This window comes from Oreochromis aureus, linkage group 18 (assembly GCF_013358895.1).
Source record: "Oreochromis aureus strain Israel breed Guangdong linkage group 18, ZZ_aureus, whole genome shotgun sequence".
In the NCBI taxonomy this organism is placed as follows: domain Eukaryota; kingdom Metazoa; phylum Chordata; class Actinopteri; order Cichliformes; family Cichlidae; genus Oreochromis; species Oreochromis aureus.
This window is the reverse complement of record NC_052959.1, coordinates 26,480,623-26,624,801: the sequence shown is the minus strand read 5'-3', so window position 1 is coordinate 26,624,801 and position 144,179 is coordinate 26,480,623. Positions and strand designations below refer to the sequence as shown.

The 144,179-nt window shown below is 37.8% G+C and overlaps 8 protein-coding genes, 1 long non-coding RNA gene and 1 pseudogene across 11 annotated transcripts; 6 read left to right on the top strand and 4 right to left on the bottom strand.

Annotated features, from left to right (window-relative positions):
* The first annotated feature begins 18,709 nt into the window (after positions 1–18,709).
* Positions 18,710–24,831, top strand: LOC120434480. The gene is made up of 4 exons (XM_039602633.1): positions 18,710–18,877; positions 23,229–23,528; positions 23,613–23,897; positions 24,371–24,831. The coding sequence occupies exons 1-4, from the start codon at positions 18,829–18,831 to the stop codon at positions 24,499–24,501; spliced, it is 765 nt and encodes a 254-aa protein (XP_039458567.1). The 5' UTR covers positions 18,710–18,828; the 3' UTR covers positions 24,502–24,831.
* Positions 24,832–28,205: 3,374 nt separating this feature from the next.
* Positions 28,206–33,615, top strand: LOC116332093. Its single transcript, XM_039602640.1, has 4 exons — positions 28,206–28,355; positions 30,281–30,580; positions 30,665–30,949; positions 33,168–33,615. The coding sequence occupies exons 1-4, from the start codon at positions 28,307–28,309 to the stop codon at positions 33,275–33,277; spliced, it is 744 nt and encodes a 247-aa protein (XP_039458574.1). The 5' UTR covers positions 28,206–28,306; the 3' UTR covers positions 33,278–33,615.
* A 5,493-nt stretch (positions 33,616–39,108) lies between these two features.
* Positions 39,109–44,352, top strand: LOC116332076. 2 transcript variants are annotated; one of them, XM_039602659.1, is made up of 4 exons: positions 39,109–39,222; positions 40,666–40,965; positions 41,053–41,337; positions 43,080–44,352. In XM_039602659.1, exons 1-4 carry the CDS (start codon positions 39,174–39,176, stop codon positions 43,187–43,189), a joined length of 744 nt encoding a protein of 247 aa, XP_039458593.1. In that variant the 5' UTR covers positions 39,109–39,173; the 3' UTR covers positions 43,190–44,352. The 2 variants fall into 2 exon arrangements, with proteins under 2 accessions (XP_039458593.1, XP_039458594.1); XM_039602660.1 differs by lacking the exon at positions 43,080–44,352 and adding an exon at positions 42,426–42,487.
* A 7,645-nt stretch (positions 44,353–51,997) lies between these two features.
* LOC120434530 lies at positions 51,998–58,011 on the top strand. Its single transcript, XM_039602754.1, has 4 exons — positions 51,998–52,185; positions 55,066–55,365; positions 55,453–55,737; positions 57,743–58,011. The coding sequence occupies exons 1-4, from the start codon at positions 52,137–52,139 to the stop codon at positions 57,850–57,852; spliced, it is 744 nt and encodes a 247-aa protein (XP_039458688.1). The 5' UTR covers positions 51,998–52,136; the 3' UTR covers positions 57,853–58,011.
* Positions 58,012–74,506: 16,495 nt separating this feature from the next.
* Positions 74,507–79,169, top strand: LOC120434491. The gene is made up of 4 exons (XM_039602662.1): positions 74,507–74,587; positions 76,026–76,325; positions 76,412–76,696; positions 78,385–79,169. The coding sequence occupies exons 1-4, from the start codon at positions 74,539–74,541 to the stop codon at positions 78,492–78,494; spliced, it is 744 nt and encodes a 247-aa protein (XP_039458596.1). The 5' UTR covers positions 74,507–74,538; the 3' UTR covers positions 78,495–79,169.
* A 2,647-nt stretch (positions 79,170–81,816) lies between these two features.
* Positions 81,817–85,491, bottom strand: LOC120432722 (annotated as a pseudogene).
* A 4,784-nt stretch (positions 85,492–90,275) lies between these two features.
* Positions 90,276–92,859, top strand: LOC116332097. Its single transcript, XR_005609136.1, has 4 exons — positions 90,276–90,385; positions 91,621–91,920; positions 91,998–92,282; positions 92,697–92,859. It is a non-coding gene; the product is annotated as an uncharacterized LOC116332097 (long non-coding RNA).
* Positions 92,860–98,035: 5,176 nt separating this feature from the next.
* Positions 98,036–107,674, bottom strand: LOC116332085. The gene is made up of 6 exons (XM_031754941.2): positions 106,771–107,674; positions 102,695–102,994; positions 102,337–102,615; positions 101,177–101,266; positions 98,903–98,946; positions 98,036–98,668 (listed from the first exon to the last, which is right to left on the bottom strand). Exons 1-6 carry the CDS (start codon positions 106,823–106,825, stop codon positions 98,435–98,437), a joined length of 1,002 nt encoding a protein of 333 aa, XP_031610801.2. The 5' UTR covers positions 106,826–107,674; the 3' UTR covers positions 98,036–98,434.
* A 129-nt stretch (positions 107,675–107,803) lies between these two features.
* Positions 107,804–113,269, bottom strand: LOC116332101. The gene is made up of 5 exons (XM_031754961.2): positions 113,102–113,269; positions 111,333–111,632; positions 110,971–111,249; positions 110,330–110,419; positions 107,804–108,895 (listed from the first exon to the last, which is right to left on the bottom strand). Coding segments are annotated over exons 1-5 (804 nt in total). The 5' UTR covers positions 113,235–113,269; the 3' UTR covers positions 107,804–108,893.
* A 5,471-nt stretch (positions 113,270–118,740) lies between these two features.
* Positions 118,741–130,340, bottom strand: LOC116332075 (SLAM family member 5-like). Of its 2 annotated transcripts, XR_005609093.1 has the most exons (7): positions 130,239–130,340; positions 129,090–129,212; positions 123,201–123,500; positions 122,838–123,113; positions 122,483–122,584; positions 121,752–121,795; positions 118,741–119,124 (listed from the first exon to the last, which is right to left on the bottom strand). XR_005609093.1 is itself a non-coding variant. In XM_039602556.1 (6 exons), the coding sequence occupies exons 1-6, from the start codon at positions 130,294–130,296 to the stop codon at positions 118,954–118,956; spliced, it is 951 nt and encodes a 316-aa protein (XP_039458490.1). In that variant the 5' UTR covers positions 130,297–130,340; the 3' UTR covers positions 118,741–118,953. The 2 variants fall into 2 exon arrangements, 1 of the variants encoding a protein (XP_039458490.1); XM_039602556.1 differs by lacking the exon at positions 129,090–129,212.
* Positions 130,341–144,179: the final 13,839 nt, after the last annotated feature.

Sequence of the window (144,179 nt, the reverse complement as noted above, 5' to 3'; positions counted from 1 at the left end):
TTAACATGGATTAAGTTTATTTAACATTCAAAGTAACCTAAGAATGGGGAAAGGGTATAAAAATATATACCTGAGATGAGAATTGGTTATATTTCCAAATGCAGCAAGCTGATAAGGTTTGTGTGAATTCTAAAGTAAGCAAATTTATCAAACACATGGTAAAAGAATATTCAATATAACATGCTGCCAAGAAGTCATGTCTCATTGAAATTCACATACAAAACTGTTTTGTAAACAAAGTCGCTACCGACAGAATTGAAGCAGTGAAACAAGGCATTGACAGGAAGTTCAGAAACAACACAGCTCTGAGATGGAGCCCAGCCCTGTGGCTCTGTGGAAACACTTCATGGCTTCACTTCTTGATTATAGAAAGCTTGAGACTTAACAACATTTTTCTTTTTGATTACACGATGATGATAAATGAGTAAATGAAAAACTGTGAAAAACTGCCTTTCACTGTTCTTGTAACAGTGACAATAAAAAGCTATTCTATTCTAAATGTTAACACTTATTGAAATAATTAATGCTTTTTTTTTTTTTGTCAGTTCAGTTTTTCTCAAACTGAACACTAAGGCAAAACTCGCAGAACATGCAAAGAGCAAACCTTTCATTGTATTTTATTCTATAAGTAGAAACACATATGTACTAAAACTGTGTTATTTTATTACATTCTGTCTGTATATTGAACTACAATCATTATAAAATAAATTAAATAAATAATTATTTTGTGAGGAAATTATGGAAAAAAAACCCCCCCACAAAACTGTGTAAATCATGTTTTAACCACTGAATTTAGCTTAAATTCAGATCTATTTGAATGTGTTACGAGGTTCGGGTGCCAACTGAAGTATGGAACAAGCAAGCTTCTTTCTTGTTATGCTGATTTTATTTCTCTTTTTTGTTCTCGATCTGTGAAAAGATGCCACTTCCTTTTTTCTTGTATTACACATCTGTTTCTTCGTGCAAGTATTTTTGCTTAACATGTGAAACCTAAAGGGTGTTACATCTTAAAGAGGTCACTGCAAATGAAGCTATTTAAAAGTGAAGCTTTAATTAAAGCATTGTTTGTGCATTAATTCATGTACATTCTTTAATGAAGTTTTAGATAAATTAATGCAATTCCATGCACAAAATCAAGCAATAAAACAGTGTTTGCAAACTTGATGATAAAGTGTCTTGTGCTTACTTTTGCCCAATAAGACTGCAGCCAGTAGCTGTGAAAAAAGAAAAAAAGTGAGACAGTTCTAACACTGCTGTCCTTTCATTCATTCTCAGTTCCACATTTTGGAGTCATAGACGTTAGTTTGGAGTCATAGAAGTTAGATGCAACCATGTCTTTTGTTGTGATGGTGGCACTGCTGTTCTGTTCTGAGACACTCGGTAGGAAACTTTCTAATTAAATGTAAATATCAGTGTGATTTATAACTTTATCATTTAATGAAGATGGAAGTTCTTAAAATTCTGTTAAATTCTTTTCATATGAAGTCTGAAGTGAAGAAATTTTAGAAGATTAATTGACGATATAACTATTGTTTGATTTGTACAGTACTGTCATATTTACTGTTTTAAAGGGTCACATCCTGTGTTTGGAGAGGAGGATAATATATATACTTATGATGATGATGATGATGACGGCTGGAATGCATCGGAGATGGAAGGCGATTTCTTTAATCCATTCATGGAAATAGAAGAATTCTTTTATTGTAGGTATGTTAACAATCAAAACCACTGCTGGACTGCTGCTATATTACTAAAACTTTGCCTGTCTTATATACACTTCCAGATCCATTGTTTGCAGTTAACCTGATAGTGGTCTCCATGTTCAACAACTCAGACTCCTGTAACCTTACTGTGACCTGCAGTGCACATAACTTTGAAATCAACAGCATTTTTAAATGTGATAACAAATCCTGCCATCAAGAGGGAGGAGAACAAAGAGAGACCTGGGAATGGCCCAGTGTTTCTCTTCATGTCTACCTGTCAGATGGATCCATCATATGTAACCATAGCAATAAAGTAAAGTGGACCAAGGACATGGTAGAGATTGGACATTTTTGTCCTCAAAATGCTGGTAAGTCAGATAAGCAGATAAATGTTTTTTGTTAAAATTTTCCAGCTTGGAAATTCACTGTAAGCCTAAACACATTTGGATAACATGCAAACATGCATTATATTATTGATCTGCATGTGTGGAAAACAAACTAAAGAACCAGTAAATAATTAAACAATATCATTATAACGGACTATTCAGTGAATGCTTACTTGTTACTTTTGGTACAGCTTTAGTGTTATATGGTGCTTTATTACAGGCTGTAAAACATATACATCAAAAATTACATTTTAAATTGAATGGTATCCACATCCAGTGAGAGGTATTACTGGTTTTATCCTTTCCCAATGTGCTGTGAAGTCAAAGTCTGGCTTTTGCTCTGTGTTTCAGGTTCTGAGAGTTTCTCTGACGGTGTCTCCTTCTGTATGGTGAAGACAGTCGTGTTCTCTGTTAGTCTGATCATCATGGTGTCTGCTGTCATCAGTGTTCACCTCATAAAGAAATTTCAGATGCAAAACTAAAGAAAAAAAAAAAAGGACGCACATCTATGCATGAAACCGTTCATATACCTTTACATGAACCCCACAGGGCATGTATGATTAGTTGTCAATGAAGTCCACCAAATGCTTAGTTTATAAATAGAACTGCTTTTTGCTGATGTTAAAAATGTTTTTTTAGGATTTCATCGTAGGAAAAAAGTATTTGGGAGGCTAAGCAGGTTTTTGACTTTTGAATGTTTGGTATATATCACTCTTGATTGTAGACATTTCTCCTGTTTGCTATTTATTCATGCTGTCAACAATTTAGATTTTATTCCGGCACAGTTGGTGTGCAGCACCTTTAATTTAGTTGTATTTGTACAATGGCAATAAAGCGCTATTCTGTTCTATTCTAGTCTGGTCTAGTCTATGTGTTTCTTCGGTATCACCAGCAGAGGGCAGTGGACGACGTGTGTTTTTGTGTTATTTTAATGTTTGTTGATCTTGTGGGACCAGCACCCCAATACAGGAAGGCTGAATCGGCTCTGTGTTTATAAAAAAAAAAAAAAATCCTCATCTCTGATCCAATGGGTCTTACCCAGTAAGCAATGCAAAGCTGAAATAGGGCATGGTGGTTGAGGAGACTCGCCCAGTTCTAACTAGCTCTCTCTCTTGGTTATCCATGCCACGTACTCTGGTAAAAACTGGAGCCCGAGTAGCCTTGCATTCCTGTTATCTATCAGCCACACCTATTATGGCAGCTCCTCTCTAGATCAGTGCATTTGTCACATGACTGGGTTTAGTTTAGTGGCCTAAACAGTTAGCCCTATAAGTCCTTTCCATGAAGTGCAAACAAATTTCAGACCCTATAAAGACCTGAAAAAAAGACGTGAGATGTAAAGTCATGTACTCACACCTCATTTGATTTAATTATTTTTACAGTGTTTTTTATTATGATTGGAAATTATTGGGGAATTGGTTGCTTTAAAATAAATTATTAAGCAGCTCTAATACCTCCTTTGTAACAGTGTAAAAATTTACACAGTTCACGGTGTTGTTAAGAGGTCAAAATAAGAAAAGGTGTTAGCAGTTGCTCCTCATCTTTTTTGAACTATTCAAATAAATGTATCTTATAAACTTTGCTTAAAATAGCAAACATATAAGTCATATAACAGGATACTACCTAATAATTCTCAAAATTCTCCATTTACACTACTTCTCAAAAACAAAAATTGGCCTGTTAGGTCACACTGGTTTATATGAGCTCCTTGGATGTGCTTTTGATGTTTTGGTTTTATTTTCTTTCAGAACCAGGCAACTGAGTCACTGCAAGAAAGAGGAAGTGACTATTTTTAGGTGGACTATCTTGTCAAACCTTATTCAGGCTGTCAACGACACAGCTCTGATTAAACTGTGATGCACTTCGAGACAGTAATCATAAGTCCGCAAAATAGCCAACTTTATTTTTTACAATTATTATAGATGTTTTAAGGCTGTAGAAGTGAGGAGCCAACTGATTGGTGCACAGGCATGGTGGTGGTACCAAAGAAGACAGAAGCCATGCATATATGTATTGACCTTACACACCTTAATGAGTCTGTGTGTCGAGAGAAAATGATACTGCCATCGGTGGAGGAAGCACTGGGCAGATTGGCTGGAGCCAGCATATTCAGCAAGCTGGATGCTAAGATGACGTTCTAGCAAATACCTCTGATGGAAAATTCAGCCAAATACACCACTTTCATCACACAGTTCAGGCGTTATTACTTCAAGAGACTGCCATTCGGGATTGGTTCAGCACCAGAGCATTTCCACAACAGGATGGTCACAGAGGTTACAGATGGCATGGAAGGGGTGGTTTGCCACATGGACGACGTGCTAGTCCGGGGCAGAAAACCTACCTTCTTGTTGTGGATTACACCTCGAGATTTGTGGAGATTCACACCTTCAAAGTTAGAGGATGCAGAGGGGCAATCCATCATCTCAAAGGGATTTTTGCACGTCACGGGATCCCCGAGTAGCTGGTTACACATAATGGGGCACAGTTTTTGAGGGCAGCTTTTGAGACATTTGTAAAATTGTATGGCTTTCGCCACATCACGAGCAGCCCAAAATATCCCCAAAGTAATGGCAAAGCCGAATAAGCAGTTAAGACTGTCAAGAATCTATTAAGGAAAGCTGCTGATCCACACTTGACTCTATTACAGAGCCACCCCACTGAAGAATGGCTACAGTCCAGCCCAACTCTTGATGAGGAGACATCTTCACACCACAGTGCCAACACTGCCATCTCTGCTTGACCCTGCACTTCCTGATAGTGTGGTTGTTGCCAGGAGGGAGAAGGAGAGGAGGACTTAAGAGGCACAGTCATACAACCTTCGTCATTGCGCACAAAGCCACGACGGGCTCAGTCCAGGACAAGAACTGTGGATCACAGACCAGAGAGCCAGTGGCGCCGTTATTGGCAGCCACACAACACCACGACAATATCTCATAGAGGGACCTTGTGGGACAATTAGGCAGAACCATTGGCATCTTGTTCCCATGAAATAACCTCCAGACCAAACTGAGAGTGATAGTGGGGAACCAGAATCAGTGGGAGCCAGGGAGCAGTGCTGTATGGACATTCCAGAGACGATTTCTCCAGAACTTCCATCTACACCCAAAATAAGATCTGTGAGACCAACCAGACTGGACTTGTGACTGGTCACATGAAAGAACAGGTTTAGATAAGAATAACCCTCTTTCATAGTATTCTTTGCACAGTAAGGGGTAAAGGTAAAAGCTAAAGTTTGTCATATTCAAATATATATGTTCAGAATTAGGGAAATGCCGGATATGGGAGGAGATAGACTAGTAAGTCAGTGGCCTCAACCTGTAAAACCATTGCTGTTTTTTGGTTCTATCATTTCTGCCTCTCTAGTGCACCTGCTATTAATTTTATTAACACTAAAGCAGCTGTTTGAGCAGTGCATTTTAATAACTTGAAAGTGGGTTTTATTGTTTTTCACATACTACTGTAGTTAATCAATGAACAAAATTACAGGCTTTAGGGTAAAAGAAGCAAACTAAATCATTTCCATATAGTGCACACCATCAGTAACTGCATTTCATATTCTGTTAGAGAAACTCGTGTGTCACAGTTTGGGTCTACTTTGTTTTTGGGGGTTTTTGCCTGTTCTTTGTGTTGCAGGTTGTGAGTCTCTATCATCTGTGTGGTGAAGATAGTAATATTCTCAGCTGGTTTGATCATCATGTTGCTGTCATCACTGTAGAGAAATTTAAGAAAGAAAAATTAATTGTGCAGTGCTTACCCACTGCACATAGAGCTTCCACACTTTTATAACAAACTTGAAGTCATAACTTTTTTTTATATGGATCTCTATTTTGTTCAATTTATACACTGCAAAGAAATCATGATGACTTTGAAATTTTTGAAACATGAAATTTTCCTGGAATGCAGTAGACAGTTTAAAAGCTGTAATAGAGAATTCAGATATATTCACTTATCACATTTTCATTTTACACATTTGGATGCCAATGCAAACTTGCTTGAAAAGAACTCCACAAACCATCTATGATAGAGTTACTAATTATTTTTGATGAAATAGTTTTAGTACATATGTGACTTTTGACTATGTTTTTTATTATATACTGTCTGTACGTACTTCCTTCAAAATCATATGAAAAGACAGAAAACCACTTTACATGTGTAAAACATTTAAACTCTGCAGATGCAAACACTGCTCTTGTTTTCAATGGAAAGCTTCATGCTGGCATTGCTACCTGCAATGACGCATCAAGAGATTTGTTCCTAGGCTTCGTGGGTATGAGGTCTGTGGATTGAGGATTGGGAAAGATTATGACTGGCTCGTAAATCATCAAAATGCAGATGATGCATCACAACAAAAGCTGTTATTGTTTGTTTGATAGCACTGGTTTCTTTTCACTCAGTTCTCATTGTTAATCAGAGCAAAGAGATTTACAGTAGAGTTCTGAAAGGAAAGCCTTTATGCACTGTAAACACTGTCAGATGTTATGATATCCGAAAGTACATAAAATTAGAAACCAGAGCTAACATTAAACCAAAGCAGCTTTTTAATTTGCTTCACATGAATTTAGCCAAATATTATGCAATTATAATATAGAACGGGGCTTAAAACTACTTAAATATTGTTTTAAAAAAGCTGAATTCTTGAGTAAATTGTGTTCATAGAAGTGGCTGAGGATTACTCTGCTAATGACAGTGTAGAATTTACTTTGATGAGCAGGAAGGTGTCACTTAAAACAGAGTTGTGATGATAACCAAGTCGATGTTACATGATTGTGTTACATGAGAACTAAAAATGAGATTTCCTTAAACAGCAGGATTCTTGTCAGTTTCTTATTTATATATGTATACGTAAGTGGTTGTTGCTCATTATGCATGTTTTTGATCACACTACTTCCTACTTTTCCTTTCTAAATAGACAGCAATTATATACAAAGGAATAGACCAGCTCCTCTTTAATGATTTAATATTCTATATGCTGAATAATTTACTTGTTTATTTTCTTTTGTCACACAATTTCTGAAGGAGTTATTTAAATTTAAAGGAGATTAGAAATGAACGATACAACAACAATAACTTTATTTTATGGTAATATCAGTTTTCATGATTTTGAGTTGCTCCACCAGGTACCCAAATACATTATTCTAAAACCATAAATATGATCCTATCCCCCTGAAATGGAAAAGTAAAATACACATAAGTATTACACCACTTAATTATAATTCTAACAATAATAATTACACTAATACTACTACTATTAATTATACTAAATAGCCTCAACTTAAATGTAAACTTAATTTTAAGACAGAGAATGTATCTGTGTGTACATACATACATAATTTTGTTTTTGTTTCTTGTTGCTAATATCTGTGCAAAGATGTAGCTTCCCCTTTCTGTGTCTGTTTTTAAGTGCAAGCATTTGGTATTTGGTAAGGAAGAATTTGGTCTGATTAGATAGTTGTGTTTAAGTGAATGTAATCCTAAGGCTAATACATAAACTGCGTAGTCATCTCATTTATAAATGACAAACTCAACATGAAAAATTGAAACAACCACGGTCTTTCGTCATGACTGATGAGCTCATCACGTACATGCCACTGTCATGTCTGTATGTCATGGAAAGGGGTAAAAAAAAGAAAAAAAAGAACAGTGGATGCAGTAAATTTGCATTCTGTTAAATTCCAGTTGTTGTACTAATAAATAACTAGGATAAAATGGTGTCCTGTTCCTTTCAAACTGTGACGAATGACAAAGTAAGCTTTAAGGTGCCTAAAACTGTGAGCAGGAGCAAACCCCTGCAACAATTCCACTGAAAAAAATGTATCCTGTATTATTTTATCTTTTTGTCCTTAACAGTGGCACCAGTTGTTTTCTCAAGGACAAGAAAAAGAACTGGGAGGTCGTTTTTAAAAAAACAAAACAAAAACAAACTTGCTTCATATACCTAGATGTGCTTAATTTAATTTTTATTTCCAACAATGACTCAGATACCTTAGCTGTAGCTTTCAATTGTTCTATTGTTCAGTATTGTCCCATATTGTTAAAGCATAATTTTAATTCATGTACATTCTTTGAAGTTTTAGATAAATGAATCCTATTTGATGCACAACACCAAGCAGTAAAACAGGGTTCAGAAATGTAACAAGAAAGTGTCTTGTGCTTGCTTTTGTGCAATATGTCGGGTCAGTCATGTCAGCTGGACCAAGGATCTGACAGATTGGACATTTTGTCTCTCAGAATGACTGTAAGTCTGACAGATAAGCAATTTAATGACCACCCGCTATAGCACGCAAAACTTTATATGTAAAAGTAAATAAGTTCTCAATGGGATTATATCACCAACAGTGATGAGAGGGTCCTTGTGTCTCTGCACAGGTCTCGCCTGGACAAAAAGGATGAGTACACGCAAAAGAATTCATATATTTTATACAAACTGAAAGATATAAATAATATATGCACACACACATATATTTCACTTTGTTAGAGAATCGACAATGAAAGAGTTTTTCTTTCTAATCAGGTTGGTATAGTTTTTGTTAAGTTAGGAGATCTGAATTGCACAGCAGTGAAGCATGAGACAATTAAAAGTTATACTTTAGCAAACTGACCTGCCGACTCCTCCATGGCTAGTGCTAGCAACAGATGTGTGCCAGGGCTTTTTAGTAGCTGTTGCTAGTACCACTGTTTACTGGTGCAGCAGCTCCGACAGCTAACATGTTGATTAATTTGACACGTTTTGCTGCATCTATTTCTAGTTTTGTTTTTTCTCTTAGCTTTTCGGCTCTTTTACATTAAACTCTGCTGTAAAAGTGAACAGGCACAGGGAGAGTAGTGGAGGGGCTGTTTGCATTAAGATCTGATGCGGCAATCCAGGGTCAGTAATGAAGCTGCTGTCTGTGCTTTTAGGGCCGGTGCACAGCAGACCTTTAAGCTTATCCATAGCCTGTATAATTGTATCGACATAGAAAAAAATATATATATATATATATATATATATATATATATATATATATATATATATATATATATATATATATATATATATATATCATCATCATGATGATAATGATAATAATATGATGATTATAATACATAACAGCAGGGTGCAAGATGCTAGCAGGCAAGGCATACATGGAACGCCATAACCAAGTGGCGGCATAGTGTACAGGAACATCTGTGCCGAGTATAACCTGGAAGTCCCAAGGTCAAAATGGGAGATGCCCCAAGGGTGATGGAGAATGACCGAGCTAAGATCCTGTGGGACTTCCAGATGCAGACGGACAAAATGGTGGTGGCTAACCAACCGGACATAGTGGTGGTAGACAAACAGAAGAAGGCGGCCGTAGTGATCGATGTAGCAGTTCGAATGACAGCAATATCAGGAAGAAGGAACACGAGAAGCTGGAGAAATACCAAGGGCTCAGAGAAGAGCTCGAGAGGATGTGGAGGGTGAAGGTAACGGTGGTCCCCGTGGTAATCGGAGCACTAGGTGCGGTGACTCCCAAGCTAGGCGAGTGGCTCCAGCAGATCCCGGGAACAACATCGGAGATCTCTGTCCAGAAGAGCGCAGTCCTGGGAACAGCTAAGATACTGCAAGAGGGACCCTCAAGCTCCCAGGCCTCTGGTAGAGGACCCGAGCTTGAAGGATAAACCGCCCGCAGGGCGTGCTGGGTGTTATATATATATATATATATATATATATATATATATATATATATATATATATATATATATATATATATATATATATATATATATATATATATATATATATATATATATATATATATGTATACATATATATATATATATATAGATAGATAGATAGATAGATTGATAGATAGATATTGACCTATCAGCTTAGCAAATGCCTGGTATGCTAGATGGTCTAGATTGAATAATGTAAGTGTGAATGACAGCAACTTAAGATTGATCAAATGATCATGATAGTCGCATGAGTGAAATTCACCATAGTGCCACATTTTTATTGCTCTGCAAGAAATAATGACATCATGAACCTATATAAATAGGAAGTGCTGGGCCGACCCCTCCCATACACCTGTTCTGGGTAGGATCTGAACAAGGGGACGAACAATAGTGAGTATAACTAAAGAAACAATAACAATCGTAATTTACCAGAAATTTACCTTCTAAGAGAAAAGAAAAATCAAATTACCTGATGGTTCAGTAGAATTGGATTTTAAAACATATGCATAGATGTAAACTAACCATTACGACCAACAGTAAAATAACATGACAGAAATTATGAATATGTTTAAGAGACAAGAGGTAAATAAATACAATCCTGACATATGTGTTTCTTTAATCTCACCAGCAGATGGCAGTGGGTGGCTTTGGAGGTAGGCTGCATTGCCAAGGAGAATTTACAAATAACAATACTGTTTTTGTGCTATTCTAGCACTGGTTGCTAAAGGAAAATATGTTCCCTTACTTATAATTGAACAGGGCAAAAGCTGCTTTCAAGCTACTCTTGGGTTGAAGGTAAAGCTGAAAACAAAAATAAAAAAGTAAAAATTTAACATTAAAAAGAACATTTGTTAGGTCTTTAAAATGTGTGTCTGTAACAGTGAATATGTCTGTCTGAATACTAATTATTTCTACACTGTGAAAACGTTTAGAAGTTATTGCAGGTTGCTATCAGTCCAAACTTTGAGGACATAAGTTATGAGTGTGACTAAACTTCTCACACTAAAGAATTAAAAACTAAAAAAAGTATGGAAAAAAACCACATCAGATCATTCTGGGGGGAAATCATTCTGGATAGATAGACTGATGATGACTGTGTAATGTGTTAGGTCATCATTTGATGGAAATAAGTGAAAAAATATGCCGGGGAAAGCTACACTATTTGGCTAACATTTTATTGTGGCAACTCAAATGGCTCCCACATGCTCATATGCATGCCTGACAGCATTGGTGATAGTGTTACTGTGACAAGGGTTAGAAAAACAATCAAAAAACATGAGGGATAAAATGTCAGTGGCCTCCACCTGTAAAACTATTGCTGTTTTGTTAGTTCTATCATTTCTGCCTCTCTAGTGCACCTGCAGTTAATTTAATTAACACTAAAGCAATCATTAACATGATTTTTGAAATTTTACAAACAGGACTGAAAAAAATCAATAAATGCTGGTTGATGCTTGTTGATCCTGATAAAGCTCTTTTCTGAGATTTTATGTAGGAAGCAAATGCAAAAGAAGTATTTTCCTGAGAGCAGGTTCGAGATGTTTCTTCAGTGTGAGGGGGTCAACTAATAACTACAAAGTTCTAAAGAAAAAGAAAAAAAGAAGGAATTCAGCTAGTGAACACGTCCATCTTAAACTAATTTAAAATCATCAAAAACAAACCTATCAATCTCTGATATCTCAGAAGTTATTACTTCTGCTTTGATCACTGTCCTCTTTGTATTATTTTGAATGTTTATGAAATAGTAGAAATATAAACAAATAGTTCCACCATAATTTAACAAGTGTTAAGTTCATTTAACATTTAAAGTAACCTAAGAATGGGGAAAGGTTACAGAAATATATACCTCAAATGAGAATTGGTTATCTTTCCAAATGCAGCAAGCTGATAAGGTTTGTGTGAATTAAAAAGTAACCAAATATATAAAGCACATGGTAAAATATTTAATATAATATGCTGCCAATTTTTGTAGTGTCCTAAAAATAACATCTCATTGAAATTCAGATACAAAACTGTTTTGTCAATAAAGTGTTTTAGTAGCTACTGACAGAATTGAAGCAGTGAAACAAGACATTGACGGGAAGTTCATAAATAACACAGCTGTGAGACGGGCCCGGCTCTGTGGCTCTGTGGAAACACTTCATGGCTTCACTTCTTGATTATAGAAAGCTTGAGACAACATCATTTTTCTTTTTGATTAAATGATGAATGATAAACTGAACATCAAGGCAAAACTCGCAAACATGGAAAGAGCAAACCTTTTATTGTATCCAATCCAATCCAGTTTTATTTATAAAGCACTTTAAAATACCCAGCACAGGAACAAAGTGCTGTACAGAAAATACATTAAAACAATAGAATAAAAGAAAACAGCAAAGATAAATAAATAAAACACATAATAAATAAAATTAAAACAGCCCTATATTAAAATAAAAAACAAGATAAGATAAGATCTTTTATTGTATCTTATTCTATGACTGGAAACACGTATATACTAAAACTGTGTTATTAGGTACTATCTGTATATTGAACTACAATCATTATATCATAAAGAGTCTTTTAAGAAAGAATAATTTTGCTTTTGTTGAAAGACAGTCATATTTTTTGACATTATTTTGTGAGAAAATTATGGAAAAAACACATCTATTTGAGTGTGTTACGAGGTTCGGGGGTGCCAACTGAAGTATGGCAAAAGCAAGCTTGTCTGCTGTTCTGCTAATTTTATTTCTCTTTCTTGTTCTTGATCTGTGAAAAGATGCCACTTCCTTTTTCTTGTATTACATTTCTGTTTTTTCGTGCAAGTATTTTTGCTTAACATGTAAAATGTAAAATCCTAAAGAAGTCACTGCAAATGAAGCTATTTAAAAGTGAATGCAATCTTACCTCAACGGTGAGGACTAAATTTCAATATTATATGTTAAAAAGCAGGTAGTCTGAAACAATTTCAACCATCATGTTTATATCTTTTTAATTTCTATAGTTCATGGGGAAAGTTAAAATGCTGAGCAATAACAATAAGACATTTTCATTCTATTGAATTCTAAATGTTTTACTAATAATTAACTAAGAATAAATTCTTAATGTCTGCATCATATGTTTGGCCCTTCAGATAAAATGGGGACCTGTTCCTGTTAACTGTGACAAAGGAAACTTTTGTGGCTAAACCTGTGAGTGGATCTGGGAGATGTTTTTGTTTGTTTTTGGTTTTTTACTCATTACAAGATGTGCTTGATATCCTTGATTGTGATTTTCAACAAACAATGTCTCAGATGTTGAAGCTTTAATTAATGCATTGTTTGTGCGTTAAAATGTTAATTAATGCACTTATTTAAATTAAAATGTTAATTCATGTTCATTCTTTAATGGAGTTTCAGGTAAATGAATGCACAAAATCAAGCAATAAAACAGGGTTTGTGCTTACTTTTGCCCTATAAGACTGCAGCCAGTAGCTGTGAAAAAAGAAAAAAAGTGAGACAGTTGTAACACTGTCATCCTTTCATTCGTTCAGTTCCACATTTTTTACTCAATGACAGTAAGGTATTCTGAATACTTTGGATTACCTATTATATTATCGTGCTTTTTTAAAACTACATGAATGTACTATTGCTGTGTGATTTATTACTTTTACTGAAGGTTACTCACCATACCAATACCAACTGAATATTTAGTGAGAGGTATTACTGGTTTTATCCTTTCCCAATGTGCTATAAATACAAAGTCTGGTTTTGCTTTGTGTTTCAGGTTCTGAGAGTTTCTCTGACGGTGTCTCCTTCTGTATGGTGAAGACAGTCGTGTTCTCTGTTGGTCTGATCATCATGGTCTTTGCTGTCATCAGTGTTCACCTCACAGAGAAATTTCAGATGCAAAACTAAATTAAAAAAAAGGACGCACATCTACCCATAAAACTGTTCATGTACCTTTACGTGAACCCCACAGGGCATGTATGATTAGCTGTCAATGAAGTCTGCCAAATGCTTAGTTTTTAAATAGAAGTGCTTTTTGCTGATGTTAAAATGGTTTTTAGGATGTAATCTTGGAAAAAAGTGATTGGGAGGCTAAGCAGGTTTTTGACTTTTGAATGTTTGGTATATATCACTCTTGATTCTAGACATTTGGTGTGCAGCACCTTAATTTAGTTGTATTTGTACAATGGCAATAAAGCGTTTTTCTATTCTATTCTATTCTAGTCTACTCTGGTCTAGTCTATGTGTTTCTTTGATATCACCAGCAGAGGGCAGTGGATGACCTGTGTTTTTGTGTTATTTTAATGTTTGTTGATCTTGTGGGACCAGCACCCCAATACAGGAAGGCTGGATCGGACCTGTCTTTAAAAAATCTTAATCTCTGATCCTACGGGTCTTACTCAGTAAGCAATGCAAAGATGAACTAGAAAAAGTTGCATTTCCTGCGAAAATGCAGTGTGAATGCCGTATAGTGGAATCTGAAAACAGCAGAAGAAGGAGAACCTGCTGAAAAAACACTGTGTAGAAGCTGAAGTCTTTGCTGAAAATGGCTGTATTTGAAAGGGTACACTAAGCAGTGTCAATAAAGCAGAGTATATGCAAGCAGGGAAGATGTGCAGCAAATGTCACATGTAGGATCAAACCTTTGCCACTTGAGCTCACGCCGGCTGCTTATCCCACTAAGCCAAACCAGTTCTGGTCTCAAACAAAGATATGATGAGAGAAAAAATGTTCATTGTGCAGAAGAAGTTAAATGGTGCTAAAAAGAGGTGAAGAAGCTGAATGTTCAGCAAAAAGGAGATGAAGAACCTGAAAATTGTGCTGAAAAAAGGTGAAAAAGCTGAAAATTGTGCTGAAAAGTGCAGAAGAGGCTAAAATTTGCGCTAAAAAGGGCTGAAGAAACTGACATTTGTGCTTAAAAGAGGTGAAAAAGCTGAAAACTGCTAAAAGAGAAGAAGAAACTGAAATTTGTGCTGAAAAGAGTTGAAAATCTAAACTTTCGGCTGAAAAGAGGTCAAGAAACTCAAAATTCTGCTGAAAAGAGCTGAAGAAACTGAAAAGAGGTAAAGAAGCTGAAATTTGTGCTGAAATTAGCTGACGAATCTGGAATTTGTGCTGAAAAGAGGTGAAAACACTGAAAATTCTGCTGAAAAGTGGTGAAGAAGCTGACATTAGCGTTGAAAAGAGTTGAAAAGGTTGAACTGTTAACTGAAAAAAATGTTGCCATAATCGGGATTCGAACCCGGCCCTCCTGCTCTGAGAATGGCTGCTCATCTCACTGACCTAAAACATGGCTCAGCCTGGCCAGCAAAACTGGTGATCACACTGATAATGTTGTCCCATTCAGCAAAATTGGGCAAAAAATGGCATAAAAAGCTTAATATCTCAAAAAGTATAAACGTTATGAGCACCAAAAGATATAGCTGGCATTAGCAGAAAGAGCAGAACAGTTTAAAGTTTGAATGGTGGAAATCGGTTGAAAACTGAGGGAGTAGCTAACCAGCAAAGGTTGGAGCAACTAGCATAAGGTAGAAGAAAAAAGTTTAAAGAGAAACAGGATCTCAAGGCATTCACACAAATAGAGCATGATGGGTGAGGGGACTCGCCCAGTTTGAAATAGCTCTCTCTCGGTTTTCTACCCCACCTACTCTGGTAAAAATCGGAGCCTGAGTAGCCTTGCCTTCCTGTCATCTATCGGCCACACTTATTATGGCAGCTCCTCTCTAGATGACAGTCATATGACTGGGTTTAGTTTAGTGGCCTAAACAGTTAGGTTTATAAGATCTAACCTATTAGAGCTATTTACAATTAAATGGATTAATACTCAGATTTCTACCTTTACTGTTTCACAAAGGGAAGGGAATGTCCACATTTTTTGTCCACATTCCACATTTTCAAAAGGGGCAAATCATGAGCAACATTCAAAGAAATCTAAAAAGCTGGACACAGAACTAAAAGAAAGTAATTTGCTATTACTGAAATTGAAGTGAGGATTTAAAAAAAATCCTAAACTGCTTTCTGAGATTTCACTCTAAGTGAAAACTGTGATAATTGTGATATTAATATGGATGGATTTGGGTCATTTCTTCTGCACAAATTTACAAAATGATTAATAATGATTGAAAATATATTTCAGTGATATTCTATTATGTGACTTCTGTTCTTTCCAGGGTCCAGTGCAGTGACTTTTGTGATTGTACAGAAGGGAAAGGACTTCTTGATGTGAAGGAAGATGAAATTCCAAAATATTTGTTTATTTTTAAGTGGACATTTAAGGTTGACAATAGTTTAATAACATTTTCACTTGGTAGAGAACCAACAGTCACTGATGAATACTCTGGAAGGGTTGAGTTTTCTGTGAGAAATCACTGTGAAACTGAAGAATCTTCAAGAGGCAGACAGTGGAGTTTATACTGCACAAATGATAGGGCCTCAAGATACAGTAATATTAACTGAATACAACATCACGGTTCAAGGTAAGTATTGCAACTTGTCAGACATTGATGGAGAGTAACCACTGACGTGTATTTTCCTTTAAACACCTCCTCCCCCCTCAGATCCAGTGTCACTGGTCGACCTGACTGTCAATTCTGTGTCCAGCAGCTCAGACTCGTGTAACCTCACGGTGACCTGCAGCACAAAGCACGCTCACATCAGCAGCATTTTTACATGTGACACCACAACCTGCTATCAGGAAGGAGGAGAGCAATCAGAGGTTACGACCTCAGGTGCTTCTCTCCATGTTTACCTGTCAAATCTATCAGTCATCTGTGACCATAGCAACCAGGTCAGCTGGACCAGAGACATGAAGAACATTGAACATATTTGTGCACTACTGGCCGGTAAGACTGAAAGAGAAAGTGTTGATGATGATCATTTTGAATTTTTACTTAAAATAACACTTCTTTCATTTAAAGAAATTAATTATTGATGTAACCTTCTCACACCAAGAGTGAAATATAACTTCACAGAAAGAGAATTAATATTTTTCTGGATGCTATTTTATTGTTTTTGACCACTAGTTTAAGAGTAAAACAAGCAAAATAAGTTATTTGTATACCTGCTTTGCACATTGTTGGTCTATACAATTTAGACAAACAATCACTACTAGTCAAGTTCTGTTAAAATAATTCATTTTTCTTTACGTCTGATTGACTCAGAGTTTAATCTTATTTTTTTTAAGTTTAAGGTCTTTTGATTATTTTTGTTTGTTTGTTTTACCTTTTCTTTGTGTTGCAGGTTCTGGGAGTCTCTCTGATGGTATATCTGTCTGTTTGGTAAAGACGGTTGTTTTCTCTGTGGGTCTGATCATCATGGTGTTTGCTGTCATCAGTGTCCACATCATAGAGAAATTTGAGAGGCAAAAATAAGTAGTACATCAATTACACCATACATATAGTTCAGCCTTTTATAAAAAAACTAAAAGTTTAATAAAAGTTTTAAAAAAAACTTCTTTTCTAACCACTGGTATCCTGTTTCGTTGTTTGTAATTTGTTGCATATGCTGTATAAAACCCATATAATAATAATGGATTGCATTTATATAGCGCTTTTCGAGACCCTCAAAGCACTTTACAATTCCACTATTCATTCACTCTCACATTCACACACTGGTGGAGGCAAGCTACAGTTGTAGCCACAGCTGCCCTGGGGCAGACTGACAGAAGCGAGGCTGCCATATCGCGCCATCGGCCCCTCTGGCCAACACCAGGAGGCGGTAGGTGAAGTGTCTTGGCCAAGGACACAACGACCGAGACTGTCCGAGCCGGGGCTCGAACCGGCAACCTTCCGATTACAAGACGAATATATATGCTCTGAGTGTTGTTCATTCCCTATGTTACAAAAATATCATAAATATGATTTAGAAATTTTGAAAACAAGACTTTGCAAGTGTTTTATGATAAAGTTTTACAGTTTTACAGACAAGAATTTACTTATATTCACTCATTCCGTGAGAATTTTATACTAAATGAAAAATTAATTAAAGTGCAAACATAGTACATATAAATATGGTCACGTTAACATGGGTCAGTAAAGAAATTCGTCATAAAAGTGCTGAACAATAGTAAGGTACACTTTATTGATCCCTGTGGGGAAATACCTCTCTGCATTTAACCCATTCACTCAGTGAAGCAGTGGGCTGCCATTGGGCGCAGTGTGTAGGGACGGTACCTTGCTCAGGGGTACTTCAAGGTAGCTGTTCAGGGGAATCAAACCCCTGAGCTATCCCTGCCCCCTAACAAGGTATAACAAATAAAGACTATCTATCACTTTGTAAAAAAAAATTGTGTTTTTTAAGTTTTTTTCTTAAATACAAGTTTCTTCTTCTCTCTTGGATCGGCTGGAGTGTGTTTCTGATTTCTTTCCCACAATGCAGGATTAACATCTCTGAACCCTGAACTTTCTTCAATGTGACCAGAAGAGAGCAGTGAGTAACTTGTGATGTGGGCTGCAGGGAGATCGTAGGTTTAGAAATTTTATTTTCAACTGTTAATATATAAACTTTTCTCATTTATGTTTGGTTGGGGGATTTTTGGAATGTTCATAACTACTGTACAGGATAAATCCAGCAAAATCTGAATCCAGAATTTTACATTATCAATGAAAAACCCACAGACATCTGATATTTCATGAAGTTAATTCCTGCAGCCTAAATGCATTCAGATCATTATATTACATCTTCTGCTTTGATCGGCCTGATTGGACTCTGTCTTTAAAAACTCCTGTAATCTCATCGTGACTTGCAGTGCATGAGACTCGCACATTAGCTGACTAACTCTCACACATGACCCCAAAAATCTGCAGGGAGAAATCAATAAAAGTGTTTCTGCAGGCTGATACTGTCAGACTGAGTCACGGCTTCTGTTTTGTCGTCTCTTTCTGCTCAAACGCAGTGTTACTGTAAAACTAGGGTTATCTCAGAGCTAAAACTAGCACAGCTCACAGATAGTTCACTTTTGCACTGTTGGTCTGTGTAGAGGAAGAACGCAGCTGTGAGAAGGGGCTGACTCTGTTCTGCTGTCAGTGGTGTAAAACACTTCCACGTTGTTGCATTTCAGAGAAACCTCGAGACTCTAGAATGATTTTCTTTGTGATTCTTGTGTTGCTGTCCTGCACTGAGGCTGAAGGTAGGAAAAAAATGTCTAAATATTAGCACACATATAGTAGCAGTATATAGCAACTGCTTCTTTAATTCAACAGGGACAGAACTGACAACAATGAAAAATTCAAACGTTTTCTTTTATAATAGAGTTCACTACAAAAAGTATCTTTCATTTTTTGCAGCAGGTAAAAGACTTGGTTAATGTCTCGAACTACATTAGTCAAGAGTTTAATTAGAGCTGTGTCTTTGACAGGCTGAATAAGCTCTGACAAGTTAGTCCATCTAAAAATAGTCACTTCCTCTTTCTTGCAGTGACTCTGTTTCCTGGTTCTGAAAGGAAATAAAACCAACACATCCAAAGCACATCCAAGAAGGTTATGTGCCCATGTAAACCAGTGTGTCCTAACAGGCCAATTTTGTTTTTGGTGAGAGGGGAGTAAGAAAACACTGTGGAAGAAATCTCATTGTGTCTCAGATAATGTTTTTAAAATAGTTCTCTGTCCTGGGTGAAGATGTGCTATTGAATTATTAAAAGAGAAGTAGTGTAAATGAAGAATTTTGAGAATTATTAAGAACTATCCTGTTATATGAGTTATATGTTTGCTATTTAAAGCAAAGGTTATAAGATACATTTATTTGAAAAGTTCAAAACAACATCACAGTTAAAAGCTGATTTCAGGCACAGATGAGGAGCAACTGCAAACAACTTTTCATATTTTGACTTAACAACACTGTGAACTGTGTAAAATCTTACCCTGTTATAAAAGAGGTATTAGAGCTGCTTATTAATTCATTTTAAAGCAACTAATTCCCCATTAATTTCCAATCATAATAAAAAAAAAACACTATGAAAATAATTAAAACAAACAATTTCATTGTTGAATTATGATTACAAGATACTTTGCAAACTATTAGCTATGAGATTAGAGACACTTTTGCCTAAAATGATTCATTTAGACCAGAATGGCTTTATCCAGGGGAGGCAGAGGTTTCACAATATACGGAGGGTCATGAATATCATTTATGAGAAAAAAGAGACCAGAGACAATGCGTTAATCTCAATGGATGCGGAAAAAGCCTTCGACAGGATCGAATGGCCATTCTTATTTGAAGTTTTGAAAAAGTTTGGTATTGGAAATAGATTTTTTAAATGGATTCAATTGATATACTCCAACCCCCAAGCAGAGATTTTAACTAATGGTCTTTTTTCCGCACCATTCAGATTATATCGTGGAACTAGACAAGGGTGCCCCTTGTCGCCTCTCTTGTTCACTTTGGCAATTGAGCCTCTTGCAATGGCAATCCGGAATCATAAAAACATATCAGGAATCAAAGTAGGCAATGTTGACCACCGTATTGCCCTATATGCAGATGATGTGATCCTGTTCTGCACTAATTTAAACAAATCAATACCATCCATATTAAGTCTCATTAACACATTTAGTACATTTTCGGGGTATAAAATAAATTTTGATAAATCCGAAATATTATTTTTGAATAAAAATGAACGACAAAATCCTCCAATCAATACTCCCTTTCTGCTATCTGAACATGGGTTTACTTATCTGGGTGTGAAATTAACTCACTCAATTGAAAATATTCTGGCATCCAATTATAATTCCTTAACGACGTAAGTTACTACACTTCTAAACAGATGGATGAAACTACCTATATCTTTAATTGGTCGTATTAATATACTAAAAATGTCCATTTTGCCAAAATATCTTTACCTTTTTCAATCAATACCTCTCTCTCCACCAAACTCTTTCTTCTTAGATTTGCAAAAACTATTCCGAAACTTTATTTGGAATAACAGAAGACCAAGACTCAGAATCTCATTATTATACCTTCCTTATGAAAGAGGGGGTTTACAACTTCCAAATTTAAAGTGGTACTTCTGGGCTGCTCAAATCAGAGCGGCAATGCTTTATTTTGTTAATGAGCAAATTCCAGTGTGGGTTTCTATGGAGTCTACAGAAATCAAAATTCCCCCTAACTTATATCTTTACTCAGCCGACAGGAAGACACTAAATAAGCAAACTAAGAACCCCTTTTTAAAAAACACTATAATGAGCTCGTTTGAAATACATAACTACTTGGGCGAAATGATACAACTGTCTAGGTTTACCCCGATATTTGGAAATAACAACTTTCTTCCTGGTAGGGCTGATGCAGGTTTCAAATTTTGGTTTGATCAAGGTATAAGAAAAGTGTCTGATATATTTAGGAATAATACGCTTATGTCTTTTGAACAACTTAGAAGTACTTTTTCTATTCCTGTCAAACATTTTTTTTTAAATTTCTTCAAGTAAGAAATTTTATCTTGACCACACAAGGTAACAGCTTAGAAATCCCCACCTACTCCTCTCTAGAGAACACAGTTATAAAGCATCTAAATGGGAGAGGCCAAGTTTCTGCATTGTACAAATTATTTATGGAAAATTCCAAAGAATCAACACAGTCTATTTTAGAGGCTTGGAGGAATGATTTGCAAACGGATATATCTGATGATGAGTGGTATGAATCATGCTCCTTGGCCCAGAGTCAGACAATTAATGTGCAATCTCGACTACTTCAATATAAATGGTTAACAAGACAATATCTTACTCCGTCAAAAATGCATTATTTTAATTCAAACATCCCAGACACCTGTATTAAGTGTGGAGTGGACAGGGGCACTTTATTTCACTGTATATGGGATTGTCCACATGTGAAAATCTTTTGGGAAAAGGTAATAAATCTGTTGAGTCAAATTATTGGTGATGTGATTCCACTTCATCCTAAAATATGTATTTTAAATATATACCCGAATAATTTTGTACCTGCTGCAAACAATAGACCTCTGTTAACGATTGGACTTTTGGAAGCCAAGCGCTGTATTGCTATGTGTTGGAAAAATCAAAAAATATGTGGACTATCTCAATGGCTCAATGGACTGCATGCTCAACTTATGCATTAAGAAATAAACTGGACAAGTTTTGGGCTATATGGTCAAAATTCTACAACTTTCTGGAGAACTGCAACGTATACACTGTGGACTTAACAGCCTGAAACTCTAACTTGATTTGTATATCTGTCCTTCCCTTTTGCTATGGTTTGTTTTGTTTTTGTTTCTATTACTATGTTGTTTCTGTTGTTGTTGTGGTCTTGTTTTTTTTAATTTTACTTTTTTTTTACTTTATTATTATCATTATTATTATTATTTTTTAATGCTCATGGTGCACCATGTAAAACTGGTTAAAACCAATAAATAAATGTTAAAAAAACAAACAAACAACGTGTGAGTAGAAGACTTTACGTCTTACGTCTCTCTTCAGGTCTTTATAGGGTCTGAAAATGTGCTTGTACTTCATGGAATTAACTTACATCAACATCTGTTGTAGTAGTGAAATAGAAACTTAATTTACTACCAAAAACAGTTATTATCAAGATGCAGTAGTGTTTGACAGTGGTGAAGGATAGGAGGAGTTACAGACTAGAAACAGACAGTTTGGGTCTGGAAGGCTGAGATTAAAGTTTTCAAATGTTGTATAACTTCATCTCAGTCTTCTTTTCATTTTTCATGGTTGATTCCTTCATTTATGATTTTTGGTTAAATTTGGTGACAACACTTACAACATCAACACTAATAAAAAAAACAGTTACCCACTATAATAATTTTATCTCACTGAGCACTAAATCAGAGAATCAGGAAGTTGAAAGGTGCGGGTGGACAAAAAAATGACATATATGTTTTTTAAGTGTGTGGGAGGCCAAGAATGCAACTTTCAAAGTAATCTTAACCATGTCCTGACCTTTGGTTAACATATAAACTAGAATGAAAGATTGCTGGAACTCTTTCGCAGCTGTTATTTTAGTAGTAAGACTAGATTGGTGTCATATATTTGGTCATATCTCAAGATATGAGAGGTGGGCTGTCCGAAGTGAGATGGAAGCTGTATCTCATAATAAGTTCAGGTTTTCCACAACAGCTTTATCTGAAATGTGAAACTGATTATTGTTTGGTGGATGCTACAAACGCAAGCAGTTAGCTGTGACTAAACAATAATGAAAATAATCAAACAATAGGGAGGAGCAGCAGGTGGTGTCAGGGGAGGTTGACCAACAAAGATGGTCTCCATCGTCCACTCATGCCTCCCCCTGTGCGAGTAGGTTACCAGGACCTGCCCAAAGTGCTTTGTGAAGTGTGCAGAGCAGCAGAAGGCAGGTGAAAAGCTGTGGTGAAAAAAATATATAATACAAAAACAAAACAAAACCTTCACAACACTGCAACACCATGTGTGTCAGGTCCTTTTTGTGTTGCATTTGTGTTTGATTTAACATAATTGGAGCTGGATGTTCATGACTGATATTTTTTGTTTTTCCTTTTCTTTTAGGTCTCCAACATGTGTTTGTGCTGCATGGAAAGGACTTACACTTGGATACAGAGAAACCTGTTAAACTTGACGAACACACAGATTTGTTCTGGAGATTTAATTCCAGTAACAATATAGCTAAATGTGTTTTTAATAATGATCCAGTCGTGTATAAGAAATATGCAGGAAGGGCTGAGGTGTTTGGACCAAATTACTCTTTGAAATTAAAGAAAGTACAACACAGTGACAGTGGAGATTATACTGCAGTTGTGGTCAGTGAACTAGAGCAAAGGGTAGCTGAATGCAAGGTCATAGTTCAAGGTAGGTTTCGTTTTTCATTATTATTTTGAAATGTTCACACATCATAGACCTGTTTTTAATACTTACACACGTGTTGTTCCCCAGATTCAGTGACTCCTGCCCAACTGACAGTGGAGTCTGTGTCCAACAGCTCAGATTCCTGTAACCTGACTGTGACCTGCAGCACAGTGGACTTTAACATCAGCAGTAGTTTTAGATGTGATGGTAAAATCTGCTCTCATGCAGGAGAAAAGGATTTGAAGGCCACAAAAAAATGTTCCTCTTTAAGTGTTTACCTGCAGCAAGACACCATTTTCTGTAATCACAGCAACAAAGTGAGCTGGAATCAGACCATGAAGGTGCTCAAATCTTACTGTGAAACAGAGACAGGTGAGAATTAAGGTCATAATAATGAATGAAAAGCTGAAATAACCACATTTTCAAAGGACTTGCTGTGTGATGTTTGCATGTTGTCCCCATGTCTGACTACATATCTTTGGATTGTGGGAGAAAGCATCCACAATCCAGTCCAAATACTTGAATGTAGGAAGGGACTTCAATACTTGAATTGTGAATCAGGTGTTCTGCATTCAATAAGATGCCACACAAATTATTTGTGCCACTCCAAAAAAAAAAAAAAAAAGTGATTTCTGTCCACTAGAACATCACAGCCTGATGCCTGCAGGTCTGACAGCAGCAGGTGTATCACTCCTCCTGTTTTCTACTATTACAGACTGTAAAACATATATAATGACAATTACATTTTGAATCAAATGGTATCCACATCCAGTGAGAAGTATTACTGGTTTTATCCTTTCCCAATGTGCTGTAAAGTCAAAGTCTGCTTTTGCTTTGTGTTTCAGGTTCTGAGAGTTTCTCTGACGGTGTCTCCTTCTGTATGGTGAAGACAGTCGTGTTCTCTGTTGGTCTGATCATCATGGTGTCTGCTGTCATCAGTGTTCACCTCATCGAGAAACTTCAGAAGCAAAACTAAAGAAAGAAAAAAGGACGCACATCTATGCATAAAACTATTCATGTACCTTTACAAGAGCTTCACAGGGCGTGTATGATTAGCTGTCAATGAAGTCCACCAAATGCTTAATGTATAAATAGAACTTGCTGATGTGTTTTTTAGGATTTCATCTTAGGAAAAAGTGTCTGGGAGGCTAAGCAGGTTTTTGACTTTTGAATGTTTGGTATATCAGTCTTGATTGTAGACATTTCTTCTGTTTGCTATTTATTCCTGCGGTCTAATATTTTTATTTTATTCCGGCACAGTTGGTGTGCAGCCCCTTAATTTAGTTGTATGTGTACAATGGCAATAAAGCGCTATTCTATTCTATTCTATTCTATTCTACATGTGTTTTTGATATCACCAGCAGAGGGCAGTGGATGACCTGTGTTTTTGTGTTATTTTAATGTTTGTTGATCTTGTGGGACCAGCACCCCAATACAGGAAGACCGGATCGGCCCTGTGTTTAAAAAATCTTAATCTCTGATCCTACGGGTCTTACCCAGTAAGCAATGCAAAGTTGAAATAGAGCATGGTGGGTGAGGGGACTCGCCCAGTTTGAACTGGCCTATTATGGCAGCCCCTCTCTATATCAGTGCATTTGTCATATGACTGGGTTTAGTTTAGTGGCCTAAACAGTAAGCCCTATAAGACCTAACCTATTAGAGCTATTTACAATAAAATGGATTAATACTCAGATTTCTACCTTTACTGTTTCTACGTTTACTGAAAGGGAATGTCCACATTTTTTGTCCACATTCCACATTTTCAAAAGGGGCAAACCACGAGCAACATTCAGAGAAATCTAAAAAGCTGGACACAGAACTAAAAGAAAGTAATTTGTTTTTACTGAAATTACAGTGAGCTAAAAATGGTATTCAGAAAGCTCACAAAAATGAAATTTGCTTTGTTTATTAACTTTTCATGTACATATGCATTCAAAACCTTTTTTTTGGAAAAGGTTTAACTTTATTTTCAGACTTTATCAACATATTTAAATAAGTGTAAAAAGGGCAATGAAGTAGATTCATGTGTTCACATTTGCAATGAAAGAATGTGCGGTTTCAATAGGACAAACGTGACAGTGCTCCAGGTTTAACACTCTGCTGCTGTTGTTGGTGTAAAACATTTCATGTTGTACATTGGAGCTATGAAAGCCAGAGACTGTACATTGCCTTCCTTTATCATACTGACACTGTTGTTCTGCACCGAGACACCAGGTAAGAAATGTTATGTCTAAATAACCAGAAAGCAGTTTAGGATTTAAAAAAAAAAAAAATCCTAAATTGCTTTTAAAAATATCACTCTAAGTGAAAACTGTGATAATTGTGATATTAGTGTGGATGGGTTTGCGTCATTTCTTATGCGCAAATTTACAAAATGATCAATAATGCTTGAAAATATATTTCAGTGATATTCTATTATGTGACTTCTGTTCTTTCCAGGGTGCAGTGCAGTGACTTTTGTGTTTGTACAGAAGGGAAAAGATGTACTGATGTGAAGGAAGATGAAATTCCAAAATATTTGTTTATTTTTCAATGGACATTTAAGGTTGACAATATTTTAATAACATTTTCACTTGGTAGAGAACCAACAGTCACTGATGAATACTCTGGAAGGGTTGAGTTTTCTGTGAGAAATCACTGTGAAACTGAAGAATCTTCAAGAGGCAGACAGTGGAGTTTATAGGGCCTAAAGCTAACTACCAACTGCAGACGATGGAGTTATACACGTACCAGCTAAGTCACTTGGCGAAGCAGCAGACACCTTAACGGTACATCTAAATGATGTCCAAAATGGCTGGAACAAAATCATCTTGTACTGAACTTTTTAAAAACTGTTTCTATGTGTTTTTCTATTAGGAAACAAAGTTCATCTGATGATTTTAAAGTCAAGTTAGGGAACGAAGAAATAAAGGAGGTCAAAGATTTTAAGTTTTTGATGATGATGTTGATGATGATCATTTTGATTTTTTTCTTAAAATAACACTTCTTTCATTTAAAGAAATTAATAATTGACACGACCTTCTCACACCAAAGAGTGAATTGTAACTTCACAGAACGAGAATAAATATTTTTCTGGATGCTATTTTATTGTTTCTGACTACTAGTTTAAGAGTAAAACAAGCAAATTAAGTTATTTGTATACCTGCTTTGCACATTGTCGGTCTATAAAATTTAGACAAAACAATCACTACTAGTCAAATTCTGTTAGAAAAATTAATTGTTCTTTACAGCTGATTGACTCAGAGTTTAATCTGTTTGTTTTACCTTTTCTTTGTGTTGCAGGTTCTGGGAGTCTCTCTGATGGTATATCTGTCTGTTTGGTAAAGACGGTTGTTTTCTCTGTGGGTCTGATAATCATGGTGTTTGCTGTCATCAGTGTCCACATCACAGAGAAATTTGAGAGGCAAAAATAAGTACTGCATCAATTACACTGTACATATAGTTCAGCCTTCTATAAAAAACTTAAAGTTTCATAAAAGTTTTTTTAAACTTCTTCTCTAACCACTTGTATCCTGTTTCGTTGTTTGTAATTTGTTGCATATGCTGTATAAAAGCAATATATGCTCTGAGTGTTGTTCATACAAAAATATCATAAATATGATTTAGAAATTTTGAAAATAAGACTTTGCAAGTGTTTTATAACAAAGTTTTACAGTTTTACAGACTAGAATTTACTAATATTCACTCATCACTTGATAATTTTATACTAAATGTAAAATTAATTAAAGTGCATACATAGTACATATAAACATGGTCACGTCAAAATGGGTCAAAAAAGACATTTGTGATAAAAGTGCTGAATAATTTATAAAAAATAAAGGTTATGTATCACTTTTTAAAGAAAATTGTGTTTTTTAAGTTTTTTTTTAAATACAACTTTCTTCTCTCTTGGATCGGCTGGAGTGTGTTTCTGATTTTCAATTCAATTCAATTCAATTCAATTTTATTTATATAGCACCAAATCACAACAAAACTCGCCTCAAGGTGCTTTATATTGTACAGTATATCCTATAATAATAGATATAGAGAAAAACCCAACAATCATGTATCACTGTGTTTCTTTTCCACAATGTAGTGTTAACAGCTCTGAACCCTGAACTTTCTTCAGTGTAACCAGAAGAGGGCAGTGAGTGACTTGTGATGTGGGCTGCAGGGAGATCATAGGTTTAGAAATTTTATTTTCAGCTGTTAATATATAAACTTTTCTCATTTATGTTTGGTTAGGGGGGATTTTGGGGATGTTCATAACTAGTGTACAGGATAATTCCAGCAAGAACTAAATCCAGAATTTTACATTATCAATGAAAAACCCACAGACATCTGATATTTCATGAAGTTAATTCCTGCAGCCTAAATGCAATCAGATCATCATATTACATCTTCTGCTTTGATCGGCCTGATTGGACTCTGTCTTTAAAAACTCCTGTAATCGCACCGTGACTTGCAGTGCACGGGACTCGCACATTAGCTCACTAACTCTCACACATGACCCCAAAAATCTGCAGGAAGAAATCAATAAAAGTTTGTTCATGCAGGCTGATACTGTCAGACTGAGTCATGGCTTCTGTTTTGCCATCTCTTTCTGCTCAAAGGCAGTGTTACTGTGAAACCATGGTTATCTCAGAGCTAAAACTAGCACAGCTCAAAGATAGTTCACTTTTGCACTGTTGGTCTGTGTAGAGGAAGAACGCAGCTGTGAGAAGGGGCTGACTCTGTTCTGCTGTCAGTGGTGTAAAACACTTCCACGTTGTTGCATTTCAGAGAAACCTCGAGACTCTAGAATGATTTTCTTTGTGATTCTTGTGTTGCTGTCCTGCACTGAGGCTGAAGGTAGGAAAAAAATGTCTAAATATTAGCACACATATAGTAGCAGTATATAACAACTGCTTCTTTAATTCAACAGGGACAGAACCGACAAAGATGAAAAGTGCAAATGTTTTCTTTTATAATAGTGTTCACTACAAAAAGTATCTTTCATTTTTTGCAGCAGGTAAAAGACTTGATTAATGTCTCGAACTACATTAGTCAAGAGTTTAATTAGAGCTGTGTCTTTGACAGGCTGAATAAGCTCTGACAAGTTAGTCAATCTAAAAATAGTCACTTCCTCTTTCTTGCAGTGACTCTGTTTCCTGGTTCTGAAAGAAAATAAAACCAACACATCCGAAGCACAAACAATGAGCTTATGTTCCCGTGTAAACCAGTGTGTCCTAACAAGCCAATTTTGGTTTTGGTGGGAGGGGAGGGAAAAAACACTGTGGAAGAAATGTCATTGTGTCTCAGATAATGTTTTTCAAAATAGTTCTCTGTCCTGGGTGAAGATGTGCTATTGAATTATTAAAAGAGAAGTAGTGTAAATGGAGAATCTTGAGAATTATTAAGCACTGTCCTGTTATATGAGTTATATGTTTGCTAATTAAAGCAAAGAATATAAGATACATTTATTTGAAAAGTTCAAAACAACATCAGAGTTAAAGGCTGATTTCAGGCACAGATGAGGAGCAACTGCTGCCACCTTTTCATATTTTGACCTCTTAAAAACACTGTGAACTGTGTAAAATCTCACCCTGCTATAAAAGAGGTATTAGAGCTGTTTAATAATTCATTTTAAAGCAACTAATTCCCCATTAATTTCCAATCATAATAAAAAAAAAACACTATAAAAATAATAAAAACAAATGAGGTGTGAGTAGAAGACTTTATGTCTTACGTCTCTCTTCAGGTCTTTATAGGGTCTGAAAATGTGCTTGTACTTCATGGAATTAACTTACATCTGCCATCAGTTGTAGTAGAGAAATAGAAACTTAATTTACTACCAAAAAACAGTTATTATCAAGATGCAATAGTGTTTGACAGTGTTGAAGGATAGGAGGAGTTACAGACTAGAAACAGACAGTTTGGGTCTGAAAGGTTAAGATTAATGCTTTCAAATGTTGTGTAACTTCATCTCAGTCTTCTTTTCATTTTTCATGGTTGATTCCTTCATTGATGATTTTTGGTTAAATTTGGTGACAACACTTACAACATCAACAATAATTAAAAAAAAAAAACCAGTTACTCACTATAATAATTTTATCTCACTGAGCATTAAATCAGAGAATCAGGAAGTTGAAAGGTGCAGGTGGACAAAAAAATGACAAACATGTTTTTTTGAGTGTGTGGGAGGCCAAGAATGCAACTGACCTTTGGTTGACGTATAAACTAGAGTGAAAGATTGCTGGAACTCTTTCACAGCTGTTAATTTAGTAGTAAGACTAGATTGGTGTCATATATTTGCTCATATCTCAAGATATGAGAGGTGGGCTGTGCGAAGTGAGATGGAAGCTGTATCTCATAACAAGTTCAGGTTTTCCACAACAGCTTTATCTGAAATGTGAAACTGATTATTGTTTGGTGGATGCTACAAACACAAGCAGTTAGCTGTGACTACACAATAATGAAAATAATCAAACAATAGGGAGGAGCAGCAGGTGGTGTCAGGGGAGGTTGACCAACAAAGATGGTCTCCATCGTCCAATCATGCCTCCCCCTGTGTGAGTAGGTTACCAGGACCTCATCAAAGTGCTTTGTGAGGTGTGCAGAGCAGGACAAGGCAGGTGAAAAGCTGTGGTGAAAAAAAATATAACAAAAAAACAAAACATTCACAACACTGCAACACCATGTGTGTCAGGTCCTTTTTGTGTTGCATTTGTGTTTGATTTAACATAATTGGAGCTGGATGTTCATGACTGATATTTTTTTTTTTTCTTTTCTTTTAGGTCTCCAACATGTGTTTGTGCTGCATGGAAAGGACTTACACTTGGATACAGAGAAACCTGTTAAACTTGGCGAACAGACAGATTTGTTCTGGAAAAGTAATTCCAGTAACAATATAGCTAAATGTGTTTTTAATAATGATCCAGTAGTGTTTAACAAATATGCAGGAAGGGCTGAGTTGTTTGGACCAAATTACTCTTTGAAATTAAAGAAAGTACAACACAGTGACAGTGGAGATTATAAAGCAGTTATGGTTGGGGAACGAGACCAGACTGTGGCTGAATACAAGGTCATAGTTCAAGGTAGGTTTCGTTTTACATTATTATTTTGAAATGTTGATACGTTATAGACCTGTTTTAAATACTTCCACACCTGTTGTTCCCCAGATCCAGTGACTCCTGCCAACCTGACAGTGGAGTCTGTGTCCAAGACCTCAGACTCCTGTAACCTGACTGTGACCTGCAGCACAGTGGACTTTAACATCAGCAGTAGTTTTAGATGTGATGGTAAAATCTGCTCTCATGCAGGAGAAAAGGATTTGAAGGCCACAAAAAAATTTTCCTCTTTAAGTGTTTACCTGCAGCAAGACACCATTTTCTGTAATCACAGCAACCAAGTGAGCTGGAATCAAACCATGAAGGTGCTCAAATCTTACTGTGAAACAGAGACAGGTGAGAATAAAGGTCATAATGAATGAAAAACTGAAATAACCAGATTTTTAAAGGACTTGCTGTGTGATGTTTGCATGTTGTCCCCATGTCTGACTACATGTCTTTGGATTGTGGGAAAAAGCATCCACAATCCAGTCCAAATACTTGAATTGTGAATCAGGTGTTCTGCATTCAATAAGATGCCACACAAATTATTTGTGAACATCGCAAGCCTGATACCTGCAGGTCTGACAGCAGCAGGTGTATCACTCCTCCTGTTTTCTACCTGGAGACAGCAGTCGCCTCATTGTTCTGACACACAACACCAAACTATCCACAACACGACACTCTAACTACACAAGACAAGACATTAACTGCACACTACAAACATGCTAAACGTCACAAATCTCCCACATCTCAAAACTCGCTATCTCTCTATCTTCTGCTCTCTCTCTCCCTCTCTCTCTCACTCTCACCATCACTCCTAAAATTTTCCCCTCTTCCTAAACCACCGAATGTCATGTTGCCACATCATTTTTTTGATTGGTTGACATTGTACATTTTTCCACCAACACGAAAGGGCTGTTTTTTGTTTTTTTAGTTTTTGGTCATAAGTAGAGAGTGCTTGCTAGCGCTGTCCTTAGGCAGTAAACATTACGAAACTATTGAGGAAAAAACGCCGCGTATATATTGTTTATCATGACTCTGGTTTTACGTGGCCTATCAACACAATTTAAAAACTGGTATATATCACCTTGTTGCTTTGTCATCTTGAAGTGGTCATGTGATTGGCTTACCACGACTACTTTGTTCTTCCTCAGTCAAACAGCAGCACTCATGAGATTGTTTTGCCCTCTTAGCTCCAGGTGTTGTGCTAAAAAGTGATCGTCTGCCAGAAAGTGATTGACGTCCATGTGAGCAATCCTCATTGTGAGGAACTAAAAAATTTTTAGTTCTAGTTCTTTAGTTCTTTTTAGTAATTTCTAATACTTTGCTGGCAATGACACCCCAAAGTCTTGAACTCATGGACATCATCAGATGCTGGGTTTTCTCCTTTTGTTGCTCTGCCAGGTCTTTACTGCAGAGGCGTTCAGTTGCTGTTTGTTTGTGGGCCCTTCTTGTCTTTATGGCAGACGTAGATACTCCTACCTCTTGGAGTTTGTTGTTCACTTTGTTGGCTGTGAAAATGATTCTGTAATCAGCCACCACTGTTGTCTTCCGTGGACATCCAGGTCATTTTGTATTGCTGAGTTGACTAGTGCTTTCTTTCGTTCTTTCTCAGGATGAACCAAATTGTAGATTTTGCCACTCCTAATCTTAAAGCCTTTTTTTGTTCTGTTTTTGCAGCTTAAGGATGTTGTTTCACCTGCATGGGGAGCTCCTTTGACTGCATGCTGTCTGTTCACAGCAAAATCTTCCAAACACAAGCACCACACCTTAGAATCTAAGGTCCCCAATCCCAGTCCACGAGGGCCGGTGTCCCTGCAGGTTTTAGATCTCACCCTGGGTCAACACACCTGAATCACGTGATTAGTTCATTACCAGGCCTCTGGAGATCTTCAAGACATGTTGAGATGGTAATTTATCCATTTAAATCAGCTGTGGTGGATCAAGGACACACCTAAAACCTGCAGGGACACCGGCCCTCGTGGACTGGGATTGGGGACCCCTGCCTTAGATCAACTCCAGGCCTTTTATCTGCTTCATTGATATACGAAGGAATTGCTCACACCTGCCCATGAAATAGCCTTCAAGTCAATTGTCCAATTATGTTTGGTCCCTTTAAAAAGAGTGTGGGACATGTTAAGGAGCTAAAACTCCTAAACCCTTCATGAAACCTGAGTCTACAAATTGTGTCCATGTCCATTATATAACTACAATTGGAATATGTGTATGTATTAGTGTCCAAATATATATGGACCTAACTGTATATAAACCTCAGTCCTTCCTGTGTTCTTTGTCATTGGTGTCGCTTGCTGCACTCCGTGTTGTTTGCTGTCAGTCCTGTGAGTTTCCTAGTGATGCTGCCTGTCTGAAGTTTTGGTTTTGAATATTGTTTGGAATCTAATTTAGTCAAAATAAAGGCTCGCTTTTTCTCTGGAATGCTGAATACAGTTGGGATACATTTAGAAATAAATTTCCTGTGTTTCCGAAATGTAAAACATTTCTTGAGTCAGACAAAAGAAACTGTAGTTCCAATTTGTTTAGTGTGTTTCATTATTTCTGCTCATGTCTGCAGGTATCTCCATCTGTGTGGTGAAGACAGTCGTGTTCTCTGTTGGTCTGATCATCATGGTGATTGCTGTCATCAGTGTCCACATTATGGAAAAGATTAAGAAGCGAAAATAAAGAAGAGGCTTTCCACTTACACACACATAACTTATACGGTTTTAGAAAATGTTGAAGTTATAGATACCAGTGGTAGATAACTACACAGGTTAACACATTTTGGGGGTTTGCTAATTTTTATGCAGATAACGTTTTTGGTTATACAGCACAAAATTAGGTGTTGCAAATGTTTTGTAAGTACATACGTTTACACATTTAATTCAGTTAATTTTCTGTTGAATGTAAACATAACAAATGCTCCACAAGACATGTATAGCAAACATGTTAAAAAATCTCAAATATCACACAAGGAATCTGTATCACTTTGTAAATAAAATGGTTGTTGCTCATGTTAATAACATTACAGAAGATTTCATCTTGAAAACAAAAAGTTTTGGGGGTTTAACACCTGAACTGAAGAAACTGTCAAATTAGTCAATGTAGGTTAAAAATTTTCATTTTACTTCAGTAACTTAGCTTCTTAATGTGGCGAGACAAGGGTAATTAAATAGTTTTAGTGCTTTGCCTGTAAAACTCAGTATTCCCACCATGTTTTGGGGAGCCAAAAGTACAACGCCACCTTGGTAATGTCACCCAAGGAAATGAGTAAAAGCATCAGTAAGGCACACTAAGATGACATAAGAGACGTGATTCCACAATTCAAACGATTACGTTTATTATTAGAAAAACAAAAAAATTAAAACTCTACATATCAAACCACAAAGGGAAGTGGGGTTCAGGACTGAGGCTTACCAGAAGGCTTACCAGTAATGGTTACCAGTACAAGGTAAGCATTCTCCCAGTCTCCACAAACCAAGCAAGCCTCTGCTGGGACCTGGGAGGAGTCTTTTGAATGTCGTTGGGATCAGCGAGCATGCACTGAGGAAGGGAGAAAAAGAAATATTAGAGGATGTCTTTGTCATCAGACACCTGCGCATAGCTTTGCTGGGGAGACATGACATTAGCAAGCTGGAGCTTGTGGCCCATCCGGAGAGCATAACTATAGAGACACTCAAAAATTGCTATACAAAGCTATGCAGTGGTCTCGGAGAAGTACGTCAGCCGTACAGCATCCAACTGAAACCTGGAGCTCAGCCTTTTTCCTTAAAGACACCTTAAAGGTCCCATTACCTCTGATGGATAAGGTTAAGCATGAGCTGGCTCATATGGAACAACTGAGGGTGATCAGCAGAAGTGAGGAGCCAACTGATTGGTGCTCAGGCATGGTGGCGGTACCAAAGAAGACAGAAGCCGTGCGCATAAGTGTTGACCTTACACACCTTAATGAGTCTGTGTGTCAAGAGAAAATGATGCCGCCATCGGTGGAGGAAGCACTGGGCAGATTGGCTGGAGCCAGCATATTCAGCAAGCTGGATGGTAACATGGGGTTCTGGCAAATACCTCTGATGGAAAATTCAGCCAAATACACCACTTTCATCACACAGTGGAGGCATTACTACTTCAAGAGACTGCCCTTCGGGATTGCTTCAGCACCAGAGCATTTCCAGAACAGGATGGTCACAGAGGTTACAGATGGCATGGAAGGGGTGGTTTGCCACATGGACGACGTGCTAGTCCGGGGCAGAAAACCTACCTTCTTGTTGTGGATTACACCTCGAGATTTGTGGAGATTCACACCTTCAAAGTTAGAGGATGCAGAGGGCCAATCCATCATCTCAAAGGGATTTTTGCATGTCACGGGATCCCCGAGCAGCTGGTTACACATAATGGGGCACAGTTTTTGAGGGCAGTTTTTGAGACATCATGAGCAGCCCAAAATATCCCCAAAGCAATGGCAAAGCCGAACGAGCAGTTATAACTGTCAAGAACCTATTAAGGAAAGCCCTGATCTACACTTGACTGTACTACACAGCCACCCCACTGAAGAATGGCTACAGTCCAGCCCAACTCTTGATGGGGAGACATCTTCCCACCACAGTGCCAACACTGCCATCTCTGCTTGACCCTGCACTTCCTGATAGTGTGGTTGTTGCCAGGAGGGAGGAGAGGAGGACTAAAGAGGCACAGTCATACAACCTTTGTCATCGCGCACAAAGCCACGAGGGGCTCAGTCCAGGACAAGAAGTGTGGATCACAGACCAGAGAGCCAGTGGCGCCGTTATTGGCAGCCAAACAACACCACGACAATATCTCATAGAGGGACCTCATGGGAGAACTAGGCGGAACCGTCGGCATCTTGTTCTCATGAAATAACCTCCAGACCAAACTGAGATAGTGGGGAGCCAGAATCTGTGGGAGCCAGGGAGCAGTGCTTCACGGACATTCCAGAGACAATTTCTCCAGAACTTCCATCTACACCCAGAATAAGATCTGAGACCAACCAGACTGGACTTTTGACTGGTCACATGAAAGAACAGGTTTAGATAAGAATAACCCTCTTTCATAGTAATCTTTGCACAGTAAGGGGTAAAGGTAAAAGCTAAAGTTTGTCATATTCAAATATATATGTTCAGAAGTTGGGAAATGCCGGATATGGGACGAGATAGATTAGTAAGAATTTGTTTTACTGAACAGGTTAATTAGAGTTAAGGGTTTTCGTTATATAATATTTCTTACAGGTAAGAATAGGAACAGACCTTCCAGCCACAGAGGCAGAATAACCCTCTATGGTCTGTTGAGTCAGTGGTAGTTTACCCATTGATTCTAGAAAGGGGAGATGTGGTGTAATTGCATTGCACAGTAGGATGTTAACAGAGCCAGTCAGTGTAGTTAGGCATGACGGCAGGTAGAGGGCGAGACTGGTGGGTTTGAACACAAATGGAATGTTTGAACCGAGTAAGAACGGCCGAATAAAGAGTTGGTTATGAATCATTACAGTGGACCCGTGTATAATTAAAGTAGCATGACACTTCTCACACTTAAGACTGAATTAAAAACTAAAAATACATGCTCAAAAATGTAAATATGCGGAAACACATCAGCTCATTCTGGGGGAAAATCATTCTGGATAACTTTACTGATGATGACTGTGTAATGTGTTAGGCATAAAAGGATGACACATCTTTTGATGGAAATAACAATTATCAACCTACACAGGGCTAAATTCAGAGACATCCCAAAAGTGAAAAAATGATGGGACAGGCTAAACCATTTGGCTGAAATTTCATTGCAGCAACTCAAAACGGTACTCAGTGCTTTCTATGGCTCCCACATGCTCGTGTGCATGCCTGACAGCATTGATGATAGTGTTACTGTCAAAAGAGGATATTGTATAATGTGATCAGCTATGTGAAATGTATCTTTTTATTTTATCATTAAGCACATGTCTATGTGACTTTTCACCTAGTAACTTGTGTGATGAACTTATGCAAATAGATGCTTTAAAGAACATTTAGATGTAGAGAAGTGAAACCTCAGCTCTTTTGCTAGAACATACAGATGTAGAAAAAAGGGGAAAAACCCGCTGTTTTGAGTGACGTTGTTATCTTTGTAACACACACAACACACACACACACACACACACACACACAGTACAATCTTGTATAAATAAAGGACACAGACAGTCATGAGGCGCAGATCCTGCGTTTCATGGCTGCCCTCGTGAGTTAAAGAAAATCTGCAGTGTTCGTGTGTTTTCTAACTCAGGTGTCTCAGCTGAACAAAGAACGGCAGGGTGATTTAAAGAAATCCCCTGTCAGTTACTGTGACAATGGTAAGACAAAACATACAGAAAACATGAGGAGGGATAAAATGTCAGTGGCCTCCACCTGTAAAACCATTGCTATCTTTTGGTTCTATCATTTCTGCTTCTCTAGTGCACCTGCAGTTAATTTAATTAACACTAAAGCAGCTGTTTGAGCAGTGCATTTTAATAACTTGAAAGTGGGTTTTACTGTTTTTCATATACTACTGTAGTTAATCAATGAACAAAATTACAGGCTTTAGGGTAAAAGAAGAAAACTAAATCATTTCCATATGGTGCACACCATCAGTAACTGCTTTTCATATTCTGTATGAGAAACTCGTGAGTGTCACAGTTTGGGTCTACTTTGTTTTTTGGGGTTTTTTTTGCCTGTTCTTTGTGTTGCAGGTTGTGAGTCTCTATCATCTGTGTGGTGAACATTTTCATTTTACACATTTGGATGCCAATGCAAACTTGCTTGAAAAGAACTCCACAAACCATCTATGATAGAGTTACTAATTATTTTTGATGAAATAGTCAAAAGTCACATATGTACTAAAACTATCTTTTTTATTATATACTGTCTGTATATCGAACTACAGTCATTATATCATAAAGACTCTTTTAAGGCAGAATAATTTTACAAATGCTTTTGTTGAAATACAGTCATATTTTGACATTATTTTATAATAGAATTATGGAAAAAACACAAAACCATGTAAATTTTGTTTTAACAGCTGAATTCAGCTGAAATTCAGATCTACTGGAATATGTTACGAAACTGGGGTGCAAACTGAAGTATGGCAAAAGCAAACTTCTCTCTTGTCCTGCTACTTTTATTTCTCTTTCTTGTTCTCGATCTGTGAAAAGATGCAACTTCCTTTTTCTTGTATTACACATCTGTTTTTTTTTGTGCAAGCATTTTTGCTTAACATGCAAAACCTAAAGGATGTTACAGCCTAAAGAGGATTTTGGTATCACTCCAAATGCAGCTCGTGGCACAAATGGCGGACCTGACCACACACAACGCTTTTTAGCATCTTTATTAACTCACACTCGACTGCAGCTTTCCAGCTGATTAAAGCAGATTAAATTTCAATATTAAACGTTAAAAATCAGATACTCTGAAACAATTTCAATCATCATGTTTATATTGTTGTCCTTTCTGTAGTTCATGGGGAAAGTTAAGACACTGACCAATAACAATAATACATTTTCATTTTTATTACCCATTAACAAAGTCCACCAAATGCCTACTTTGTGAATAAAAATACTTTTTGCTGGTGTTAAAAATGTTGTTGAGGCTTTTATCTCAGGGAAAAAGCATTTGGGAGGTTAAGCAGGTTTTTGACTTTGGAATATGCGCTTCTTTGATATCACCCTCATAGGGTAGTGGATGACTTTGGAGGCAGGCTACATTGCCGAGCAGAAAATATACAGATTAATAGTGTTTTTGTGCTATTTTAATGTTTGTCAGTTTTGAGGGACCAGCACCCCAATACAGGTAGTCTGGATTGGCTCTCTGCTTAAAAAGTCACTTATCCCTGATGGGTCTTACCCAGTAGACAATGCAAAACTTAGATAGAGCCTGATGGGTGTTCTAACTACCGCTCTCTCCCAACTTACTACTCCACTGACTCTGGTAAAAATTGAGCATTAGTAGCCATGGAGGTCCGGTATCTATCAGCCACACCTATTATGACAGCTCCTCTCTAGATCAGTGCACCTGTCGTATGACTGGGTTTAGTTTAGTGGCCTAAACAGAATGCCCAATGGTCTGTTAATTTTCAAGGGCTGGACTGACCTGTAAGAGGTTATTTACAATAAAATGAGTTAATACTCAGATTTCCACCTCTACTATTCTACAAAGGGAAGGGAATGTCCACATTTTAAACTTTAGTCGTGGGATCTCACTGTAACCTGCAGTGCACGGGACTCTGACATAAACAGAACATTTAAAATGTGGACCCAAAATCTGCAGGAAAATCAATCAATAAAAGTTTGTTCTTGCCACCTGATACGGGTCAGACTGAGTCATGGTTTCTGGTTTGTTGTCTCTTTCTGCTCAAAGGCAGTGTTACTGTGAAACCATGGTTATCTCAGGTTATTTCTCGACAACTGGCACAGCTCAAAGATAGTTCACTTTTGCACTGTTGGTCTGTGTCAAGTCTAGAGGAACAACGCAATTATTAGAAGGGGCTGACCCTGTTCTGCTGTCAGTGGTATAAAACACTTCCACGTTGTTGCATTTCAGAGAAACTTCGAGACTCTAGAATGATTTTCTTTGTGATTCTTGTGTTGCTGTCCTGCACTGAGGCTGAAGGTAGGAAACAAATGTCTAATTATTAGCACACATACAGTAGAAGTATATAGCAACTGCTTCCTTAATTCAACAGGGACAGAACTGACAAAGATGAAAAGTGCCAATGTTTTCTTTTATAATAGTGTTCACTACAAAAGGTATCTGTTATTGTGTTGCAGCGGGTGAAAGACTTGATTAATGTCTCAAAGTACATCACAGTTTAATCAGAGCTGTGTCTTTGACAGCCTGAATAAGGTTTGACAAGTTTGTTCATCTAAAAATAGTCACTTCCTCTTTCTTGCAGTGACTCAGTTTGTGTGCTAGAAGGTTTCCTGGTTCTGAGAGAAAATAAAACCAGCACAACCAAAGCTTTCAATACAGAGCTTTAGAAGCATTGAACACTGCAGTTTGAGGCTGATTTCAGACACAGATGAGGAGTAACTGCTGCCACCTTTTCATACTTTGACCTTTCAACAACACATGAGAAAAACTGTAAAATCTTAAACAACTAATTGTCCAATAATTTCCAATGATAATAAAAAGCAATATAAATATAATAAATAAAACAACGTGTGAGTACATGATTTTTACGTCTTTATAGGGTCTGAGAACATGTTTGTACTTAACAGAACAGACCTACATGTGGACATAAAAAAAATCTGTTGTAGTAGACAAAAAGAAACTTCATTTACTACCACTAACAATGTTGGTAACTATGATTATAAAGATGCAATCGTGTTTGACACATGTGAAGGACAGTCGAGTTATTTAGACAAAGTTAGTCTTTGCTTTTAAACTAAAAAATAGATAAACAGGAAATACTGTGTAATGTTCAAGCAGACAGTTGGGGTCTGAAATATTAAGAGTAAGGATTTCAAGTGTTTTATTACTTTATCTCAGTCTTCATTTCATTTTTCATGGTTGACTCCTTCATGGCCGATTTGTGGTTTGGTTCTTTGACGTGGTCTGGGAGCAGACACATTCTGTACAGGTTTGGGGGGTTGTAGCTTCCCTATTTCTGTCATGGAGGGAAGCAGAGATAGTTTAATGAATTTGGGCAACTCTAGATATTAGAGCTGCACCATCCAAAGTTGTGTGGAAGTCATAACTTCTAATAGGAACTGATTTTCACAAGAAGGTTAATCTGTGAAGTCCATATTTTATTGTTGGAAATGATCTCAACAAACAGTAACTGAAGGACGATGTGTGGCAAGTTACACACAAATCTATATTCATTTTAGAAATGTCTGATTGGTGTAAGGGTGTTTTATTACAGCTGAATAACAATTAAACATATTTACACTAATAAATGTGTTTAATTATAAACATATAAACAGATTACACAAAATTGTTGACAAAACAATAATAAAAATACTAAAAAAAATTACTGTATTTAATTTGAGAGACTTCCAGTTACATGTTAATAAGATGATTCTGACATCAGGTTTGTTGTTTTTCTTTTAGGGCTCCAACATGTGTTTCTCCTCCATGGAAAGGACTTACACCTGGATATAAAGAAATCTGTTGTACTAGACAAAAAAACTGATTTGTTCTGGAAATTTAATGAAACTAACAATGTAGCTAAATATGGTTTTAATAATGATCCAATAGTGTATGACAAATATGCAGGAAGGGCTGAGCTCTTTGGACAAAATTACTCTTTGGTATTAAAGAATGTGCAACACAGTGACAGTGGAGATTATACTGCAGTCTTGTCTGGGGGACAAGACTACATGGTAGCTGAATACAAGGTCATAATCCAAGGTAGGTCTCGTTTTTCATTTTCCTTTTGAAATGTTGATAAGGTACAGTACAGACTTGTTTTAAAACTCTATGCCTGTTACTCTTCAGATCCAGTGTCTCCAGTTAACCTGACAGTGGACTCTGTGTCTGGCAGTTCAGACTCCTGTAACCTCATTGTGACCTGCAGCACAGTGGATTCTCAAATCAGCAGCATTTTCACATGTGATGCCCAAAACTGCTCTCTGGTAGAAAAAGGAAGCTTTAAAGCCAAAACCTATTCTTCCAATCTCGTTGTCTATTTGCAGCAAAGCTTCATCATCTGTAATCACAGCAACCAAGTGAGCGTGGAACAGACTAAGAAGGACATTAAACTTTATTGCAAGGAAAAACCAGGTAAGATTTAAAGACACCACATTCATTTGTACATTCTGCAAAATCATGTCTTGACCCTTTGGTGGGACAGTTGTAACCAATCAGCTGTCTTATAATGAGCACATCCACTCAGAAGTTACCAGAAATTTTGAAGCTTGTGTCTGCTTCTATTGACCTGGAATACAATTTCAATTACAATCTCAAAACCTGTGCTAAATACCTTAGTAGTAGTTGACTGCTTGAAGAATAATTCTGGTTGGCATGAGAAATATTCCATATGTACATCACCAAATTTGACAGTTATTATCTTTCTTTTGATAAGAAAATCTAAAATATTCTGAATACTAGAGTGTAAGGTCGATGGCAAAAACTTGCATTGTGGTGGCCCACCAGAGGGCTCCACTCACACCCAGGTGAGGGGTTTCGCTGGGTTTTGCGTGCAATGTGTTTAGTTCATGTTTGGTGGTCAATAAAGTCGGAGGAAAAAGCCAGACCTCCTGTGTTGTCTGTACCTTCACTCCACAGCATTAGATTTTTAAGGATGACAACAAAACCTGCTCAGAAAATCACAATCTCTAATGCTTCTATCGGTGCCTATTTACTGAATAAATAAGTCATTTGTAACTATAGCAACCAGGTCACAACTAAATTAGGTCAACCTAAATTGGTTCTGTACATTACCACAATGAATTTAAATGAAACAACTCAGATGTAGTTGAAGTGCAGACTTTAAGCTTTAATTCAGTGGGTTGAACAAAAAGACTGTAAAATGTGAGGAACTAAAATTCTTTAGCTCCTCACAATGAATTCATTTCAGGAGCCCAAGATTAATGTTAATTAATATGTTAATTTCTAATACTTTGCTGGAAATGACACCGTGAAGTATTTTGATTTTGATGATGTCCATGTCCATCTGGATTTTCTCCTTTTTTATGCTCTGCCAGGTCTTTACTGCAGAGGCTTTCAGTTGCTGTTTGTTTGTGGGCCTTTCTTCTCTTTATTGCTGAGTTGATCAGTGCTTTCTTTCTTTCTCAGGTATACCAAATTGTAGATTTTGCAACTCCTAATCTTAAAGCCGTTTCTCAAATGGGATTTTTCTGTTTTCGCAGCTTAAGGATGTTGTTTCACCTGCATGGAGAGCTCCTTTGACTGCATGTTGTCTGTTCACAGCAAAATTTCAAAAGCACCACACCTTAGATCAACTCCAGGCCTTTTATCTGCTTAATTGATAATAACATATGAAGGAATTGCTCACACCTGCCCATGAAATGACCTTCGAGTCAATTGTCCAATTACGTTTGGCCCCTTTAAAAAGAGTGTGGGACATGTTAAGGAGCTAAAGGAGGAGAGTCTACGCATTGTGTCCATGTCCATTATATAACTTTAATTAGAATATGTTTCAATAAACATGTTAAAAAAATTGTGTCAGTGTCCAAATATATATGGACCTAACTGTATATACACTTCAGTCCTCCCTGTGTCCTTTGTCATGGTGTCGCTTGCTGCACTCTGTGTTGTTTGCTGTCAGGCCTGTGAGTTTCTTACTCATGCTTCCTGTCTGAAGTTTTGGTTTTGAATATTGTTTGGAATCTAATTTAGTCACAATAAAGGCTCGCTTTTTCTCTGGAATGCTGAATACAGTTGGGATACATTTAGAAATAAATTTCCTGTGTTTCCGAAATGTAAAACATTTCTTGAGTCAGACAAAAGCAACTGTATGTAATTTATTTAGTGTGTTTCATTATTTCTGCTCATGTCTGCAGGTATCTCCATCTGTGTGGTGAAGACAGTCGTGTTCTCTGTTGGTCTGATCATCATGGTGATTGCTGTCATCAGTGTCCACATTATGGAGAAGATTAAGAAGCGAAAATAGAGAAGAGGCTTTCCACTTACGCATATAACTTATACGGTTTTAGAAAATGTTGAAGTTATAGATACCAGTGGTCGATAACTACACAGGTTAACACATTTTGGGCGTTTCCAAACGTTAAAAATTCTGAAATACCACACAGGGAATCTGTATCATTTTGTAAATAAAATGCTTGTTGCTTATGTTAATAATATCACAGAAGGTTTCATCTTGAAAACAAAACTTTTGGGGGTCTGACCCCTGAACTGAGGAAATTGTCAAATTAGTCGATGTAGGCTAAAAATTTGCATTTTACTTCAATAACTTCTTCTGCTTCTTAATGTATCACAAGGGTAAATAAATAGTTTTAATGCTTTGCCTGTAACACTCACTATTCTCACCATGGTTTGGGCAGCCAAAAGTTGTCAACAACACCACTTTGGGAATGTCACCCAAGGAAATGAGTAAAAGCTTCAGTAAGGCGCATTAAGATGAGGTGAGAGACATGAGTCCTCCCCTTCAAAAGTTTTAGCCTATTTTTAGGGAAAAAAAAATTTTTTTTAAACTCTACACATCCAACCACAAAGGGAAGTGGGGTTCAGGACTGAGGGAACCCAGCACCACACACAGACACACAGAAGACCCATCATTGCATTCAGCTCTCAGCCTGGATGCAAAGGGAACAAAATCAGCAGGATTATACACAAAAAGGAAGAGAATACCTTAAACTTTACATAACAAATCCTTTAACCAAAGAACAATCCTTAACAAAAAAGATACAGTTAAACAATGCTTAATCAAATAAACATAATACAAAGTTAACTACTGGTTTACACACACACACATTAAAATGTTTAAGGCCCTAAGGAGTCAAACACGGTTGCTGCTCAAGTGGCCGAACGGTGTGCAAAGAAAAGCTGAACGAAACAGAAAAACAACTAAAGCGACCCAATATTGTGTCCGTTGGTCTATGACCATTTGTGGACATCTATACGACGTCCAAACTAGGTCCACAATTTGAACATCTAACCATGACCCAACTTGGACGTCAATATGACGTTCAACATTTGGACTCTCCTCCATGCCTGCTTCAATCTCCTCCATGCCTGCTTCATGCCCTGGGGGACGGGGCTATGGGCCTCCACACCCTCTAGCAGACCGTTACATGGGGAAACCTTTTGTATACAAGCGTGCTGATCCACACAGGTGTGCACACGGGTGTTCACTGTTCGTAGACATAAACTACACCTTTCTTAGCTGCTACTTCAAAGCACATTGTGCGCTGTCTGTCCTGCGTGCTGCACAACAACATTCAATATTTAGTATTTACTGCTGTTCACACTTAGCTAGATTAACGTGATGGTGTTGTGTTTAGTATGTTGCTTTGTTTTTGTTTGTTTTTTGCTTGTCTTCTCTTCTTTTCTCTCAACAGGTGATCCAGGAGATTTTTTTTTCTTTCTCTTTGTCTTTGTAAGTGCCCTTTCTCACTGTCCTTTTCCCTTCTGTTTTCTTTTCCTTCCTCTCTTTCTTTCTCCGTTTCCTATCCCCCGATCATGTCTGTCCCATCTGTAACAACTGAAAATAAAATAAATAATAACAACAAAGTTTGATCAAATGGACCAATACGGCAATGCCATGATGATCCATTTGGCAAAATAAATCCATTTGGTATCCTTGTTGGTCTTCAGACAACAATTCTGACGGCTAAAGAACCAAATGGGACAGACAAAAAAAAAAAAAAAAAAAAAACCATTTGGACTCAGTAATTTTGGGGGATGTTGTGTAGATGTCTATGACAGTTGCAGGAAATTTACACGATTAATAAATATAATATTTCTTACAAATACCAACAGTATTTATGAATATCAATGTTGTTATCAGTATAATACATAAAATACAGATTACTTTAAAAACAATTAAGATTTATCATGTGTTAGTATTGAGTTATTTAGTACATGTGTTTTTTCTAGTTTTACATTTTCCTGTTTTTCTTTCACTGGTTTATTCATTTCAGTTAATCAACTTCTTTGTTTTTAAACAGATTGATACTGTCATTTATTGAAATGTGTCGAAAGATTAAAGCCATTGAAATACATGTTAAAATGATGGAAAGTAGGAGAAGTTTGTTCAAGTGTGTCTGTATGAACTGGACTATCTGCTCGACAGTCTTTGTCAGTGCGCACATTTTGTAAACTGTAAGCTCATAAATTTCTGCTCCAGATCCAGCATGAAGCTGCTCACTTTTGTTTTAGCTCAAGAGCCCGTGCAATCATTTTCTTTTCTTACTTTTATCCTTATTCATCATTTTAGCCAAAGGGTGGATTGTATTGAATATACTGTATTGAGTGAATTGTGACTGACAAAAAGTTTTAAAGAGAAAAGTATCTGGATTAAATGGGATTAAGTGAATGTGAAGGACAATGTGTGGTAATGAAATCTGAACTGAATGAAGGCATGAAATGAAAAAGCCTTTGCCTTAGTTAAAAATGGATGAAAGGTCAGAAATGTAAATGATAAAAATTGAAATAAATCAAAATATTAGGTAACACAAATTAAATTGCTAGTAGTATTTAAACAAAAAAAAGTGCAAGTAGGAAACTAAAAATGACTTAAATAAATAAAATAAAAAGACTTTATTTTGCAGTTCAAAATAACAAGTTTCCAAAGTTTACAGATGATTCCGTTCATGAATTCACGATTGCAGTGGACATGCTCTGGAGTGAAGGTTGCTTTTATCCCTGAGATGATGTTCCCAGCTGAAAATAATCATGTTAAAGATGATCTCTGTCATGACTTCAGCCACTTGAGAGGTGCAGGAGCCTCTTTTACAGGACAAAGTCATCCATATGCCTTTGCTTAATACTAGTAAAACAGAACAAAACAGAATTATAAAAGACTGTTACTAATCACGAATATGGCTGTACATCATAGTTTTTCTGATGGTGTAGTGCTCAGTGCCAATTAAACTGTTTAACTGGTTATATAGAAATATTACTAACATGATCCTACCCACAGATTGACTACCTAATGTTAGGTGGAAGATGTTTACTATAATATTAATGTGAAAGAAAAAAAACACAAACTAGGAGACAGTGTAGCTACTACTGTTTAATGGTTTACTATCGCATTTCAGCCATTATTTAACAAAACTTTAATGGTGTTCACTCAGCAAGTCAATTATTTATTCTCAATGATCCTGAGTAAACCATTACGAGACTGGTTTAGATCTCTGGAATCATCTATTGTTAAATTCCTTTGGAATGATAAACCCATGCATTTATTTTTTTAGGATAAAGGAGGACTAGACCAGCCTAACTTTCAACACATGCTTAGCCAACAGGCAACAATACATTTCAGGATGGTTTAAACATATCCTCTTAGATGAGCCATGGCTAGATGTAGAACAGCCTCTGACAGCATGGATGGAGTTTCTAAATATGAGTCTTCATAAATCCCATGCAGATGAACAACCCTGACAAACTACACATCAATAATATGATTAACTTCCCAGATTGGAGTTGTAAAGGAATTAAATACTTGGAACATATAGTAGAAGGAACAGAGTTTATTTCTTTTGACAGATTATACAATATGGATTAAAAAGAATATCATCAAATTAAATCTATAGTAAAAAAGTAATTTTAGCCTAATCAAGTCAAATTACAAACACCATCAACTATGGTGCAATTCCTTAATCTCAACCCCCCAAATTACGGTCTAAAATATACAGGACACTCTCAAGAGTAAATGAATTAATATCCCTTCCTATTGTGAGCTAGGAGGCAGCTCTATCAGTCATCTTGGACAACAACTTCTGGTCTCAAATATGTCAATTTGACACATTTTGCTATATCTATTTCTAGTTAGTTTTTTCTCTTAGCTTTTCAGCTCTTCCAATGTAAAGTGTTGGACAAGGTGCATAGGCACAGAGTAAGTACTGCGGGGGCCGTTTGCCTCCCTGCAACAAAAACTCAGCACTTCACAATTTAAATTCACCAAATATGAAACTGATTTAATCCCTTGGATGAGTTCAAAAAATAAAGACCCCGGGAAATTGATAAAATGTTATAATAAAATCAGAATGCCTGACTTCCTGTTAGGTTTGTGTCATGGGTTCTATGGACTTTTTGTACATCTTGGGGTGTTTCATGTGTAAACCAAGTTTAATTCATGTAGCTCCATCTATGTGTTGGGAATACTTTCATAGGTGGTGCTATGGAGTAATATTGTACTCTCCAGAGTTTTTGAGCATGTCTAGACCTTTCAAAAGGCATTTCATTTGCCCAAATAATAATAATAATAATAATGATAATAATAAACAGAGCAGCTATCAGAGGACCTTTGAACTGTTAGTGCTCATGTGTAAGATTTTAGTAAAAAGACCACTAAATAATGATACAGATTTAGTAAATTATTCAGTAAAGGGCTAACCTGTTAATTTTATTGTTGTTTTAGTGTGTGACATATGGTGCTTTATTAGAGACAGAATCACAACTACAATAATAAAGAACAAAACAAGGTTTGCTGATGCTTTAAAAATAAAAGAATGCACTTTTAAAGAGCTTTAAGGATATTCAAATAACACTGTAATGTAAACAATAATCAACTAATCTTGACTAGATTTCAGTTAAATCCATCAATTCTGCACCTGGTTTCTAAATAGAAATGCTTTTTTTCTGCTGTTAAAAACTTTTTGAGGATTTCATACCAGAGAAAAAGTGTTTTTCAGAGGCTAAGCAGGTTTTGAATTCTGACATATGCGTTTCTTCAGTCTCACCAGCAGATGGCAGTGGGCGAGTTTGGAGGTAGGCTGCATTGCCAAGGAAACTTAAAAATATAAATATTGTTTTTGTGCTATTCTAGCATTGGATGCTCACAGAAAATATGTTCTCTTACTTTTAATTGGACAGGGCAAAAGCTGCTCTCAAGCTACTCTTGGGTTGACGGTAAAGCAGAAAACAAAAATGAAACAGTAAAAATGTAATTTAAAAAATAACATTTGTTAGGTCTTCAAAATGTGTCTGTAACTGTGAATATGTCTGTCTGAATACTAATTATTTCTACACTATGAAAACAGTCATTGCAGGCTGTCAGTCTAAACTTTGAGGAAAAAAGTTATGAGTGTGACTAAACTTCTCACACTTAAGACTGAATTAAAAACTAAAAATACATGCTCAAAATAATTTAAATATGTGGAAACACATCAGATCTCAATGGGGGAAACTCATTCTGGATAGCTATACTGATGGTGACTGTGTAATGTGTTAGATATAAAAGGATGTCACATCATTTGATGGAAATAACAATTATCAATCTACGTAGGGCCACTTTTGGCCCCTGAACACCAAGGGCCAAAAGTGAAAAAATGATGGGGCAGGCTAAACCATTTGTCTGAAATTTCATTGGAGCAACTCAAAACGGTACTCAGTACCTTCTATGGCTCCCACACGCTCGTATGCATGCCTGACAGCATTGGTGATAGTCTTACTGTGACAATGGTAAGAAAAAACATACAGAAAACCATAGGAGGGATAAAATGTCAGTGGGTCCACCTGTAAAACCATTGCTGTTTTGTTGGTTCTATCATTTCTGCCTCTCTAGTGCACCTGCAGTTAATTTAATTAACACTAAAGCAGCTGTTTGAGCAGTGCATTTTAATAACTTGGAGGCGGGTTTTATTGTTTTTGACTGTAGTTTATCAATAAAAAAATGACTGGATTTAGAGTAAAATAAGCAAACTAAATCATTTCCATATATTAAACACGGTTAGAAACTGCTTTTCATATTCTGTTAGAGAAATTAGTGAGAGTCACAGTTTGGATCTACTTTGTTTTTTGGTGGTTTTTTTGTTTGCCTTTTCTTTGTGTTGCAGGTTGTGAGTCCCTATCATCTGTGTGGTGAAGAGAGTCGTATTTTTAGTTTGTCTGATCATCATGTTGCTGTCATCACTGTAGAGAAATTTAAGAAAGAAAAATAAATTGTGCAGTGCTTACCCACTGCACATAGACCTCCCACACTTTAATAACAAACTTGAAGTCATAACTTTTTTATATTGATCTCTGTTTTGTTCAGTTTATACACTGCAAAGAAATCATGATGACTTTGAAATTTTTAAAACAGGAAATTGTAAATGTTTTATGAAGAATGCAGTACATGGTTTAAAAGCACTAATAGAGAATTCAGATACATTCACTTATCACATTTTCATTTTACACATTTGAATGTCAATGCAAATTTGCTTGAAAAGAACTTTACAAAGCAGCTATGATAAAGGTAATTATTTTTGATGAAATAGCCAAAAGTCAAGTCATTGCATCACTTTGTGAATAAAATGGTTGTTTATCCTGATAAAGTTGCTTTCTGAGATTTTATGTTGAAAGCAAACACAAAAGAAGTATTTCTGATTCCTATTCCAGAAAGCAGGTTTAAGGTGCGTCTTCAGTGTGAGGGATCAACTAATAATTACAAAGTTATAAACCCCAAAGTTAAGCTAATTTAAAATCATCAAAGACAAACCTATCAATCTCTGATATCTTAGAAGTTACCACTTCTGTCTTCTTTGTATTATTTTGAATGTTTATGAGACACTGGAAAGCAAGTGACACCATCATTTAACATGGGTTGACATAATTTAACATTCAAAGTAACCTAAGAATGAAAAAAGGGTTCAAACATATACCTAAGATGAAAATTGGTTATCTTCCCCAATACAGCAAGCTGCATATTCAATATGACATGCTGACAGTTTTCTGGTATCCTAAAAGTCATGTCTCATGTTCAAATTCACATATAAAACTGTTTTGTTAACCAAGTTCATAAATAACACAGCTGTGAGATGGAGCCTGGCCCTGTGGCTCTGTGGAAACACTTTCTGGTTTCACTTCTTGGTTACAGAGAGCTATAGATGCTTCTTTTCTGTGAGTCCAGTTTGTCTCAAATTGAACACCAAGGCAAAACTCACAAACATGCAAAGAGCAAAACTATGTTTTTTATTACATACTGTGTGTATATTTAACTACAGTCATTATATCATTAAGATTCTTTTAAGCCATAATAATTTTGCAAATTATTGTTGTTGATAGACAAATATATTTTTGACATTATCTTATGATAAAATTATGGAAAAAACACAAAACTATGTAAATTTTGTTTTAACAGCTGAATTCAGCTGAAATTCAGATCTATTTCAATGTGCTACGAGGTTCGGGTGCAAACTGATGTATGGCAAACACAAGCTTGTCTCTTGGTCTAATAATTGTATTTCTCCTTTTTGTTCTCGATCTGTGAAAAGATGCAACTTCCACTTTTTTTTATTCTACATCTGTTTTTTTTGTGCAAGCATTTTTGCTTAACATGTAAAACCTAAAGGGTGTTACATCCTGAAGAGGTCACCGCAAATGAAGCTATTTAAAAGTGAATGCAATATTACCGTAACTGTAAGGATTAAACTTCAGTATTATATGTTAAAAAGCAGATAGTCTGAAACAATTTCAACCATTATGTTTATATCTTTTTCATTTCTGTAGTTCATGGGGAAAGTTAAAACGCTGAGCAATAACAATAACACATTTTCATTCTGTTGAATTCTAAATCTTTTACTCATAATTAACTAAGAATAAATTGTCTCCATATGTTTGGCCCTTCACATAAAGTTGGGGCCTCTTCCTGTTAACTGTGACAAATAACAAAGGAAACTTTGTTGCTAAACCTGTGAGTGGATCTGGGAGATGTTTTTGGTGGTTTTTGGTTTTTACTTTTACTCATTACAAGATGTGCCTGATATCTCTGATTGTGATTTTCAACAAAAAATGCCTCAAATGTTGAAGCTTTAATAATGTAATGTTTGTGCATTAAAGCAAAAATGTTCATTCATGTGCATTCTTTAATGGAGTTTTAGATAAATTAATGCAATTTCATGCAAAAATCAAGCAATAACACCGTGTTTGCAAACTTGATGACAAAGTGTCTTGTGGTTGCTTTTGCCCAATAACACTGCAGCCAGCTGTTGTGAAAAAAGAAAAAAATGAGACAGTTGTAACACTGTCATCCTTGCATTCTTTCTCAGTTACACATTTTGGAGTCATAGAAGTTAGAGATTGAACCACGTCTTTTGTTGTAATGGTGGCACTGCTGTTCTATTTTACTAAAAGACATGAATGGGTCAGACAAGACATCTGCGATAAAAGTGCTCTTGTTTTTTCTTGCTGATTAGGTTGTAAACAATAAAGACTATGTATCACTTTATAAAGAAAATTGTGTTTAAAGTTTTTTCTTAAATACGAGAACAAAAGCAGTGTTTTTGATTTCTTTTTTCACAATGCAGGGTCTGAACCCTGAACTCTGTGTTTCTTCAATGTGACCAAAAGAGGGCAGTGAGTGACTTGTGATGTGGGCTGCAGGGAGATCATACCTTTAGAATTTTTATTTTCAGCTGTTAATATATAAACTGTTCTCATTTATATTTAGTTGGGGGGATTTTTGGGATGTTCATAACTACTGTACAGGATAAATCCAGGATGAACTAAATCCAGAATTTTACATTATCAATGAAAAACCCACAGACATCTGATATTTCATAAAGTTAATTCCTGCAGCCTAAATGCATTCAGATCATCATATTACCTCTTCTGCTTTGATTGGCCTGATTGGACTCTGTCTTTAGAAACTCAGACTCCTGTAATCTCACTGTGACCTGCAGTGCACGGGACTCTCACATTAGCGGCACATTTAAATGTGACCTGTAGGAACGAGTCATGGCTTCTGTTTTGCCTTCTCTTTCTGCTTAAAGGCAGTGTTACTGTGAAACCATGGATATCTCAGAGCTAAAACTAGCACAGCTCAAAGATCGTTTGCACTGTTGGCCAGTATAGAGGAACAACGCAGCTGTGAGAAGGGACTCACCCTGTTCTGCTTTCAGGGGTATAAAACACTTCCACGTTGTCGGATTTCAGAGAAACCTCGAGACTCTAGAATGTTTTTCTTTGTGATTCTTGTGTTGCTGTCCTGCACTGAGGCTGAAGGTAGGGAAAAATTGTCTAATTATTAGCACACATACAATATACAAAGTATATAGCAACTGCTTCCTTAAATCAACAGGGACATAACTGACAAAGATGAAAAGTGCAAATGTTTTCTTTTATAATAGTGTTCACTATTGCAGCGGGTGAAAGACTTGATTAATGTCTTGAAGTACATTACAGTTTAATCACAGCTGTGTCTTTGACAGCCTAATTAAGTTTTGACAAGTCCATCTAAAATAGTCACTTCTGGTTTCTTGCAGTGACTCAGTTTGTGTGCTAGAAGCTTTCCTGGTTCTGAGAGAAAATAAAACCAGCACAACCAAAGCTTTCAATACAGAGCTTTAGAAGCATTGAACACTGCAGTTCCAGGCTGATTTCAGACACAGATGAGGAGTAACTGCTGCCACCTTTTCATACTTTGACCTTTCAACAACACATGAGAAAAACTGTAAAATCTTACCCTGCTATGAAAGCTATTAGAGCTGCCTAATAATTTATTGTAAAACAACTAATTGTCCAATAATTTCCAATGATAATAAAAGACAATATAAATATAATAAATTATATAACGTGTGAGTGCATGATTTTTTACGTCTTTATAGGGTCTGAGAACATGTTTGTACTTAATAGAACAGACTTACATGTGGATATAAAGAAATCTGTTGTAGTAGACAAAAAGAAACTTAATTTACTACCACTAACAATGTTGGTAACTATGATTATAAAGATGCAATCGTGTTTGACATGTGAAGGACAATTGAGTTATTTAGACAAAGTTAGTCTTTGCTTTTAAACTAAAAAAAAAATAGATAAACAGGAAATACTGTGTAATGTTCAAGCAGACAGTTAGGGTCTGAAATACTAAGAAAGGCTTTCAAATGTTTTATAACTTTATCTCAGTCTTCATTTCATTTTTCAAGGGTGATTCCTTCATTGCTGATTACCGTTAACTGCTAAGCTTCTAGAAAAGGTTGTGGCTAAGCAACTTATGGCAGCTCTAGATAAACATGGCATTTACGATAAGTTTCAGTCTGGTTTTTGTCGATTTCACTCCACGGAGACAGCTCTTCTTAGGGTCTCTAGTGATATCTTGATGAATAATGATGCAGGGAAATGTTCTGTTCTACTCATGTTGGATCTCACATCAGCTTTCAACACAGTTGACCACCACATCCTCCTTGAAAGGCTACAAAATTGGGTTGGTGTATCTGGAACTGCCTTGGAGTGGTTCTCCTCATATCTCCATCACCGATCCTTTTCTGTGACAGTCTCCGACTTTAGGTCATCCTCTACCTGCCTTACTTATGGTGTCCCTCAAGGGTCAGTTTTGGGGCCTTTATTGTTTTTAATTATATCTTCTCCCCCTCCAGCATATAATGGGCTCTTTTGAGGACATTTCTTATCACTGTTATGCTGATGATATTCAGTTGTACGTTTCTTTTATGCCCGAGGATTTATCTAAGCTTCTGCATCTGAATGATTGCTTAGATTTGATCAAATGTTGGATGGCTGCAAATTTCCTCCAACTCAACAAGGGGAAAACCGAAGTCCTCATATGCGCCCCGATAGATTTTTATCCCAGATAGTGAAAGCCCTTGGTCCTCTTTCAGTGTATCTTAAATCCTCTATCAGGAATTTAGGTGTCACTTTTGACTCGACTCTCACATTGGATGGGCATGTGAAATCTCTGGTTCGGTCTTGTTTTTATCATTTAAGAAATGTGGCTAAGTTAAGCCCGATTTTATCTCGCTCTGAACTGGAGATTGCTATACATGCATTTATTTCGTCACGCTTGGATTATTGTAATTCGCTGTGTCTAAGCAAAGGTTCTCTGGATCGTCTGCAGGTTGTGCAAAACGCTGCAGCTAGGCTTTTGACAAAATCCTACAAGTACTCACATGTGACACCGTTGTTATCTCAGTTACACTGGCTTCCTGTTAAACTTAGAGTCAATTTTAAGATCCTGGTCTTGACCTACAGAGCTGTGCACGGACTGGCACCAGCCTACATCTTTGATCTGCTACAGCCCTATGTCCCCAGCAGGTCTTTGAGGTCATCTGATCAGGGCTTACTTGCTATAAAAAATACTAAGAGGAGGACTAAGGGTGATAGAGCTTTTGCCAATGTGGCCTCTAGACTGTGGAACTCTCTCCCCCTAACATTAAGAACTGCGGACTCAGTAACTGTTTTTAAAAAACAACTCAAAACTCATCTTTTTAAAACTGCTTTTGGTTAAATTTTTGCCTGTTTTATATTCTCTTTTTAAATCTTTTTATGACTTGTAATCTTATGTGCAGCACTTTGTGATTCTGTCTTGAAAGGTGCTATACAAATAAAAATGTATTTATTTATTTATTATTTATTTGTGGTTTGGTTCTTTGACGTGGTCTGGGAGCAGACACATTCTGTAAGGTTTGGGGGGTTGTAGCTTCCCTATTTCTGTCATGAAGGGAAGCAGAGATAGTTTAATGAATTTGGCAACTCTAGATATTAGAGCTGCACCATCCAAAGTTGTGTGGAAGTCATAACTTCTGATAGGAACTGATTTTCACAAGAAGGTTTATCTGTGAAGTCCATATTTTATTGTTGGAAATGATCTCAACAAACAGTAACTGAAGGACGATGTGTGGCAAGTTACACACAAATCTATATTCATTTTAGAGATATCTGGTGTAAGGGTGTTTTATTACAGCTGAATAACAATTAAACATATTTACACTAATAAATGTGTTTAATTATAAACATATAAACAGATTACACAAAATTGTTGACAAAACAATAATAAAAATACTAAAAAAAATTACTGTATTTAATTTAAGAGACTTCCACTTGCATGTTAATAAGATGATTCTGACATCAGGTTTGTTGTTTTTCTTTTAGGGCTCCAACATGTGTTTCTCCTCCATGGAAAGGACTTACACCTGGATATAAAGAAATCTGTTGTACTAGACAAAAAAACTGATTTGATCTGGAGATTTAATGAAACTAACAATGTAGCTAAATGCTATTTTAATAATGATCCAGTCATGTTTGACAAATATGCAGGAAGGGCTGAGGTCTTTGGACAAAATTACTCTTTGCTATTAAAGAATGTACAACACAGTGACAGTGGAGATTATACTGCAGTCTTGTTTGGGGCACAAGACCAAAAGGTAGCTGAATACAAGGTCATAATCCAAGGTAGGTCTCGTTTTTCATTTTCCTTTTGAAATGTTGATAAGGTACAGTACAGACTTGTTTTAAAACTCTATGCCTGTTACTCTTCAGATCCAGTGTCTCCAGTTAACCTGACAGTGGACTCTGTGTCCAGCAGTTCAGACTCCTGTAATCTCATTGTGACCTGCAGCACAGTGGATTCTCAAATCAGCAGCATTTTCACATGTGATGCCCAAAACTGCTCTCTGGTAGAAAAAGGAAGCTTTAAAGCCCAAAACTATTCTTCCAGTCTCGTTGTCTATTTGCAGCAAAGCTTCATCATCTGTAATCACAGCAACCAAGTCAGCATGGAACAGACTAAGAAGGACATTAAACTTTATTGCAAGGAAAAACCAGGTAAGATTTAAAGACACCACATTCATTTGTACATTCTGCAAAATCATGTCTTGACCCTTTGGTGGGACAGTTGTAACCAATCAGCTGTCTTATAATGAGCACATCCACTCAGAAGTTACCAGAAATTTTGAAGCTTGTGTCTGCTTCTATTGATCTGGAATACAATTTCAATTACAATCTCAAAACCTGTGCTAAATACCTTAGTAGTAGTTGACTGCTTGAAGAATAATTCTGGTTAACACTGGTTGGCATGAGAAATATTCCATATGTATATCACCAAATTTGACAGTTATTATCTTTCTTTTGATAAGAAAATCTAAAATATTCTGAATACTAGAGTGTAAGGTCGATGGCAAAATCTTGCATTGTGGTGGCCCACCAGAGGGCTCCACTCATACCCAGGTGAGGGGTTTCGCCGGGTTTTGCGTGCAATGTGTTCAGTTCATGTTTGGTGGTCAATAAAGTCGGAGGAAAAGGCCAGACCTCCTGTGTTGTCTGTACCTTCACTCCACAGCATTAGATTTTTAAAGATGACAAAACCTGCTCAGAAAATTACAGTCTCTAATGTGTCTATCCGTGCCTATTTATTAAATAAATAAGCCGTTTGTAACTATAGCAACCAGGTCACAATTAAATTAGGTCAACCTAAATTGGTTCTGTACATTACCACAATGAACTTTAAATGAAACAACTCAGATGTAGTTGAAATGCAGACTTTAAGCTTTAATTCAGTGGGTTGAACAAAAAGACTGTATAAAATGTGAGGAACTAAAATTCTTTAGCTCCTCACAATGAATTCATTTCAAGAGCTCAAGATTAATTGGGAAAGTTGAATAAATGAAAATAAAATGTTAATTTCTAATATTTTGGTGGCAGTGACACCCTGAAGTCTTGAACTCATGGACATCACCAGATGCTGGATTTTCTCCTTTTTTATGCTCTGCCAGGTCTTTACTGCAGAGGCGTTCAGTTGCTGTTTGTTTGTGGGCCTTTCTTCTCTTTATTGCTGAATTCACTGGTGCTTTCTTTCTTTCTCAGGATGTACCAAATTGTAGATTTTGCCACTCCTAATCTTAAAGCCTTTTTTCAAATGGGATTGTTCTGTTTTTGCAATTTAAGGATGTTGTTTCACCTGCATGGGGAGCTCCTTTGACTGCATGTTGTCTGTTCACAGCAAAATCTTCCAAACACAAGCACCACACCTTAGAATCTAAGGTCCCCAATCCCAGTCCACGAGGGCCGGTGTCCCTGCAGGTTTTAAATCTCACCCTGGGTCAACACACCTGAATCACGTGATTAGTTCATTACCAGGCCTCTGGAGATCTTCAAGACATGTTGAGATGGTAATTTATCCATTTAAATCAGCTGTGGTGGATCAAGGACACACCTAAAACCTGCAGGGACACCGGCCCTCGTGGACTGGGATTGGGGACCCCTGCCTTAGATCAACTCCAGGCCTTTTATCTGCTTAATTGATATACGAAGGAATTGCTCACACCTGCCTATGAAATAGCCTTCCAGTCAATTGTCCAATTATGTTTGGTCCCTTTAAAAAGAGTGTGGGACATGTTAAGGAGCTAAAACTCCTAAACCCTTCATGAAACCTGAGTCTACAAATTATGTCCATGTCCATTATATAACTACAATTGGAATATGTGTATGTATTAGTGTCCAAATATATATGGACCTAACTGTATATAAACTTCAGTCCTTCCTGTGTCCTTTGTCATTGGTGTCGCTTGCTGCACTCCGTGTTGTTTGCTGTCAGGCCTGTGAGTTCACTAGTGATGCTTCCTGTCTGAAGTTTTGGTTTTGAATATTGTTTGGAATCTAATTTAGTCAAAATAAAGGCTCGCTTTTTCTCTGGAATGCTGAATACAGTTGGGATACATTCAGAAATAAATTACCTGTATTTCTGAAATGTAAAAGATTTCTTGAGTCAGACAAAAGAAACTGTAGTTCCAATTTGTTTAGTGTGTTTCATTATTTCTGCTCATGTCTGCAGGTATCTCCATCTGTGTGGTGAAGACAGTCGTGTTCTCTGTTGGTCTGATCATCATGGTGATTGCTGTCATCAGTGTCCACATTATGGAGAAGATTAAGAAGCGAAAATAAAGAAGAGGCTTTCCACTTACACATATAACTTATACGGTTTTAGAAAATGTTGAGGTTATAGATACCAGTGGTAGATAATAGAGATGGACCGATCCGATATTACGTATCGGTATCGGTCCGATACTGACCTAAATTACTGGATCGGATATCGGCGAGAAATAAAAAATGTAATCCGATCCATTAAATATCAAAAAAGCACCTCACAAAACTTAGGATACTGCGTAACTCGGCTCATAACCGTAGCACGTCGGAGCAGTATGCATCACGTGATAGAGCGGCTGTGTGTATTTGTAGCCTCGCTACCAAACCAGCATTTCATCTCTGAGGAAGTTATCCCAGAGAGAAGTAAAGCAAGTGTGTAAGTTCATCTCTGAATGTTAGTAAAGCGTTCCCACGTTAAGCTTAACAACCGATATATGGAGCGACTGCCCCTTCTCTCTCCCTCCCTCTCCTGTTGCTACTCCAATCATGAAACTGATCAATGATCGGCTGATCGGCTTTTCTGTCGTGACTCCCATCTCTCTTGTTTGTTTTTGGCCCACTTTGCACCAGAAAGAGGAAACCAGCGGCTGAACCACAGCAGCACGTTTAAGCTTGATAAGCTGTTGTTAGAATGTATTTAATATTACTTTCTACACCAGGATCCTTTTCACGTAGCTGACGGCTGGTAACTGTGCAGGGGCGGATCTAGCAAAGTTTAGCCAGGGGGCCGATAGGGCATTAACAGGAAAAGGGGCACAAAGACATACTTTTCTTTCTTATTCTCATTTAAAATGTCTAGCTTTTAATAAATAATTATCTGAATCTTACACCCAAAGTTTTAATCTGATGTAAAATGTATAGAAGTCCATTACTGTATATAGTAACTGTTAAGTCTAATATACCCTAGTAAGCTATAGTACTTTTTCCTTTGGGAAGGTACCGTCTGTGAATTCTGCAATTCTGTTGAAGAAAGATGTTGAATCTATTTAATTATTCTTGAAAAATAATTTATTTCTGTGCATTTTTTTTCACCCTGCATCAAATTAAAGTTGATTACATCGATTAAGCATCATGAGGTGGAGGGTGGGGGGTGGTTCTCTATTTTTTTTTTTTTGCTGGGAGTTTGCAACCCTATTAGTTAGGTTGCTTAATATTTCTGCTAAGTGCTCTTTAAAATACCAGAATAGGAAGGATGGAGTAGGTTTAAGTTTATTAGATTGATCAGTGTTGCTGAACTATGAAATATTTTGGGCGCAGTGTATTTTTTACATACAGGTATAACAGAATAGCTTTAGTGTTGTTGTTTATTTAAACTTGAGTATGAACTTATACAAAATGCAGCAATATATTAAAAAACAGTTTTATTGATTAAAAAACACACTATATCGAATTCATATCAGTATCGGCAGATATCCAAATTTATGATATCGGTATCGGACATAAAAAAGTGGTATCGTGCCATCTCTAGTAGATAACTACACAGGTTAACACATTTTGGACGTTTGCTAATTTTTATGCATATACCGTTTTTTGTAGCACAAAATTAGGCATTGCAAATGTTTTGTAAGTATAGACATTTGCACATTTAATTCAATTAATTTTCTGTTGAATGTAAACATAACAAATGCTCCACAAGACATGCACGGCAAACATGTTAAAAAATCTCAAATATGACACAAGGAATCTGTATCACTTTGTAAATAAAATGGTTGTTGCTCATGTTAATAACATTACAGAAGATTTCATCTTGAAAACAAAAGGTTTTGGGGGTCTGACACCTGAACCAAAGAAACTGTCAAATTAGTCAATGTAGGTTAAAAATTTTCATTTTACTTCAATAACTTAGCTTCTTAATGTGGGGAGACAAGGGTAAGTAATGAGTTTTAGTGCTTTGCCTGTAAAACTCAGTATTCCCACCATGTTTTGGGGAGTAAAAGCACCAGTAAGGCACACTAAGATGACGTAAGAGACATGATTCCACAATTCATAACATTACGTTTATTATTAGAAGAAAAAAAAAGAATTAAATTTAAAACTCTACACATCCAACCACAAAGGTAAGTGGGGTTCAGGACTGAGGCTTAGCAGACGGTTTACCAGTAATGGTTACCAGTACAAGGTAACCATTCTCCCAGTCTCCACAAACCAAGCAAGCCTCTGCTGGGACCTGGGAGGAGTCTTTTGAATGTCGTTGGGATCAGCGAGCATGCACTGAGGAAGGGAGAAAAAGAAATATTAGAGGATGTCTTTGTCACCAGACACCTGCACATACTGTAGCTTTGCTGGGGAGACCTGACATTAACAAGCTGGAGCTTGTGGCCCATCTGGAGAGCATAACTATAGAGACACTCAAAAATTGCTATACAAAGCTATGCAGTGGTCTCGGAGAAGTACATCAGCCGTACAGCATCCAACTGAAACCTGGAGCTCAGCCTTTTTCCTTAAAGGTCCCATTACCTCTGATGGATAAGGTTAAACATGAACTGGCTCGTATGGAACAACTGGGGGTGATCAGCAGAAGTGAGGAGCCAACTGATTGGTGCTCAGGCATGGTGGCGGTACCAAAGAAGACAGAAGCCATGCGCATAAGTGTTGACCTTACACACCTTAATGAGTCTGTGTGTTGAGAGAAAATGATGCCGCCATCAGTGGAGGAAGCACTGAGCAGATTGGCTAGAGCCAGCATATTCAGCAAGCTGGATGCTAACATGCGGTTCTGGCAAATACCTCTGATGGAAAATTCAGCCAAATACACCACTTTCATCACACAGTGGAGGCATTACTACTTCAAGAGACTGCCCTTCGGGATTGCTTCAGCATCAGAGCATTTCCACAACAGGATGGTCACAGAGGTTACAGATGGCATGGAAGGGGTGGTTTGCCACATGGACGACGTGCTAGTCCGGGGCAGAAAACCTACCTTCTTGTTGTGGATTACACCTCGAGATTTGTGGAGATTCACACCTTCAAAGTTAGAGGATGCAGAGGGGCAATCCATCATCTCAAAGGGATTTTTGCATGTCACGGGATCCCCGAGCAGCTGGTTACACATAATGGGGCACAGTTTTTGAGGGCAGCTTTTGAGACATCATGAGCAGCCCAAAATATCCCCAAAGCTATGGCAAAGCCGAATGAGCAGTTAAGACTGTCAAGAATCTATTAAGGAAAGCCCTGATCTACACTTGACTGTACTACACAGCCACCCCACTGAACAATGGCTACACTCCAGCCCAACTCTTGATGGGGAGACATCTTCCCACCACAGTGCCAACACTGCCATCTCTGATTGACCCTGCACTTCCTGATAGTGTGGTTGTTGCCAGGAGGGAGAAGGAGAGGAGGACTAAAGAGGCACAGTCATACAATCTTCGTCATTGCGCACAAAGCCACGACGGGCTCAGTCCAGGACAAGAAGTGTGGATCACAGACCAGAGAGCCAGTGGCGCCGTTATTGGCTGCCAAACAACACCACGACAATATCTCATAGAGGGACCTCATGGGAGAATTAGGCGGAACCGTCTGCATCTTGTTCCCATGAAATAACCTCCAGACCAAACTGAGAGTGACAGTGGGGAGCCAGAATCTGTGGGAGCCAGGGAGCAGTGCTGTACGGACATTTCAGAGACGATTTCTCCAGAACTTCCATCTACACCCAGAATAAGATCTGTGAGACCAACCAGACTGGACTTGTGACTGGTCACATGAAAGAACAGGTTTAGATAAGAATAACCTTCATTCATAGTAATCTTTGCACAGTAAGGGGTAAAGGTAAAAGCTAAAGTTTGTCATATTCAAATATATATGTTCAGAAGTTGGGAAATGCCGGATATGGGATGAGATAGACTAGTAAGAGTTTGTTTTACTGAAGGTTAATTAGAGTTAAGGGTTTTCGTTATATAATATTGCGTACAGGTAATAATAGGAACAGACCTTCCAGCCACAGAGGCAGAATAACCCACTAAGGTCTGGTGAGTCAGTGGTAGTCTACCCACTGATTCAAGAAAGGGGAGGTGTGGTGTAATTACATTGCACGGTAGGATGTTAACAGAGCCAGTCAGTGTAGTTAGGCATGACGGCAGCTAGAGGGCGAGACCGGTGGATTTGAACACAAATCGAATGTTTGAACCGAGTAAGAACGGCCGAATAAAGAGTTGGTTATGAATCATGACAGTGGTCCTGTGTATAATTAAAATAACATGACACTTCTCACACTTAAGACTGAATTAAAAACTAAAAATACATGCTCAAAAAAATGTAAATATGCGGAAACACATTAGCTCATTCTGGGGGGAAATCATTCTGGATACCTTTACTGATGATGACTGTGTAATGTGTTAGGCATAAAAGGATGACACATCATTTGATGGAAATAACAATTATCAACCTACATAGGGCTAAATTCAGAGACATCCCAAAAGTGAAAAAATGATGGGACAGGCTAAACCATTTGGCTGAAATTTCATTGCAGCAACTCAAAACGGTACTCAGTGCTTTCTATGGCTCCCACACGCTCGTGTGCATGCCTGACAGCATTGGTGATAGTGTTACTGTGACAATGGTCAGAAAAAACATACAGAAAACATGAGGAGGGATAAAATGTCAGTGGCCTCAACCTGTAAAACCATTGCTATCTTTTGGTTCTAGCATTTCTGCCTCTCTAGTGCACCTGCAGTTAATTTAATTAACACTAAAGCAGCTGTTTGAGCAGTGCATGTTAATAACTTGAAAGTGGGTTTTATTGTTTTTCACATACTACTGTAGTTTATCAGTGAACAAAATTACAGGCTTTAGGGTAAAAGAAGCAAACTAAATCATTTCCATATAGTGCACACCATCAGTAACTGCATTTCATATTCTGTATGAGAAACTCGTGAGTGTCACAGTTTGGGTCTACTTTGTTTTGGGGTTTTTTGCCTGTTCGTTGTGTTGCAGGTTGTGAGTCTCTATCATCTGTGTGGTGAAGGTAGTAATATTCTCAGTTGGTTTGATCATCATGTTGCTTGTCATCACTGTAGAGAAATTTAAGAAAGAAAAATAAATTGTGCAGTGCTTACCCACTGCACATAGAGCTCCCACACTTTTATAACAAACTTGAAGTCATAACTTTTTTTTATATGGATTTCTATTTTGTTCAATTTATACACTGCAAAGAAATCATGATGACTTTGAAATTTTTGAAACATAAAATTTTCCTGGAATGCAGTACACAGTTTAAAAGCTCTAATAGAGAATTCAGATACATTCACTTATCACATTTTCATTTTACACATTTGGATGCCAATGCAAACTTGCTTGAAAAGAACTCCACAAACCATCTATGATAGAGTTACTAATTATTTTTGAACTACAGTTATTATATCATAAAGATTCTTTTAAGGCAGAATAATTTTGCAAATGCTTTTGTTGAAAGACAGTCATATTTTTTACATTATTTTGTAATAGAATTATGGAAAAAACAGAAAAACATGTAAATTTTGTTTTAACAGCTGAATTCAGCTGAAATTCAGATCTACTGGAATATGTTACGATATTGGGGTGCAAACTGAAGTATGGCAAAAGCAAACTTCTCTCTTGTTCTGCTACTTTTATTTCTCTTTCTTGTTCTCGATCTGTGAAAAGATGCAACTTCCTTTTTCTTGTATTACACATCTGTTTTTTTTTTTTGTGCGTGTGTGCAAGCATTTTTCCTTAACATGCAAAATCTAAAGGATGTTACAGCCTAAAGAGGATTTTGGTATCACTGCAAATGCAGCTCGTGGCACAAATGGCAGACCTGACCACACACAACGCTTTTTAGCATCTTTATTAACTCACACTCGACTGCAGCTTTCCAGCTTATTAAAGCAGATTAAATTTCAATATTAAACTGTCAAGAGTTTATTTTTAATAAGACATTCTTCAGGCTGAATAAAGACACTCAAACAGTTAGAATGTAATAACATTAACGTGCACGGGTGAGCACTCTGACGAGACTCACACCGAGTGCAGGCGATGGCTCTTTATTTATAGTTTACATCGTGTATGCAAATACGTCACATTTCCTCTTTACAAATTCCTTTAAACCAACAGTTGTATATGTGCGTGTGTGTCTGCTTCTTTCTAAAAGATGTGGCGCTGACTTAATCTTTTTGTGGTTAGGGAGTCGCGCATCTGTTTTCCTGTTGTGGTTTAGGTGCCTCATCCGTTTTCTATTGTAGTCTGGGTGACCCGCATCTGTTTCCTGCTTAAACTATATGTATTGCAGAGTTCACTGTCGGGTTGCATGACAATGGAGCAATACATCGAATCTTGTGACATGGGAAAGTACAGCAAATTCTGTGAAATATATAAACACTTTACAATATGCTTGAATATTAAAAGATAATAAAACAAAGAATAAAACACATAAAAACATAGAATCTCATAACATTCCCTCCTGTTGTTAATATATTTCACTCATACTTCATAGGCTTCAGTAGACAATCACTTGTTTGCACATTTTCAATTGCTACGTCATGTTAAGTACAAGAAATTCTTACACACAGTCTTCTTCTTCTTCAGTTGCTATGGGACTATAAGCTTGTGCCAGGAAGATTCCGGTTGCAGTGTCTTTAGCAACTTTCTTAATCAAAGCTTTGAAACATGGTACAATACAACAAACAATAATGGCCAACATCACTAGAATACTGCATAAAATGGCTGCTAATACTTTGATTGTGTCTGCCCATCCCCCAAACATGTTCTGGAAAGCCTCGTCTAGTCCTGACCATGTTCCTGCGTTTTCCTTCAGTTCAACTTGTAAATCTTGTAACATTTTCATAGTTTGTTCAAAAGAGCCTCCTGGGGCTGTATTATTGGGGATGAATGTACAACACATATCTCCAAACATAGCACAGACACCCCCACGTTCAGCTAAAAGCATGTCCAGTGCCATTCTATTTTGGACAGTCATGAGTGAGGTGGCAGACAGTTGTTCTCCTAGAAGTTTCAATGCTTGGTTGGTCAGGTTGAGGTGGCGTTGTTGGTTGTAATAAACATAATTTATCAAGCTACGTTTTGTTTACTTGGATAATTGGAAGTAGAGAGGCAAACCCTGCGGCCACTTCACTTTGGGCCTTATATTCTCTTGGTATTCCTCTGGGCACTCCTATTGCGTCGATCCATGCCTTATTGCCTGAGTCTTCCACTAGGCTCCGGCGTGAGCTGGGAAGCGTGGGTATGTGTTTTGGGATTTGGATTAATATTTCCTGGGCTAAGGTTACTATGCCACAGATTCCTGTCCAGTTAGCAGGCAGCCTTTGCTTAAGGGTGCCATTGCACAGCCACAATAGGCCAGGAATTGGTCTCGTCAGTTTTGGCACTAGTATACTTTTATAGCTCTGCCCCAACGGCTGTCGTTTGCAGCGTGTTGTTCGGGCGCGCAGGTAGATAGAAGACCCCTTGTATATCTTTGGACCTAATATTGAACATACGGTTTCGTTTTTACAGTTACGCCAGTTTGAGTATTCATTACCATACCCAACCACGGACCATATTTCACTACAATGTGTTGTGTCAGTATTGAAATGACGTGTCTTATCTGGATAAACAAAAGATACACCCTGCTTTTCTGGGACTCTAAGTCTCCATAGGCAGACCATGGTCATGTTATGGGCTAGTTCGGGCGGTGTGACCGGAAGTGTTATTAAGTTCTTTATTGGTTCTTTTGGAGCACATGCACGCAGACTTGTATTCATTACTGTTTCTAGAGTTTGTAGTAGGTTTACAAGGAATGCCCTTTCAGTTTTGTTATGGGGTACATAATTATGCATTAATAGACAATCAAGCGGATGTACCTGTGTCATATTAGCTCCGCTATTACCTATAGTTGCTGACCAGGCTCCCCACCCCACCCGTTTCCGTCTGTTAATGAACCATTTGGGATAGGGTAGCCGACTATCTTTAATTTTGGGCGAGCTTCTGCACACACCACACAATTTATTCTATTGGCATCAGTAGCTGATGCATTAAGTTGATCATACCATGAGTTACCTTTTGGGGTTGTAGGTGTGATTTCGTGGAGCGTTTTCACGACTTACTGTCTGTTTTTGTGTCCGTTCATTACATGGGTCTGAGTCATTTGTTGTGGGCGAGTAACCTTTTGGACAATATGGATTACAGGGTCATTTGTGCAGGCAAAATTCATGCTTACTATGGCTACTGCAAGAAACATCGAAATTACAAAAGGAAGCATAATGTTATGATTGTCATTAATTGGCATTCCTCTGACCAGCATCGTCGTCGAGTCCTGTTGGAGACTGGGTCCTCTTCATCTGAAATGTCTGAATGTTCATTTTGCACATCTGTGTCGGGCATTGTTTATAAGTGTCTGCAGTAGTTACTTGAGTGATGGGTTGCTCTTCTGGTTTTGCAGGTCGGACTGATCTCCTGTTACTCTACCGGGCAGGTGGGGCAAGGTCGGTGCTCGAGCTACAATGGGGTTTCTTCAGGTCGACCAAGTTCACCAGATCACCTAGTGTGTTGACTGAAAGCGAGAAGTCAAGAGGGCGGGGTATACCCAATCTGCCCTCTCCTCCACTTACAGATCACTAGATGACAGGTGAACTGGCGTCTGGGCTTGTGTCCCCTTGTACTTTTTGGTGTGGCTCTGGTGGATCCACGAAGGTCTTTCAGCGATCTTGCACGCTGTTGGCGTTGTTAGCAGGACCTGAAAAGGGCCCTCCCACCTCGGTGAGCTCCAGTTTTTCCTCTGGAGAACCTTGATCAGGATCCAGTCGCCTGGCTTCAACCTGGAAGAGACTGGAGAAGAATCACTCGGCAGTTGGTTGTTCAAAACTATGTCTTTATTCTCTAGCAGTTTTGTCATCCACTCTGCTAGGGTTGTTTCTCTAACTGACTTGTCTATTGGTTCACTGGTGATGGGCAGAGGGAAGGGTCTACCATGTATAATTTCAAATGGTGTCAGCTTCTGCGAGCATTGGGTTAACCTCATCCACATTTTTACTAGACCTATACACTCAGGCCATGGCCTTCCTGTTTCTTCCATGCACTTTCTTAGCCTTTGTTTTATTGTACCATTTGTTCTTTCTACTAGTCCTGCACTTTGTGGGTGGTATGAGCAGTGATGTTTTATGCTGAAACCTAAAGCTTCTGAGACCTTTGATATGACCTCATTTACAAAATGTGTACCGTTGTCGGATCTTATTAAGCTTGGAATTCCGTACGTTGGAATGAAGTGGTTACATAAACACTTTGCTACTGATATTGCATCTGCTTTCTTCACTGGATAAATCTCTGGCCATTTTGAAAATCGTCTATAATCACTAGAGCGTATTTTGAGCCTTGACTTTCACTTAGTTCAATAAAGTCCATGTGAATAGTGTGAAATGGATGAGGTGGTGTGGAAAATGACCTCTCTTGGGTCTTATGTTTCCCTGTGAGTTGTGCTTCTGACATATCATGCATGTTCTTATAAACTCTTTTGCTGAACTTTCAAAATTTTTTGTGTAGAATTGTTTAGAGAGTATCTCTACCATCCCTCCTGTTGACACGTGGGTTGTCCCATGTGTCACTAATGCTGCTGTTCTGTGTAGGGACTTTGGTAGGATTGGTTTTCCGTTACATGTCATGATGTCGTTTGTCAGTATTGCACCTGCTTTTAGCCATGATGTTTTTTCGTTTTGTGATGCAGCTTGCTGTTCATCCTTTAATGCTTCTAAAGGGATCAAAGTGCATGATTCTAGGGTAATATGTCATTTATGTTTTGCGCTGCAGCCTTGGCTGCTTTGTCTGCGAAGTTGTTACCGTTTGTAATTTCAGAATTGTCCTTTTGGTGCGCTGCACATTTACACAGGGCTAATTTTCTGGGCAGTGTTATGACTTCCAGTAGTCTTTTCAGTAGGCTACCGTGTTGAACTGGTGCCCGGTGGGACGTTATCATGCCTCTGTTTTGCCATATCTTTGCAAAATGGTGCACCGTAGCGAAAACATATTGGCTGTCAGTGTGGATGTTAATATCTTTGTCCTTGTGCAATTCACAGGCTCTTATAACTGCAGTTAACTCTGCACTTTGTGCTGAGTATGAGGAAGCTAGGGCCTTGCCTCTATGACTGTGTCCACTGTGGTTATTGCATAACCGACACAGTTTCTTCCTGTTTTGTCTTTTGTTGCGGAGCCGTCTACAAAGACGTTTGTGAAGTCTGGCTGTGGTAGGCTATGTATATCTGCTCTAGGTTTCGTTTCCTCATCTAGCTTATGCATGCAGCTATGTGTGTCACCATCTGCTTCTGTCGGAAGTAGGGTGCTTGGGTTCAACTGACCACATTTCTCAATGGTAATGTGTGATTGTGAGAGCAAAATACCTACATAGGACAGTTGTCTTGCATGAGTCAGATAAGATAAATTAGCTTGTAGCAGTATTGAGGTTACAGCATGTGGGACTTTCACAATCAGTGTGTGTCCTAAAACAATATCTGCTGATTTCTTTACTGCTTCTGCTGCTGCTGCACATGCCTGTACGCAAGTTGGTAGACCTGACGCTACAGAGTCTAGCTTACATGAGTAGAATGCTAATGGTCGTTGTTTGTCTCCGAAAGCTTGTGTTAGTACTGCTTTCATGTAACCTAAGCCACCATCTACGTGTAGATGGAATGGTTTCATAGTCTGGCAGAGCTAGGGACGGTGCCTGTCTGTAGGGCTAATTTCAAGTTTTAAAAGCTTTTTCTGCCTCATCTGTCCACTCTATTTTATCCTTTAGAGCTAAACACTTTCCATAAATTAGATTCTGCAGGGGTTGGACCATGGCGTACTCTCTGGTATCCAACCTCTACAGAAGTTACATAACCCTAGAAAACTCATCATTTGTTGCTTTGTGAGTGGTTTGGGGGCATTCTGTACTGCTAGCTTTCTGCTGTCTAACAGTTTACGTCCTTGCCCTGTCAGTTTATGACCTAGGTAGGTCACTTCTGGTTGCCAGAGTTGTAGTTTGTGTTGTGACACCTTGTGTCCTTGTTCCGCCAGGTGTCTCAGCACCTGTAGGGTGTTATTTTTGCAGTCTGCCTGCGTGTTTCCGGTTACCAGAATGTCATCTACATAAAGTAGGAACTGTCCTGGAGCAGGCAGAGTGCAAAGAGACATTGACTTCTTCAGGGCCTCTGCGTACAATGTCGGGCTATTTTGGAAGCCTTGTGGCAGCCTTGTGTACGTGTATTTTTGGCCATCAAATGTGAAGCCAAACAATTCTTGTGACTCTGGGTGTAATGGCACAGAGAAAAACGCGTTTGATAAGTCTATTACTGAAAACCACTGTTCCTTTGGCGTAACTTGGTTTAGGATGGTATGAGGATTAGCTACTACTGGTGGTATTTGTTCTGTGATGTCATTAATTGCTCTTAGATCATGCACTAGTCGGTATTTGCCAGTGTTTGCCTTTTTCACTGGGAAGATGGGCGTGTTACAGGTCGTTTTATTTGTTTTTACTAGAATTCCTGCCTTTTCCATGTCTGCTATAACTGGGCGAATCCCAGCTTTTGCTTCAGCAGACAGTGGGTACTGTGGTTTCATTGGCCTGTGGTTTGAAGTGACTTTGACTTTAACTGGGTCAGCATCTTTAATGAGGCCTACGTCTGTAGGACCTGCTGACCATAATGATTCTGGTAACTTAGCAACATCTGAGCATGTTACGGCCGCTACTGCATGTCATTCTATGTCTTCGACCAGGAAGCACGGATTTAATGAGTCGTTCAAATGCGTGCTAGGCTGTACAGTCAGGATCCACCCTAGAGTATATCTCAGACATCCTGTTCTGCGACCCTGCAACCAGCCCTCATGTGTTTCCTCAGTTTTCTCATAGCAGTCATCTTGCATTCTTCTCAGAATCATGCCTAAATCTTTCCACTGTGTTTCGGGATTTTTAGCTATTGAAACATGTGGAGTGGGCATTCTATTTAAATCTCTGACTTTAGGTGGCTGGATCACTGAGCATACAGCATTTCCGCTTTTGGTCACATACAGATGCTGTAGGGTAAGTTTTTGAGGTCCTAGCCTGTGTATTTGAGCATCATACTGTGGGTCTGGGCCTGGGGCTTGTTTGTACCTCAGTGTGTTATGTAGCTCGCTGCTTAGCATCGTTTCTGACGAGTGAGGTAAGTGACGTTTAGCTATTTGAAGTAATTTGTCAGAAACCGGGAGATCCAATGTCCAATAGTAATGTGGTTCTCCTTCGCCCTCATGTATGAATGCTTCTACATCTGCTAACATCAATTGTGCGTGCATGCCGTTATGTTGTGGCACGACGCCTATGTTTAGTTTTATCAGTGTGTCACGGCCTAATAGATTGACTGGGCAAGTTGAGTCAATAATGCACTGCATTTTACAGGACCTGCCACTGTCAACGTGTAAGAAATGCAGTTTGTTCGTTAGTGGCTTTGCCATGGTGTGTCCTGTAGCTGAGGTCACAACGCGTGCGTCTTGTGAGAAGGTGACGTCTGGAGGCGTGTCGCGTAAGACAGTCATACACGCTCCAGTGTCACACAACATGGTTATAGGCTGGCCATTTACATGTATCACGATTTCTGGTTTATGTTCTGAGCCGAGTAGAAGCTGTTGAATGTTAAAAACGTCTACTTCGGTCTCAGTGGGTGGTTTCTCTTCTGCTTTCCTTTCATCTAGTCACATATTATCTTCTCTATCCTGTCTCTCATGCCTTCTGTCACCTCTGTCATCATACTGTCTCTTTTTCTGTCTGCATTCACGTGCGAAATGTCCTTCCTTTCCACAATTATGACATTTCATGCTTCTTTCTTTGTCATCTCTACGATCTCCTACTCTATATCTTCGTCTACCTCGCCCTGTCCTCTGACCTGGGTGTCTGAGAGCTCCTGAAAAAGCTATCAGCCCAGTTTCGTCATCTATTGTAAAAATTCCTGTCTCTGCTCCCTCTTTCTTTTTGATTTGTTTGAATGCATGTTCAGCATATTGACAGGCTTCCACTAGGTTGCCTGTACCTTGTGTGATCCACTGTTTGTCTACCATAGTTCTTACTTTAGGGAGTAGGCCGTTTAAGAATGCGTTTTTAAGTTGCTGTTGGTAAGCAGAATTTAAGTCTTCCACATGATCTAAACCTGAGTTTTGTCTGAAAACCGGACGCAGGCGGTCTAAATAATCGCCTGGTGACTCTTGAGGCTTTTGTTTTGTCTCACCAATTTTCCCGTAATTTGGTTTTGGGGCGAGCTGGGTGCGGACCCTCTCCATGACTCCGTCTATTGCATCTCTGAGAGTATTTGACTGGGCTGGTATTGCACTGGTCCCATCCTGAGTCATACCTGTGTAGGTGCCTCGTACTCTGGCAAACTGGAGGCCTAACAGGTCCTGTAGAACCTGGAGCATTTCTCTGCCATCCAGTCTCCAGTTGGTTCTTATTAAGGTCACAGCATCAGCCCAAGGTTGGTAACCCTCTGATAAGGGAGGAACGTCTTTTAACACATTCTTCCTATCCTCTGCACTCCAGGGATGATAGGCGTGTATGATTCTGTCTCTGTCAGTGGGTGTCACACCATTGTCTCCGAGGCGGGCCTGTGGGTCGCCTGTACCTGGGGGTTTGGTACAGCTATCAGTGGGAAAATGCCCCCATCGTAAGGGCCTGGAGGGTCTACAATGCCTCCCATATCCCTGCCTGACGGGTCTTTCCCTATGTCTTCCTGTTCTTGTGGTGTTAGATAGGCGTTTAATGCGTGGATGGCTGGCCCATAGGGGCCCGATGGTTGTAGAGACGGGTTTTTAGGTCAAGTGTTGGTAGTAATGGTGGAGCGGGGCGGAAGCTTGACTAGGTGATTGGTAAGGGGGTTGGACACACGCTGTGTGTGTCGAGGCACCTGTTTTTGGTCTTTATTCTGTTGTTTGGATTGTTTTTATTTTTATTTTCCTCACGTCTCTTACTCTCCTCCTGCCATGGTACGAAAAAAAAATTCATGTACTCAGACATACATTGGTTTTTCTTTTTACCCTCACATTTTTCTATTTCTTCTTGTAAACATTTACCTAATTGTTGTACTGGTATGGGACTACATTTCCTTCCCAGGTTAGACCTTTTAATTTATCAGATTTCTCCAGCGGCTTGCACTTATTTGTCCAGCGCGGGACATTTCTTTTCTAACCATTGTTCATCTGCTGTCAATTCTGGTTTTGTTGATTTATTTCCCATTTTGATTTTGTATTACTAATGTTACAAACAGAACTGTGTGACCTTCTCTGGTATTAGAGTTGGGGGAGGTTATTAAGGCAGCCTTCTACCCTTGTCCTAGTGTCAAGGGCGGCCTTAATTTTACGCGATGATGCGCAACCTTTTCCCTTCCTCACCAGTATTTCAGTCGACACAGGAAAACAATAGAAGTGGTGTAGGGTCCTACTGTCCCTCTTCAAATGACACTCACTTCCTCTTTTTAAATACAAACAATTCACATAGCGGCAGTGTAATCCTATTTTAATTGACACTTTCCTTTCCCATTTACTCCCGGAGTAAATTTTGTCGACTACCAGCTTTTTTTTTTTATTGCGAAACGAGTCTCTTCTGGACTGCCAGTTTCGTCTTACAAGCAGTCTTTTAGACTACCAGCTTTTTTTTTTTTTATTGCGAAACGAGTCTCTTCTGGACTGCCAGTTTCGTCTTACAAGCAGTCTTTATTTTTAAACTGCCAGTCCCTACAGGACGAGTTTTTCCTTAGAAAAGTGTCAATCTAAAAGACGATTATTCGCGATGTGTCTTTGAGTGTTAATATTCACCTGGTTATGATGATATAAGTGCGGTCAGAGATTCCTCCTCGTTCCCCAGGATCGTGGACCTCTTACTAAGAACGCTGGCCAACCCCAATTCACGTAGTTGGTCTTTTCTCCTTCATAGGAAAGAGGCTGTCGACAGACTTCAGCGCGAGCTCTCCACGATGTCAGGAAGCGACGAGGTCACTCCGTTGGAGCATAAAATTAGTTATAATTCGATGTCCTAAATCCGGCTCGAAGGACCAATTAAATGTCAAGAGTTTATTTTTAATAAGACATTCTTCAGGCTGAATAAAGACACTCAAACAGTTAGAATGTAATAACATTAACGTGCGGTGAGCACTCTGACGAGACTCACACCGAGTGCAGGCGATGGCTCTTTATTTATAGTTTACATCGTGTATGCAAATACGTCACATTTCCTCTTTACAAATTCCTTTAAACCAACAGTTGTATATGTGCGTGTGTGTCTGCTTCTTTCTAAAAGATGTGGCGCTGACTTAATCTTTTGTGGTTAGGGAGTCGCGCATCTGTTTTCCTGTTGTGGTTTAGGTGCCTCATCCGTTTTCTATTGTAGTCTGGGTGACCCGCATCTGTTTCCTGCTTAAACTATATGTATTGCAGAGTTCACTGTCGGGTTGCATGACAATGGAGCAATACATCGAATCTTGTGACATGGGAAAGTACAGCAAATTCTGTGAAATATATAAACACTTTACAATATGCTTGAATATTAAAAGATAATAAAACAAAGAATAAAACACATAAAAACATAGAATCTCATAACATAAACGTTAAAAATCAGATACTCTGAAACAATTTCAATCATCATGTTTATATTGTTGTCCTTTCTGTAGTTCATGGGGAAAGTTAAGACACTGACCAGTAACAATAATACATTTTCATTTTTATTACCCATTAACAAAGTCCACCAAATGCCTACTTTGTGAATAAAAATACTTTTTGCTGGTGTTAAAAATGTTGTTGAGGCTTTTATATCAGGGAAAAAGCATTTGAGAAGCTAAGCAGGTTTTTAACTTTGGAATATGTGTTTCTTTGATATCACCCTCATAGGGTAGTGGATGACTTTGGAGGCAGGCTACATTGCCGAGCAGAAAATATACAGATTAATAGTGTTTTTGTGCTATTTTAATGTTTGTCGGTCTTGTGGGACCAGCACCCCAATACAGGTAGTCTTGGATTGGCTCTCTGCTTAAAAAGTCACTTATCCCTGATGGGTCTTACCCAGTCGACAATGCAAAGCTTAGATGGAGCCTGATGGGTGTTTTTACTACCGCTCTCTCCCAGCTGACTACTCCACTGACTCTGTAAAAATTGAGCATTAGTAGCCATGGAGGTCCGGTATCTATCAGCCACACCTATTATGACAGCTCCTCTCTAGATCAGTGCACCTGTCGTATGACTGGGTTTAGTTTAGTGGCCTAAACAGAAGGCCCTAGGGTCTGTTAATTTTCAAGGGCTGGACTGACCTGTAAGAGGTTATTTACAATAAAATGAGTTAATACTCAGATTTCCACCTCTACTATTTTACAAAGGGAAGGGAATGTCCACATTTTAAACTTAAGTCGTGGGATCTCACTGTAGCTGCAGTGCACGGGACTCTGACATCAGCAGAACATTTAAAATGTGGATCCAAAATCTGCAGGAACATCAATCAATAAAAGTTTGTTCCTGCCACCTGATACGGGTCAGACTGAGTCACGGCTTCTGTTTTGCCCTCTCTTTCTGCTCAAAGGCAGTGTTACTGTGAAACCATGGTTATCTCAGGTTATTTCTCGACAACTGGCACAGCTCAAAGATAGTTCACTTTTGCACTGTTGGTCTGTGTCAAGTCTAGAGGAACAACGCAATTATTAGAAGGGGCTGACCCTGTTCTGCTGTCAGGGGTATAAAACACATTGTTGCATTTCAGAGAAACCTCGAGACTCTAGAATGTTTTTCTTTGTGATTCTTGTGTTGCTGTCCTGCACTGAGGCTGAAGGTAGGAAACAAAAGTCTAATTATTAGCACACATACAATATACAAAGTATATAGCAACTGCTTCCTTAATTCAACAGGGACAGAACTGACAAAGATGAAAAGTGCAAATGTTTTCTTTTATAATAGTGTTCACTACAAAAGGTATCTGTTATTTTATTGCAGCGGGTGGAAGACTTGATTAATGTCTCGAAGTACATTACAGTTTAATCAGAGCTGTGTCTTTGACAGCCTGAATAAGGTTTGACAAGTTAGTCCATCTAAAATAGTCACTTCCTCTTTCTTGCAGTGACTCAGTTTGTGTGCTAGAAGCTTTCCTGGTTCTGAGAAAATAAAACCAGCACAGCCAAAGCTTTCAATACAGAGCTTTAGAGGCATTGAACACTGCAGTTTGAGGCTGATTTCAGACACAGATGAGGAGTAACTGCTGCCACCTTTTCATACTTTGACCTTTCAACAACACATGAGAAAAACTGTAAAATCTTAAACAACTAATTGTCCAATAATTTCCAATGATAATAAAAAACAATATAAATATAATAAATCAAACAACACGTGAGTACATGATTTTTACATCTTTATAGGGTCTGAGAACATGTTTGTACTTAATAGAACAGACTTACATGTGGACATAAAGAAATCTGTTGTAGTAGACAAAAAGAAACTTCATTTACTACCACTAACAATGTTGGTAACTATGATTATAAAGATGCAATCGTGTTTGACACATGTGAAGGACAATTGAGTTATTTAGACAAAGTTAGTCTTTGCTTTTAAACTAAAAAAAATAGATAAACATGAAATACTGTGTAATGTTCAAGCAGACAGTTGGGGTGTGAAATACTAAGAGTAAGTATTTCAAATCTTTTATAACTTTATCTCAGTCTTCATTTCATTTTTCATGGTTGACTCCTTCATGGCCTATTTGTGGTTTGGTTCTTTGACGTGGTCTGGGAGCAGACACATTCTGTAAGGTTTTGGGGTTGTAGCTTCCCTATTTCTGTCATGAAGGGAAGCAGAGATAGTTTAATGAATTTGGGCAACTCTAGATATTAGAGCTGCACCAACCAAAGTTGTGTGGAAGTCATAACTTCTAATAGGAACTGATTTTCACAAGAAGGTTTATCTGTGAAGTCCATATTTTATTGTTGGAAATGATCTCAACAAACAGTAACTGAAGGACGATGTGTGGCAAGTTACACACAAATCTATATTCATTTTAGAGATATCTGGTGTAAGGGTGTTTTATTACAGCTGAATAACAATTAAACATATTTACACTAATAAATGTGTTTAATTATAAACATTTAAACAGATTATCTAAAAATGTTGACAAAACAATAATAAAAATACTAAAAAAAATGACTGTATTTAATTTGAGAGACTTCCAGTTGCATGTTAATAAGATGATTCTGACATCAGGTTTGTTGTTTTTCTTTTAGGGCTCCAACATGTGTTTCTCCTCCATGGAAAGGACTTACAGCTGGATATAAAGAAATCTGTTGTACTAGACAAAAAAACTGATTTGTTCTGGAAATTTAATGAAACTAACAATGTAGCTAAATGTGGTTTTAATAATGATCCAGTCGTGTTTGACAAATATGAAGGAAGGGCTGAGGTCTTTGGACAAAATTACTCTTTGCTATTAAAGAATGTGCAACACAGTGACAGTGGAGATTATACTGCAGTCGTGTCTGGGGAAAAAGACCAAAAGGTAGCTGAATACAAGGCCATAATCCAAGGTAAGTCTTGTTTTCATTTTCCTTTTGAAATGTTGATAAGGTACAGTACAGACTTGTTTTAAAACTCTATGCCTGTTACTCTTCAGATCCAGTGTCTCCAGTTAACCTGACAGTGGACTCTGTGTCCAGCAGTTCAGACTCCTGTAATCTCATTGTGACCTGCAGCACAGTGGATTCTCAAATCAGCAGCATTTTCACATGTGATGCCCAAAACTGCTCTCTGGTAGAAAAGGGAAGCTTTAAAGCCAAAACCTATACTTCCAATCTCGTTGTCTATTTGCAGCAAAGCTTCATCATCTGTAATCACAGCAACCAAGTCAGCATGGAACAGACTAAGAAGGACATTAAACTTTATTGCAAGGAAAAACCAGGTAAGATTTAAAGACACCACATTCATTTGTACATTCTGCAAAATCATGTCTTGACCCTTTGGTGGGACAGTTGTAACCAATCAGCTGTCTTATAATGAGCACATCCACTCAGAAGTTACCAGAAATTTTGAAGCTTGTGTCTGCTTCTATTGATCTGGAATACAATTTCAATTACAATCTCAAAACCTGTGCTAAATACCTTAGCAGTAGTTGACTGCTTGAAGAATAATTCTGGTTAACACTGGTTGGCATGAGAAATATTCCATATGTATATCACCAAATTTGACAGTTATTATCTTTCTTTTGATAAGAAAATCTAAAATATTCTGAATACTAGAGTGTAAGGTCGATGGCAAAAACTTGCATTGTGGTGGCCCACCAGAGGGCTCCACTCACACCCAGGTGAGGGGTTTTGCTGGGTTTTGCGCACAGTGTGTTCAGTTCATGTTTGGTGGTCAATAAAGTCGGAGGAAAAAGCTAGACCTCCTGTGTTGTCTGTACCTTCACTCCACAGCATTAGATTTTTAAGGATGACAACAAAACCTGCTCAGAAAATTACAGTCTCTAATGTGTCTATCCGTGCCTATTTATTAACTAAATAAGTCATTTGTAACTATAGCAACCAGGTCACAATTAAATTAGGTCAACCTAAATTGGTTCTGTACATTACCACAATGAACTTTAAATGAAACAACTCAGATGTAGTTAAAATGCAGACTTTAAGCTTTAATTCAGTGGGTTGAACAAAAAGACTGTATAAAATGTGAGGAACTAAAATTTTTTAGCTCCTCACAATGAATTCATTTCAGGAGCTCAAGATTATTTGGAAAAGTTGAATAACTGAAAATAAAATGTTAATTTCTAATACTTTGCTGGAAATGACACCATGAAGTCTTCAACTCATGGACATCATCAGATTTTGGGTTTTCTCCTTTTTTATGCTCTGCCAGGTCTTTACTGCAGAGGCTTTCAGTTGCTGTTTGTTTGTGGGCCTTTCTTCTCTTTATTGCTGAGTTGATCAGTGCTTTCTTTCTTTCTCAGGATGTACCAAATTGTAGATTTTGCCACTCCTAATCTTAAAGCTGTTTCTCAAATGGGATTTTTCTGTTTTTGCAGCTTAAGGATGTTGTTTCACCTGCATGGAGAGCTCCTTTGACTGCATGTTGTCTGTTCACAGCAAAATTTTCCAAACACAAGCACCACACCTTAGATCAACTCCAGGCTTTTTATCTGCTTAATTGATAATAACATACGAAGGAATTGCTCACACCTGCCCATGAAATAGCCTTCGAGTCAATTGTCCAATTACTTTTGGCCCCTTTAAAAAGACTGTGGGACACATTATGTCCATGTCCATTATATAACTTTAATTAGAATATGTTTCAATAAACATGTTAAAAACAATTGTGTCAGTGTCCAAATATATATGGACCTTACTGTATATAAGCCTCAGTCCTTCCTGTGTCCTTTGTCATTGGTGTCACTTGCTGCACTCCATGTTGTTTGCTTTCAGGCCTGTGAGTTTCCTACTGCTTCCTGTCTGAAGTTTTGGTTTCCTTTATTTTTGGAATCTAATTTAGTCACAATAATCACAATAGTCACTTGCTTTTTCCTCTGGAATGCTGAATACAGTTGGGATACATTCAGAAATAAATTACCTGTATTTCTGAATGTCTGTATGTCTGCAGGTATCTCCATCTGTGTGGTGAAGACAGTTGTGTTCTCTGTTGGTCTGATCATCATGGTAATTGCTGTCATCAGTGTCCACATTATGGAGAAGATTAAGAAGCGAAAATAAAGAAGAGGCTTTCCACTTACGCAGATAACTTATACGGTTTTAGAAAATGTTGAGGTTATAGATACCAGTGGTCGATAACTACACAGGTTAACACATTTTGGGGTTTTGCAAACATTAAAAATTCTCAAATATCACACAAGCAATCTGTATTACTTTGTAAATAAAATGCTTGTTGCTCATGTTAATAATATTACAGAAGATTTCATCATGAAAACAAAACTTTTGGTGGTCTGACCCCTGAACTGAAGAAATTGTCAAATTAGATGATATAGGTTAAAAATTTCCATTTTACTTACTTTATAACTTAGCTTCCTAATGTGGCAACACAAGGGTAATTAAATACTTTTAATGCTTTGCCCGTGACACTCACTATTCCCGACATTTTTTTGGGCAGCCAAAAGTTGTCAACAACACCACCTTGGGAATGTCACCCAAGGAAATGAGTAAAAGCATCAGTAAGGTGAACTAAGATGAGGTGAGAGATGTGATTCCACAATTCAAAAGTTTAAGCTTATTTTTAGGAAAGCGAAAAAAAAAAAACATTTTTAAAACTACACATCCAGCCACAAAGGAAAGGGGAGTTCAGGACTGAGGCTTACCAGCAGCTTAGAATGGTCAACGTGAGGGGGGAGGGATTCAACAAACAAAAATAAATGGATCAACTCAGGCACTTGTGCACATGTATTTGATTGTGAGGGAACCCAGCACCACACACAGACACACAGAAGACCCTTCATTGCATTCAGGCCTCAGCCTGGATGCAAAGGGAATAAAATCAGAAGAATTATACACAAAAAGGAAAAGAATACCTTAAAAATTACATAAACAAATCCTTTAACCCAACAACAATCCTTAATTTAAAAGTTAAGAGTTTAGTTTAGAGTTTAGAAAGTTACCACTCCTCAAACAGGTACATACACACACACACACACTAAAATTATTAAGGCCCCCATTTAAGCCTGAATAGTGTCCAAAGAAAAGCTGCATGCAGCTGAACCAAATAATATCACTGAACCAAACATAAAAACTAAAGCAACACAAAAAACCCACTAAAAATTGGGGGTCGGATACAGGTGCAGATCATGTCTATACTGGGTCCATCGGTCCATGACCATTTCTGGACATCTCTTTGACCTCCAAACTAGGTCCACAATTTGAATATCCAGCCATGACAACATTTGGACTGGGTAATTTTTTATGGACGTCATGTGGGCGTCTATGACAGCTGCAGGAAATTTACATGATTAGTAAATATAATTTTTTTTTTTTACAAATACCAACATTGTTTATGAATATCAATGTTGTTATCAGCATAATACATATAAATACAGATTATTTTAAAAACAATTCCTTTTTAGCCTGTTGAGTTATTATTCTCAAAATGATTCTCAGTAATTTTTTTTTTCTAATTTTATATTTTTGTTTTTCTTTAACTGGTTTATTCATTTCAATAAATCAATTTATTTGTTTGTAAACAGCTTAAACCTGTCATTTATTAAAATTTGTTAAAATAATAAAGACACTGAAATCCAGCATTTCTGCCCCAGATCCAGCCTGCAGCTGCTCACTTTTGTTTTAGCTCAAGAGCCCGCACCATCTTGGAAATGCCCGCTGATCACTCTGCATTCCTCCACACATAGTTTTTACTACCTAGTCTCATTTAAGAAGGTGCCATGCTGCTCATGATCATTTTCCAGTAACTTCATTTGATTGTCTCAGCTGCAGACGATAAATGGAGATGCACACAAAACTGTAAATAAAGCTCCAGAAAAAATTAACTCATGGCCTGTAGAAAACATGTTTTCAAACCTCTGGAAACTGGGATTACGAAACCTGTAGAAGCAGTATAAAAACTAGCGTTGTGAAGTAGTACTAATTTCACAACGCAAATGTATGTACGTATGTATGCAAATGTACACAAATTCTATGTACACAAACAAGTTGGATTAGGCAGACAGACATCCACAGCTCCTATGCAATGGGCAGAACATACATACCACATCAGGGGGCCTGTACGTGTACATGTAACAGGCAGCGAGCGGCAAAAGATGTCAGGAAATGCGACGATCAGTGAACATAGAAAGGCAGGTGACAGAGCCTCCTTATATACAGCAACAGTACGTTGAAGTAAACCTGTTATCATATTGTAGAGTCTTTTTACAGATATATTTATGTTATCTGCATATTGAACAGTCATTAAGATATTTAGAAGGTTACTCCATCAAACAAGGAAACATGTCAAAGTTGATCTTCATGGTGTTTCCTGTTATCGGTGTCGACCTCATAGTGAAGTCTAACAAGCAAAGAAAAACAAACAGTTTGTTGTCAAACAATTTTTCAAGTAACTCACAATTTATGTAGAAAAAGATCAAGCTAAAATAGGCTGTGTTTTTTTTCTTGAGTGTTGATTTGTTTTGACCACTTGCAGCACATTTGCTTTCTGTAACCTGAAAGCAGTTTGAACGCGTAACCACATCTGTTTTGACAACTGCCGACAAATGTTTTCAGCAAATTTTTCCGTAGCAAGACTGTGCAGCTGTGAAACTGTGGTCAGCTCAGAGCTAAGCTATAGCAACTTTATGTAGCATTTATGTAACAAAATCACCAGAAAATGTGACATTTGTTTGACATAGACATATGAGAATCATTGTGGCTAACACTGGAAATGTAGTGAGCTAAATATTTAAGTTCAAGTGCTTAAATCCAAAAGTAACCAAATTTAATAAAATACATTGACATTTTTAACATGACAGATTTTAAGTTGTGAAACATTGCTTTGAAATTGGACTTGAAAAGTTTATGTGTTTATTTTTACACTGCTAGTCTGTGTCAGGGATAAACAGCTGTGAAAAGGGGCTGCTCTTGTAGGTCTGTCACAGGTATAAACCACTTCCCTGGTGTTGCATGTGTTGAGAAGGCTCAAGAGTCTGCAATGATTTTCTTTGTGATACTTGCACTGCTGTCCTGCACCGAGACAAGAGGTAGGAGAATAATAGCCAGTTAAGTGTGAATGAAAATATCAAGGCTGTTATAACCTCAGGATAAAAATGCTCGGAAACTCAGGTGCCAATTTAAGGACATTTACTGACCACTTTTCAAAACAACCACAGCTAGTAGCAACACATACAGGAAACTGTCCCACACCAAACATTCCGGCAGGGAGAACCCTGAAAAACCTCTGAAGGTTCCGGGGTGCAACGCCCCCAAACATAAATTAACAACAACACTGTCTATAACACTTCCCTCCCCTTAAGCAAAAACCCACAACATAGCAATTATGCATAAGTACGGAAAGAGAGGGAGAATTCAACACCACATTATTTTAACAATTCAGTCTATCAGGGGGCTTGTGCTGCCTCTTTGACCTTCTCAATCCTGCTGCTGGGTTCTCCAGGCTAGGAGCCTGCTGAGCTCCTGTGGCTGGGTTCGGCTCAGGTGACTTAGATTGCTCCACCAGCCCTTCTGGTGATACTGAAGAACCAATCCCGATCTCAGGGGCTGCTGACACGACTTCCTCTTCGGGTGAACCACTCTGAGGCCCCACAATGTCCACAGCCCTGTTTCCACCATGTGCGTGCAAACCACTCTGAGCCCTCTTCCCAGCTCCGTCCATGCGGGCTGTCACATGATCCTTGTGCCTGCGAACTCGTCTGCCATCCAACAACTCCACCACAAAAGATACTGGTCCCGAACTGTGGTGAATGACGCCAGGCAGCCACTGTGAACCACCTGTAAAGTTTTTGATATACACACAGTCTCCCTGCTTGAAAACACAGCCTCTGGCATGTAGATCATGTCTCACCTTCTGCCCACTTTGTGAGTGGGTGACTCTGGCTCCCACATCTGGGCGAAGAAGATCCAGATGAGATCTGGGCTTCCTCCCCATCAGCAACTCCGCTGGGGACAAGTCTGTGGTGGTATGAGGCGTGATGCGATACTGAAACAGGAAACGGCAGAGCCTCTTTTCTATTGAAAGACCTGGCATTTTTTTCAGACCGTCTTTCAGTGTCTCCAGGCCACTCCCATGGGTGGAGTGGGGCAGGTGGTGGCATTTTTTGGTTTGACTGACATTGAGAACAGGCTTTTACTTTGTCTTCCAAGGCACTGTCCATTCCCGGCCACCACACGAATGACCTTGCCAGACTTTTCATTCAAGAAATCCCTGGATGAGCCTCATGCAACACTTCAATGATCTGTGACCGACCTGGAGGCGGAACAATGACTCGGGAACCCCACAGGATGCAGCCATCTTGAACACTGAGCTCCTGCTGACGCTTGGCATACGGTTTGAGCTGATCCTGCTCCACTGTTGCTGGCCAGCCCTGCAGCAGCCACTGTTTAACCTGAGATAACTCTGGATCCCGTTCAGTCCATGCTTTGATGTTTTTAGCACAGACCGGAGAGTTCGCCAGCCTGTCCAGCAAAAACACAGTTTCTGGGGCATATTCGACTGGTCGGGGACCTCCGGGAGGGGAGGCGGCTGAAAGCATCTGCATTCGCATTCTCAGGTCCCGCCTTATAAACAATGCGATACTGGTATGCCGACAGTGTTAATGCCCAGCGCTGAACCCGGGCTGAACCCATGGGTGGGATGCCTTTTGTTTCACTAAAGAGACTCAGGAGGGGCTTATGGTCTGTAACAACAGTAAATGGGCGGCCATACAGGTACTGATGAAATCGTTTCACAGCAAAAACTATTGCTAAGCCTTCCTTCTCAAGCTGTGAATAGCCCTTTTCTGCTGCTGTGAGCGTGGCGTGACGATATCCGACCGGTTTCTCTTCCCCTCTTCCATGCGATGTGAAAGAACAGCTCCTATGCCATACGGGGAGGCATCGCAGGACAGGACCACCTCCTTCTCCGGATCAAAATGCACCAGGAGCGGTGCCGACTGTAACAGTTCTTTTACCCGTCTGAAGGCCTTCTCCTGTGCTTGGGACCACCTCCACTGACTGTCTTTGTCCAGTAGCCCATACAGGGGAGTAAGCATGCTGGAGAGGTCAGGCAAAAACTTCCCATAATAGTTCACTAAGCCCAAGAATTATCTTAGTTCAGCTACATTCTTTGGACTCGGGGCTTCCTTTACTGCCCTCACTTTCTCTTCCAGCGCGGACAGGCCCTGAGCAGAGATGCGATGACCCAGGTATGTCACGCTAGGGGCTTGGAAAACACACTTACTGCGCTTCAAACGCAACCCTGCTTCTGAGAGCTTCTTCAACACCTGCTCAAGGTTACGCAGATGCTCCTCTTCTGTTTTACCTGTAACTAAAATGTCATCCAAGTACACAGCAACACCAGGAATGTTTTGCAGAAGATTGTCCATGGTGCGCTGAAAGATAGCCGGACTGGATGCAACGCCAAACACCAGGCGGTTGTACTTGAATAGCCCCTTGTGTGTGTTTATTGTCACATATTTTTTTGATTCCTCATCCAGCAGCAACTGCTGGTAAGCATGACTCATCCAACTTTGTGAATGTCTGACCACCTGCCAGTGTGGCAAACAGGTCATCCACTCGAGGCAGAGAGTAGGCGTCGAGCTGAGAGGCTTGGTTTACTGTCAGTTTGTAATCACCGCATATACGCACCCCTCCGTTCTCCTTCAACACTGGTACAATCGGGGCTGCCTAGTCCGAGAACTCTATTGGCTCAATGACCTCTATCTGTTGTAGTCTCTCCAACTCCGCTTCCACCTTGGCCTTCATGGCATATGGTACAGTGCGTGGTTTGAAAAAGCGTGGCCGGGCAAAAGGATCCACACACAGCTTCACAGTGGTGCCCCGGAAAGTGCCCAATTCATTCTTGAACACATCTGCGTACCTTCCCAGTAATTCTGCTATTACAGTTACATACCTGATTTCCCTCCAGTTCAGGCGGATTTTCTGCAGAAGGTCACGACCCAGCAGACTAGGCCCCTCCCCTTTCACCACCAGTAGTGTTGCTGCAGCTTCTTGACCCTGATATGCTCCATGCACCTCTATGGCACCAAGCAGGGGAATGCATTCACCTGTGTACTGTCTCAGGCTTATCTCAGTCGCTTGGAGAGCTGGTGCCCCGCCCGAGTGCCACAAGCTGTGGTTGGTGGCTTGGCTGATCACGGAAGCTGAGGCCCCTGTATCCACCTCCATTTGTAGCTCCTTCCCATTTACCTGGATAGTGGCATAGATGGGCTCCGCATGGCACTTATTAAAGCCAACCAGATTAAACATGTTGAAAACACACTCATCCTCCTCAGGCGCCATGCTCTGCAGGTGATGTGTGTTTAGTTTGTGTTTTGTCTTCCATTCCTTCTTTGATTTCTCCTTAGTGCCCCTGCATTTCTTGGCTAAGTGCCCCTTTTTCTTGCAGTTATGGCAGGTACTGTCTTTGAAAACACAGTCCTTGGCAAAGTGTGCTCCCCCACACCTGTAACACTCCAAAAGCTCCCTCGGTTTGCCCCTCACACTCTGAGATACATGATGCACCTCAGTTGAGTGCATATTGTTGTCAGCTTTCCGAATGTCTTTAGTGTTATTAGCTGCCGTTTCTATTGCCTGAGCAATTTCCAAAGCTTTCTTAAAGTCCAGTGTGGGCTCCCCTAACAACCGATGCTGCATGCCATCATCATTTATACCACACACCAACCTGTCGCGGAGCATGTCATCCAGCACGCCTCCAAACTCACAGTGCTCCGATAGCTGTCTCAGCTCCGTCACATACGCAGCCACCGAGTGTGGAATGAGTGTGGAATTTGAACCGCTGAACAACCACGGAGGGTTTCGGGCAGTGATGATTTTGCACCAACGTCACCAGTTCTTTGAAACTGAAGTCCCGGGTTTCGAGGCGCCGTCAGGTTACGTATCAACTTGTAGGTCCTCGCCCACACGCACTGGAGAAGAACTGACCTTTTTTCCCTTCGTCCGAAATGTCGTTTGCCAAGAAAAAGTGTTCCAGCCTCTCGACATATTCAATCCAGTCGCCGTCTCCCTCGGCGAACTCCGTGAGCGATCCGATCGTAGCCATAGATGCGAAGTGGTAGTCCGACGGCAAAATCCGTAGCAAAAACTCAAAACTGTCCGCGTTCGACTTTTATTCTCGTCGCCAAAAAGGTGTTATAACCTCAGGATAAAAATGCTCGGAAACTCAGGTGCCAATTTAAGGACGTTTACTGACCACTTTTCAAAACAACCACAGCTAGTAGCAACACATACAGGAAACTGTCCCACACCAAACATTCCGGCAGGGAGAACCCTGAAAAACCTCTGAAGGTTCCGGGGTGCAACGCCCCCAAACATACATTAACAACAACACTGTCTATAACAAAGGCCAACTGCTTTATTTTCATCAAACAGATCATAACAGGCCAAAGGTACAAAACGCTAGTTTTTGATAGTACTTTTTATTCTTTATTCTTTAAATAGACACAATGTTACTGTGTTATTTTGTTAGAGCAAAATGCAGCGTGTCTACTTGCATGAATTTCCATTGATGTCTGTGTTAGTTGTAGTAAGGAAGTAAGGAAAATACTGCCCATCCTGTTTAGAGATTACATATTGAAGTAGCACTTTAAATAAAATAATGTCACATTAGCAGAGATGGGCAGTGACGCGTTACTGTAATCTGATTACTTTTTTCAAGTAACGAGTAATGTAAGGGATTACTATTGCAAAAACGTTCCTACGTTACTTTCACGTAGGAACGCTGCGTTACTGCGTTACTAAAACCTTGATTTTTTGCGAGAACGTCTCATGACAGTGACGTAAGCGAGTGCGACGTTCGTGACAACAGCTGTGTGCAGATCATAATATATCAAGTGCGGGAGAGAGTATGAGCATGCAGCGTTTAAAGCGTGGAAGTACTGACCTTATTTGAGTTTGATTCCATAAAAAGTGACAAAAACATTAGTGTCCGTTGTGCGTGGGAAGAAAACTTCTTTTTACAGCGAAAAAACCCCTAAACTTCCAAGCAAGCACCGAGTGTACTACCACGTAATGTGAAACTCACAGAGAAACTCGCGGATTCTTCCACTGACCGCTGCAGCACACCTGCACCAGGGTAAACCTCCGCCTACCCCAGTCCTGCTTTACAGGTGAAAATAGAGCAACAGGACCGCTAGTCTTTGATTTTATTTATTTTCTGCTGTGTTTTACTTGCTTCTATTTGAAAGAGTGAGTGTAAACACAAAAACATATTTTATTATATGTGCTGGAATGTGCAGAAAATAGGTTTAAATGTTAAACAAATTTCTTCCAGTCAGAGAATGTTGCATATAATTTAATTTTTGCTTGATGCATAAAGTTAAAAGATTAAAACTAATAAAACAAGTTTTAAAAGAGACTTTTCCATTTGATTACATTTTGTATGATGAATTATGCAGAAAAAGTAGAATTGGGCTGAAAGATCTATCGCTTTATCACCTATTCAGGTTGTAAATCGTGTTTTTAAAAAGTAACTAAGTAATTAATTACTTTTGAAAATAAGTAATCAGTAAAGTAACGGGATTACTTTTTGGGGGAAGTAATCAGTAATTAGTAACTGATTACTTTTTTCAAGTAACTTGACCAACACTGCACATTAGTGAGCATTAGTAAGGTGTTAGCAATTAGGTAATCACATATCATTACTAAGCCATTTATAAATACAGATATATTATTATGACTGTGATTATAAGATTGTTACTGGCAGTGATGTAGTAGCAGTCATAGTTGAGTATACATTGTCTGTATTTCTATATCTGTATGGAATAATGATATACAATGTAAATGATGAATTAGGCACTTACTAATAACTTACTAGTACCTCACTAATGCCTAATGCATTGGCATTATTATAAAGTGCTACAAAACACTTATGATAAACTAAAGTTGTTATCATGAAGTCTGTCTTTTTTACCATGCATCTGTCATGCATTTTACCGACTGACATTTTTTGTCTCTGTGAAACAGACACAATATTTTTTGGAAAGAACAATCTGGAAGAAAGTTCCTAGTATTCCTGATGCTTTTAGTTTTTTTTACCCTTTCCTGGAGAATGATCTTCTAGATATTTTAATAACAGAAGTACTTGGAGAAGAATTGTTCCAGGGTTACATGTCTCCAAGCACAGTGTGGAAAATATGTTAAAGAAATCTTAAATAACAGTACAGGTCAGCTGAGGGTGAACTCTTTTTCTGACAGCTGAGGCTGTGACCTGCAAGCAGTACTATTGGATCTTAGTTTAGCATTTGGCAATATTTTTATGTAAGCATGGGCACAGTTTTTTTTTTGTTTGTTTGTTTATCAAAGACAAAGCAAATGGTATTAACTAAGTGATGTTCCATCAAAGACGTCCAAAATGCTTTTAATTAGTTAGATGTTTCTGTCAAATTATAATTGATTCAATTCTGTAAATTTCTACTTTGTTATAAAAACTGTTTGTATTAATAATTAACTTACTGTCCGTGAAGGTTCTTAGTTATCCAGGTCATCATAATATAAGGAGCTTGGAAAGAAAAGCGTCTGGACTTCTTTAAGTTGCTTGAAGATGTTTCACTTCTCATCCCTGAAGCTTCTTCAGTTAACACGAGCCAAGGTGTGAAAACAGGTGTAGGCCACAATCAGGCAAGGTTTCGGGTGAGCTCATTGTAAAACCTAGCCCCACCCTATCATGCAATTTCCTGAGGTGAAATGACCCATGTACACTGTACAGCATACACTACATTGTTAAGTTTGCTCAGACCTCTCCACCATTTGACCCTAGAACTGAAGAAGATGAACTGATGAACTGTAGAAGTCCAGACACTTTTCTTTCCAAGCTCCTTAGACAATTAGCTTACTGCTAAAAAAAAATAAATAATTGCTGATCAATTCCCAACAAACTGATTCTGTTCTTTTGCGTTTTAAGTGAAAGATGTTCAGAATCGACTTTCTGGGATCTTTTTAAAGGGTGATTGATTGCAGATGTATGCATTGATGTATCAAGACATTTTTTTCAATCAACTTGCGATCATAACAAAAACACATGCAACCAACAGAAACAATAAACATGGATGTACTTGATTATGAGATTATTATAATTATTATTTGTGTTTATTTAGGGCCTGAGCATGTGTTCGTGGAGCAAGGAAAAGACTTACTTCTGGATATTAAGGGCTCTGTTGCACTCACCGAAGGGGCAGATTTTTTCTGGAGATTTAATATAATTCACATAGTAGCTAAAAGTAATTATCTTAATTCAGTAGTGTTTGGCACATATAAAGGCAGGGCTAAGATTTTTGCACAAAATAATTCTTTGCTGCTGAAGAATGTGCAACACAGTGACAGTGGAGATTATATTGCAATAGTAAGTGGGGAACAAAACCAAAGGGTAGCTGAATACAAGGTCATAGTCCAAGGTGGGTTTCTTTTTTTATTATAACTGTTAAATACTCATGCAGCATAGACCAGCTGTCAATCTCTTTGAGCCTGTTGTTGCTCCTCAGATTCAGTTTCTCCAGTTAACCTGACACGATGTTTTGCTCCTTTTGATGTATACCCTCCTGTTTTTACCTCCTATGAGTTTCTCCAGATGTCAGCAATTGATTTTAATTTTTTTTTTCCAAATCACTTTAATCCTTCTCTTCAGATGTCTAAAGGAAGACACAAGGGTAAAATACAGTTAAGCATCGGGCAGCAGTTCAGATTCCTGTAACCTTACTGTGACCTGCAGCACAGTGGATTCTCACATCAGCAGCAGGTTTAGATGTGACACCCAAAACTGCTCTCAGGTAGAAAATGGTAGCTTGAAAGCCAAGCCCCGTTCTTCCACTCTCATTATTTATTTGCAGCAAGACTTCATCATCTGTAATCACAGCAACCAAGTGAGCTGGAAACACAAGACAGAAAAGATAACATCTTACTGCAAGACACTTTCAGGTAAGAATAAAAGACAATCTCACAAAGGGTAGCTGAATACAAGGTCATAGTCCAAGGTGCATGTTGATTATTCTATAAGCACAGAACCACAACAAGCAGTGCAAAATTAATCATATGAAATCTTTTGTCTGCTTCTATTTATTTGAAATATAATTTCAATTACACTGTCAAAACCGATGTTAAAGACCTTGGTAGATAATGTTGATAATTAATTACAGTTCATACATAAATTTCTTCCTTCCACCGCTCGATGTTGGCAGCACACTACGCACCACCAAAAGTACCACTTTCCCCTCTGGCAGTTTCCAGAATCACTTTGAGGCTGATGAAAATCCTTTTTTTCCATTTCCTCGCCAACTCAACTACAACATCAGGTGTTTAAAATAGTAATTCTGGGTAGTCTACAGGTCAGTAGTACATCTGATGCAGAATATTAAGTACTCAATACAGTTTTTTCTTTAACCTATTCTCAAGTTTAAAGTTCATACACTAAATTCTTCGATAGTATAGGATACACTTTACTACTACACTTCTTTTTAAATGATTTTAAAGGCAATCTGTTTGCATTTTTATTCAAAGTAAGACCAACACATTAAAATTTACAACAGAAGATATCACTTCTGCATTAACTTTTCCTGCTGTTTTGAGTGTTAGTGAGACGAGACTCAGCCCTTTCCTGTGAAAAACATGGCCCTTTTAGATGCATATTGAAGTACTGGTACTTTGTTGTGCACTTAAATTTAAAACTGTTTCCTTAACAATGATTTCAGTTCTTTTCAACAATTGTTAACCGGTGCCAAAGGGGTCTGAGTGGAAATTAGAGAGGAGATGGTTTTGTGTTTGATTTTGCGCTGACAGTCTGTGACAAGGAAACAAAGTTGTGAAAAGAGGTGGGCTTTGTGGTTCCATCATTGCTGTAAACAGAAGTAACACACCGATGGCTTTGATGGTGTTGCGTTAAGCTTAAGACTATACAATGTTTTTCTTGGTGGTACTGGCGCTGCTGTTCTGCACTGAGGCACAAGGTATGAAAAGAAATCTGCCTGATCATTTACACAAAAAGCAATGAGACATGTTTTGTTGCTGGTGTGTTATTTCTTGTTACCTTTTGTTTTGTTGTGATCAGCAAACTGAACACCAGGAACAACAGTGGCAAACAGGAAAAGAGCAAGCCTTTCATTTTATAGTAGTTGTTATTTTTTGATTAGTAATGAATATGTGTCATCTGTAATCGTGTACCATTCTATTAGAGCAGTATGGAAGAAGAGGTTAGTAGCACGAGTGGCTTTGTTTAATATTAAAGTCTTAAAGTACATCATGATTTCATTCGATGTGCTTCTTTTGGAGTCTGAAGATGGTTTGTCAAAGTAGTTAATGGAATTAAAGGTTCTTACCTGTTACTGCCAACAATAATACCAAAGTAGTGTGCTATGAAGCAAGATTGATAGGTCAGTGAGGTGACCCAGAATTTTCAGTTTGAAAAGGTGGTTGTCTTTGTTCCTGGATATGTTCACTATGGTCACCTGCTCTCAAGCTCCTTATGTTCTAAGTTTTACTTTGAAATCCTGGTGAAATGCTGTACTCATTCTAAAAATGTAATTTTCCATATTCTCCTAGTGTGAGGCAATATAGATTACAGATTCTCTACTGGAGTACATTTTATTCATGAAACCTCGAGAAACATATCCTGTTAACATCACAAAAACAAGCCCTACTATAGTTACCATAGCACAAACAAAAATAATTTATATTAATTTGGTCATAATGAAAATATACTGTATGACTCTGTCATTTTACACTGTTGGAGCTGGAACCAATATAGCACAGATTATACAAAAGTGAATTAAACACCTCTCATTAGGCTATGGGACAGCTCAATGGATCAATGTTTAAGTTTCAGAACTCATCGAAGATAAATGGTATCACTACGTGTGGTAGAATATATTAACTAATATAATATTACTAATAATAACTAATGAATTCTCAAGACTCTCAAATCACAAAGCAGCACTTTTAACAGGCAGAATGTAGAAAAAGATCTTTATATTCTGACACATCTCAAAATTTAGATATCATTAAAAAGTCATTTTTGTTCATGGTTTCATTAAAAAGGTTAGCTTTTGTGTATTCTCAATTCATTGTGCATGTATTATTTCAAGCCTTTGTCTTCATTTTGATTATTGTAACTGATAAAAGTAAGGAATCACAGGTGAACATGACATGATTCTGACAACACATTTTTGTTTTTCTGTTCTTTTAGACCTCCAAAACGTGTTTCTCCTTCATGGAAGTGATTTACACCTAGATGTAAAGAAATCTGTTGTACTTGACAAAAAGACTGACATTTTCTGGAAGTATAATATTACTAATTATGTTGGTAAACTTAGTTATAATAAAGAGGCAATATTGTTTGACAGTTATGAAGAAAGAGCTGAGGTCTTTGGACGAAATTTCTCTTTGGTATTAAAGAATGTAAAACACAGCGACAGTGGATATTATACTGCAGTTGTGGTTGGAGGACAAGAGCAAAGTATAGCTGAATAGAAGGTCATAGTCCAAGGTATGTTTCTCCTGCCAGTATAATTTTTAAATGTTGATACATCATAAACATCCATTCACAGTTTTTTTATTCCCCAGATCCAGTCTCTCGTGCTGAGCTGACAGTGGACCATCTTTCCAGCAGCTCAGACTCCTGTAACCTCACTGTGACCTGCAGCACAGTGGACTTAAACATCAGCAGCACTTTTAGATGTGATGCCCAAAACTGCCTGCAGGTGGAAGAAAAGAGCTTAAACGTCTCAAAATATTTTTCTTCTCTGATTGTTTACTTGCAGCAAGATACCATCTTTTGTAATCATAGCAACAAAGTGAGCTGGAAAGCGAACAAGACAGTGATCAAGCCGTACTGTGAAAGAAAATCAGGTAAGACCATCAGTAAATTGTCCCCACCCACAGATATGCCACCAAATGTGTTGGACTAACAACTTACTTTTGATGAACAAACAGATATATCTTCTGGTGAGATTATTATTGAAGTCAAAACAAAAATTTAACATCTCACAAAAATTGTTGTTGGTCTTAAGAGTAAAGTTTAGTAACTTATCTGTTTTCAAATCTGCTATTGCACAAGCTCAGTCACTGAAACTTTGCTATACATTTCCTGTATTTGGAAACAAGAAGTTTGGTCAGTTACAAAGTTCACAAACTGCTGTTCACATTTTTTAGAGAAATTAGTGGTTTATAACTCGGACTCTGTTGTTGTTCAACGTTTGGATTAGCTGCTTGAATATGCTGTTTTCATTTTGTGAGAAATCTGTCTGTTTTCCTGTGTTGCAGGTTCAGATGGTATCTCTGTCTGTGTGGTGAAGACAGTCGTGTTCTCTGTCGGTCTGATTATCATGGTGTTTGCTGTCATCAGTGTTCATCTCATGGAGAAGAAAAAGAAGCAAAAATAAACCTTTCTAATGTATATAAAGCTCATTCTTATGTAGAAAACTTCTGTGCTTGTTTGTTTGTTTTTTCACTTTTAGCACCTTTGATTTAAAAAAATAAATCCGTTTCTTTATCTTATACAATGGAAACACAAAGTTGTGCATAAGAAATGTAACAATGCACTCAGGTCAGCATCATACGGTACATTTAAAGACAAGAAAACATTCATGATTATTTATTAGTTAAACCCATCATGAAAATGTTTGCAGGATTTCCTCCTTAGACAAATGTGTTTCTTAAACCTCACCAGAAGAGAGCAGTGTGTTACTTTTGAGCTGGTCTGCCCACCTGTCCAACAATTTTACCAAGTGATTGAAAAAAAAGAAAAAACATCAAAAAGTGTTGTGTATGCAGAAAATAATTTTTTTAAGTAAAAAGTACTTCAAATACTTTAGCACATTCAGAAAAATTATTTTGCATATTTTGAATAATTATTGGTTGTTTCCATCTGTTCAAGTGAAAAATCTTTACAGTAAAGCCTGAAACTTCACTGAAAAGCAAGGAGTTTCTCACATCTTATATAAGCCAATGCCATGTGCTCTTCAGCTAATTTATAGGTGTACATCATAAGCAGGAGTATAGTAAAACATGTATCTTGAACAATACAGAAACACTCATTTGCAACCAGAGCCTCCTCAGCTAAAAATTTTACATAACAGGAAGAGACCAAAGACAGGATAAGGGAGAAGTGGGTTAAAAACATCAGATAGGATCTTCACTGAATCTAAAGAGCACGTGTTAGCCAAAGGACTGATTTTTTGCCATTTCTCCACAATAGCTTCCCATAGTGGATCTCATAACAACTACCCAAACAGCAATTTAGTGAAGAATTAATAAATTAACAAGCTTGAATTAGAGCAAATCAGGATGGTTTCAGCTATCCTCTCCAGTGCCAGAATTCCTCTGTGCAATTTCACAATGCAAGAAAAGAAGGCCATCACCTCCCCAAGCAAAGACCAAAACATTAACATATTACCAGCTGACGAGGGGAGTTACACTGTTGTATTCAACTCAGCTGATTATCTTCCCACGATTACTACACTCCTCAGTGACAACAATACCTATGAGACCCAACAAGCATTAACTTGCATAGGATAAAGCCATTGACTGCTCTAAGTATAACCATCTGTACCCAGGGGATGCTATAGCCTGTGTATATGGACTTACAAAGATCCACAAAAAGGAGTTCCACTCAGACTCATCATTAGCAGTATAAACTCAGCCACCTACAATATTTCCTAGCACCGCGCCACCATCAGAGCTAGGATGTTTTCCCTCCAATCAGATTTGCTGTTAGAACTCTGCCTTTACACCACATATTTTAAATACAACGAGGGTTTTTACTGACAAAAGTGTCACACATTGTAAGTAGCCTTGACACAGAGGAAGTGAAAGTAAATCTCTTGGCTCTTTCACAGTGACAGCACCTAGCCACCGGTACAGATGTGGATGAAACCTGGGTTAAAACCAAAACCCAAGAAGTAAAAGCCTTCGCTGTTCACATCAACTCAGTGGATAGAAACATGATGTTCACCAGGGAAAATACAAAGGACAACAGTTTGTCTTTTGATCAGTATGTTAAATGAGTAGTCAAAGAGACTGTTCTAATCTCTGAACTTTGTGTGTCTGTGTGTACATGATCAGGGAAAGGACTGAGGCAGCGAACTCTGAACCACAACTTCATTGGGGTATACTGTAGTTCTTGACACCCACAAACTAAACTATGTGTGAAATGTGATATATGCATTTAATATCATTTACTATTTATAACTTCACATTTACTTTCTGAACTACAGTAATACTCTTTTGTTCATCTCCTTCAGTTGTAAGGAGTTAGCATACAGATGTAACAACCAATGTTATGATATACTGCATGTACTGTTTCATACAGCATGCAGGCTGTGTTGCATTTACTTTTTACAATGTGTCTTTAAAGGAAGTTCAGTCAAGCAGAGACTTCCTGTATGCATAAAGTTGGGTTTAAAGACACCTACACATCTCTCAGTCTGTTTCACTTTGTGCCTGTGTGTAGAGTGCAGTACAAATACTTACTCCCCTAACTGTCATTATTGCACATGATTCTGCTTGAAGTAACTGCCATGATTTTACAACAATATATCTGTGATAATTTATTGGGTCAAGGTTGCCCTCTCTCACAACGACTCGATAAATACCACTGCTAGTAGTAACTTTGTTATTAATCAGAGCATGTCAGAGGAGGGTTGCTGAGTAGAGTGCTTTTTGTTCTTGAGGAGGCGGAGGAAACAGACATAAAGAGAGTGAAACTTAAAGGAAAGGATCAGCAACTGACTCTGTGTTTGCAGAAAAGGACAGTTCCATTTTTAGTTCTGATTCTTTAAAAATATCAAAAAGCCCATCAGGAAAAAGACTTAAAATGTTTATGAAAATATGAAGTTCTAACTTCACAGCAGACAATGACAGAAATACTGAGATGTCTTTTAAATACGCTGAGTATTTCTTGTCTTTTTTTGGTACAAGTATATTCTTAAACAAGAGGAGTAAAGAGAAACTCACACCTCATGACACAACTGAGATCAGTATCGAAATATATCTCAGTTTGGCTGGTGAAAGGTCAAACATGTAATTCAAATATATTTGACAATAAAAACATTATCTTGAAATGATGAACACGGTATTTTTCACAAATAATCAATTAATCAGTTCCAAAATATTTGGTTTCAAAATAATCTTCCGGATAAATTAATTCAGACATTTCTCATAATTGGTTCTTGTAAAACCTCCTCAAAAGCAAAGCACGTTTTTTGTTAATGTCTACTTTAAATTTGACTTTTATGAAAACAATTTAGTTTCCTGGTACAACAGCTAAATTAGAAAACAAAATAAAACATGAAGGCAATGAAAACCTTCTTTCTTTCTTATATACTTTTAGCTTTGGGTCTATGTGTGTAATTCACTATGACCTTTGAGGACAAAGGCATTCAGTCTGAGTCGTAAAAAAGGAAGAGATCTGATCTTTTGGACATGTCATCTTTATCAAGAAACCAAATGTACTGACTGGTAGTTCTACTACCGTAGTAGCATGTACTCATGAGGGCAAATCTGGGGAAACCCCATTAGACATGGGACATCTGATAAAAAAAAAAAACCCAGACAGATTCTTATTATATAAACTTATTTAGAATTTAATTTGCAAAATTCCAGTAGAAAAATGTTTAAGATTTCTCTGTATACCTCCAGACTTTATTCTTGTTTTGCTGACTTCCCATGCTATGCTTTCTGTAATAAAAATAAATTACTAAGAAGGTTTTTTCTGTTGTAGCTGTTCCACAACAAACTTAAGGTGGTTGTTAACTAACAAAGTCTTCCTAATGAGACTGGATTATGATTTAATACAATTCTCCAATAAAGTTTAAATCAGGGATTTTGAACACATCTTACCGTGTTGGCCACATACAGCCCACTTTGATAAGTGTGCCAAACAATGCATTTTAATTTATATAGCGCCAAGGCAAAACAACTGAAATACATTTAACAGTCAAAGATTTATGTCCTGTTTCACATTTTTAAAAGCCCCCCAGTGGGCTTGATTGGAGTCTTTTATTTGACACCCCTGGTTAAGACCTACAGTGGCTTGCAAAAGTATTCGGCCCCCTTGAACTTTCCCACATTTTGTCACATTACAGCCACAAACATGAATCAATTTTATTGGAATTCCAGGTGAAAGACCAATACAAAGTGGTGTACACGTGAGAAGTGGAACGAAAATCATACATGATTCCAAACATTTTTTACAAATAAATAACTGAAAAGTGGGGTGTGTGTAATTATTCAGCCCCCTGAGTCAATACTTTGTAGAACCACCTTTTGCTGCAATTCCAGCTGCCAGTCTTTTAGGGTATGTCTCTACCAGCTTTGCACATCTAGAGACTGAAATTCTTGCCCATTCTTCTTTGCAAAACAGCTCCAGCTCAGTCAGATTAGATGGACAGCGTTTGTGAACAGCAGTTTTCAGATCTTGCCACAGATTCTCGATTGGATTTAGATCTGGACTTTGACTGGGCCATTCTAACACATGAATATGTTTTGTTTTAAACCATTCCATTGTTGCCCTGGCTTTATGTTTAGGGTCGTTGTCCTGCTGGAAGGTGAACCTCTGCCCCAGTCTCAAGTCTTTGCAGACTCCAAGAGGTTTTCTTCCAAGATTGCCCTGTATTTGGCTCCATCCATCCTCCCATCAACTCTGACCAGCTTCCCTGTCCCTGCTGAAGAGAAGCACCCCAGAGCATGATGCTGCCACCACCATATTTGACAGTGGGGATGGTGTGTTCAGAGTGATGTGCAGTGTTAGTTTTCCGCCACACATAGCGTTTTGCATTTTGGCCACAAAGTTCCATTTTGGTCTCATCTGAGCAGAGCACCTTCTTCCACATGTTTGCTGTGTCCCCACATGGCTTGTGGCAAACTGCAAACGGGACTTCTTATGGTTTTCTGTTAACAATGGCTTTCTTCTTGCCACTCTTCCATAAAGGCCAACTTTGTGCCGTGCACGACTAATAGTTGTCCTATGGACAGATTCCCCACCTGAGCTGTAGATCTCTGCAGCTCGTCCAGAGTCACCATGGGCCTCTTGGCTGCATTTCTGATCAGCGCTCTCCTTGTTCGGCCTGTGAGTTTGGGTGGGACGGCCTTGTCTTGGTAGGTTTACAGTTGTGCCATACTCCTTCCATTTCTGAATGATCGCTTGAACAGTGCTCCGTGGGATGTTCAAGGCTTGGGAAATCTTTTGTAGCCTAAGCCTGCTTTAAATTTCTCAATAACTTTATCCCTGACCTGTCTGGTGTGTTCTTTGGACTTCATGGTGTTGTTGCTCCCAATATTCTCTTAGACAACATCTGAGGCCGTCACAGGGCAGTTGTGGAGCTGTTTTGCAAAGAAGAATGGGCAAGAATTTCAGTCTGTAGATGTGCAAAGCTGGTAGAGACATACCCTAAAACACTGGCAGCTGTAATTGCAGCAAAAGGTGGTTCTACAAAGTATTGACTCAGGGGCTGAATAATTACGCACACCCACTTTTCAGTTATTTATTTGTAAAAATGTTTGGAATCATGTATGATTTTCGTTCCACTTCTCACGTGTACACCACTTTGTGTTGGTCTTTCACGTGGAATTCCAATAAAATTGATTCATGTTTGTGGCTGTAATGTGACAAAATGTGGAAAAGTTCAACGGGGCCGAATACTTTTGCAAGCCACTGTATAAAAAGAAAACTTGAAATGTATTAACTTTAAGTATTCTTTATAGCCTGCAATACATATAAAGAATAACAATAATTATTGATAAAGATTACGTGCACTATATTATTCAGGAAGGCTGCAAAAAACAAGAAAAAGAGATTTATAGCTCTATAAACAAAATAGTGAACTTCACGGTAAGCCATCACCATCTAAAACACAAAAATATTACTACAAAAAAGGGATACTGTTTGAAAACATTAAGAAAATATTCAGTTCATTTGTGTTTTAAACAGGTGACAAAGTTGATCCAACATTTTAGAAAACCTGAGCTGAAACAGGGTTCAAGTGTTCAGAGTTCATATGTGTTTAGCCTTGTGAATTTGTACTACTGATGTTCTCCAGCTCTGTTTGTTGGGCAGTGACTCTGGGCCTGGTAGCTCTGGTAACCTGAGCATACACCGTCTCTGGCTGTGGATTTTTTTTGGACTTAGTGGATTCTGTTTTAGGGTGAAACTCCACCAGGGCATAAGTAGATGTTGGAGAAAGACTCGAGGCATCTCCTGGAACATTCTCATTTCGAGTTTGGCCTGGAGGATATTCCTAGAAACAAATCAAAAGTGTTTTGTTAGAAAAACAAACAAAATGTGTGGAGCAGTAAGTGTAGAAAGAAGATTTAGGTTGATTTTGAACACACACATAAAACTAGTGCATAAGCTCGTATGTAGATTGTATGTAGTAGACTCATTAAACTATTCTGAATTTGAAGTGAATTTAAAATAAAACTGAATCAGACATTTTGTTTCTTTTCTCTCTCAAGAAAAAGTGTTCACTTACTTGAGCAGCCTCATACAGTTGATTTTCCTGGTTCCTTCTTTTACCTGCAAGACAGTCACAGAAAATACAGATGTACTTACAGCACACATTTTCCACGGGAACTTCTAAATTCCTTAGTGGAAATAACAATGACTCCAGATCAGTTCATGTTAGCTACAGAGAACTGATACGCCACTGTCCCCTATCAAACAGTGAACTGGTCAGTCTGTAAATAAATAAATAAATAAAATCATTGATCTTTATTGGTCAAAATGAATTTCCATTAAAAAAAAAAAACTTTCATCCTTAGAAAATATATTTACTGTTAGTGCTTGGTGCTATTCTAGATGCAACAGTCTTAACCTCTCCTATAATACTGGTGACGAGATGAGGTTTAGTGGGTTTTTATGTATTATAATATTACTCACTTGTAGTCACGAACAGCAAACTGGTTAAGGGCCTGCTCCCTTCTTTTTCCACAGTTATGTTTCAGATATGTTAATAGAAGGCAGCAATTAACAACCAACAATTAATTCTTTACGAATATTTAAACTATTTAATGCTATTTAACCACGTGGGGTTAGCAGTATTTTTTTTTTTTTTTTTTTTTTGAGAGAGAGAACTGCAGGCGCTGCATCGATGAGCACAGATGCAGGACAGCCAAGAAAGGAGCTGTCTGCAGGGGTGTTTTGTTGTTGTTGTCTTTTAAAGCGCAGTTTTAATTAATTACTGGTCAGAACTTGTTTCATGCAGTACTTGTATCCAATCCAATGTTCACTGTGGGTGGAGCTCAGACAGCTCCACAACACCCAACTACTGGAAACCAGGTTAGATACAGATAATGTGATATTCAAAGCCAACACTTTGAACCTATCCCAGTTGTTTTAGGGCAAAAGGCACAGAATAACTTCTGCCACATAACTGGCCAAACATAGTTCGCTTCAAAGCTGCACTTCACAGAGTAATGTGAATGTTTGAAAAAACAGTAGCAACAAAAGTGGCAAAGTGGCTTCACATATAGGAAAAAATACACTAAAAATCAGAGGTTTTAACAGGTCATTCTTTAGCTGGTACCAAATATTTAGATTATAGATCAGTGGCGGCCGTAGCCTGTTTGGCGCCCTGGGCGAACACTCCCTCGCGTATAGAATTTCGAAAAAACATCGGTGCAAATTATAAGTCTGTATCATAATGTCTGGTGTTTTCGTGTTTGTTGGTTTGTTTTTATTTTGTTTTATTTTGCAGTTGGTTATTAGATGCTGCTCCAGCCAGCCAGAGAATCCCCCGCCGCCCCGCCCTCTCCTCCCTGTGCCGCAAGCAGCAGGCGCACCTCGCAAACGGAGGGCGCCCTTACTCCCAGCAAATGGGCGGCAGAAAACCGATCGGTGCCATTCCCAGTATGCGCTGGCATGACGTCGGGGCAGCATGAGTACGAGCAATTTATTTATTTATTTTTCTTGCAGATGCCGGCGATGCCGTCCCCCACCACGATGCCGCCCCGGGCAGCCGCCCGTGTCGCCCGTATCTAAAACCGCTACTGTTATAGATCTTATTAATAGATTTCAGTTGTGTCTGTTTTTTCATTGTTTTGTGTGTATGTGTGTGTTTTTGTGGTGGTGGTGGTCGTGAATAGAAACCTTTTTAACATATATATTTTCTCTCTCAGCCAAATTCAAATTTGTTATCCAAATAGGATTAAATTCAATCTTATATTCCAGTCCAATAAAATTTTCCTCTCCTGTGAATGTGTATTAATTGAACATTTTAAAGCAGTTATGTTCAAAATGTAGCATCATTGCTGTGCTTTATTTCTCATTTTTATCTCCTCCAGCCTGTATTGCCTTACTGAGGGACAGCTTTATATTTTTAGACCCATTTTTGCTGTGAAGATCAAAATAGCTTATTCATGAAAGTAATCTAGACAGGACAATTTGGATCGATAGTTTTTAAACCTTACAGCTGATTTCATTCATCTTTGCTCATTTGATCATAAGTGTGAAATTGGGGGAAATTTGAGAACAAATGCATCACCTAATTGAACACATTTTGAAGATGTGAGGATAACTTAAACTAGACCTTTTGAATGAAAGTTACATCCTACCTTACAAAGCAGATCCATACTATTGTACCAAATTTTGGCTCAACTTTCTTTGTTTTCATGGCATTGCCTAATCATACAAAGTATGTTTATGTATATTAAGTGTATACTTAGATATTAGATTAGGTTTCAGTGTACTTAAAGTAGCAACAATTCTTATTTGACTGTTTTTGCTGAAAGAACACATTGGGACTTACATTTTCTGACAATGCAAATGATGAAAATAATGATGAAAACGAAAACACAGAGGCCACAAGCAGCTGCGATAATGATGGGTGCACTGGAAACTGTAAAGAAAACAAAATATTTAATCACAAATAATCCTACCAGAATCTGTAATTTTAAATTTGTGGTTTTTTCTGTAATGGCAGAATCATTATCATACAAGAAGCACAAACACTTTGTGTTAAATCTCAAAAGGTTTTTGACTACCACTCAAAAATCACCAACCAGAGGGTATTAGATTTAGAACTTTTCACACACTCCTATTACTGTTTATGGAAAGCTGCAAATCCTTTTTAGATCACCACCTTGGTTAATGGCATGTCTGTTGTGAGAATGACTGGGCAGAAACCAGGAATTTACAAACCAGAATGGAACACAGGACACACAGTGAGAGAGACTGAAACAAGGAACAGAGGGACACTCAGCCGACACTAATCACAGACGAATGAGAGACAAAGGAAGCAAAACTGAACATGTTCCACATGGGACACAGGCTACTAAAATAAAACAGCAAATGAGCAACACTGAGACCTGGACTAAGATATACAATAGAGAAAGGTAAACAAACGCAGATTTGGCTGAACTAGACAGAAACACATGGGAAGCAAGACAAATCAGGGATAAAGAAGCCAGACTAAATGTTAGTACATAAACTTAAGAAACCAGAACACAAAAGAATCTAAGAATAACCTTAGGTTAACTATTTACAACATGGAACTGAAACCAAGAACCAGAACAATTTAACAAAGATTATTAAATATACAAAACTAAAGAAAAGTCAAAAACCCTGGATCATTTCACAAACATTTGGACACACACTATATTGTGCTTGTGCAAGCAAGAAAGTAGAGCCTGTATCATCAAAACAAGTTCTTTCAAAAGCAAATAGACTTTTTCCTTGAGGGAACAAAAGAAAATGGTTCTTAACAGAAAAAATATATCCCAATTACGCCATAGTGATTTCTAGTTCTTTGAGATTTTAATACCTTCCGTTTCAACTGAAATACATGAATAGATCAATATAAAGAGATGAAGTCTTTAAAGATCAAAATTTAGTTTTAGTTTATATTTTCAGTTTTTTGTTCTGCTGCATAAAATCTTTAAATTATCTCTTTATGGTCTTTAACCTTACCTGTCTTTTTCTCACAGTAGGGATTATTCATTGTACTCTGTTTCCAGCTCACGTTGTTGCTGTGATTACAGATGATGAGGTCTCTGTGCAGGTAGACAATTAAAGACGAATAATCATTTGTCTTCTTCAAACTATTTTCATCCACCTGAGAGCAGTTCTGGGTATCACATCTAAAAGTCTTGCTGATTTGAGAATCCACTGTGCTGCAGGTCACAGTCAGGTTACAAGAGTCTGAGCTGGGCACAGAGACCACTCTCAGGTTAGCTGGAGACACTGGATCTGAAGAGTAACAGTCATAAAGAATTTTAAAACATGTCATTTACTTACAAAAAGGATAACGAAAAAAAAAGAAACCTACCTTGGACTATGACCTTGTATTCAGCTACCCTTAAGTCTTGTGCACCAGTTAAAACTGCAGTATAATCGCCAGTGTCGTTGCTTTTTACATTCTTTAATAGCAAAGAGTAATTTTGTCCAAAAAGCTCAGCCCTTCCTTCATATTTGTCATACACTATTGGATCATTATTAAAACCATATTTAGCTACATTGTTAGTTTCATTAAATTTCCAGAACAAATCAGTTTTTTTGTCTAGTACAACAGATTTATTTATATCCAGGTGTAAGTCCTTTCCACGGAGGAGAAACACATGTTGGAGCCCTAAAAGAAAAACAACAAATGTGATGTCAGAATCATCTTATTAACATGCAACTGGAAGTCTCTCAAATGAAATACAGTAGATATTTTTTCAGTATTTTTGTCTTGTCTGTTTTTATTATTGTTTAGTCAACATTGTTGCATAATCTATTTATATGTTTGTAATTAAACATATTTATTAGTGTAAATATGTTTAATTGTTATTCAGCTGTAATAACACACCCTTACATCAATCAGAGATCTCTAAAATGAATATAGATTTGTGTGTAACTGCCAAAATGTTGATTGTGGTTTTACCCACTCCCTTCCCCAATCTGACTTGCGATCACAGTAGCACATGCCACACATCATCCTTCAGTCACTGGTTGTCTAGGTGATTTTCAACAATAAAATGTAGACTTTTGTGAAAATCCTATTAGAAGATTTGACTTCCACCCTACTTTAGATGGTGCACCTCTAATATCTAGATTTGTCCAAATTTGTCATAACCAGATATTTATTCGTCTCAGGAAGCATCTCCGCTTCCCTCCATGAGAGGAAATGAAAATTAATGAAATCTTTAATCTTAGCCTTTCAGACCCTAAGTGTCTGCTTGAACACTAAACAGTATTTCTTGAAAACACTCTTTTATCTTATCTTTTTTATTATTTTTATTTATCGTTTGCATTTGCAAAAATGATCTAATGAGCACCGGCAACTTTTTTTCATTACACTGGAAGTTTATCTGACAGTGCTGTGACTAAATTTAACGAGGTGATTCAACTGTTATTTCCTTCAGTAGACAAAAGCCCCACAGCTACTGAGCTGCTGATTTTCTTACATTTATCATTTGTTTGTTTTTGTCCCAGCACTTGCTGACATCCACACGTGTATGCATTTTGGGCTTTTTTAGTAGGATACAACAATTACCTATAATAGATTAAATGAAGATTAATGAAACTGAAATATTAGAACTGCAAAATCTATCCATCATGTTTCTTAAGAAAAACAGAAAAGTCTGTGTTCATTCAATTCACTCGTCTTTCACACTTTTGATTCCAGACTTTGATCCTTCTGCTTTCTCTCCACATGTCAAAGTAACATTGGGCAGGAACATCAAATTGTTCTCCCTTTTTTGTCATTTTGTCAACATATGTGCTCAAACTGATCTGACTGAATAACAGATAATAATAACTTGTGATGACTTCACAACAGACTTGAAATGGAAACTGCTGTTAAACTTAAAACTGTTTCTGTAGGTATTCATCATTTTATGCAACTACAGTTTTATATTGTATTACTGTAATATTGTTCACATTTTCTCATTTAGGCTCTAAAATTGCAGACCATCCACTGCTTGCATATTTCTGCAGTGAATGGACACTTATATAGTGTCCATTAATTGTTTGTGTGTGTTCTTCTAACTCTGTTTTTTTAAGTTGAATGTTCATCTAAAACATACGTCACTCTCAAAGCGCTAATCTTTGTACTCAGAAAGAGGAGGTAATAAAAATATTTTTCTCGGTAGAATAATTTTAGCATTCATGTAGTTCGTGACTGATGACAGAATTAAATTAAAAAGTGAAGACACTGGTGTTTATTTTTAGTTAGAGCTGAAGACATTGGAGTTTATCTCACAGCTATCAGGGTCTCATATGTGCTTCTTCATCTACTTGCAGTCTCACAGCTGTGACCACACACTTAACCACCTCTCAAATGTAATATCAGCATTGTATGTTATTATGCAGCATTTCACATTTAACTTTGATTAGTAATCACGCTGTTTCTGTTGATTTCACTTTGTTTTCAGGAGTCATTCAGTGTATGTGATCACCCATTTTATGACATACTGCTATATACTGTTGCTTCATACAGCAATAGTATTTGTCTGTTAGTTTTTGTTACAGTAAAACTAACTAGAAGAGGAAGTTTAGTCAAGCAGAGACTTCCAGCTTGTATAGAAGTGACCAAAGAGAAACCCACAGTCTGTCTGCCTGATGTTTGCATTTGTGCTTGTAGCAGTTTGTAAAACATTGTTGCAGGAGTGCAGTATAAAAATGTGGTACTCATATAGCCGAGTTAATATTGTAGATGATTCTACTTGCCATGATTACCATAATTTCACAGCAATGAATCTGCAGAAATGCATTGGGCTAATGTTTCCTTTTTTTCAGAGGTAGTAAATAAATATAACTATCAATGTGAAGTTAAGTTCATCAGAGCATATCTGAGAATACACGACCACTGGAAATTATAGAAACATTAAAGAGAAGACTTGCAAATGGGTTTAAAGCTCTGGGCCACCCCTGCTCCTGTGCTGCCTTTCTCCCCTGACTGCTCTTCCTGGGTCCTCTCTGCTATCAGTTCTCACAGGTCTGGTGCTCCAGTTTCCTGCTTACTGTCCTCTTTTTGGCTTCCAGTTGAAAAAAGAAAAGCTTTGTGCCATGATGTCAGATTATGGTAATCATGACACAGAATTGTATTGTCTTTTAACTTCTGGCTTTGAAATATATATTAAAAATATATATGTTTAATAAAATGTATAATTTGAATCATTTAAAAATATATACATTTGGTAGATTATGACACAGAGGTCTCTACACTGGCCCCTTTCTCCCTGCTCTCAAGGCTAGTAATTTCTTCTGAACTCAGCTGGGTACAGTAGTAGTACAGTAGTTCCAAAGAAGTGGAACAAGCAGACATTAGCCAGTTATAATGGGGAAGTATAAGCAGAAAAGAGTGACATGACCCTGACCTGGCACTCTCATGGAAATGTCCCTCTTACAGTCTTTTGTCCACCAAAATCGTAATGAAAACATTGCATTTAAAAATAAACTTGTTGAGCAGGGGTTCCGCCAAATGATGTCCAAATTATTCTAAAAACATTATATAATAAGTGGCTTATTCCAGTTCTAGATCACAATTGCATATGCATAACACAAAGTTGTGGGTGGAAACACAGACAGAGGGAGAGAAGTGATACTGACAAGAGGAAAGAGGAGGAAACCAACTTGAATAGATAGATGTCAGCAACTGACATCTGTGTATGTTTGTGTGTGTGTGTGTGTGTGTGTGTGTGTGTGTGTATGCCTATGTGACAGTTATCTTTTTTTTAAAAATGTGAACATGGCTGCTTCAGTTTTCAATTTAATATCACACACTTTAAAACTTTTAGTGAATTTGTGTTCTACTGGTTTTGAGTTTGGTACAGTACTTCAGTGCTTATCAAAAAAATTTAAGGGAATTCTGTTTATTTGCACTACATGGTTTGTTGAGTTACTGAAGAAGTGGACTGATCACTACCAAGACTAGCCTGGGACATGGAACATCACCTCTTTGGTGAAGAAGGAGCCGGATAAAAGTACATCTGAATTCAACTTCAGCCAAATTGATTTGGGAAAAGAATAAAAAAATGACACAAAGAAATCAAGCAGATAGTCAGCACTTACCAGCCCCATGTTACCATTATTCATAGTTCAGAAACATCGGTGTTGAAATTCATTCTGATTTTTCATTTGTTATTACGTCAAAATCATACTTATTGCAATGTAATTATTGTAATCTCAATATCAATCATTTTCTTGCCTGTTATTCATTTTTCACTGTATTTATTTGACTTTCTTCCTCCCTGACAATTATTTATTATACATCATTTGCTGTATGTCTTTTACAAACAATTTAGTGCTATAGTACAATAACCACATTCCAACAAGCAAAGGAGAATCACTTTGACATATTAGTGTACAAAATAATACTAATAAAAATATGATAATAATTAGAGTGTAAAAATAAGTGTTTACCTTGTATTTCAAATGAAAGCAGCAAAAGAACTCCCCAAAATAAAATACGTGCCATCTTGACACCTGCTTCGAAAATCAGGAAGTGCAAGCTTCCTCATTGAAGATTTTCAGCAGTGATGCACACAGCCTGTGTGGGGTTGTCCCAAAACTAAAACCTCATTGTAACAACAGTGACATAAATACAAAGAATGACTCTCTTCTGAGCGTTCTCTTTCATTTTCTCTTTTTTGTTTTTCACATTGTATTCCTACTGTATAATTGTTTTAAAGTAAAAGCCTCTTAATAAATGAAATGTTTCAATCTACCAAAATGTTAAACCTGATATTGGAAATGTTGAGTTTAATTCGGATCAACAGTAGTCTGCTTCACTTACACAGTTTCATATTTGTTAATTAAGATATAGACTAAGCTGAAATTTGCTCCAAAACGAATCGATCCCCATAGGCATGATAAAAGATTTTAAAAGTATTCAGATCACTTAAAGCAAAAACTCGAAATTGTGTGGATTATGGGAAAAAAAGGTACATTTACAAGACAAAAATGTCAGAAAAAATACTTTATACTTGTTCAGCTTAAGAAGATTATCTAATGAGCCGATTATAGGAGAGCAACTCAATACATTCAGGCATGTAGCCAGTGTCATGGAAACCTTGTGAAATTCAAACTGCACCAGAAAGGGAAATAAAGGTGTTATAAGTGACACTGAGCATGGCATGGTTACTGGTGCCAGACAGGCTGGTCTGAGCATTTCATAAACTGATGATCTACTAAGATTTCTTCATAACTTTGAACAGTTTGACTAGACTAGTAAGTGAAATAACCATCCTTTATGACCAAGATATGCAAAAGAGCATGTCTGAACACACAACATCAAAACTTGAAGCAGATGGCTTGCAGCTGCAGACTACACTGTATGCCCTTCCTGTCAGCTAAGAACAGGAAACAGAGGCTACAATTTGCATGTGCTCACCAAAAAGATTAAAAATCATTCCCTGGTTTGATGATTCTAAGAAGACAAAAGGGTCCAACACAGAAATATCCAAGGTGTATTTAATAAATTGTGTGGTAAACGTGTGGTGACAGGATAATTTCTTTAGTGCATGTAACCACAGAATAAGTTTAAAAAGGTTTTTTTTTTCAGACTGTACATGAAATTCACCTTAGTCCACTGTAACTGCCTCATAAATGACAGAAGAGTGTACTTACACTACATTTACTTTGAAGCTAAAATATACTGTTGTTGATTTAATACATTTGTTAGAACTGTAACCTTTTCAAGAACAGTTATTAGTGATAACTTAGTAATAGCTTTACACATGTAATTGTTATGCTATTACATAGGCTGCACGGTTGCATGGTTGTTACCATTATTTCCCAGAATATTAAGAAATTAGGGGTGGCTCAAAATTTTTGCACAGTATGAGCTGGAAACTACTTAAATTACTATGAAATTACTATCAGTCAAAAAAATGCCTGCCACAACAGCACGTACTCATTTTGCATGACAGCCACACTCCCACTGGTGAGCCTCCTTTGAATTGCCAATGGGAGTTCCACATCCAATGTATAAAAGGTGGCAAAATCAGCAGACACCAGTTTTGACCTATATTTCGTCATGACACTATTTCTCCATTAAGGTTCACATGTGTAACAGAGAGACCTGGTTGATTTTGGCATTTATTACAGTCAGTTATAACCTTTTAAATATGAATTTTTATAATCTGCAAAATATAGTTATTGGTTCGACTTTAAGCTGACATTTGAAAATACAAGTAAAAAATGGCATGAAATCCAAAAAATTGTGTAACATATCTGATGCATGAGCTCACTATTTCATTCCTTCATGCATTGGCTTTCTTGCCAGTTTTCCTGCCCTCCTCCTTTCTTGCTATCTAATGTGTCTATCAACATCCCAGTGCTTATGACAAAGCTATAATTATTTTATAGATATCTAAGAAAGAATCTACAGACACGGAGATTAAAAAGACACAAAGACCCACCCACCTCCCCCCCAACAAAACAAAACAAAACAAAAACAATAGATTTTGTTTTGTGGGAGCTCATCCATCATCCGTCAGGGCACTCCTGAGAGAATCTGATTGCAATATTTGTCCGGGTTGATTTCCTAGAAAAAATCCAAAATATCATGTTAGATAAATACTATTGTCAAAATAATGTTGTACAATTACGCAATAATTTTGTTGGCTCCTTTTGGTGGAATTGAATGAATGGGAATTCTTACAGTGGAAGTTACATAAAGTACAAACCAGCAGATGCTTCTGGCTAAGTGAGAAACTTCTGAGTGGCTGTATCTTAATTTTATTATAGTTTACTTTATAAATAAAATCCATTGTCCACTACACTTTACTGACTAAGAAGCATATAGAGACAACATGGTTGTGCTTTTAGGCTTCCATCAATCTTATATTTTTATTCACAGTTCTTTTCTGGCTGAACTCCCTTCTTATCTGTGTACTGTCATATGACTTACAGACAGCTCGTTTGTCTTTCACTCCTCTAGCTCCTCTACAAATAATTTTTTTCAGAATTTAGTAGAACACAGTTCTCCTATTTTGTACATTGGTCATAGAATAACCTTCAAAATGTAACAAAGATTTCTGCAATGGAATAATACAGTTACTTCTCTTAAAGTGGAGATGAAAAACTACAAAGTCTGTATAAAATGAACCAGGATTTAAGAAATAAGTGTTTAAAGTGTTTAGAAAATATTTAGCGCCATCTTCTGCCGTACAGCGTCAGGTTGGTTGGTTGGTTGCAGTCAATAGACTTATATTAGTATATGTTAGCTGACTAATAACAGAACCAATAACTCAGGGGAACATAAGGAGACTGAAAATAAAAATCAGTTTAAGGAGGTCATTTCTGTACTGCCCCGTGCTGCAACTATCACTTCTGTGTTAACAAATCACGGATATACTGCTTCTTGATGCATGCTCAATCATCCAGGTAAGGAAAGTCTGTAAGAGGTGGGCAGTCTCTTGAGAAGCTGAAGATGTGACTTGGATGACTGACAAAACATTTCTCCCACATCCAGATGAACAGAATCAACGTTTTGGGAAGGATATACTGCCCATTTTCACTCTTTGTCTCTTAAGCAGTAAATACACTGACACAGGAAAACTTTTTTTTTTTGACAGCACAGCTCCATGGTGTAAATTTGCATTTACACATGTAGTCTTTCATGTCCACTTCAAGCTGGTCTTTGTATTATGTTCCTTGTTGTTTTCATTCTTTTTTTAAAAAAAATTTTTGCAGAATTTTTCTATTTGCTTGTGTTTTCAGTTGCGCTGCATTTGACTTTTCAGGGCCACCACTGTTTCGAGTGACAATTACATCTTTAAAACCTTATACCAAACAAATTTATACTGCTGTACCAAAACACAATTTCAGCTGCACTGTAATTCTTATGGCATTGCAGAATCATACAAGGAATGCTTTTGTGCATGAAGTGTATGCTTTAATACAATGCAAGATTTCTGTGTATTTAGTGTAGTGTTGATTCACTGTTGTTGCTGCTTAAAAACACACTGGGACTTACATTTTGTGACAATGCAAAGGGCAATGAAGACAGACAAGAGAAAGAGACCAGCTGAAGTTGAAATCTGAATTAGGGTGGCTCTACTGGGAACTGCAAAGAAACCAAAACATTGGGTTAGAAACGTGTTCTGTATGCAATAACTGTACAATTATTTCTGTTAGGGTAGACTTGCTCTAAAAGCCCAAGCACTCAACTTTTGCAAATGTGGTGGCTGATTTAAAACCCTTTGAGCTCTGTTAGAGCTTTTCAGTGGCTATTTCAGTGATTGTGATTTTTTATAACAACTATTAAACATCATATCTACTGATGTGCCAATTTACTCCAACAAATTAGTGTCACAAACATTTGCATACACAAAATGGTATGTTTGCTTCTTCAGAGTGAGGGCTGACCATAATGGTAAATGCATGGTATTCATGATCAGAACAGGGTGTGAAAACTTTTACAACTACACTAGAATTCTTCACCAAACCGAACATGGGCTTGGAGGTTTTGAGACGGAAACCTTTAGTTTTACCTGGAAACAGATAAAATCCTTAGGATTAAAAAAATGCTTTTAGGTTTACAATTCTTTGTTCACTGAGCTGAATAATATATTAAAGTGGATTTATCATTCATATCATCATTGCTCTTATACTTACCTGTAATTGTCTTGCAGTCAAACTTGATCTTACTGTATTCCCAGCTAACTTGGTTGCTGTGATTACACAGGATAAAGTCTTGCTGCAGGTAGACAGTGAAAGAGGATGAATAGTTTTGGGGTTTGAATGTCTTTTCTTTGACCTGAGAGCAGTTTTTGTCATCACATCTAAAAGAATGGTGGATGGATGAATCCACTGTGCTGCAGTTCACAGCAAGGACACAGGACTCTGAGCTGCCAGACACAGAGTCCACTGTCAGGTTAACTGGAGACACTGGATCTGAAGAGTAACAGACATAAAGAGATTTAAAACTGGTCTATGCCTTATCAAAATTTCAAAGGATAATGAAAACAGAAACCTACCTTGGACTATGACCTTGTATTCAGCTACCTTGTGGTCTTGTGCCCCAACCACAAGTGCAGTATAATCTCCACTGTCATTGTGTTGCACATTCTTTAATACCAAAGAGTAATTTTGTCCAAATAGCTCAGCCCTTCCTTCATATTTGTCAAACACGACTGGATCAATATTAAAACCATACTTAGCTACATTGTTAGTTTTATTACATTTCCAGAACAAATCAGTTTTTTTGTCAAGTTTAACAGATTTCTTTATATCCAGATGTAAGTCCTTTCCATGCCGCACAAACACATATTGGAGCTCTAAAAGAACAAAAATTTAAAAAACAGAATTAAAAAAACAACAACAACACAAATGCCAGAATTATGTGCATGAAGCTACATATGGTCAAATTTACTATAATGACAGAAGGTTATGTCAACTTAAGATTGCTAAAATAATGTGAAATAGCATTTAATTCTCCTAAAACTATATCAGATTCACTTCTCTATATTCTCCTGCCCAATCTGAGCAGTGATGTGAAACATGGCAAATGCCTTCAGTCAGTTGAGGTGGTGTGGAGCAAGTTATATGGGCTTCTTAGATAGAAAACCTGCTCCCACGAAGACAGATGGTTTCACTTTCACACTATCATACAGAGATGTGCTTAAATTTATTAAACTTCACAAAACATGACTATCCAGAGTTCTGAGCAACAGGGAAAGATGTAGTCAATTTGCTATTAGTTATTTAATGTCACTTCCACAACTGTTCTGTCACATTGTCTCTCCAAAACCTTCAGTTGTGTTTTGGGGGAACTCCCTCATTATTTTAAATCAAACTTGTCCTGACATTTCGGATAGAAACAAAATATTTTAAAATATTCCCAATTACCCTCTTTTATCTGATCACTTCTAAATAGTATTTAAATGTATAATAATGAACTATACAACGCTGTGAGGAAAACAAATCTGTACGTGCCCATCTAAAAATACTGAAACTAAATTTAAGGAAGTGATCCCTCTTCTTTTATTTTCATCTGCGTCATGTACCAACATAATACAGAGCAACTACCTAAAGTTCGCTCTCTCTGTCTTTTATCTCACCAACAGCACAACAACCTCACTGCATATGACGGTGTGTACTGCAGATCCTCTGAAATGAGGATGAGACAAGGAAAGTAAAACTAAATTGAAGGCAAGCAAGTAACGAAATACTGGAACATCTAACACAGGAATGATGAACACAGGAGGGCGGGAAAACTGGGAATTAACTATAAGCGATAAGTGTTTTCGGGGAGACATGAACAAATTATGTCTTTTATGATTAAAGCATTATGAAAGAAAAAAACACAACCTAAACAGAAATTACCTTTATAATGCTGGGAAACAAAACATAAATAAATCTAGAAAACAAAACTCTTAACATATAATAATAAATTAAATTAAAATGTTGAACTTAAAACAAACGCACCCAGGATTGTGACAAAACCACTTTTGTAACTGTTAGCCCAAACTCCCTAGTAGCTTACAGCGCTCTGGAATTGTTTTTCAGAAATGCTCTCTCTCCATTTGATGTATTACGATGTGTCTGTCAGCTTATATACAGCACGTCAATACCAATATGATCCTGTTTATTATTTGTTTATATTACATTTACTTGACTTTCTTCCTCTCCTTCCCTAATGACTTTATTTGCTGTACATATTTTCCAACATACATTAGTGCTGAGGTAACACCTAGGTTTAAAGATAAATTGAGATCACCCAGTTAGTATAAAAGTTTGTTCTTACCATTTACTTGACATGAACACAGCCATAAAAAAGCGCTAAAAAACACAATCCGCTCCATCTTGACACAGCTTTGGTTTGAGAAAGCAGAAACTCCCTGCACATGTGACAATTTGATTCCAGTCAACTGAGTCATTTGCCAGAATGTACATATTAAGTTCCCTTTCTAATACCCTATTCTCACATCCTTCGCTCGCATCTCTGGTGAGCGGGACTGACAGGAAACAAATATGTGCAGTTTCGGAAATTACAAAACAGGTTTGTGTGTTGATGTGGAGAAAGGTCGGATCGAGAGAGACTGAAGTTCGGTTCACCTCTCATCACATCTGAGAGAGGGTGAAAAGACTTAAAGTGCTAAAGCACTTTCTTTGTGTGTTTTTGCTAGTTGTAACTTTATTCTTTATAATATATAATTGGATATATAATTGGATATCAACTCACAGTTGGAAATTCCAGCAGAGACACCAGAGGGATTGATGGCTGCCCAGAAGGTGGACTTACAAAGTGGACTTGGATTCAGCTCCATCTCTGCGCATCATCATCATTGCCATATTGTCTTATAATTCTGAATTGCAGCGCACACTTTGAGAAGATTTGGGGTCCCTCTGTATTTCAGGAGGACAAGAGTTGGTCACTAAACATAAAAGTGATGTTAAATCACCAACACACGCTCCTCTTCACAGAGCAGGAGTAAGCAGCCACAATGCACAGCTCACTAATCGTAGAGTAGAGTCAGCTACACCAAAAAAAAGGCAGCACCTACTGTAAGGCAGGAAGCATACATACAGGGTCAAAATCACAGGAACACAATCTTATATGAGATATTGAAGACAGAATCATATTTAAACCCAATAACATTTCTCATTTTAACATCAACATTGCACTATACTCGACTCAAAATCACCCAGTTACCCTCTAACATGTGTTTTTAGGTTTTACATATAGGTGTTAGCAGTAAAACTGGTATATATTATTATAAATCATAAGCTCCCTACAATGACAATAAACTCATTAGCTGAAATAGTGAAGCAGTGCTATCAGACTCTTACCTGTAACAAAGTAGTTTGTTCTTACATTGGCAGTAATAACACGGTGTCAAGCATGGCTCCGCTTTTCTGATCTAATTAACTCAGAACAGAAAACATGAAACAGAGTTTTCATAAAATAAATTTACTTTCTATGAATGCAACATTAGTCCAACTTATAGTCCCTCAGATTTATGTTCTGCAACTACATCATCAGACTGAGCTCTTGATTATAGAGGCAGGGGGGACTGCTAAGCATTCTGATTGGCTAGTGGTTAATCGGAACTATTGGTCCCAGTGTAAATAATGATCACCCCATGCAGGTAATACAAGAGATGATAAGATTACATTTTTAAGAACTATGAATGCATAAAGGCATAATAGACATGCTGCTCCAGTGTGTCCATTTCACACTTTGTCTCTCCAAAGAATGACATGACACGGACACACATGCAGAACCTGCATTACCAGCAGGGGGAGATATTATATTTAAAGCCAAGAAGTCTGTAGTGAGAAAAAAAATGTATGAAGTACATTCCAGGGTCCTTAATCACCAGAAACGATTAAGCTAATGTGCTAATATTATAATATGTATTGAAATGTAAATGTGTTAGTAATGTCTGTTTAAACACTTTCCCATGATTATTTTCATGTTGGCTGAAAATAAAATATCTCCCTCTGCTGTTACTGCAATTTACTGCAACTTTGCCATGCATGTGGTTCTTTAAGCTCAATTTGAAGAATATACCAATGTTTTAAAATTATTTCTTAATGTTCCTGGTTTTTGGTGTGATGGTTGTGTAGGAGCCATATGAGTTGTTCCTTTTTTGGATTAAGAGGGTTGATAGCAGATAGATAGCATTATTGTGCTATCTACTGTACAATATATGAACTCATATGAATTTCAAAGCTGTTCTAACAGTCCAACACTGGTCTCTCAATCTCCCGTTGGAGAGCCGTGAGCTTCTCCATGATGTTATCAAACTTACGCTCCGTGATGTTGTCATTCTTGTGCTCAAAGAGCCGATTCTGAGAACTCACGACTGCAGTGAGCTTATCCAAGATGTGATCCAATTTGCGCTCAGAGGTGTTATTCCGAGCGAGCCCCTCCAGATGTAATCCAATCTGCACTCAGAGGTCTTATTCTGAGTATTCACGGCAGACATGAGCTTCTCTAAGATCTTGTCCGTGCTGCACTCAATGAGCCCATTTGAGAACTCACGCCTCGTCCCATCATTTCAATCCCAGCGGGCAGCCTTGTGGGGGTTTGAACAGCCGGTTCCGCTTCCTTAATTCTTCGATAAGCCAGGGCCAAGCCAGCTCCAATCAGCAAGAACCCTGTTATCATGGTTCCGAATAGGTAGATATCTTCACCACTCAGGCTCACCCGAGCCCAGACTTGAGAAAAGGGTGTCAGTTGCATTCAGGGACCAGTTGATCAAATCCATAATTCTCTTTTAGGTTTTAGAAAACAGACTGTGAGAGAGTGTTCCAGGGAAAGTAATACAAAAAACACGAGACTAGACAAGGACACAAGAGGCTAAGCAGGGAAGCTAAGGGAGAGGAGGAGGAGGAGAGGAGAAAAGTGCGACCGCCTTCATCAAGATAATGTGGCTGCGCCTTCGTTGTGTTCCCACTAGTGCTGTCAGCGTTAATCTCGTTAAAATGACATTAACGCCATAACACAGCAAATCTCCATTAACGAGTTACCGCAGATCGCCCCGTGCATGGGGCTGGACGGCGTCAACACGTTAACAAGCTAACTGCGCTAACGCACTAGTTCCCACCAATTGAGTGTTGCGTCGCACATCCAACATACTGTTTTACTTTTGTCCATGACGCGCTTATCATCAGGGTCATGCTTCACATGAAAACCAAGATAGTTCCAAACGCCAGATCTGAATGAGGGTGGGGGAGGTTCAATTTCGGGTAGCGTTGAGGCAGTTGCCATGTTGCAACTTGTTCCCTGTGTGTTAGCCCTTTGACAGACTGGCCACCTGTCCAGGGTGTACCCCGCCTCTTGCCCTATGACAGCTGGGATGGGCTCCAGCACCCCCTGCGACCCTGAAAAGGATATGCGGATGGATGTTTCAAATTTTACAATGACCCTGATGAAGGCCGCAAGCCGAAACGCGTTGGTCACTCCTTTATTTGTCACTGCAGTGTTGCACGTACATGTTACATGCAGGTCCTGTGGTACTTTGCCACATGACTTCCCCTCTCTCTGTACAGGCAGGACAAATGTATGGTTGGGATGAGCAGAGTAGTTTTTATATTAAATTTAAGGAAAGATTGTTGAAGTTTGATCCTGTAGCCTGAATCAAATCTACTGAGCTATAACTTCTGTGTTTATGCCTGTCTAGTCTGTACTATCATGAATATGAGTGAGACTTTCTGCTCCCAAGCACCAAAGCTGCTGTGAAACTGTGGTCAGCTCAGACCTAAACTATAACACCTTAATTTAGTAAGACCTGTCAAACATTCAGACTGAGCCGAAGATGCAAGAGGTGTTAAAACTCTATGAAAAAGGAAGTGGTTATCAATGCATGAAGAGGGAACTACTCAAAGGGTGTAGCCAGTTTTTTGTTTGTTTGTTTTTTGTTAAACTACTTAACACTGATTTGTGAATAATTCAAGGATAGAAAAGGCACCTAATTTGAGGGATGAACCTTATCAGACAACATACACAGCAGAAACAGTCATTTGTGCATGTGAAGGCACATGCTCAAATACATGTTTAAAGCAACCTTCAATCTTCATTAAAGAGGTTGAGGAGTAAGGATGTGGCTGTGCAAGTAGAAGACAACAGATAAGGAAGATTTAGAGCAGTGCAGAGGGTAGAGGGTATGCATACAGTACAAACCAGTTCTTCTCCCATTGCAATACAAAGTTGGTTACTATATGTACCAACAGAATTTGTGATTTCCAAAATTATACTCCTCCTTTAGTATACTATCAAGTACACGCCAATGCTACTGTTTGGCCTGTTGATGCAAACTGATGTACTTAATTGTATTTCACCAACATGACAACTTTATATATAATTGTGGCCAGAAGTACATATATATACACACACACACACAGGGGCATGAATGTTACAGTAATTTGGGGAATCCAAAAGTTGTGCATCCAATTCTGTCAGTAAAGATGTATGCTATACAGTCATTGAACACTGAAAAAAGATCAATTCAAAGATAATGTTTATGTATAATCCAACTTTGGTGGATATAATTTGACATTACTGTCGTGAAATTGAAATGACAGGTATCAGGATATGGTGTATGAGGACCCAAGATGCAGAGGCTGGTGGAGGTTTAACAAAAGGCACGCTCTATATTGAGCTGATATATAAAAAAAAAAACATAGCACACAAGGTAAAACACAAAAACTAAACTGAAAAACAAATCCAAACTATAAAACTCATTAAGGAACTCAGACACTAGACCAGGAAACAAGAATAACACTGGAGAACTGAACAGTACACTCTGACGAAGGACAAAGGGAGACTGAGACAAGATATACACAGGAGGGTGATGAGGGGAAGTGGAGTATAGAGGAGGAATCATGAGACGAGGAAGTAAACCTGACACAAAACACACAACACAATAGACTATCACAATAAACAGGACATGTAACAAACAGACACAGAGACCCTGACTAAAGAAAATGAACTTCCTTATAGCTTTGTTAGCTTTATTTTAGATCATTCTTGCACTTATAGGCAATCACATCTGTTATACGTTGGCACAAAGTCTGAGGTCTTCTTTATTATCAGCTTATAACTGCTGTTTACAGTTCTGGGGCGATCGTGGCAATTTGTCTTGTAATCGGAAGGTTGTCGGTTCGAGCCCCGGCTCGGACAGTCTCAGTCGTTGTGTTCTTGGGCAAGACACTTCACACCCGTTCACCCGTGGTGGTCAGAGTGCCCGGTGGCAGCCTCGCCTCTGTCAGTGCACCCCAGGGCAGCTGTGGCTACAATATAGCTTGCCATCACCAGTGTGTGAATGTGTGTGTGAATGGGTGAATGACTGAATGTAGTGTAAAGCGCTTTGGGGTCCTTAAGGACTAAGTAAAGCGCTATACAAATACAGGCCATTTACCATCCTTTACTGGTCTGAAAGGTCAGTTAAGGCATAAGGAGGAAAAAGGGCCCAAATGCAGGAAAAATGAACTAACACAAAAACGTTTGTGTCTGAAAGGAGCTTGAGGTAGTCAACCCATGACACATATTGTTCACAGAACGTTTACAATCATAACACATCTAGTTAATACAGGCTTTGGACAATGAGATTGGTTCACACAATATTAGTACCACCTTTTCACATTTAAAACATTCTAAAACATTATTGGTCAGTTATTTTGTTTGTGTTGAGCAACTGCTGCCAAACAGAAAAAATAACTCAAGTCTTCAAAAACATGTATAAATAAGTATTAGGCAATACTAACTTTACTTTAAGCTGTGCTCCTTGCAACACATTCATCAAAAATGTAAAAAAAAAAAAATAAAATAAAATAAAATATATATATATATATATATATATATATATATATATATATATATATATATATATATATATATATATATATATATATATATATATATATATAAAAGCTGTATATAGAAACCAGAACACTGTAGGAAAGTTCATGAGTCCATCAAAAGCACACCTTACAGAAGCCTCAGTTAGTCCTCAACATAAAATCTTTCTCTACATGTGTGATATACTTTCTCTTCTTCCCTTTTTTTTTCTCCAAGAGGACTTTGACAATTGTATTGCCTTTGGTAGGCAGTTACTTTTTAAACTTTGAATTAGAATTTCTGAAGAGGTTTTAGGATCTGGGATTGTATTCTACCTGGGCATACAAGCTCTCAGGCAAAGCTTTGCTTCTGGCCTCAGTGGATCCGTTGGGTCCAGAGTGAGGTCTCACAAAGCTATAGGTGGATGTTGGAGAAGCATCACTGATTGGACTCTGTTCCACGGGTGGTGTTGTTTGGATAACCTGGAAAATAAATTATAGATAGCTTTTTTGCAAAGTGTATTTCCCATTTTCATTCAGACTTTATTTGTAAATAGTGCCATTACACTGCATTAACATAAGCAGGAATTTTATTGTGATTAACAAAAGATCACCTGTATCCATGACTGCAAAAGAAAATTACAATGATTTTTTTTATCCAAGTACATTTTATTCAAATGTGTTCAACACATACTTTTAAGATATTCTTAATCAACAGTGCAATGACCTGCAAGTGCACTTCAGAGGCTAAGAATAATTTACAAGAATTAGGGAGAGTCTTCAACTCAGCACTAGACTTAGTGCAGCCAGACCTACACAAGCAATTTGTGGCTGAGGTAATTTGGCTCTAAAGCTAAACTCCACCATTGTGTCTTTTTCTCCCATTGTCTGTCTTCCACATAAAGGAATTACTATATCTTAGAAAATGCACTATTAGCTGGGAAGATAGCTCTGGAGGACTGGAAGCACTGGATGAAGGGGGCAAGCATCAGACTGGCCACAAGAGTTTATCATTCTTGCAAAATCTAATGATTAAACTCCAGGCAGGCTAGATGGTCACTGTTTTGGGGTCATTTTAATTTCACTAACACTCTGGTTCATGAAACATTCAATCAGATGCTGTCTCAGCAGTTCTCCAAAGAATCTAGTTAACCAGCTAAAGAGACCACTTTGTCACTCTCTTGTGCGTTGGGAGGTATAAAGTTTGTTTAACCAGATGTTTAATCTATTGAGCCAGATTCCAGCTCAAGCCCATCCTAACAAACTCTATAGGTCATTCTCAATACACTCATGGATTATCCATTGGGCCCACACTGCCAAGTTCACCTGCCACTTGGTGGACCACTCTAGATAAGGACACCCGCAAATATTTTTGCTAGCAATAAAACTGTTTCCTAACCCACCTCAGGTTAGTTACAGCCCTTGCTGACTCACATAACTTTAGACCTTGTTTCCTGCTTACTTTGATCACAAGGCAACAGCGTTATCTTCACTGTAGATTTGTATTCTGAAAAAGATCATTACAAATCAGGTCCAAACTGAAAGACTAAATTAAGGGTTTGAAGCTGTTTTAGACATGGATAGAATATGCACACAATTCTCTAACTTCTGGTGCAGCTGGTCTCTCTTCCTTTCATTCATTACTTCCATACCAACCTTCTGTTGAAGTAACAGTTGTCTCTGTCCAGCCAAAATTTATACTACATTTTATGTTCTTCCACTAAAAAACTGTCTACAGCTTTCTGTAGGCGACCCTCAAAGGGAAGATGTTGTAATGGTACTGCTGGGTTGGATTTATGGCCTGTGGGTTTGTTTTTGGCTGTCCTCCCTGTTTAACTTTTAAGTTTAAGGTGAAATTGTTAAGTTGGCTTTGTGCTGGTGATTCACCAATGAGGGGAGTCTTCTCATTTTTTCCATGCTTCCGACACCTGAATAGAACAATCAAGTGTGGGTTATTCTAAGGCTGGAGGGTGCATCAGTTCTTTTCAACAGCCTTTCTTTAGCTGTTTGTTTCAGTTAATAGTTAATAGCCTTTCTGTCCTTCCTCTAGTTGTCCAGTTAGTAACCAAACTATGACATGTGCTTGTGTCACTTGTTCTTATAACTGAATATTTGTCAATGCAACTGGCACTCTATTCTCGACGAGAAGCCTGGGTTCGGGACAACCCAAGTGTCCTGGAGGGACGTTTCCTGCTGGATATACAATGGACGGGTGGCAGAAGTGGCACGTCGTGTGCCTGGTGGGACTGTCTTTTGAGGACATTGAGGACATCTACCTATTCGGAACCATGATAACGGGGTTCTTGCTGATCGGAGTTGGCTCGGCCCTGGCTTATCGGAAATTTGAAGAAAGCGGTGAATGCCTTTCAAAACCCACCCAGGAGACCAGTGATGGACATTAAGAACAACTGTAAAATTGATGCAGTTTGTTCGTCCCAAAACAACATTTACAACATCTCTCATGCGGCTACCCCCCCACCCCGATGGTGCCAGCTGGACAATGCTTAAAGTTTGGTGGGTAGGAGAACAACAACAATTCTTCCCAGAGATACAATAACAAGAACGAACTGAATCTCTTGCCCTATTCCACAAGGTCACCTGCGTAGGCTGCGGATTGTTGATTTTCACCTTTCCTTCCATCCGATGTGGACAGTGGCTCAGCCGGAGGCACAATCGCGAGATTGCAACGTCCCAGATGCAACTGTTCACACTGGAATATTTTCCCATGTAGCTTGTCTGTGATTTATTGTGTTAAGGTGTCATGATATCTGTCCTTTCTTTGTGTGTTATGGAGTTTTTGTTTTTTTCCTCATACTGACTCCCTTTTGGGGACCAGTATGAGCGGAATTTCTTTTTTTCAATAAAAAATTATAAGCACAAGCAAACAAATTCAGTAATCTGATAACACATTAACTATATAAAGAAAGGCATTTTAATTTAAATGGTTTACTTTCCAGACTGAACCCTCTGGTTAAATGAAACATGGAACATCTAAAGATTCAGAGTTCAATCACCTGAGCAAAAACACGTAGTGTGACCAGTAACACAAATATGTGTCCGTTAGAAGCTGCTTGCTTGTACCTAAGTCAAATCTCATTTACCACACTTACCTCAGGAACTGCATACACTGTGTTTTCAATGGTTTCTCTGGTATCTGGTGGTCAGACATAAATAAATAAATATGTAGTGATTTGCTTTAACTTATATTTTTCTTTGCAGGCTTTAACTGATGATTTCTATTATTCTGCATTCCTAAGTCATTTCAGCTGATGTTACATTAAATCCAAATCTTATCAAAAATAATTGAATTCTCACACATAAACTAGACCTGGCATGGCACTCCAACCTGATATCACATGTAATAGACACACCAGTCCACTGCGTCCATTTCAGGCTTCACCTTTCCAAAGTGTAAAAAAGACACACATGCAGAAGTTTCATTACTGTATGCGAACGCTGCAGTACCAGCAGGAAGAGATAAAATATTTAAAGCAACGAAGTCAGTAGTGAGGAAAAACGTATGATGAAGTACATTCAAGGGTTCTTAATATATGTATACACGTGTAAATGTATTAATAATGTCAGTTTAAATGCTTTCCCATAATTATTTTCATGTTGGCTTGAAAAAAAATATCTCCCTCTGCTGTTGCTGCAACTTCTACATGCATGTAGATTTCACATTTCAGCAAGGCAAAGCGTGGAATGGACACAGTGGTCACTCATAGTGGGGATCAGTAAAGTACTTTGGCAAAAAGCAATGTATTTTGCAACAACAAGTATTTTGATGATTTTTTATTTATTTACTTTTGCAATATCTTGATAAATACTTGCTTGGACTTACTTTTTTGTTTTGTTCGATGATGAATATAACCTACAACAAGGATTATGATGATGGCAACAACAACACACACAGTCACGATGGTATTGTTGGCATCTATGTGGCCTGTAAAGGAAAACAAAACTGATTACAAAGGCACTGTACAATGTAAGTTGTTATTATTAATACAAAAAAAAATAATATTAGATATTTATTATATTTTTTTATTATATTTTTTGTTAGAGTAGAAAACTCAATCTTCAAATATTTTTTATTTTTAGAGTTCGTAATGTTGTTGTTTGTAAGTTCTGTTGCATGACATCTTTAAAAGGTTATCTTTTAAATTTGCATTCATTATTTCTGTGGTGTCTAATCTTACCTGACTTCATGTCACATTGAGATTTTAGCACCATTGTGCTATTTTTCCAGCTTACGTCATTGCTGTGATTACAAAAGACGGTGTCTTGCTGCAAGTAAACAATCAGAGAGGAAAACATGTCTGTGGTGCTGAGATTTTCTTCCAACAGAGAGCAGTTGTGAGCATCACATCTAAAAGTCCGGCTGATGTTCAGCTCCACTATAGTGCAGGTTACAGTCAGGTTACAGGAGTCTGAGCTGCTGGAGGTCAATGTCAGATTAACTGCAGACACTGGATCTGGGAATTAAAAGCAGGTGTGAATAGAATTAACACAGATATATGCTGTGACATGATTTAGAAATGAAAATTAAAAAATAAACCTACCTTGGACTATGACCTTGTATTCAGCTGGCCTTTGCTCTTTTCCCCCAGTCACTACTGCAGTATAATCTCCACTGTCATCGTGTTTTACATTTTTCAATACCAAAGAGTAATTATGTCCAAAAGCATCAGCTCTTCCTTCATAGCTGTCAAACAATACTGCCTCTTTATTATAACTAATTTTACCAACATAACTAGTGGTATTAAACCTCCAGAAAAAGTCACTCTTTTTGTCAAGTACAACAGGTTTCTCTACATCCAAGTGTAAGTCCTTTCCATGCAGTACAAACACATGTTGGAGCCCTAAAAGAAAAGAAAACCAAAAGATATCAGAATCATGAACATTCAGCTCCAATTCTGTTAAACCAAACACAACTGTAAGACAAAAAAGACCTGACACAAATATTGTTGAAGTGTTGTGGATGTTTATTTTGTAGTACGTTTTTCACCAGAGTTTTTCTGCTGTGTTGGTCAACCTCTCCTGACACCACCCACTGCTCCACCCTATCATTTGATTATTTTCATTATTGTCTAGTCACATGGGCATAGAAAAAAAGTGCTTGTGTGAATGGGTAAATGAGGCAAGTTGTGTAAAGCACTTTGAGTGCTCAGAGTAGAAAAGTGCTGTATAAGAACCAGTCCATTTACATCTAACTGCTTGCTGTCTGTGGCACCCACCAAACATTATAGGTTTCACACGTCAGATAATCAGTATCAGAATCAGAATACTTTAATCATCCCTAAGGAAATTATGTTTGTGAAAAACCTGAACTTTTATGAGATACAGCTTCAATCTCACTTCAGATAGTGCAACTCTCATATCTCGAGATATGACCAAATATATTAAACCAATCAAAACATGACCAGGGTTTGGACCAGTAAGCAGAGTCTCACACAGCTCTCTGCAGCTTATCTCCTACTGTTATACGCTTAAAATCCCCATCGCCACAAAGACTCTGTGTGTTGGGATTTTAAGGGTATATTTCTCAGTGATTCCAGATCACCAAGAAATAAGGCAAATAATAAAAAAGTTACCCTTAAAATAAAAAATAAAAAATTATTTTATTTGTTTAAACTGCACCAAAAAATGGCCTGTATTTGTATAGCGTTTTACTAGTCCCTAAGGACCCCAAAGCGCTTTACACAACCACTCATCCACCCATTCACACACTGGTGATGGCAAGCTACATTGTAGCTACAGCCACCCTGGGGCGCACTGACAGAGGCGAGGCTGCCGGATGAGAGGTGAAACGTCTTCAAGCAACTTAAAGAAGTCCAGACGCCTTTCTTTGCAAACTCCTTTGACTACGATGACCTGGATGACTGAGAACCTTCACAGACATACTCTCTGACTATTAGTGCTCAGTGAGATCAAATTATTACTGTGGGTTTTTTCATTAATCTTGATGTTGCAAGTGTTGTAACCAAATTTAAGGAAGTTCCACTTTTATTTTCTTCAGTGTCGAATGCCAGTAAATTGCAGAGCATCTGCAAACTTTACCTCCAGGTCAATTATCATCTTCCTAGTGCTGAAGCCTCACTGTATACAACACAGGATACTGTGGCTCCTATGAAGATTAAATCAACATCCTAGGGAGGATTCACTCCTCAGCAGGGCTCTAGAGTGCGACGCAACCTAAATTTTCAATGGTGCAACTAAATAAATCTGACGTCGCATCGGTGCTACCAGCCGTTCGAGTAAAAACACAAAAGTCTTCGTAACTCTGAAAGTCTCCGTGTGGTCAACAACAAATACACATCATGCCCATATCGTGGTCAAACCAATCAGAGATAGTCAAGGGCAGGACCTCTCTGATTGGCCATGGTACAGATATTCCTTTAGGCCTACGTGTGTGTACTTTTGAAATTGCTGGCGGGCAGAGTAGCCTAGGCCCGACAGAAGAAGATGTAGCTGTGACTAATGAGAAAAGATGTAAAGAACGATTGATAACTTTTTCGTTAAGGCCTGATTCGTCCGAAATTCATAGCAAAGTTTCTGACAAAGAGTCATCAACCTCTCATGTTTAACACACCATGAATTTGTGATTGCATGGGCACCGGTCAGTTTTCTATTGCCGATTTGCAGGGAGTAAGGGCGCCGTATAGTGGTGGACTGATCGATCGGCATTAGAGCGATACTAGCCTGTTGAGATTGATTCTTTACTTTAAGTTTTCCCTCTTGTTTGCAATACCCTGAAGTGCAAACCACAAAAACAAATCACAAAACGCACAACAAATTGAAAAGCGCAAAAACAAATTGAAAAGCGCAAAAACAAATTGAAAAGCGCAAAAACAAATTCACTTAACGCAAAAACAAATTGAAAAGCGCAAAAACAAAAACCAAACCGGAAGAGGTAGGTACCAATGCTGCAACAACAGGCATCACTGATTGGATGAAGGATCCGGTAGTCTTTTGAACCGGAAGTTGTTCTGTTCGGAAGTTTGGTGACTGCTCTACCAACTTTTTTCCACAACTTGGACAAAACATGTTGGCTGTATCCCAATTCAGGGTCTGCAGCCTTAAAGGCTGCATTTTAAGGCCGATTACGTCACAGCGGCGCGCAGAAGGCTGTCCCAATTCAAAGGCTGCTCGAAATGCGGCCCTCAAATTCGGCCTTCATTTCACTGAATTTTAAGGCTGTGGCGGTGTAGACTTCGTGGCCCAACATATCCCACAATTTATAGCGCGGCAGTCACTGTGGATAATTTTGCTGCAGACGGCAGAAGCGTAGCGGCCGAAGAGTAAACTGTTAAACGTAAGTACTGAATATGATGTCACTTTTTATGTGCAAATGTTTAATAATGAGGAACATTAAAACACTACTGTTGGCCACATGTCGGCAAAGTTATTTGCCATTAGCGGTGTTTGTACTTTCAGCGTTTACTTTGTTTTAAAGCATTTAAAATATAGTAATACAATAGTTGACCTTAATCTTACAGAGAATGTGATGATTTTATGGATAATTAAAGTCAGTCATATATCCACAAACACAACAAGCTGAAAGTCAGTGATGCTGCTCGGTTTGCAGTCCTGAATATGACGGCACAAGCAGGATTCACTGCACTGTTAATGTTAGCTATGTTATATTGCTGCCTCTGTTCGGTGGTGTCGAGCCAAACGGACTTTAACGTGTGTTTGAACGAGCTGACGGTTCACTCGTTAAGCTGAAAGAAAGATGCTTTAATCACAGGAGTCACACATGTGTCCACTGGACCATCTGGGAACTCTTCTTGTTTAGCACTCGTAATAACACAAACACTAAATCCTCCTCCTCTTGTGCTGTTTTGTAGCAGTGTGTACACCTGAGACTGTCACCTGTCTGTCTGTCCTGCACTCTCTCTGTTTCTTTCTCTCTGATTGTGGAATAAAAGTATGAACATGTATTTATAAGTTACACTTGTGTTTGAATCCTGCAGCTTATCACACATTTGATTTCCATGTGTGACAACTGCAAGTGTCCAGAGTGAGGACCGACTGAGGGACCCACTGCTGCACATCCTCTGTGAGGCTTTGCACCCCTGATGATCCACCAGGACAAACTCAGCAGTGTGTGAGGAAGAGGAGGAGGAAGAGCCAGCAGCAGCTGACAGATGGGGAGAATAGACAGACTGTTCCTGTTTGTGAAGGACTGCTAGAAACATTTAAAATAACTAATTGTCTGTCCTGAATCAGTCTTATTAGGTAATGTTCAGATAATTTGATCATTCCAGTGTTTTCAGTGTGGGAGAAAGTACTCAGAGCCTTCAAGTTACACACTATGAAAGGCAGCAACAAGTTTAATATTCAGAAACCTAAAGTATGTATCAGCAGCAGAATGGAGCTAAAAATAAATGTTTGTTTCAGTTCTATGAAGCTTTGAGTGTTTTGGATTAGTAGCACTGCTGTGTTTGTTGCATCATATTGCTGTAATTGTTTATATGCTGTATATATTCTGAGGTAAGTTGATCTATAGTGTTACCTCATATTCTATAAGGATGTGCTTGTATACTTTCTGCCCAGTTTGACCCATTTAGCAGAAGTCAGCCTGTTTAAGGCTCTGATATCTATTCTGTATGACTTAAAGCAGTTATGACATGGTCTGATTTTCTCACCCAATAAAGGGATATTTAATATATCAGTCTACTCTTCATTCTATCAGACAGTTATCACAGCTCGTACATTTTCTTTTTACACATATATGTAAGCATTGAGCCAAATTTAGTAATGCCAACATATTACACGGACAATATTTGTCTCTTATATATAATCCATCTACATATACACTGTCAAAGATACTTGTCTTTGAGTGAAGATTTAAGGTGATAGGACATATAAATAACTGCAACTTGAATCTTTACTGAAGCTCAGTATTAGACACAGAGTTCACTCACATGAATTTCACTCACATGTGCTGTACCAGTGTACCTGCACATGTGATGTGACAATAGAAGTGATTTGATTTGAGAGTTCAAACTCACTGCTGTAATAACTTATGATTAATATAATAACTATGATATTGGCCATATCATATTTACACTGACTTTAGTCTCATGAACAACATTAGCTAATTGTTATTTACTAGCTAATCTTAAATGACTGTTCAGTACAGATATGAAGGCCAGCAATCATATTTTACAGTCCTGTGGTCTCAGCCTCAGATACGTATTAAATCACACAAAGCTCGTGTAGAAACAAACACACGAACAAAATATGTTCTCCTTCATTTCCGTCAAAGCTGTATGAAACGTTTCCAGCGGTTGGTGTTATGGTTGCTAGGCAACCTGGGCAGCGCGACGGAGGCTAGACCGTCCCATTTCACAAGCCTCGCACTTCCGGCCTTAGCGTTTTTAAGTACGCGGCCCTTGAGGATCGTTGAGGCTGCGTACTTTAAGGCTGCAGACCCTGAATTGGGATACAGCCGTTGACTGCTCTTTCTCATAACCACGTTCGGTAGAACAACTTCCGGTTCAAAAGGCTACCGGATCCATCATCCAATCAGTGATGCCTGTTGTTGCAGCATTGGTACCTACCTCTTCCGGTTTGGTTTTTGTTTTTGCGTTTTGGGATTTGTTTTTGCGCTTTTCAATTTGTTTTTGCGTTAAGTGATTTGTTGTTGCGCTTTTCAATTTGTTTTTGCGTTAAGTGAATTTGTTTTTGCGCTTTTCAATTTGTTTTTGCGTTTTGTGATTTGTTGTTGCGCTTTTCAATTTGTTTTTGCATTAAGTGATTTGTTGTTGCGCTTTTCAATTTGTTTTTGCGTTAAGTGAATTATTTTTTGCGCTTTTCAATTTGTTTTTGCGTTAAGAGATTTGTTTTTGCGCTTTTCAATTTGTTTTTGCGCTTTTCAATTTGTTTTTGCGCTTTTCAATTTGTTTTTGCGCTTTTCAATTTGTTGTGCGTTTTGTGATTTGTTTTTGTGGTTTGCACTTCAGGGCCACCGTACAATCCTGTGGTTTCGGCAAAGACGAAACAGCCAGGTTGCCGGACTCGCCACTGCTGTGTCAGCGCAGAGCAGGCACACTTTACTCCCCCTCCCACCTCTTGTGTTTAGATGTTGTGTCGTCACGTGATGTGACTTTGGGGGTTGTTAAGTAGTTTACATATTATTTATATTTTCACCAGCTGTTGTTTTTGTTGTTGAGAATTTTAATTGTCATTTTTGTATTATAGTTTCTCAACAGTACTTTTTTGTTTTAATTTGTTAACTGGTTTGCGTGCACTTTTTATTTAAGATTTTCCCCCCAAATAATTGATAATAGAGCATTTTCTATTTAATGATAAACTTTATATTATAATTACAAACGAATCATGTCCTGTACTTTAGCTATTTAATAATGAAAAAGGAAACATCACAAAAAACACTTAAGGTTTTGAAAATTAATTGAGATTTAGCAATTCAATGACACATCCACCTTATTTATTGAAAAGTATCGGTATCGTATTGGATACTGCTGCTTGTTGCTTGCTGCACAGGAACGAGAGGGGCAGGGCGGCTGGGGATTCTCTGGATGGCTGGAGCGGCACTGAATAACCAGCTTGCAAAATAAAAGAAAATAAAACCAAACCAATGAACACAAAAGCACCAGAAATCATGATATAGACATATAATTTGCACCACTGTTTTTTCAAAATTGACCACTTCAGGAGGAGGCCCTGCTAGGGCCGTAACAGTATCACACACAAGTTTCACATACAACCTGTCGAAAGGGGAGGGAGGAAAGTTGCTTCCAAATAAAACACATTTTTTTCATCTGAGGGGCATGTGACTACAATGGAGGATCGTCCATAAAATATCAAGCTGTTCAGATATTAAGATGTTCAGTTTTAAGCCTTTGAGACACTTTTTATTTAATATGTCTTGAGATGTTTTAAGTTTAAATTTCAGCTCGGTGAAACACTTGAAGCACAAGCACCTTTTCAGTAACTTATCTTTCTTGTAGAACTGTGCTCCAAATAAAGAACTTTGTGTTGACAAGATTGTTAGTTAATCATTTATAAATCAATATTGTCTGTACGGAAAGCAATTTTTTTTTTTTTTTTTTTTTTTTAAAGATGAACATGTAAAACTGTGGTGTTCAGCAATGCGGTTGAAATATTTAGGTGCACCTAAGAAAAAAAGTCAGGCGCACTAATTCAACGGAGGCAAAATGTTAGTCAAGAGTCCTGCTCAATGCAATTTACAAAGGAGCACCTGAAAAGCAGACCTCAGAAATAATAAAGTACAAATACTTTGTTACATTGTTAGTTTGTACTTTGTAGAGAAAGAAAATACAAATACTTTGTTACTGTGTTAAGTATATTTCTTAGGTATCTTTACTTTATTTGAGTATTTACTTTCATGATAGCTTTATACTTTTGCGCTATACATTTTAAGAAAAATATCTTACATTTTAAAAACAGGCTTTTAATTTTTTTACTTTAGGTTTAATGCATCTGATGGAGGTTTTTATTTACCAGCATAAACGCCTTTAAAAATGAAACTGATTGGAGCATGAATGATGGGCACATAAATTACAGGAGATCAACAAGTTTAAATATTAGTATAAAAACTAGCTATTTACCTTTTGTTTCAGATGAATACATCCATAAAATTGCTCCCCAAAATAAAATGCAACGCATCTTGATATGTGCCTTCAAAATTCTGGTAAAGCTTTCAAAGTTCTTGTAAAACTTGACTCAGGAAGTTTGAACTTCCTGTTTTGTTTTACACTTTCTGTGTAGGTTTTTTCTCTCGCTCGTTCACACTTCTCAACTGATCTATTGCCACTGATGGTCCTATTTACCCTCCATCTTCAAAAAAGACAGTTTTAAAGTTCCATAATTCATATAAATTTACTGTAAATTTCAGAGCTTTGCTGAGAAATTGACAGTTTCTGTCAACAGAAATTACAAAACTGAAAACACACAACCGCTTAATGCAGTAACTGAAACTGAAACCTTTATCATTAAACATCATCACGTCTAAAGTATCAAAGTATTCAAATGTACAAATTTGCTCTGTATTATTGTAAATTGACTTGTGTGGTGGTGATGTGTATGCTTTAGTGTGTGTGTGTTACTTATGGGTTTGAGAAACACTGATGCGTGAGTTATAGTGGGAGGTGTCTGTGTTCAGCAAGGATGCCTTGAGGAGAAAAAAACAGTTCCTGAGTGTGTTGGTGCTGATTTGGATACTGTAGTGCCTTCTAGAGGGCAGTAGGTCAAAGAGGTGAGATGTAGAATGGGTGAAGTCTTTTGTAACAACAGTCGATGATCTGCTGCATTGTGTTGACCACTCTTTGGAGCCTCTTATGCAGTAACACTGTGAAGAGCCTTGGACTCATTTTTGAACTGCTTTCTTCCATTTTTGCAATATCTCCAAAATTAGAAATGTCCGGTCTCAGAGTGATGATGAAAAACTATTTCATGCATTTATTACTTCAAGGCTGGACTACTGTAATTCATTATTACCAGGATGCCTTAAAAACTCCCTGAAAAGCCTTCAGTTAATCAAGCAGAAAGAAAGAGCATATTTCTCCTATATTTGCTTCTCCTCATTGGCTCCCTCATAAATCCAGAATCAAATTTTAAATCCTGCTCCTTACATGCAAGGTCTTGAATAATCAGGTCACATCTTAACCTAATAATTTTGTAGTAGCCATTACAGCTCTTCACTCTCAGATTGAAGGCTTAATTGTTATTCCTAGAGTATTTAAAAATAGACGGGAAGGCAGAGCCTTCAGCTCTCAGGCCCCTCTTCTGTATAAACAGCTTCCAGTTATATTAAGGAGACAGAGACAATCTCTTCTTTTAAGATTAGGCTTAAAACTTTACTTTTTTGATAAAGCATATAATTAGGGTTCAATCAGATGACCCTGAATCCTCCCTTAGTTACGCTGCAATAGATCTAGGCTGATGGGAGATTTCCATGATGAACTGAGTTTCTTCACACATGAAGAAACTCAATTCACTTTCACTTACCATGTTATAGACTTCTCTGTCATCATTATTAATCTCTGGCTTTCTTCCACAGCATGTCTTGGTTTGGTCTTCCTCCCTCACCCCTATGGCCGCCCCTTCCTGAGCCTGATTCTGCTGGAGGTTTCATCCTATTAAAAGGGGTTTTTCCTTGTCACTGTCACTGTGTGGTTTGTGTGACATATGCATCCATGTGCATTTACAGATATCCAAAATTAAGTGGGAAGCATGTGACCAGTAACTTTTAGAAGATATGTGTTATCATACAGGTCCCAGGATCACTGGAATATGTAGGGACAAGGAGGCCTCCTTATAGAAGCTGGCACCTGTGGGAGCTGGACACTATATATACTGGTCTCTATATACACAACAAGAACATAAAAAGGTTGTGTTGTTTTTCCTTTTTACATGCAAGATGTGTGTGGGTTCTGTACATGTATTAAAGTCTGTCAAATTGATTTGGTGTTGCTCTCTTTAATGTTTCAACCTCTACAAAGAAAACACCTTACTGCAGTCAGTCTGACTAGACATTAAAAAATACAGAAAAATTGGAGACCTAAAAGAACAGAAAAACAAACATGTCAGTGCTGGCTGTGTGGCAGGCAGAGTCAGACCCAAATGCAAGAGTTGGACACAAGAGGTAAACTAAAAGGCAGGTTTTGCTGAACTTAAACAAAGTACAGAATAATGCAGGCTGAAAAGCAAGGAAAATAAACTACAAGTTTTCAGGGAGAACATGCTGCAAGGAATGACACAAAGCAGAAAGGATGAGTGAGATGGTACAGTATAATGAGGGATCAGGCAACAGCTCGGAAAATACCTGAAAATAATCAGCGATAATTGGACATAGGCAGCAGGAATGCATACAAAACACCAGAGACAACAGGTCACCAAAGTAAAGTAGGAAATCACTAACGCTGACCTGGACACTGGACTTGACACAGACAGAAGCCAAAACATGGAGACAAGAAGACTGGGACAGACTGAAGACAGAAGGGAATTACCATCATATAACAAGGAACCAAGGACCAGAAGCAAAATAACAAACTCAGAAGCAACAAGAAGCAATATCATACTCAGAGGACTACATACAAGGCTCAAACATAAACCACGGTACAAAAAAAAAAAAAAAAAAAAAAAGAAAAATCAGGAAAAACTCAGAAAATCAGAATAGTGAGAAAGCAATATTTATTTGTTTGATTTTTCTTTTTTATTATTGTTTAGTCACATCCAAATGCTTTTTCTCTACAATGTCTAAATATGGTGTGGACTTGACACTGCAGCTTTTTGTGGCAAACCTGGTCTTATTTGGAGATAAAGCTTCCAGTCCACTTTGGATGGGGGACCTATCATAGCTAAGATATACATGAATATATCAAACCACCCAAAACACATCTATCCACTAATTTTTTATGTATTTTTCCATACACAAAAAATATTTAAAAGGATGGACACATTTCTTTTCAACGCTGTAGCGTAGTCAGAGCTCTGTTGAGCCTTGTATTACTTCTGTAATTAATTTATAAATATCTTTATAAATAAAATTCTGCTTATTCTAAAAATAATAATAAATCACAGTCTCTCCATGGCTGTTCAGCAGATTTATTAACGTCTGATATATTTTGAGAATTACTGAGCTATAACCTCAGTAATTACTGTTCAAATAAGTCTTACCATTATTATTGCTTCAGGGTTTTTTTTTTCATATGATCTTATTCTATGTTTTATTTATCACAGGCCTTTCAGGTGGCTGCAATTAAACTCATAAAAGCCCTTTTCTTGCTTTAAAAAATAAATTAATAACAAGTTGTTGTAAAAGAGCTCTGTGGTCATTTTCAGAGATTCATTATAACGCAAGAAATGGCACCAGTGAACGATCGTTTGGCCTCTGTGTTTATCCTGTTAGACCTCAGCATAACACTGCTGATCACAACATCTTACTACAGATGTGCAAATATAGGAATAGGTATTGTTGCGTATATACGAAACTCTGGATTTATTTTCATTGGTATGAAGATGATACCCGATTATTTTTAATGAATGAAAGCAAATCATACCAACTAGTTAAACTACAGGCTAAACTAGAGCTCAGGATTTGTCCCGAGGACAGCAGAACTATTCCAAACTAAACCACCATATAAATTATCTACAGGTGTTCAGTCAGCTATCAGAGCGGACTAAATAATATTGAGTTGAATTGAATTGAAATTGAATGTATAATAGTTTTTTCAAAAAATACAAAAGAAATGCACAAGAAAAATAAATTTGTTATTTCCAACTTGGGTTTTCTCGTATGATTTCTGCTGAGCACCAGAAGACAGAGAAAAGGCAAAGAAATAGCAATAAGCTCTAAACCAGTCATGATTCTCTCAACTCAGCAATGAAGAAAGTAACATAACAAACCACTTCTTAAAGGTTCTGTAAATCTTGTCTTTTCTATTATGTCGCTGAACGGTTTGTTATTGATAATGTTTCAACAAGAAAAGAATGGTTAAGTGGGTTTTCAGTCATCATTTTTCAACAAGATGAGCAATTAAAAGGTTATTAAGCATTGCAAATATATTTTCAGCATGTGTCAGTGTCAGAAATTGTATCAAAGAGAGAAGACATCCAACTACATTCAAACCCATTTAGCAAAATTAGAATGTTGGCAAAACAGCATTTTGGAGATGTGCTACATATGTACAATAGGATCTGCATTCGGAAACCAGCTAGAGATGGGTGAGTCTCCACAAGACAGGCTTCATGTATTGGCAGTGTCTGGTCAAATTTTTATAACAAAGAGGGAGACGATGGTGGAAAAATGCAATGAAGCAATTATGTTTGTCAAGATCGAGAAGAAGAACTAGACCTCCAGGCAAGGGGTGACCCCAGAATAGCCCATGTGGGGGTTGGGACAGGTTAGTAAGTGACGCACTGAGTCATGTATACATCATGTCAACATAGAAGGGTCTGGGGAGAACCAGCAGCTCTGGAATCCAGTACCCCAGATTAGGCAAGACGTGGAAGGCAACACAATATGTGACTTATAAAGTCCAATGTACAAAAAAAAAAAAAAAAAAAAAAAAAAAAAAAAAAGAGGAAACCAAGAAGTTGCATCGCTAGAGCCAATTCTAGCTGGAGAAAACCAGGAACCAAAATGATCAGTAATACACAAGAGCTACCACCCTATGACAGAATGGCCTCTATCTGTGGGGGGTTGTTTCATAAAGGACTGTGATGATGCTCTGAGCAGGAATAGCCCTGAATAAACTGGAATTAAGCCAAGATAAGATTTCCTTCCATGTGGAAGAAAACATCCTTTCTTATCAGAGGAATGAAGACTGAAAACACTTAACTCTACACACTCTTCCAGAGGCATCAAATGAGTTCAAGGAGGGGGTGGTAAAACGTTTCATTTACTGCAGGTTGTTTAAATAAAGGTCTTAATGTCTAGCCCAATGAGTAGTAAAAAAATGCAAAAATATATAGGCCTACACATGTGGTTGTGCTGAAAATAATTTAGGATTGACATTTGGCAGACTAAAAGCAGTTAGAACTGGGCAAGTCTCCTCGAGAAAGACAATGGTGTCTGAGGGATGCTAAAAAAACAGATGGAGGAACATTTTGCAACTAATTAGGTTTGTTGGCAACAAGTCAGTAACATGATTAAGTGTAAAAAGTAAAACTTAGAGAGGCAGAGTTTCTCAGGAGTAAAGATAGGTTCACATATCTACAGAAAACTGTCCACAAATGATGGAATAATTTCAAAATAATGTCCCACAAAAACAACAACAAAAAAACTCACACACTATATAAACACACACAAAAGGGTGATTAGGGAGAGTGGAAACACATGGGAACACAGCTGGGACGAATGGACACGACGACACAGGGAAAGCAAAACTAAACACACTGGACATGAGACGAGAGACTGTCCAAATAAAACAGGAAACATTAAGAAAGAAAGAAAGAAATGCAGCTTGACACAGGGGCTGGGAAGAAGAAATGCATATGCAAACAAGACTGAACGGATGGGGAGACAAAGGGAGGAGACACAAAGAAAGAAACATGGAAACAGTTACGGGAGACGAGACACAGAGGGAGAAAGAGAGGAAGCGAGAGACACTGAAGGAGAGAGAGCGAGAGGGACACAGCGAAAACGAGAAACATGACGGGCTGGGGAGACATGGAACATGTCATTAATTCATTTAGACATTTGACATAGATATGGAATATTTAAAATAATTTCACAAAAGCCATTTCAGTATTTACATTTATTATAATAAAAGACTGCAAAGCACAAAATCATTACAGTACACATCCTATCTGCAAACACTGAAGTTTCGTTCTGATAGGTCTGTCTAGGCACAAACCTAATGCTGGAACAGCTGAGACGATTCTACTACAATGGCAAAAGCACACACCAGACACCAGAGCTCTCTGTGTGATCTCATGCACGAGGGAGATGACCGAGACGAGCGCTGTTCCTGCCGCTCGAACCCCAGGCACTCTCAGTCAGCTCCCCCGTAGCACTGCTCTTTATTGAGGTTACATGAATATTCATGTGTGGTACGCCAGAACACTCAGGAAAAGAGGAGTGAACGTACTCCTCTTTTTTATGGTACACAGAGCCTTTGCAGACTATTAGGGATCACACATTCTATCATTATACAACTGATTATATACTTCTAAGCATATATGATTATATGTTTCTAATCATAAATGACAGTCATAAAATATAACTCTGACACAACAGTTATTTTCTATCGATTTGAATCTATCTGAAGTACATTAACTGTGTTTTTCAAAGGGTCCATGAAAATACTGGGCAGTTTAGCACAAAAGTGATTAGTCTGTTACAGTTTACAGTAATGCACTATGTTTAACTGGTGGAACAGAAGCTGTGGTTTTCATGGTCATTATCAGGTTACTTCATGAGCAGCAGAGATTAATTTCAATTCATAGGGTCACACTGAATTCCACCTTGATGTCAGCTTGATGCTGCTCGGGAGTTGGATATCCACGAAGAACAGTAAATTATGAAGCAGCAGCACAACCCAGCTGACCCCACCCCATACAAGAGCTTTACTTATGCTTACTAAAGAAATTAATTGGATTTATTGCTACGTGATTCTTTTCTCCACACTGAACCACTATAGTTGAGCATTAGGTTAGTTGCCAAATCCCACTAAAACCCCTGACTATACAAATTATCTTGCAAATCTGAAACAGCTATTTTTTCATTTCTTTTCTTTGTTTTTGTTTTGTTTTTTCCGCTTATGTTTTACAAAACAGATCTTCAAATTGAGTAAAACAATTAGAATTTAGGATGAAATAAAGTTTCTATTCTATGAATTAATACTTTTTATTACATATGACTAAAATATGAGGTTCGGTTTCAGTTTTAATAAAGCTGCACTTTTATTTGTTTATCTGTAGTATGTCTTACGTGTAGTCACCTAGATTTCAAAACAAAGATAAAGCTCCAAAACGTATTAGCATAACTTAGTAGTATAAAAATTCATCAGTACCTTGTATTTTACATGAACACAGGCATAAAACAGCTCCCAAAAACACTATGCGATCCATTTTGAAATGACTTCAGTCTGGAAAAACGAGCCACTCCCTGTAAAACAGGATGAGGAATTATTGCGACTTCGTCCTCGTTTCCCTGCTTTCTTCGGTGGGACGGACCATACAGGCATTGGGACGGAGTAAGAGAGGAGCCAAAAAGAGTAATCCAGGATGTGCATCCACGGTTATTTCCCAATGTCTCCATCAGATGTCAGGGTGGAGCTAATAATCCTGTCAGTAAACAGTGAAAACGTTAGAGGGAAAGGGGAGTTTCTGTGGGTCGTGGAATAGAAGCTTCAATAAGGAAGCTCTGTAATCATTCATCCGCCTGCTTTCCTGGCTGTTTAGCTGATAGTCTGTTCTTTCTTTCATTACCTGTTTTCCACGCTGTCAAACTCAGTACTGTCATCATTACTGTAATGCAGTCACATTCACAAAATGTGAGAGTTTATAGAATAAAATGATAAAATGTTTGAATAACCATTCATATCACAAAAGTTATCTTCTAATTCTTAGTTAAATTACAATGAAAAACAATAACAGTAATAAACTCCTCAATTTGTAAACCAAATGTTTTAATGCATGTATAAGAATGTTTTTGTAAGTGTATATCATTTTAAACTGTTTTAAGGATTTCATCTAATAACAAATAACAACAAAAAGAGTTTTTTTCTATAGAAAGCAGGTTTAAGAGAATGAAATGTGTATTATTTTGTATTATTATGTATTTTGGAAACAAAAGATAAAGCCTCTACTGTATCATCTTTTTTTCTGATAGTGGCACTGTTGTTTTGCTCTGAAGCAAAAGGTATGAAAATAACAAAATTAAATTGTAGGACAACTTAGGATGGAAGGTTGTAGTACAATAATTTGACACTAGTTTGTTGTTCATTTTCAGCCCAGTCCTTGTACCTCAACATTTTCAGAGGAAAACTTTTCTTTTCTTGTTATAAATACTACACACTGACTTGTGAATAATTCAAGGATATAAAAGGCATCTAATTCGAGGGATGAACAAGTATTGTGTTGACACATAACTGAAAAACACACTGTTAGACTTTTCATCGCCACTTTACGGTAACATACTGGCGTCACTGTTGCCAGCGTCATACCGTGACGCCGTGTTACGGTAGCTTACCGTTCTGCAGGATGATACCGTTTTTGCTGGTGTGGTATAATACTCTTGGACAAATTATGGTAACGCACCGTAGCTTTTTTACGGTATCTCACTGGCGTCACTGTCGCCAGTGAGATACCGTTATGTCGTTATGTCGTAAATTACGTCAACAAAGTAACATCATACTGTGATTAAGAAATTGGTATACTACCGTTTATTCACGGTATGTCACTGTAAGCCCGCTGCAAGGTAATAAACTGCAATATATTAACCAGTAACTTACCGTTATCACGCATCATCAGTACCAAAATATTCATCTCTGCTAGAGGATACCGTTCCCAACAGGCGGTCATTTACTGTTTAACAGGTCGTAATTTACCGTAATTTCAGTTAACAGTAACATACTGTAAGAGACTGGAGGGTTCCAAAAAACTGGATGGATGGATGGATAGATAGACACACACACACAAAATATAATTCATGTGCTTTACACCACTTTTTATTTCAGTTCTGATTTTCCTCTGCAGAAATACACATTTCCAAAATCAAAACTGAAAAGAACTGAAAACATATTTTGATTGAGGAAGCACTTGTTTTACTAAACCATGTAATCCATTATTTTCTCAGATGGTTGTACAAACAATAACGATATTATGTCATATCCATATCATGGCAGACAACATATGCTCAAGTGTTGGGTTTTCTTAGTTATATTTTGTAGGGTCTTAAACCTACAATGTGAAGTGCCTTGGCATTCATTTTGTTGGCACCATACAAATAAACTGAATTGTAATGAATATAATATCAAGCCCCACACTTCTGCCTTTATATACACTTTGTCCAAAATACTGGCTCACACCACCAAATCAATGCACAAAGCAGGGTCCACAAGGACATGGATGAGCGTGTGTGGTGTGAAGGAACTTGACTGACCTGCACTGAACCCTGACCTTGCTTTGTGGACTGAGTTCATTGATTTGTAGGGTGAGCCAATACATGTGACAATTAAAGTGTAAGTAGCTGCAATAATTTTTAACAAACGGGTAAAAGAAGGAAAAAAAAAATCAACACTGTTGCACTCAAAAACCTGTTGGACAGAGACAGCGTCTTGCAAGATGGCAAGAGAGCTTGTCTTCATTGTTGCTCATCTTGTGTAAATGTCCAGAAAGCATGGGCCATGGATCATCTGTGGAGACACAGGTAACAACACATTGGTCACTTAAATTATACAAGAAATTCACTAAAATGGCAAAAAAACAGTTACCTAATTTGAAGTTCTCCACTCAAATTCAGTAAGCCACTGGAGGAAAGTTGTGACATGAGGGTTAATGTGAACAACCTTTTCGCTTCACAGTGGTCCCAGTCTTTCTGCTTGTCCCAACCTTGGAGGTACATTTTGTTCCCTCTTCAGGGTTTATCCTTACAAAAACCTTGCACACGCTGACTCCTGGTATTCCAGGTTCAATACATAGAATGAACCAAAGAAGACTGACATTGCATCAGCAAAGATGTTCTCTTTGTCCAGCTCAACAATTACACGCCCTCTGCACTCACCATCCAGCAGGTGGCGGTCATTGAACTTTGTCCTTAAATGTATAGGGGCAACATGTTGTCATTATGCAACATAAAATAATTTCAATACTTCACTTCTTCACACTGTCTAGATAGTCATAAAGCAAATAGCTATGTACAGTTAATTATTAATGGCCTTATGTACATAAGTCCGTTTTAACATATTATAATTGTACATAATTGGGAATTATTCTGCCCATTAAACACACCTAACAAAGAGTCAGCCCAATTAAATTACCGGAGATGAATCAACTGTATGGTTATTTTGGAGTTTATAGTTTGTTCTGCTGTTAAACTTTACAGTATTGACTTCAGTATTTTTGCTGTTGGTGTAGCTAGATTACTATGTTGATCAGTAATATGTAATGTGAAATTTGATATTGTTACTTTGCTGGATTCACTGAGACACATGTCCAACAACCTTGGTTTATAAAGAAAATTACAGAAATTTGAGCTAACAAAACAGAGACTGGATACCTGTGTCCACGAAAAGCTCCTGTGCCAAACAGAAATTTTAATATGGTCTAATCAGCTCTATTTCATAAATGACTTCTTACCAAGCATAATCAGCCTTGGGGTGCTTGGCAGGCTTTTAACATGCAAACTGAACAATATAAATTTGCGTGCACTGAAGCCACAAAATTTAGAAATACACAGTTGCAAAAGTTCAGTGACCAATTACCTTTCCTGAATGACATATGCAATGCAAAAATAAGAGTATTGTCAATAGGGACCAATTCCCAGTTTTTACATGATCAAAATTATTCACAAAAGGCTTCAATAAACAGAAAATGTGTGCCGACAAGAGAGCAGTGCACAAAAACGAAAAGATATTTGAGCTCGACGCTTTAATGGGTTTAACATGACTTAGTCAGCACTCCGCACCGTACAGGTAGTACAAGCACACCTGAAAACACTGACCAGCTAACAGCTTTAAGCATTTGGGCGCAACCTCGGTAGTTCACCGATTCACCTGTTGCAAACGTCCAAGTTTCTATCAAGTCTCATAAATCCATCGGCAACTATTACCTAACTAGTCTTTTGAGTCTCCACATTCATAGCTATTGACATTTTGTCTTAGCATTTGAATGAAAATATCCTGGTAGGGTAGCTTAAAAGTCAAAACAAACAGTAATAAGAACGCATTTCGGACTTCTCTCGAATAAGTGAAAAACACTTACCTTCAGACTGATTAGCTGGTTCCGATCCAACTTTAATGTGTCCCATGTCAGTCCGTTTTAGGAAAAAGTGTTAAGTGGTTTCATTTAATTTTGGGATACTCCCGCATGGACGAGCAATTTGGAGTCTAGCAGAGTTATCACGAATAGCATACGATCTTCAGATATAATCCAATCAACCTTGCATTTAACCCGATTGAACATCCAGTTACCTCTGACTACTTCTAAGTTGCACATGTTAACGGTCTCATCATCACTCTGTGCTGCAGCGAACTGGATCTGTGGCACAGAATAGTTGATGGTCATGTTGTTCTCCTGCTTTGCAGCTTTGTTTGAGTGTGAATTGCGGCTTAAACGTGCAAAACTAAGAGAAGCAGATCAATATTTTCTTCTTGTTGTTATTTAATGGTGGTTGGCAACCAGCGAAAGGAGCATTAACCACTCGAGCAATATTTTCTATCCCCATTGTTGTTTTGAAAGTGAATACCCGACGTGTGCGTCATACGTCACGTTGTACGTCAGGTGAAGGTGTGGTGTCGGCTATCGCACCTGTCGCATTAAAAAGCTTTGAAAACGTAACAATTGATTTAAAAACACAACCCAACGCGCTAAACTGTGATAATGTGCAGAGCATATTATTAGGTTAGTTCACTGTAGTTAGGCAGAGGTGTCTTAAAAGTACCACCTTATACAAAACAAATGAAGGTCCAGAAAGAATAAGAAGAGAAAAAGGAACACCCTGCTAAATTAAGTCATTTTTAAACATTACTCTAAATGTAGCCATTAGTATTTGTTGCTGGCCATACAAAAAATAAGTATACTTCAATTATATTTCCCAAGTATACCTTACCTAGTACGTATACTAATAATGCTTCTTGGGACTATATTGGCCCCGTTTTAGTACATAACAGTATTCTTGAAATTAACTTTTAGATGTACTTTTTGTTCACCATAATTGTACTAGCATAATGTCATAATGTCTACAAGAGTATAATTAAAATATACGCGACTCTATCACAATACTAACCTTACAAGTATACTATTAATTAATAGTATTACTAATGTTTCACATTGTTTGACTTAACAAATACATTTATTAATATATGAGGTTCCATTCAGTTCAAGGAATTAAATTTTAGTGTGGCTGCAACTTACTCCTTAAGTTAAAAATTATGCTGTAGTTTATATGTTATACTACTTTCACAGTGAATCACATTTTATGGTAATACACTCTGAATGAGGATTTAAGTAATTACTTTTAGATCTACAGTAGAAAACAACAGAAACCGGATGGTGTAATAGTATAATCTCAGTAACATCACCAGTTGTTACATTTGCTGTATTACTTTTACAGCTGTTTCCATGAGTACGGTGAGTTACCGTAAAAATAATGTAATCTCATGGAATTTTCCCACAATTACATGCAAATTACAGTACTAAACTGCTAACATCCTTTAGAGTTTTTTTACTGTTGATTTTGCAGTACTAAGCTATGGAAATTACTGCAAAGGCTAACAGTGCAGGCACAAAAACATAATTTTTTCATATCTCTTTAGTCTCTATGAAAAATATCATTATACTACAGTATGATGAGCATCAATTTGTATTTTTGAATGGGGATTACCTGAGAATCGCCAGAAACCTGAGATATTTCAGCATGGTGTGGAGTTTTGCCTTAAAAGATCACAACATTAAAAAGTTTTTGCATCTCTGTGTGTGGAGTGAAGCTGTGGAACAGACTAAGTAAAGATATGAAGCAATGTCCGAGCATGGTGCAGTTTAAAAAGCGGTTTAAGGATATGGTTTTTGCAGGGTACAGGGAGGCGGTAGAGATTTGATAGGGTGTTCTTGTCCAATATTTTCATGTGTGTGTGGGTGCATGGGTATGTTGGTATGGGTATATATATCTGTAGGTTGTATATCCTTTGAGGTGTTACTGGGGTTATTGAAAATGTGTATATGTGTGTATGTGTATATATACATATGTATGGATAGATAGAAACATATATATATATTAAAAGAATTAATAAATAAATTTTTAAAAAAATACACATAACATATAATGTAATTGCAAGGAGGTATTTCTGTAGTCTATTGATTACTACATAGTGGAAAAGGGGTGGGATTAAATGAGCTTATGCTTCTTCCTGCTCCTTTTTGAACATGAAAGTTATTTGTAGTTGTGGTTGCTCGTTTTCCTTTTGTTTTGTTTTGCTTTGTTTATTTGTCTCTTTTTAATTCTATGTTGTTGTACTTTTTCAACATGTTCAAAATAAAGATTCAATCAATCAATCAATCAAGGACAAAAGAAGTGTCAGGCCTACAAACTATCTACAGCAGATGCACAGTATCTGAAAGCAATGTCCTTAAGAAATGGGTACAGCAAAGACTTGACACAGGACCTGAGACATGCAACTGTCCTTTCAGATAATCCATCTACTGTTCTCTGAAGCTTCAACAGAAGTGGTGTCAGTAGAAAGGATGTTATAAAGAAGCCATTCATAGGGTAAGGGAAACAGAGAGAAAAGGCACAGGTATGACAAAATACACAAGAACTGAGCTAAAAATCTTATGGAATGATCAATACAAATGAGAACATTTTGGTTTAAATAGTCATCACTTTGTACAGAGGAGGTCAGAAGAGTGATACAGTGGTGAGTGTCTGCATGACAATGACCAAAACAAGACTCCTAATACAGTAAAAGGATAAAGGGAGAGAATAAAATCCAGAATATTCAGTCATGACTGACCTCCCCAGAGGCTGCATCTCAATGTTTTTGAAGCACTGTGGGATCATCCTGGAGAATGGAACAAAAGGCAGACAACATCCAAAGAAGAGCTTTGAATGTCCTTTATCCTTGCCAAGTTGTGTTGATGAAAAAAAAAGTGGTGAAACGAAAAATAACATGTTTATTTATGTTTAACTCAATACATTGTATTTGCACAGGTTTCAATAAAATGCTGCACCTATTACTTCATTTTACAAGCAAATATGAAGAAATAAGGGGTGACTCAAGACTTTTGAAAATTAAAGACATATACAGTCATGTGAAAAAGAAAGTTTTGACTCTATGTGTAAAAACACTTTTACTTCCTCCATTTAAAGCCACATGAATGTTACC

What these genes read in the sequence shown, in the direction of transcription:
- LOC116332085 (XM_031754941.2), bottom strand. Translation starts at nt 106,825, where the DNA reads ATGGCACGTATTTTATTTTGGGGAGTTCTTTTGCTGCTTTCATTTGAA. An exon ending in CTACTGTGAGAAAAAGACAG is followed by an intron (nt 101,267 to 102,336) that starts GTAAGGTTAAAG and finishes TTTTCTTTACAG; the next exon opens with TTTCCAGTGCACCCATCATT. An exon ending in CATTTGCATTGTCAGAAAAT is followed by an intron (nt 98,947 to 101,176) that starts GTAAGTCCCAAT and finishes ACTGTCTTGCAG; the next exon opens with GTAAAAGAAGGAACCAGGAA.
- LOC120434491 (XM_039602662.1), top strand. Translation starts at nt 74,539, where the DNA reads ATGTTTTTCTTTGTGATTCTTGTGTTGCTGTCCTGCACTGAGGCTGAA. An exon ending in GTCCTGCACTGAGGCTGAAG is followed by an intron (nt 74,588 to 76,025) that starts GTAGGAAACAAA and finishes TTTTTCTTTTAG; the next exon opens with GGCTCCAACATGTGTTTCTC. An exon ending in ATACAAGGCCATAATCCAAG is followed by an intron (nt 76,326 to 76,411) that starts GTAAGTCTTGTT and finishes GTTACTCTTCAG; the next exon opens with ATCCAGTGTCTCCAGTTAAC.
- LOC116332076 (XM_039602659.1), top strand. Translation starts at nt 39,174, where the DNA reads ATGATTTTCTTTGTGATTCTTGTGTTGCTGTCCTGCACTGAGGCTGAA. An exon ending in GTCCTGCACTGAGGCTGAAG is followed by an intron (nt 39,223 to 40,665) that starts GTAGGAAACAAA and finishes TTTTTCTTTTAG; the next exon opens with GGCTCCAACATGTGTTTCTC. An exon ending in ATACAAGGTCATAATCCAAG is followed by an intron (nt 40,966 to 41,052) that starts GTAGGTCTCGTT and finishes GTTACTCTTCAG; the next exon opens with ATCCAGTGTCTCCAGTTAAC.
- LOC116332093 (XM_039602640.1), top strand. Translation starts at nt 28,307, where the DNA reads ATGATTTTCTTTGTGATTCTTGTGTTGCTGTCCTGCACTGAGGCTGAA. An exon ending in GTCCTGCACTGAGGCTGAAG is followed by an intron (nt 28,356 to 30,280) that starts GTAGGAAAAAAA and finishes CTTTTCTTTTAG; the next exon opens with GTCTCCAACATGTGTTTGTG. An exon ending in ATACAAGGTCATAGTTCAAG is followed by an intron (nt 30,581 to 30,664) that starts GTAGGTTTCGTT and finishes GTTGTTCCCCAG; the next exon opens with ATCCAGTGACTCCTGCCAAC.
- LOC120434530 (XM_039602754.1), top strand. Translation starts at nt 52,137, where the DNA reads ATGTTTTTCTTTGTGATTCTTGTGTTGCTGTCCTGCACTGAGGCTGAA. An exon ending in GTCCTGCACTGAGGCTGAAG is followed by an intron (nt 52,186 to 55,065) that starts GTAGGGAAAAAT and finishes TTTTTCTTTTAG; the next exon opens with GGCTCCAACATGTGTTTCTC. An exon ending in ATACAAGGTCATAATCCAAG is followed by an intron (nt 55,366 to 55,452) that starts GTAGGTCTCGTT and finishes GTTACTCTTCAG; the next exon opens with ATCCAGTGTCTCCAGTTAAC.
- LOC120434480 (XM_039602633.1), top strand. Translation starts at nt 18,829, where the DNA reads ATGATTTTCTTTGTGATTCTTGTGTTGCTGTCCTGCACTGAGGCTGAA. An exon ending in ATGCAAGGTCATAGTTCAAG is followed by an intron (nt 23,529 to 23,612) that starts GTAGGTTTCGTT and finishes GTTGTTCCCCAG; the next exon opens with ATTCAGTGACTCCTGCCCAA. An exon ending in TTACTGTGAAACAGAGACAG is followed by an intron (nt 23,898 to 24,370) that starts GTGAGAATTAAG and finishes TTTGTGTTTCAG; the next exon opens with GTTCTGAGAGTTTCTCTGAC.
- LOC116332101 (XM_031754961.2), bottom strand. Translation starts at nt 113,234, where the DNA reads ATGACTCAGTTGACTGGAATCAAATTGTCACATGTGCAGGGAGTTTCT. An exon ending in GTGTTCATGTCAAGTAAATG is followed by an intron (nt 111,633 to 113,101) that starts GTAAGAACAAAC and finishes TTGTTCTTTTAG; the next exon opens with AGCTCCAATATGTGTTTGTG. An exon ending in ATACAAGGTCATAGTCCAAG is followed by an intron (nt 111,250 to 111,332) that starts GTAGGTTTCTGT and finishes GTTACTCTTCAG; the next exon opens with ATCCAGTGTCTCCAGTTAAC.
- LOC116332075 (XM_039602556.1), bottom strand. Translation starts at nt 130,296, where the DNA reads ATGCGTTGCATTTTATTTTGGGGAGCAATTTTATGGATGTATTCATCT. An exon ending in GTATTCATCTGAAACAAAAG is followed by an intron (nt 123,501 to 130,238) that starts GTAAATAGCTAG and finishes CTTTTCTTTTAG; the next exon opens with GGCTCCAACATGTGTTTGTA. An exon ending in TCAATGTGACATGAAGTCAG is followed by an intron (nt 122,585 to 122,837) that starts GTAAGATTAGAC and finishes TTTCCTTTACAG; the next exon opens with GCCACATAGATGCCAACAAT.